Genomic DNA, 141,466 nt, shown 5'->3' on the forward strand with positions numbered 1-141,466 from the left:
CAACTACCACACTAACATGAGTGCAACGACTGAAAAGAAACAGAATAACCAAAAATTCATTACATTTTACTGGAATAGACTGTGGAATATGCCTACCGGGGAAACCACATTAAAAAAATCGCGCTAGATACACTACCTCATAGATGGCGTGGAAACGTGTCCATATTATAGACAATACAGCTTAAGAAAATTTTGTAATGGTTTTTTCTCAAAGATCAGTGTTATGAAAAAAAGAATAGGGAGCGTTTCTGTAGATAATTGCATGATCTACAATTTTTGTTTAAAATATTTTTTCATAAAACTAACCGTTTAGTTGAAAAATTAAAAAAATCTATTTTTGTGAAATTTGACCTTGAATATAAAATTTTGCAGACATGGGATCGATGGGGACTTTTCACAATTTCATAACAATGGTGTCCCTAACATCTATACAAATTTTCAGCTTTCTGGGAATTTTTGCAAGGGTCAATGTCTAAATTGACCGGACTATATCTACTTATTTTCTTACTATTCCGACCGATATATCATCTTTGTATATTACTAGCCTATAATGGAAGAAAACATATTATAAGAAAAACAAAAAGTCAATAATTTTTCTTAAAACTATGTAATAATTATAATATAACGTAAATTCAACTTATTTATGGAAACATTCTATTTAGAACACATGTCTGGGTCTGTATTAAAAAGCTACTGAGAAAAGAATCAAAATATGGCGATAAATGTACAACAATCCCTCTTTCTTCTGCACAGGGACCATAACTGCTCGTGCCGGTCCTGTGTAATGTGTAATTCGGTGTACAGGAGTTGATTATTTCAATGTTGATAATAAATGTCAATTCTCTAACTTCAAGTGTAAATGAAAGTGACACAACATTGTATCTGCAATATTCATTATTCCCTCAAGCGTATACTTATTACAGGCATTGCAGAATTTTAAATTTATAGTCTATATCTGCTGTTTTGGTTTATAATGATTGATGAATGGAAGAAAGGAATGTAATTCATACTGAAGTCAAATGTACATCTCGGCAAGAGCGATTTTGTAAATATTAATAATTACTATCTTAGGATGTTGTACATTGTAAAGACTGAATATTGGTTTATCTGCCTCAGAAATATATAACGCAGGAACGTTCTGCAATAACAGCATTTATTAAGTTTATTACTTGATGTGTTTACCTTTGGATCAAAACAGAGTTGACCTTGAAAGCATTCTGTATTTTCTCGATTTTCTCCTCACGTGACCAGAACCGGCCAATCAGGGAAGTTGTTTCCTGCAGCGTTGCCTGCGCGATGAAGATGCGCAACAGAGATGCAACTCCACAAAATGCCGTCGGAGGCAAAACCCTTGTTGACAGCTCAAACTGAGAAACCAAACCACTATTCGTGAGTAATTGTTTGATTATTTCGACCAAATTGATCGTGCTATGTATGTATTACAACAATATAATAACAATGTTGGCTTGCCTTTTGTTTGTTTACAGATATTTGAAGGAATTCCGCGTCGAACAATGTCCTCTCTTTCTTCAGCACAAATGTACACAACACAGACCTTTCACTTGTTTCCACTGGCATTTCATGAACCAGCGGCGACGTAGACCTGTCAGAAAACGAGATGGATCCTTCAACTATAGTGCTGACAATTATTGCACCAAATATGACGAAACTACTGGTCTCTGTCCTGAAGGAGACGAGTGAGTTTGTTTTGACTGCCATTTTAGGCTAGATACACAAGTAAACATTGTTAACTATGCTATCTGTATCTTTTTAGGACTAAGCGTGTTAAATTCTTTTTGTGTGGATAAAAGACTAAGGCATAATAATTACTATCAATAAGACTCGTAATTATAGTTTGCTGTTTTTATATCACAGACCAAGTTTAAAACAGATCCAAATAGTACTTTGGTGGAAACATAATTTAGAATTTTTCATTAGTTTAAGTGAATTAACCCATAATAACCAGTGACTATGAGTAACCTAAACTTAGTATTTATTGTCATTAGTGTATTGGGTTAGTTAGCTTATCAGTCATTTTTTGATAAACTAGGCTCTAGTACAAATAACCTGCCTAATACTGCCTTCATTTGTAAGAGGCTGGATTGTTTTGAATGATTAACTTGATTTTGTGAGTTTGTTGTGCACTCATTTTACTTTCATTGTGGCATGTGCTCTAAAGTGAGCTTTTAATGGTTATCACGTTATTTTAGTGAGAGTATGAGTGTCATGTTCTAAAACTGATAGTGTTTCTGAGCACTCCTGGACTGTGGTCCAGTGCTTCACAAGATATAGAATAGTGTACGATAAGCGGACCCGGTTTTTTATATCGAAATTGGTAAACGATATTACTTAATCTTAACCATCGATATAATCAATTGATACTGATTAATTATTTTGAACAATTAACTTAAATAATCCATATCAACAGCTGTAAACACTTTCAAATAATACACGAAGGGTTATATATCAATTTTACATAGGTAACATTTGATTATTAAAAATAGCAGTCAATTTTAGAAAACTACACGACATTGCTTTGAAAGATGATAAGACATATTTTTCGTGACTTCAACATGTTGGACTCGAACCGAAAAACCCATTATATGAAATTTGTGGTAAAGAAACAACTATGTGAGAGGGGCAAATATAGTCGCCTTCAGTTTTCCTAATTTTGGTTAAAATAATTTGTTTCATCACTGTAAATATTAAATTCATATTTTAATATAAGACATATGATTGTTATTAAGGACTATAAATACTTTTATATCGATTGATAGACTAGGATTTGAAATGCGAATATTAGATTGTGAAGAATATGATTACTTTATTCGATATAAAAAACCGGGTCCGCTTATCGTACCCCACCCGGCTACTGTAGTTCGGATCGAGTGACAACTTGTCAATTATGTGTGTCGGAGTATTATGTCAGGCATGTTAGGAGTTTACGTTTTGACCAAAGCGAGATTATTACCTTTTAATGGTAAGTGTTATTGTTATTATGTGTAAGTATTATGATTTAACTTTGAGTGATAATGTTGAACTAAATTAAGTTTTAGGCTTTTAAAATCGTATTATAGTGAAACTATACTTCTATAGGTTAAATAAATGTATTTGTTCCAGATTACATAAAATAACTAAACTTTATTTAAAAGACATTTGAGCAGCATAGTTTTAGGATTATTTTAGCAAATCTGAAATGGTATTTCCGCAGATACTGATGCCGTAAAAAGTACATTTATTAATAAAAAAGTAATAGTTTGTTTGATTTTAAGTTAAATAAAACATGACTTTTCATTATATTCATAATACTAAATTTAGAATGTTCAAAACAAGTCTTTTCTAGATTGTTTTTCGATACGTTGTGTTCTTACTTTTCTTGCAGCGAAACACTATTTGGTTTCCGCCTTTAATTCTAGTTTTCATCTCGTCAATAAAAAGCTGGATTATTTGGGTTTAAAGGAACAAGGTAATTATTTTGTAACCATTTAGAACATTGCTCAGTGTTTATAAAAACATATTCATTGTCATTGTTTTTGTCGTTATTACTAGCCTTCTCCTATATAAACGAAATAACAGTTTTAATTATGTCACTAGCAACAGCTGGTAATGACATCAATAGTCTAAATAAAGAAAACTGGCAATGATTATATTTATGAACATGTATAAGTGAAATGTCGTATTCGATGGTATCGATATTTAAAACCGATAATCAGGGTAGGGTACGATAAGCGGACCCGGTTTTTATATCGAAATTGGCAAACGATATTACATAATCATAACCATCGATATAATCAATCGATACTGATTAATTACTTTGAACAATTAGCTTAAATAATCTATATCAACAGCTGTAAACACTTTCAAATAATACTCGTAATGTAATATTTCAATTTTATATAACTAGCCTAACATTGTATTATTAAAAATGGCAGTAAATTTTAGAAAACTACATAACAATGCTTTGAAAGATGATAAGACATGTTCTTCAACATGTTGGACTCGTACCGAAAAACGTATGTGAAATTTGTGGGAAAGAAACAACTGTAACTGTGAGAGGAGCAAATATGATTGTCTTCAGTTTTCCTAATTTTGGTTATAATAATTTGTTTGATCACTTTAAATATTAAATTCATATTTTAATTTAAAACGTATGATTGTTATTGAGGACTATAGATACTTTTATATCGATTGATAGTCTAGGATTTGAGATGCGAATATTAGGTATCAATGACTACATTCTTTCGATATAAAAAACTGGGTCCGCTTATCGTACCCTACCCGATAATCATAATCTGATTGTGTTGGTGGTCACTTCTAATACTGTAGCCTCTACAACTTTGTTATTTCTCACTTCCACCCCGTGAAACCTTATATTGTTTTGTTGAGTAGAACAATTCCAATAAGTTAATAATGCGAAACTTGTATTTTGCCGCTCTGGCCGTTACTTTCACAATTACCAGCAGATAGTATATTGTTATGTGTTTGGAAGTTACCAAGTAGATTTTACATACATATGAAATTTATTTTTAATGGTTATCACGTTTTTTCAGTGAGATTATGTGTTTGTCATATTGTTTTTTTATCAGGAATATGTATTATGTTTTTGGAAGGTGCTAAGTAGATTATATATGTATATATGAAATTATGATAATTATTTGAACTCACTCAACTAATATTTGGACTGCAGTATAATAAGCGGCCAAAATCACAATCAAATTATTGATATTTATTTATCATTATTTAAACTACCGAAACCAAAATTTCGAATGGAATTTCATTATAGTTATTTTAAATAACAGTATAGCTCAGCTGTTTCTATATATTTAAAGAGTAATAATTTAATGACTGGTTAAACAGCAATCTAGGCTATCTATAATTATTAAATGTAACAAACAGATCAGTACAATTTACTATTTTGGAGAATAAATGTGTCTTAACAATTTGTGATTCAAATACCATACAAGTGATTTTACTTTGTTTGTATTAATTTGAAATAATATAGAAAAAACTGTAACTGAATGTTTTTGGATTGGATAGTTAAGGTATTTGTTTAATAATTGGTTCCCTGATTTGACTGTTGGTGGTGGTCATTTACTTTACCACCAATGCTTGTTCTTACTTTAGGTACCAGTGGAGTTAACGGCCGATCTGGCAAAATACGATTTTTGCGTTATTTACCTATTTTTATCGTTGTAAACAAATATATATATATATATATGGTTTTAGGGAGTGGAAATCACAAACATCTTTGTTTTGTAATAATTTAAATGTAAATCTAAATTTTTTTGTTAAATTTGTGTACTTCTTGTTATCTATGCTTTTCAGCGTTATCTGCTCCAGATAGCTTATCTGATTGTTCTGTGGTCAGAACAGTGTCATGCATCATCTATCGATCCGTGCAGTCTCTTCAACAATGGAGTCTTCTCGTATTACTTAATCGCGGTGTGGTCACTAATACAATTCTATTATTATTAGTTTTGTTTATATTAATGTATTATTTGTAAATCAAGAAAAGCTATTTTTATGTGAATGAAATTACCGAGTGGTATTTAAGTATGCCTACATAGTATGTACAAACGAAGTTATGGTTACGATAGTTGTGCTTATTTATTTATCATATAAAACTTGTGTTTTGTTTTTTACACCATTTATTGGTTTCTTTAACCCTTTGAGTGCCACAGCGTCGCTAATTTTGACGGTACGAAAAGTGCATAAAGTGCCAGCGTTGCCAATTTTAACGTTTCGTATTTCGATAATATTTCATATAGTACAAGATTATTTTGGCCAAATAATCAGACGGCTGTATTCAATAGGTTTAATAAATACGAGTTTTATGTTGTTTCTCTACTATTTTATCTGTGAAATTTATGTTGTTTGGGTACTTGTATCGGGGGACTGGTGCTGCCCCGCACTGATGGCCGGAAGCACTCGCATTTTGGGTGGCGGAGTGTGATCAAGAATAAAAACAAGTTTTGTGTGGTTTTTCAATAAAGAGTTTAGTTTTAGTTTGGTAATGTTTGTTTTTGTTGAATTTTTGTGTTTGGAGAAATCTACAGGTAAAACACGGAAGTACAACAAAGCGACGCACCAGCTGAACGGGCGGCGAGACTCTGCAATCACGTTATCTACTAGACCGCTCGACTTTGACCTCTGTCTGAGGATGGGGAGGGGTTTGCGATAAGACAATTCCTGTTTTATATTGACAAATATTGTTCTACGCTAATCTAGTAATCAGTAGAAGCAAAATGTCAAATAACGATTCATGTCTGGGTGTGGTCGGTATAATCCCAAAGTACCAACTTTTTTTTAAATACTGAAATTTTTATATATTTATAAATCAAATTTTATTTGTAACGATATGTATCATATTCTGTATTTAATAAGAAAAAAACAACAAAATGATGAAAATCTGTTTGGTAGTTATTTTACAACAGCTTTTTTTCCAAAAGCTTACAAATATGCGAAAAACAGCGTGGCACTTTATGCATATGCCTTTGGAAAATACCCGTGGCACTCAAAGGGTTAAAGTTTGATCAATTTGTATGTATTATTTTCAATTTTGTCTTTATCCACACTGAAAACGAGATTCGTGGTATTAACCATTTTAGTGCCAGGGATCTCGCTGCAGTCTCGGAATGAGACGATTTCTATTTAATTTATAGTACCTCTATAACTTATCCCATACTGGCTGATATCATGCCAAAGACCAATACATGAATCAAACCAACCTTTAAACTGTTATTTATTCTTTATACTACAACACTTTCTCAGTTGGATTGCGATCGCGGTAAGGTGACATGTAGTGGAGCATTTTCTATGCTATATAATAGTGCGTTTTATAAATTTAAAATGCTTCTAAGTTTTATTAGTCATTAAAATTAATAAAAATATTACAACAGTCACATAAGAAAACTTAGATGTTTGTGTCGTTAACACGTTCAGTGCGGGCCCCGCGGATCCGCGGGGTAAGCGGCGGCGTAGCAGTGCGCGCCACGCGGATCCGCGGGGCGTTGCCATAGTTTCGACTATTGCTCAGTGTGAGCCCAGCTCTCGGCCGGGACGGTTCGTACTCGTTGAGCGTGGCGTGTGGTTCCGAGTTGACCTTGACTTGTACTTCGTTTCTGTTTCCCGCGTTTTTAGCATGTGCAAGTGATGCGTTCTTAGTGAGTTGTTTATTTATGTGTAGTGACATTGTACTATTGTATTATACAAGTTTTATATCGCATTTCACCATGTCTGCCAACCGTGCTACAGAAAATAGTGCTACTGACGATGAAGCATCAGATGTGGATAGTGAATCCAGTGGAAACACTGCTGTTGACAGTTCGGGTAGTGATAGTGAAGATATTGTAATAAACCCTTCATGGGCTTATAATACAAATGGACTAAGATAGATCCCTTTCACCGGAAACAATAGATTGCTAGTAGATGTACCAGGTAATGGTTCACCGATTGACTGGTTTTTTATGTTGATGGGAGTCTTTTACCCCCAAAGCAGCAAGCTCCTCTCATTACTCCGCCAAGATACCCAACCCACAAACTTGTACAAAATGAAGAACGGGATAAAAAGGGTGACAGAAAACGTAAAGATTGTAGGGTATGCTACAAGAATGAAAAGAAAAGGAAGATGACAACATATACATGTTCTGTTTGTCCAGGTAAACCAGGACTTTGTGCTGTCAATTGTTTTGATATACATCACAGAGGCCAGCAATAAAAGCCATGCCCTCAAGACCTTGTAAATACTGTATATAGTTTTATTTGTTTTTGTTTTGCACTATATAATGAAATAGTTTCAAATTGGATTGTTTTTACGGTAGCCACTCGCGTTATTAGACTTTTTAGCCGCGCTCTGTGCGACAAAACTCTTTCCGCGTGCTGACCCCGCGGATCCGCGGGTCAATCTGTGACGTCATGTAATCCGCCATTTTGGATCACAGACGTTATTATCTGCCCATAAATCAGCCTCTGATAGCAAATGGTAAGTGTATTAATAAATATTAGACTTTAGGTTCTGGGGCAATTTACACGTATTTGCCGTCAGCAGTCAACGTGTTAATACGTCCTGAGTGTCCATGAAACCAGTGGTGTAGAATTTGATTAAAAATTGCTTGAATAAGGTTTTGTTTATTGAGTTTCGATTTAGTAAGTAATGTTATATTACATATAATTTTTCATTGTTTTTTAGTGGTTTTTATCATTAAAGTATTAACATTTTGAAAAAAATTAAAAAAGAGCTTTTTATGGTGAAAAATAAACTAACTGAATGTTTTCCTAAACCCTCTGCTTTTTTTTAGCAAATCAGTTCTCTAGTGCTTGACTAATTTAGTGGAAAAGTCACTGTCTTAAGTAATTTTTATTTTTTTAAATTATATAATTATCTTATAGTTATACAATTTCTAATGGGAAATTCATTTACCTTTCAAACAAATTAAAAAGGAGCCTTTAATGATCAAAAATAAATCTTGTGGGGTTTTTTTCTGAAACCTTTGCGTTTTAATAAAAATAATCTGTAGCAATTGACTATTTAAAAAAAAAATTTGGTTACAGTAAAATATTAGGTTATTATACATGATTTTGGGTTGTTTTTAAATGCTCTTTATCATGAAAATATTGAAATTTCAAAATAAAGATTTTATTGTAAAAAATAAATTTTAGGTAAATTTTATTTTCCATAACCTTGCATTTTGTCCAAAACCCTCTGGCACTTTTCGTGCAGTCACACAAAAAAATAACTCAGCACTTTTCAACATCGGTTTTTTTCAAATCTCTGGCACTAAAAGGGTTAACCATTTGCTATTGTCCTTCTGAACAAAACAATGTTAGGTTTTTGGGTAATAAAATGACAAATAATAAATTTTAGAACATTCTAAGTGGAACTATGTTATGGAAGTTATGGGTAGGTGAATTAAAAATATTTGTTTTTTTTTTTAGTTGCGTTTCCTATAAAACAGTAATGGTCATAAAAGAGTTTATGATCAAGCTATTCATAATTTTATTTCTTAATGACAGGTTTTACCTCGAGACATGTTTTTCATATGTCTTCATCAGCCGTGGGGCAGCCCTAAAGGCAGTGACAAGTCAAAAACGTCTTTTATTGGGGCTAAATTCCCCTGATTTCAATAGTATTGGTATTTTACCATATCCAAAAATGGCGTAACGGTTGACTCAGCAGCAACCAATAGGAGGTTAACCTATGATCATAACAAGACCAAGTGACGCCTGTAAACAATGAAATATTACTCCCCATAGGAAAAGTATTTCCACTTTTAATGCTCTATAACTTTATTATTTGGCATTTCCTCCCATTGAAACCTTTTATTGTTTTGTTCAAGAGGATCATAGCAAAAGATTAATATACGAAACTCAGCATTTTGCTGGGTCAGCTATTTATTTCACAATTACCAGAACATTAGAAGTGTAACTACATTAGAGCATCAATTATCAGAAACTCAGTCATCCTAAATGTCTGTTAACCGAAAGTCTGTTAATTGTTCAGGTTGATCTGACTTAGGTCGAATATTAGATTATGAAGACTGTAATTGTCACGTGAAGTTACATTGTATCGAATCATTGAAAAGTTCATATTCATAATATATTGATAATCATATGATAAATATATTGTATGAATAAAAATCGTGTGATATATCGGCAGTATGATTTATAGGATCTATATCATCAACATTACCATGCCACTGAACACGCACCGCAGCGCTTCTCACGGATTATTTCCTATAGATAACATTAAAAACCAGCAAGAGTGGGGAAGTTGGATAGGGCTGGATTGATCAAAAAGAAAACGGGACCGGCTGGCAGGAGCACATGCACATAGAGCTGCACGTGATCAACACGTTCTGCCAGTCTACTACAGAATAGTGTTACATAATAGTACTGTTCCACGCCCATCTAACCTCACTTTGTTTTACTGGAATTAGTGTTGTGTTGACCTGTGTGTTATTTTTCATTGTGATGAAGGATATAAAGACAGCACAGTCTACAATGTAGAAGAAACTGGGTTATATTGGAAGAAAACGCCAACTGCCTACCAAATTCCTTGTTCCAAAAATAAGCAGTGCCTGGATTTAAAGCCAGCAAGTCCTGCGTAATGGCTATAGTATGTAGAAACAACAAGGGTGCACATAGGCTACCTTTGCTGCTCATTGGAAAATCTATGAATCCACAATGCTTTAAAGGAATAAAACATCTAATTATCTACAATAAAAAAAAAAAAAAAAAAAAAAAAAAAAAAAAAAAAAAAAAAAAAAAAAAAATCGTGGGTGGATACTAAAATATTTATTGGGTGGAATGATAATGTATTCATTCCAGAGGTTAAAAAAAAATCAGTTGAAAATTGGGGATACTGGAAATGTACTATTGGTAATTGATAATTGATTTGCCAGAGCTTAAAGTGAATTGGTTTGAAGAGTAACTATGATGACAATAACAAAATCGTAGAATAAACAAATTGTACAGAAATTCAGTACAGACGCACATTGCTAGTTCCTCGCCATGTGGTCTTAAAAAATACATTTCTTGTTTTTAATTATAGGAAGCAAAATATAAATTTTAAGTTTTGATGAGGGTATAAAATTATATTTTAACAGGTATTAACCAAAACTTATGTAATGTATTTTGCTGCTTCTTAATAGTTAGGGGAAAACTTACCTCAAGTGCACAGCTAGCCATTCTCTGTTTGTGATTGATTTTCTGTAATACGTATCCTCTTTATACAATTTTCTATAAATGTAAAAACCTCTTCAAATTGTTATTTGAGTTAGTCTCAAATACCATCTGAATCTCTCTTCGTCCCCCTCTAAATTAGGGAATCACCAAACGCTTTTCTTTTTTTTATTAATTTGGATGCATTAAATGTTTTCTTTTACCAACTGTACAGTAAGACTGTATTTTTGTCATCAATGCTGGAACTGCTAACAGCAATGGTCCACTTCTCATAAACTCACTGTTACACTAAATGCCATTATGCCAATGTTTCCCCAACGGAGATCGTAACTCAACTGAAAGATGAGATGCAAACAAATTCGTCTGTCTGTGCTGTAAACAAACTGAGTACAATCATATTACATTTTAACACATGGCATTTTTATTCATGAAGTAAAGAAAAAAAAATTAATGTGCAAAATCAATATGAAAAGTTGGTGACAAGATTTGATTTCAGCATTCTCTTGCTTTGTAATACTCTTCCTAGCTCATTGTACTTTTATTATTTGAACACTGCTATAAATGCTTAATATATGATCAAACACTCCAATAAATGAAAGATTTTTATTTTGTGAGGCCTTTCGTGCTCAATGAACACATCGTGAGATGTTAGAATCTGTCCGCGATGACCCGAATTTGCTCCAGAGGGTCATAACTGGTGACGAATCGTGGGTTTATGGTTATGACGTGGAAACCAAAGCTCAATCATCTCAATGGAAGCTGCTGCACGAACCAAGACCGAAAAAAGCATGCCAAGTTCGGTTAAATGTGAAAGTTTTGCTTACAGTTTTCTTCGATTGCAGGGGAGTGGTACATCATGAGTTCTTGCCACAAGGTAGAACGGTGAATAAGGAATATTACCTGCAAGTTATGCGCAATTTACGCGAAGCAATCCACCAAAAACGCCTGAATTTGTGGAAAAACAAAAATTGGCTTTTGCACCACGATAACGCCCCTGCTCACACATCGCTGCTTGTACGCGACTTCTTGGCCAAAAACAACACACTAATGATACCGCAGCCACTGTATTCCCCATATCTGGCCCCTTGTGACTTTTTCTTGTTCCCGAAACTGAAGAGGCCCATGAAAGGACGACGCTACACCACGATTGACGAGATAGAGACGGCATCGAAGGAGGAGCTGAACAAGATACAAAAAAAATGATTTTTTGAAGTGCTTCGAAGATTGGAAAAAACATTGGCACAAGTGTATAATATCCCAGGGGGATTACTTTGAAGGGGACAAAATAGATATTCACAAATAAATAAATAATTTTTGAAAATACACAAAATTCGCGATACTTTTTGAACACACCTCGTATAAAGAACAAACTGAACTAAGTACTGTTGTACTTCCTCCTTGTGTCAAATTAAGTTCTAGTGTAATCTTTCTTTTATTCTATGTGCAGGTATATTGCCACTGTAATGAAATGTTACCAACTTGTTTACAATTCTTCTAAATATAATATTTAAAATATAAAAAGTCTTTCTTTAACTGTTAATTTTAGTTTAAAAAAAAGCATTTAAAGAACAAAGAATTAAGAATATTTATTTTCGTCCCACATATTGTAAAGTCCTTATAGCAGAAGGGTTATACATATATACAATATAACAACAACAGTATAAAATATATATTTTATCGAATATTTTTATCAAAGTGCTCACAAAGTATAATGACAAGTGTCGACCATTGAATTTAGGTACCGTATTTTCCATATTTTCTCCACCTATACATGTTACTAACTCGCCCCTTTTACAACATGATGGTTTTTCCTTTATTTCATCTACTTCTTGACTTAATTTTTTACCTTTCCTTTTTGTCTATCTAGTTTTTCATGATCTTAATTGTATCTATCACTCGTTTATCCCGTTTATCGCTTTCTTCCTCGATTTCTTTTATTTTTCTTTCAAAAACTTATTTTCAAAAATTTTTTGTCTGTCTGTTTTTCTTTGTATCCAAATTGTTGGTGAACCGAATTTTGAAAAATTTCTTGTTTCTCTTCCGACTCGTGTTTCCAGTTTTCCATACGATTTTCAAATTCCTCAACAACGATCTTTGCTACCTCTCTCATCTTTTTTTCCTCCAACCTCATCTTGTTTTCAACTCATTTCGATTAACATACGCATTACTGTATCATTAGTTTCGGGTAACTTATCAACTAAACTTTCTGCTATTTTGTTTATGGTGACTGGTCCCTACTTACATTATCTCCCATTCCTAAATTTTCAGAGTCTACGTTCATTTTATCTACTGTCTCTATTATTTCTCTCCCGGTATCTGGTTTAGAATGTGATTGCCTACCATGTTTCTTATTATACTCCCGACTTTTATCTGTTTGTTCAGGATTCTTTCTTAGCATATACAACATTTTTCTTTATCTTATTATTCTTAGTCTAGTACAAATAATAATATCTTATATTACGTAATTGATTCATCAAGAATAATTTATTTATTTAGTAGGATTTCATGTTTGATGTATAAGCCCCACCAGTTGGTCGCCAATTTTTTATTGATTTTATTTGCTTTATTTATTTATTAACTCGTTCTTTCCCCTTCCTTAACTAGCTATTGATATAAATAAATAAACGTTTGATTTACAATTATTATTGAGTTTATTTGTCACATGTATGATACAGGGTTTCGTGAATTATACTGCCATGGGCACATAAAAACATTATATCCAACATAGAAAAGGTTGGATCCTCTCTCTTTCTCTCTCACTCTGTCTTCATAGAATGAAACTCTACTATGTGTTCAAATCAATGTCTGTTACAGACTAACGCTAAATAAATTATGTAAATTAAATCAATTATAGTATTTATAATTTAGAGAAACAGTGCTAAATTAAAATATACTAAGACTAATAATTAAATATTCTCCAGGTTTACATGAGTTAGTAATACATTGAACATTGTACATAATGCTTGTTTCTGGCATAGAAAGACCTCTTTAGCACAATTTGAGTTACCCCAAAGAAGAGTTAAATACAAAAGATGTGAGTGAAACAGTGCAAAATATGCTTTCATTATCAAGGTGGAGCTGGTACAAGTTTTGATCTTTTTTTAATAAAAAGGACATCTGTGTGGTGTTTCTAGGTGAGCTTTGAGTCTAAGTTGATATCAAGAAAGACAATATCAGCACAAAAAGTTATAAATACCTAGACAATTTTTATTTTGAAGGAGTTTCATAGGAGGCTAATTTCAACTTAAGGCATCAAATGACTGTCATAATCCATGTTTGCTAAACACTTCATCAAAACAACATAAAGTGTGGTATAAAGCTCAAAAACTAAAATTACTGTTGTTTACGGTATATAAATAACTATTGGGTAAATACCCAATTCATATTTACCTTTCCACTGAGTATTTACCCAGCCCACTTCACTGCTGCAGTTTGCTTGCCAGGATCACTCAGTACTGACCCGCAGTGAATGTATTGAAACAATATAAATTGAACTACAATCAGATAAGTAGGCTAGCCTAAATGGCACAGATAAGCTAATAATTCCTTTCAAAATCTGTAATGGCTTTCTCCGCTGTGCAAACTCTTTCTTCATTGAAAGCTTTCATTGTCTTAACCATATAGTATCCTGGTTTTAAGCCAATTTTTTTAACTTTGCATTTACTGATGAGTCCTTTAGTAAAACGGCCAATAGCATCATAAACACTTATTTCTAAACTTTCAATACAAAAAAATAAATGTCTTTTTTGGGATGCGAGACCAGATAACATACTTTTGTTGACATTCTGCACCTTACCATGAAGACATTTCTTCAACAAGTTTTCATCATTAAGGTCTCTGTATATAGGTTTTATTTCAAGTAAAGCTGCTTCTGGTAAGCTTTGTTTGTGAGAATACTGAATATAATAAAGTTTTGCTGTATTATAACCACACCATGTATTTTCATCTGATGAACACAATGCGTGCTGTGGATTATTATCATTGAAAATTCATGACATCTGAAGTGTTCTCTCTAATTGCCTGCCTATAATAAGATTGTAATGTATCAATTGCTGCATATTGTAATAAAGTTCGTAATAAAATTATTGATTATAAAAATTGTTTGTTTTGTAAATATTATTTTTTTTAAAGCAAAAATGTTTATATTTCAAAAACATTACAATGTCTTATACATAAATAAAAATTTCATACATATTTCTCAAATAATAAGCTCAAACAAATATTATAAATAATGCTTTTTATTTTGCTGGACATTTACTTCTTGTTTTCTTGATAGAAAACCCATATTTTTGTATTCTCTGCACACAAAATTATTTTACAATTAATTTAAACATACTGTACGATTGGAAAATATTTAAAATAACCTTCATCTTAACATTCAAGTTCTTCATACTCGTACAAACTGTGAAGTGGCAAATGATTTTTGAACACGGGAAATAATTACATCTTCCACCTTTCCATCACTATCACTGATATCAGAATTCCACTCATAATCACTTCTAATAACAAAGCAACAACAGAATCATGCAGTTTTTAGACCCATTATGATCGATTTCACAATTCAAAATCAAACAACACACCTAACCTCGCATTTAGTTGCTGACAATCGAAAACGATGACAAAACGTTCCAACAAACAGGTGGTCAATTCAGTGCTACCACTAACTATATGAAATTTAATGTATTATCTTCTTGGTAAAGAAATCAGTAAAGACCACGCCAATAATATCTGTCGGATATTTCCAGAACTAGAACCGCTCACAACAATAAAGAGTGGTTAAATAATATAAACTATGTAACAAGCGCATCGCTCAACACTCAGTCTGAGCTACTCGGCATGTAACAATCTCGAATGTGTTCTCCTGTTGGCGGTTAACCCTTTCGGTGCTGGGCATTTTTTCGGATTTTTTTTCTAGAAGTGCTAAAATTTTTTATACGATTTATCCCAAAAGTGCTAGGGTAAAAATGGCAATTTTGCATGCTTTTACTTAAAAAATCATATTTTACTTATTATACAAGATAATAACTTGAAATTTGATTTGTTTTGTATAATATAATACTGCATACCTAAAAAAAATATTTAGCCAAAATTTAAAAATAATTATATACATGTATATATACATAAATCTTATGCTCATATATTTTTTCTAATTTTGAGCCTGTAAAAAATACCAAAAATAAAAAATATTAATATCAAATGCATTGTTTCCTAAAAGTACTTTAGACACTTTATGATAAATAGGTCCTGAAAATTTCATATAAATTAGATTATTTTTACAATAGTTATAAAAAAAATAAAATTTTATTACCTGAACGTTTTCAAGTCTGGTGGCTAAAGGAGTGGCTACTTGCTGTCTGGCACAAAACACACTGTCTTATAAAAACTAAATAGCACTAATTATTGTATATTTTAAAACATATTTACACTACGACAGTTGATTTTCATTTTTTTATTTGCAAACATGCTTTACAAGGCACTCTGCATGTACCCCAGCCCCACAACGCACACACGGTTCGGGATCTTCGCACTTTTCCTTCTGGGTGGTTGGTTCCAGAGCAGCATTTGCAAACTTTTTCCTTCTTTTCAGGAAGTTTCCTCAGTTCAAAACCATTCTGTGGGCCATCTCCCCCACCACAATGTTTGCAGGGACACATTTTGTTGCAAGATATTCGTTTGACAGATCTTCAATTACGTCCATCATGTAGTCAGCCCTTTCCATTCTTCCATGGGTAGTGTTCAATTTATACAATATGTATGAATTTAGTATAATACGGCCAATAACATTAAACAATACTTTTTTCATGTGTTTCATTGATCTCCGTTCATCCAAGTAGACATAGAGCATCTGATCCGTTGAATCAATACCTCCCATGCCTCTATTGTACTGATACTGGATTTTAGTTTTAGTTACTGGATCTTCTTATTGAGTAATTCACTCTTGTTGCATGGCAATCAGTAGATAAAAGAATAAACTGGGACGAGTTGGTGGGTTTCTCTCTGTAGGCCATCATCAGCAGCGGCCCTTTCCGAACATATGTCTTCTGACCTACTGCATATTTCCCTTTGAGTTGTTTTGGGATGCCCACCCTGTCTTTCCTTATGGTACCAGTAAGCCAGGTTTGATTTTCATAGAGGGTTTTTGCTAGGGAAATGTATGTAAAAACAATTATCTAAATATAGATGGTGGCCTTTGTTTAGACAGCCAGCCATTCGCATTAATGTCATAACGACATTAGAGGCCAAACCTGTTTCCACAATTCTTTAATTGTCCAAATTTTGATGTGCTCCTTTATAGGGATAAAACTGGACACAATATTTGGTAACAGAGTTACAAAGAACCCACAGCTTTTTTATGGCCCACTTGTGGTGATTTTTCTTTGGCAAGTATTGTGTCAAGGCAACGTGTTTTTTTTATACCCACCAGCGATTCATCTACAGACAGTGCCTTGGAAGGGTAGTAATATTGTTTGAAAAGTCGTTTGCATGGTCTATCAGAGGCTGGAATCTACTACAAGGGTCATACCCAGGTTCTCCTATTTTTGGCAAATTGCGCACATCCACAAAATGAAAAAATTTCAAAATTAGTTGAAAATGGTCTCTAGGCATCATTTTGGGAAAATATGGTGTGGATGAGCTAAATCGGGTGTTCCAGTAACTCTTGATGCTGGGTTTTTTATGAGTCCCATATTGATAATCATTGCCAAAAAGGCTTTCATTTCTAAAACTGTGACATTCACCCACTTCTTCACACGACTGAAAGGGGACAAGTTGTGCTGCTCACTAGCAATATAGTCTGAGGCATATTGATTTGTTGCACGAACAAATGTTTCAAGCAGAGTGGCTGTAAAAAACAAACTGAAATAGCTAATGGGCCTTGAGTTTTGTGGAGGGCAATGCTTGGGTCCACATATTTCAGAAAATTGAAATGGTTGATTATAGGGCTCATCATTGCCTTCATCTACTTCATCCCAAGAGCTACAGTCATCTGCCGGTTCTTGTTGTGTAGGCCTATTTGAAGGAACATTGTCACCTCTACCTAGTCTAGTTCCCCTAGGCCTATTACCCCTAGGTCCTCTGTTTGACCCTGTGCCTCTTGCCATGGTCCTAGGCCTAGTTGGTTGTGAAGGTTCATCAACCTCAGAATCAGAAGTATCAGTATCATGAGGGGCAAACCTAGTTGGAAATAAAGGTCTATTACCTGTATGCAAGCTTGAGGATGTGCTAGGTTGAGGATCATCTGGGTTGTAAGAAGGATCCTCATCAGTGTCATCTACGATGGAATCATTAGATTCATGTTCATTAGTAATGTTTTCATCACCACTTTCATCAAAGTTGATGTTTAAACCGGCTTCCCTCGTGAAATTCACTATAGTATTTTCACTAACAGGCGAATTCCCACCTTTATTACTCATATTAACTTTAATTTACACTGGAATACACAATCAAACACAAGATAACCTGAGAATAACTACAGCAACTTGGTTATAAACAACGCTGTCAGTTGCCGTGAGCGGTTGCGTAATAGCGGAGCAGACGCCACTGCCTCCTATATTTCAAAACCACAAATAAGACAACTGTACTATATAAAACTTCAAAATGTATATTATATATAAAAAGGAAATTTCTTTAGCTTTTGTTTGATATAACTTGAATAAAAATATTACATACGCTAAACAGCGCTAAGAAAGAAAAAAAAAACGGAACGATATATCGTGTCTTAGCACTTTTCGGGAATAAGACGAGAAACGATATATCGTGCCTTAGCACTCTTCGGGAAATAGTCGATAAACAATATATCGGTCCATAGCACTGAAAGAGTTAAGAGTGCTTACTGGAATATCAGCCCTATGAGCATGATTTGCTTATTGATATAAGGCTTTAACAACGTTTTGGTTTAAGCTCAAACTTCACTACCACAAGCTTTCAAATGGCCACCACGAGGTAAATCAGAAGGGGTCTTAGTTTTTGTCTTAGAGCTTCAAAGTTTCTAATTATAAATAATTCATTAACGTTACAATTCTTATATGTGAATTCTAATTCAATTGGGCTTTGTCTTAATTATTCACTTAAGATTCTTTAAACTTAATTGTTATAAAGTATATTTGGGTTTGTTTAGAGAATTAGAGATTAGGTTTAGTCTGTTCTGATTACAAGTGCTACTGGTACTAGGGTTATCTCTAAATAAATATATCAATAGTGACTTATCAGGCTTTTTGTAAATACCTTTTTAAAGCTGAACATAAAGTAATATTAGTTTTAAAATGTATATTTTATTGGTAGTGTCCAAATGTACTATCAAAAGCACTGCACTTCATTACCACTTCTTTCTCTGCTTTCAACCCTTTGGTTGTCATTATTGTCCTCCAACGTGATATTTTAGGTCAACCTCCTGTGTTGTATGTTAGAACTACAGTGTCCTTGTCAACAGTTTCCAGTGATATTGCTATCTGCACTGCTTTCTCCAATATTAGCTCTGTTTTCATCAGCACTGTTTTTTTTTTTTTTTTTATTGCTTTGCTGCACAGTCCATTGACCAGGTGATACCATAGATAATCCATTTGGTTATCTTTGAAGTTGCAGTAAATAGATAATTTATTCATTTAACTCGTAAATATAGTAGGCTACAGGTTCATGTACTTGGTATTGGTATCAATGTTCACTAACTCATATTATGTGTTTGTGCTAGATTTTTATAGTGTACATATTTTTTAGTAAGTATAAGTTTCTAAGCAAGTTTTTAATAAAGTGATCAGATTTGTACTGCCTCTAGATTGAATTATATATAAAAATATTCATTTCTTATATACAGAGTAAAAATTTTGTGTAAAAGGTTAAATAAGTTTAGTATTGAATAAATACTTATTTAGTACATTTTATGTTGATTAAAAAGAAGAAAAATCTTTAATTATGGTTAAAAATGGGTTAAGCAACTGATTTTATACCAGTTTTAAGAAACTGGAAAAAATAGTTGTTTTAGAGGGTGGCCACCCAACTGGGAAAAAAACCAAGAATGAGCCGGGAATCTTCCTGAGAACCGGGAACATTTTTAAAACAATTTTTCTGTCTCCATTAACTTCAAGATATAATTTGACAGCTCCTTGAATCAAGAACTGTCTAATCTCGAAACATAGAATTTTACGCGATGTGATTCATGAAGTATTGAATGAAGATCGACATATGTTCACGAGCTCCATCTGACACCATTTTATCTAAGGTTACCTCCACTAGTGTAGTGGAGTTTATCTTGGTTAGTTCTACTCTTGTGCCGTGGCAAGTCTCCCCCTCCTGAAAAAATGTAAGAATGCATTGGACAATAAAAACCGGCTGACCGATCGTTTCGAGCGGTACACTTTAAGTTGTAGAGCGGTAATGACCATGATACAAACAGGTTTTTTGTACTTAAGTATTATTTATCCGTGACAAAGATGTCCAACTCTTCTTATTCTTGAGTGAAAATAGTATTTAAAAAAAAGACGTGTGTTATTATGATAGCACAGGCCTAAATGTAAAGTTTTTAATGGTATAAATAGGCTTAAGAGTTCGGTTTGTTGAATAATACAATGTTTGACGGTTTGATAAGAGGTGCAAGCTGGTATTTTGAGTACACCATAATGTCAGTTGTATTTTTACCGAGCTTGATAAGATACCTTCTGTAGAATAAAGTAGTGGGTTTTCTCCATATGTACAACACAAACATTAAACTTTTAAGTCAACGCTCGATCCAGCACTTACCACTCATATTGCGACCTCAGTTGGTGTATGAACGATTGCTCCTCACACACGTTCTGTTTGTCATCAAATTACATAGGTTAAAACAAAGAAAGTGATGTTAGGTTTTGATATCACGGTCACATCCAAATCTCGACTGACTGGTTACTTACCAGTGTAAACACAACTTAATGTTTGTTGTTGTCAGTCTACAGACGGCCAGGTGATCGAATCAATCATGTTCATCAGTTTTCATCTTCAGAGCAGGATGTGTTGGACAACGGCTGGAAATCCCTTCCACACGTGATGACTGGTCAGACGATTCTAACTGTTCAAACCAAATAGTCCAACGTGCATGAGGAGCCTCATGTCATGTTGTTTTGTAGACCTTGACTATAATCTAACGAACACGATGTGATGAACCACAGCCTTTCATGCGTATATTTACTTTGTAGTTGTGTTGTAGTGATGGAGTGATTATATTCTTGCATTATCTTAAAGGCTAACATAGAATATTTAAGAACCAGTAATTGATAGAATTGATTATGCTCATTATATGAGGTACTGTTCTGTACTGGTGTCTAGGTATTTATTCTACATATCGCGAACTAAGCCCACGTTGGTAAATTCCATAGCAGGTAACTTGCTGATGCATTCTTCATTTATTGGCCGTTACCAGGGCTACCACCAATGGTGAGAATATGGAAAAGCATGCATCATGCATGAATTTTTGACTCCAGGAAACATGCATGGATACGCAGGAATTGTTATAATATCCCTGGAAGTTTTACTAGAAATGGATCGTATCCGATACTTAAATATACTGGAAAAATTTCCATTTTACAATATTACTGATATTGTGAATCAGAAGGAACTGAATCTTAAATAAAAAAAATAAGGCTTGCTAAAAGATTTTTGTTCTTTACATATGAAAAAATGTAGATAGATTACCAAAGTAACAAACTACTGTAATGTAACAAATAATATTTTAGCTATATTTAGTACTTTTTATATTTATTTTGATGCATCATCGAGAGTCTGTATTCATGGAAGAAAAGAATTGGCGGTACGCAAATTATCGATTGGTGAAACATATTTTTGTACTTCTTTATGTATAAAACTATTTAGAAATATATAGTAACAGAATAACGTGATTTATAAAAAAAATTTAAAATTGATGTTCGTATTTCTGTATCTATGTCTGTCAACGCAATCACTTCTGTTGGTTCTCTATACGTGGACGTTGCTCAGCGGAAAATGGGCTATCACTAATTTTGATTTTATCTACTGGTATCCATCATACTTTGTATTGTACATAAATAGGTTATCTTTAAATATAAATAGGTTATCTTTAAATATAAATAGGTTATCTTTAAATATAAATAGGTTGTCTTTAAATATAAATACATCCATTCATTTTTATGTAAATGGAATATATTCTGGAAGCTTATTTTATAACCTACCATTTCTATTACTTGGAGAAAATGAGGTTATGACTTGTAATTTTTATATATTCATTTCTCTGAATCTGCAATTTCATTTGAAGTAACGTGGTATCTTAGGACCCCTTCCCCCCCTGCAAAGAAAGAAAATTAAGTAGAGTTCAGATGAAAGTATTTTAGTTTATTTGTTGATTGTATTGAACTGATCTTGTGTACTGGCGAAATCGTTGTCTCGTACCGAATGTTCATTCACCACAGATCTCTGACCTATGATACTCAATGATACTCATTTATTACTGGTAAAGATTACATACATTGCCACATTGAAAAACACAATATTGTACATTTCAATTTTAAAAGCAATGCAATCCTCCAGTTCGTCCAGATCTTTAAAAGAAGTGATACAGTATATTAAATAAATAAATCAATTAAAACAAATCAATTAATTAATTAAAAACTAATTACAACACAGATAAAAGAATTTCCCAAGATCAACAACAATTATCCAATTTATGACTAATCCCAAAAAACTCATCCACTTCATAAAGTGGGTGTTCCAAAAGGAAAAATCCAATTTGTCTTTTGAAAATACCAAATGGCAGTGATCTTAACCCATTTGGCAGTGTGTTCCATAATTTTGGTCCAAGAGATAATGTTGCTAATGAATATTGTTTGGAAATCAGTTTTTTGGTTACAATATTGTTTGCGCCCCTTGTGTTATATTGGTGGATGTTTTTATATGTTAGGTTGTTTGACGTAGCCATATAAAGCAACAGTTTATACACAACTAAACAAGGGACCGTCATAATATGAAGTTCTTGAAATTTTTGTTTACATGAATCCTTATAGCCAATACCAGAAATATAACGTATTGCTTTTCTTTTATTAATACAATTTTATTAATGTTCTTCTTAAATGTATTTCCCCATATTTCAATACCATAAACCAACTGAGAGTAAAAAAATGCATAATATACCATTTTAAGAGCTTTTTTCGTTGCAAAATTCAGACAGTTTTTTCATCATAAATATTGCTTTAGATAACTTTAAACAGAGAGTAGTTATATGGTCATTCCAATTTAAATTTTTGTCGATAACCAATCCGAGAAATTTTGTAGAATCATACATTGGTATTACTAAATTGTCAACTGCTATTTGAATTTCAAAGGAAGATTTTTTATTTGAAGTAAAATTGAGAGCTGTTGATTTATTTGCATTTACTGTTAAAAAGTTTTTATTAAAGTATTGCACTATATTATTAATTTGTATATTTGCTATGATTTCTAAATCCTCCAAATTTTTGTGTTTATATAGTATAGATGTGTCATCTGCATATAAAATTGTCTGGTTAGGATTACTTACATTTCCAATGTCATTAATATATATTAAAAATAGCAATGGACCAAGAACGGAACCCTGAGGCACACCCCATTTAATGTCTGATCTTTTAGTTGTGACTTCCTCACCCTGATCATTTTTTATGGTGACAAACTGTTTCCGACAGACCAAGTAAGATTTCAGTAAATCATGAGGTATCCCTCTTATTCCGTAGTTTTCTAATTTATCAAGCAAAATATTTATATTTACACAGTCAAAAGCTTTTTGCAAATCCAGAAACACACCACAAATAAAATCACCATTTATCATTCCTTCCATTATTTCATTAAGAAATTTGATTATGGCTGACAAAGTGGATTTTCCCCTCATGATTCCATGCTGATTTACAAAAAGTATGCTCTTAGCTTCTAAAAAATCAATTAACCTATTACAAATAGCTTTCTCAAAAACTTTAGAAATAACAGGCAGAAGTGCAACTGGTCTATAGTTAATAATTTCTGAGCAGTTTCCCTTGTTTTTAAAAATAGGCACAATTTTAGAAATTTTTAGACTGTCTGGGAAAATTCCTGATTCAAAACTTGTATTGATTATAGATGATAAAGGTCCTGCTATAACATCTGAAATATTCTTTAATAAATTAGTACTTATGCAGTCCCAACCAACTGCAAAACTATTCTTCAAGTTCTTTATTATTTTAAGAATCTCTTTTTCAGAGGTTGGGTGAAGAAACATGCTGCTTTCAATTCTTTTACCCTTAAAAGAGTAATTCAGATTATTAAAATTAATGGCCAATTGTTCAGGGATGCCCTTAAAATATTCATTAAACTGATTGGCAATAACATTGGGATCAGTTATCAAATTAGCATTGCATCTTAGTGAAATGTTAGCTCTATTTTTTGTATTTCTTCCTAAATCTCTGTTTATGATTTTCTATGTATCAGCATTTATGTTTTTTGAATTCAAAATTTTATTTGTCATATATTCTTGTTTTGTTTTTCTTAGCAGACTTTCATATTTTTGCTTTTACATTTTTAAAAGATTCTTAATTCCAAGTTTATTACGATTTCGAACCCAGAGTGATTCAAGGAAAATTAAAACATTTTTTGTCTCCGTAATTTCTTTAGTTATCCATGGAGTTTTATCTTTAATCTGTTTCTTAATATTTTTAATTTTTATTGGGCAACAAATATCAAGATTATAATTTAATATTTCAACAAAACTAGAATATTGCTTATTGACATCACAACTTGATGTCACTATATCCCAGTTTTCTTTTTGAAGAAAATAATTTAGTATGCGTACATTTTCTGCATTGAAAGACCTTGCTTTTGTTGGTATTCGCTTTAAGGAATAATCTGTTGCATCATTAATAGGAATATTAAGTGTGATACCAAAGTGATCTGATAATCCTGTAATTATGACTTTTGAAGTTAATTTTTTTAAACCCAACTTATCTTACTATCATACTGGACTGCAGTCTGCCTCACTGTAGCGCTGTGTTAGTACTGATTTGTTATCTTTGTATTTCCGAATTGGATACATGTTTTTTCCAAACATCACAGAAAGGAAAGTTATTAAGTATACATGATGTTATGTCGACGCATCGAAAGACACAGAGTTAAGAACTAAGGAGCTTAAAATAGGTGATAGTGATAAATGATCCAATAAATTTCTCACATATCGCTAGCAAAATGCTAGTGAACCGCAGCTTTGTAGCATTTCATGCAAATAATGCTAGTGACGGTAAACCGTCATCGTTGCACGTGGTGTAAGGATTAAATACAGTATTTCAGTTGTCTGTATGGTTTGAAAATAGCTTACAGAATCAGAAATTTTCGACCGGGAAAACCGAGAATTTGGAAAGAGGTTTTGAGTGGCCACTCTGTTGTATTTTTGGTGGATCCTGTAGACGCGGTGAAATTTTTATGTACATACTTTAAAAAAGTTCTAGTGTTCATAAAAAAGTTAACAATATTGAATTTTGTTATTTGACCTCTGCGTGTTGATTTTAACAGATGTCCCTTTCTTCACCGCACAGCTGGCGACACAGAGCGCCGTTACCACCTGCGTTACTACAAGACTTGCATGTGCGTACATGACACAGATTCACGCGGTTTCTGCGTCAAGAATGGGCCACACTGTGCATTTGCGCATGGTAACCAGGACTTGCGTCCACCCGTCTATGACATTAAAGAGATACAGGTGATCTCATATACTATTGATAGTTGGCTTCGACCAATATATGTTTATTTGTATCATAATTTTCTCCTTTGTGTTATTTTGGAATTTGATTCAGTTATAGTTTTTATTTTGAATAAAAGTTTTATATATAACTATTTCACAGCCCAAGCTGGTTTCACATATCATACTGGATTTGGCAATAACAAGAGATTTTTTTATTGAGATTTGCCTAAATTTGACTTTGTTATACTTAACAATTTTTCTAATTAATCCTTCTATTGGAGTACAAAATACAATATATCCCATAATGGCATATACTTTTTCCAAAGTATCTGCTAATGAAAATTGCCAAGGTTCAGCAATTTTGTTTAATTGTTTATTAAAACATATAAAAAAATTATATACTGATAAAATCAGGACCCCCGCCTTTATTTTTTTCTAAAGTTGTGAAATAAGGAGATATTCTTTGGGTAGTGGTGCAATGTGAAAAGGAAGTTTTTATTTGGTGGTTTTAAATATTTTTTTGTGCTCCCAAAAATGTGGTATTTTGGAGGCAACTCAACAATTTTAAATGTTTTTGATGAGCATCAAAATACTTGAATAATAATGAAAACCAGAGATCACTATCTCTTTCCTGACTTTATTCACCCTGTTTAAGTTTAGTAATTGCTTTAGATATTGGGTTAATACAATTGTAAATGGTGTAAAACATTTAGTGTCAATAATATTTTACATGACGTCCACAAAAAAGGATGTCAACATTTTTTGACAGAATATCAAACATCTGAATATACATATAGAGGCTTTTTAGATGAAGATTTTATACATCCACATACATTGGTACTAAAAGACTCAATGGTTAATACTAAAATCAGTGTATGTAAAATATTAATTGGTGTAATTCCCTGTTAAAATATGTGTTGTTTCAAAAATATCAACTAACACTCCTGTGAAACCTAACTTAGTGAACAAAAATATAAATGAAATATATGGCAAAATAACTCGAAAAAGATTAGACTAAATTGTGAATGGAATATAATTTCTACATAGACAGGAATGAGTTAAATGATAGTGTATATCCAACCACGGAACATTAGTTGAGCTTTAATTGAAGGCTATTACTCAGTAGGCTAGCATAATTTCTCTTTTGCATGCTTAATGCTCCAATTATTGCCACTTAAACACCTAAAGTACTCGGCAATAAAACACTAAAATAATATGATTATAACATAGTCAACAATAGAGTATACCTGTAAGACATGGAGAGAGTATTAGAAAAATAACCTTCAAACAAAGAAAACATACTGGTGATAAGAAACAACACTTACAAAGTGTTCTCTTCTGGACCCAAAGAGCACATGCACCTATATTTTGTGCATTTCTCACGGAAAATTTCAGTAGATTCATGGGAATCTGCGGAAATTTGAAGTAAAGAAATTTAGATGATACAAATAAAACGTGACATTAAATACAAAGATAATCTTTTTTTAATAATACAAAATTAAGTCTGATAATTTAGTGCGTTTTGTGCCAATTATCGAGAAACAGGTTGCAAGCCCACAGTCAACCTGTGACTTTGTTGACTGTACCTGACTAGTCTTGAAGAAGTCAGTTATGTGGTTTTTAGCTTTAAGTTTTATATATATATATATATGTATAGGCTAATAAAAAACTGTGGTGTTAATATTGTTTTGTTTATTATAGAATAAAAACTTATTAGATGTAACCGATGGTATTGGGACTGGTCGAGTAAAAGCTCAGAACTACCTGTTCCAGGCCCTAGAGACACCTGATGGCGACAATGCCTCTTGTAACGGACCAAATGTTCTGGATAAGGAGCGCAACCTCATGAATGAAGACCCCAAGTGGCAAGGTATTTTATTTTCATACCTAAAAATTGTTGATATCAGACATTATATTTAATGAGTATGAATGAAGACTCAAGGTGTGAATTTGACATTTTTGAACCTGTTTCAACAAAATACTGGTTAGTTTTTTTAAGTCATGTGAAAGCTACATGGAGTGAAACTTAGAAAACAAAAAGTAATAATACACATTTTTCAATTTATGTACAAATAAAAAAACAATGCTCTATTAAGTGCATATTTTTATTACTTTAAAATTTTCTCTGATTTATAACAAAAAAAAGATATATAACACTTATTACTTGGTATTTACAATATATTTTTTTAAATATCTGAAAAATATGCTGCGCAAAGATAAAAACCAGTGTTCTGAGAGTTTCTTATTATCAGTCAAAGGTTAAAACAAAGTATTATGTATGAATTTAACATTTATAATATTTGTTTTAATAAGTAATATCAAAAGTACAAATTTAGCATAAGCAGACTTTTTATTAGATTTAGTACATTTGGTGAGTGGTCATTGTAACTTTATATTGTATATAGTTTAATAGTAATAAGCATTTAAGGTTCAAAATGTAGTGAAAATATAACAATTACCATGAGCTTTTATTGTTACTGTCCTTTACCTCTTTATACAATGACAATCTGTAAATATTTAAACACAAGCTGTTGGACGTGACTGCATGCAGCTTTCAATATCATCCATAATACGTAGCCTTCATAGTGAGAAGACTTGCGGTGTAATGTAATTTTTCAGTTGGAATTGATATATATATATATATCTGATCATATTATATCAGTCTTTGTGAATTAGAGAATCAGAGATAAAGCGAATTTGGAACTGACTTTTATATTAGATCTTGCACGTGCAGGAATATTTCTGGTTCAAATGAATTATATTTATGGTGCAACTCAAAAGCGTCTGGGTCCGGTCCAAGATATTTCCATTTAAGTTTGGCTTGTCCTGGTGAAGAAAATATGTATGTATATATGTAAGATTGAGAAGATCACTACAGTGAAAAGGTTTCTATTCCACCCGTATAAATTCACTTATGGTTTAATGTATTTATGATGTCATAAGTAACCTTCCCTTGTTTCCACAAGAAAATATATATGTAAGCTTTTAGTTATGGTATTGTAACATATCTATAAGATATATGTTTTATATATTAATTGTAAAATTATATTTTCATTCAATGTGGCATCTGAAACACATCATTAATTACATAGACCTCCTTACATGCAGTATGTGCCCTACAGCGTTTTGCTTAAATTTTTATATATAGCTATAATTACAATAATAATTAGATAAGCGTAGTAAAATACAAGTATATTTTTGTATTATTTTATATTTATTACTTATGGATTTCTTCTTCAAAAACCATTTTTTTTTTCTTAAACAAAAAACATTTTCCGTAACATAGGAGAAGCCAGTTTTGTGCAGTACCCTGTCAATACCGGTTTTCTTCCCTAGGGTCAACCATAGAAAGGATAGGGAAAACAAACGGTTTCCATCCTCGTCATAGCCTATGAGTCACTTCCTTAATCAAGTGACATGCTGGAACCCTCAACCTCAGTTATCAGCAAGATTACGCTTTAACTTATTTTGTTAAGTATTCCACTGAAAAGTAGTATATATTAATTTCATTATTTCAGTTAGTAGAAAGTAGTTTTATGTATAGTGCATTAACAGATAATATGATGTATAAAATTTTAATAAATATAAATTAGCAATATATTTTTTTGAAATGGTTGTTACAATATTGAAATGAAACCCAGCACTTACAAATACGAGAATAAATCTAAAAGCAAGGAAAGTCATTACATAGTGGTGAAAGAGAAATAATGTGGAATGTATATAATTTTTTTAGAAACTGTGAATCATGTAACATTTAAGTTTGTGTTGATAATCTTGTTATATCTGAGCAGGACTGCGTGTATTAAACATTTAATCGTTCATATTTAGAAAAAGTCTATAACATAATAAAAAAGACATAATATAATATGTCCAATTAACTTAAATTAGTTAGTTTACTAATAGTACAGTGGAACCTCGATAAGTCGGATTAATTGGGACCGTGGCCGATCTGGGTTAACGAAAATCCGGGTTAGCCGGAGAATTAGGTAAAAATTAATAAAATACGGTATACTTACTGATAAACTCCATTATAATTGTAAAAACATCAAACATATGGACATCAAATTATTATTAATCCTTACAGTACATTTATAACTGTTCATTTCCTGGTAAAAAACTCAGTCAGCTTTGATTGTGCCAATGTCGTTTGCCGCTTGCGTGTTGTGCGATCCTGCAGTCTCTTCAACATGAGCAATTCAGCCGGCGATGTTTCTGCCTGCCGCTCGAAATAAACCATTAGTTTGTTTAGTTTGGTCACTGCATCTCCATGACTCATCACTGGATCTTCAATGCCACCGTCTGCCTCCTCAGCATCTGATTCATTAGCATCAGGTAAAAACGACGCGATCACTTCCTCGTCAGTAAGTGGCTCATAGCCTCCGTTATTGTCTGCCTCTAACCACAGAGTAATGTAATTTTCATCGACTTCAGAGAGGATTTGGGGAAATACAAAGTCTGTTATTGTTTCAGAGAATCCGGGACAATGACCGCCACTCGGTCGCCGTGTGCCATGAGTCACACACTCACTGTCGTACAGTCCCATCAAATACTGATGCAACATCGATTCACGGATACTATACCACAAAAAAATATTACGTTTTTATTATTGAAATGTTTGCCTGATTTTTCATTTTTTAACCCTTTGAACCCCAGGCGACGAAATATCGTCGCCGAGAAGATATGCGAAGATCCCCGCGGCGACGATGTATCGTCGCCAATGAAGTTGCGAGAATCCCCGGGCGACGTAATATCGTCGCCATGGTATATGTGTTTAATACATATTTATTTGAAATCGCAAAATACTTATTTTATGAGTATTAATACATATTTATATGTATTTTATTAAAATACTAATTTTTTTTATTTATTTATTTACTAATTTATTTATTTAGGTAATATCAGTGATTTTTGTGTTGTACGCCTAGAGGTTTTTACAAGTCGCATTACTTTTATATAAAAATTCAAAAAAAGTTTATTTTTAGAGATATCAATATAATTTTTTTTTGTACATACACAAAACTAAATTTAGAAAAATAAAATGTGGGTGCCCATGGTAAAAATATTTCTTATTTTTTAATTAAAAAATCTTAAAATCAATTTTTTCGCCTAAAAATCTATATACATATATTTTAAAATTATTTTAATGCTGTTAAACATTTTTTTATACTTCAGACTAATCTTTTTCTGTATATACAATTTCATTCTGGACATTTTGGTGTGTAATACAAGACAATAGCATAAAAAATAGTAAAAGTATTAATTTTTTACAAACAGTATGCAAAACAGCTGTTTCTGCTCCGGGGATTCTCGAAAGTTCTTAGGTCAAATGATTTTGGTACGTTTTTTCCACCATCAATATTTTGGTCTGGGGTTCAAAGGGTTAATTGAAAATCGGTCCGGGTTAACCGGACTTCCGGATTAACAGGGGCCAACTTATCGGGGTTGTACTGTAGTAATTTTAAACATTATTTACTGTTATCAATTAACAACATTGACAATGTCTATTGCATTTACTGCTAAATGTTTAACGACAATGTTGAATGTTCCAGACACGAACTACGTCCTCTCCAGTTACAAGACTGAAGCTTGCAAGCGTCCACCACGTCTCTGTCGTCAAGGTTATGCATGTCCGCAATACCACAACAGCAGGGATAAACGACGTAGCCCTCGGAAGTTTAAATACAGGTAATCTCCATAATCTATTTTCTGTCGTCCTCTCCAGTTACAAGACTGAAGCTTGCAAGCGTCCACCACGTCTCTGTCGTTAAGGTTATACTTGTAAAAAAATGTAAATTTAAAAAACTCCAGATATTACTGTTCCAAAATTCAGAAAAAAATATGAACCATACAGACTGAATTGTTTACATTAGAAATTTTAATATAATACAATCAATTTTCTACATTATCAAATAACTACATACATTATACATGCCTTTAAACAATGTTTGGAAACATTTTAACAGAACTAGTCAATGTGTAAAACATTTATCGTACAATGGAATGGAATTATTCAACAAACTTCTTGTGTTATTAAAAGTATAAAGATAAATTAATAAATTTGTAGTTAAATTTTAAAATATTTGTATGTAAAATATATTAGAATGCAAATTTCTTATTACTATGTTCAAGAATTTTGAATTTTCGTCAATAAAAACATTTTTATACATGAGAATATTTCATAATTTTGAAATTAAGTTGTGTGCATGTGTGATGTTTTATATTGTCATGGCAGTAAGTTGAATTTGTTTAGTTTTAGCTGAACACTTATGACATAGATGGCTATAGTTATTCATATACAGTCAACTCCCGATTATCCGCGGGCGGGTTATCCGCTTTGCGCATTATCCGCAATCCGCGAACGATAGCCTATGTACTGTACTTACTGTATGCATATTAGTGATAAATGAATTAATAACTAAGTAATAAGTAATATGGTGGAATATTAACTACATAATGTACTGTATAGACAGTTATTTGAAGACGTAAGTTGTGTTGGCGACGCGTGATGTGTAGCAGTGAGAGTGGCGGTGTGACTCGTCTGGCAGGCACCCAGCTCAGTCTGCTCCCCTCCACTTATTTGCCTCCCGTCTCACTTCCCAAGCATTTCCACCACTGCCACCTCCACTCCCTTGTGTCACTGCGCACTGTTGTCGCGCATCAGCCATTACTGTCACTCATCTGCCATGACTCATCAGTCTGTCACTGCCTGTACACTGTTTACTTTACATTTGTTGCGTTATTCTAAACATCTGTATTTTTGTTGATTAGTTAGTGTATTGACTGTTCAACCTTTTCTTAGTGACTGGCCTTCCGTGTGTCAACTGTTCTGCTGTTTCTTTTTGAAGTGTCTTTCGTGTGTTATTGACTATTCTGCCATTTCTTATTGACTGTCTTTTCTTGTGTGTTATTGACTGTTTATCTAGGTGTGCCTTTACTTTGTTTTATCAGTATACTGTAGGCCTATATTAATTCGCTATGTCAGAAAAACAAAAGAGAGTTGTTTTAACAATCAACCAAAAACTTGAAATAATAAAAAAACTACAAAACGGTGTTTTGAAAAAACACCTGTGTGCAGAATATGGCATTGGAGAAACGACCGTACGTGACATCTTTAAACAAAAAGATAAGTTATTGTCGTTTGCTGCTAGTGCTGAAACGTCGTCTGCAATGAAAAAGAGAAAGGCAATGAAGCTTTCTACCTATGAACACCTAGACGCTGCACTACTTGAGTGGATTGCTCAGTTAAGGAGTGAAGGTACGCCAATCTCAGGTCCGATCCTAGCAGCAAAAGCTGAACATTTTCACAAACTGCTTGGCCTCGAAGGTATGTTTAATGCTTCTTCTGGTTGGTTAACTAGGTTTAAGCAACGCCATGGCATCAGGGAAATTTCACTGCAAGGTGACAAACTCAGCAGTGACACTGAAGCTGCTGAACTATTTAAAGCAGAGTTTGAGGAGTATGTTGCTGCTGAAAATCTGACTCCAGACCAGATTTATAATGCAGACGAATCTGGTTTGTTCTGGAAATGTTTGCAGACACGTACACTTACTTTTGAAAGAGAACGTCAAGTTTCAGGGCACAAATCTAGTAAGGAAAGATACACAATTCTTTGTTGTGGCAATGCTTCAGGGGAGCATAAATTAGATTTAGTTGTTATTGGTAAGTCCAAAAAACCACGGTCCTTTAAAGGTTCTAGAGCTGTAAACCTCCCTGTTCAGTACTTTTCTCAAAAAAAAAGGATGGATGGACCAAAGAATCTTCAAAGAATGGTTTGAAAAACACTTTGTCCCACAAGTTGAAAACCTTCTTATGTCCAAAAACTTGCCCCTGAAAGCAGTTTTATTAGTAGATAACGCCCCTTCACATCCCGCTGAAAATGTGATGAAATCTGTTGATGGGAACATTGTTTTAAAGTTTTTACCGCCAAATGTAACTCCTTTGATCCAACCAATGGATCAAGGAGTTATTGCAGCCACAAAAAAGAATTATAGGTCTCATTTACTAGAAAGAAGAATAAATGAAGGTTATGACCTGAAATCGTTCTGGAAAGATTTTTCTATTCTTGACAGCATTTACGACATTGCAGCAGCTTGGAAGTCAGTAAAATCGTCAACCTTGCAAAAATCATGGAAGAAACTAATGGCGAGTGAAGAAAACAGCAATATTAGTGTAGAAGAAGAAGCCCTTCAAGATCAATCTGATGTAGATTGTGCATTAGCTTTAGCACAATTGGCAAGAACCGTCGAAGGGGGTGAGCAAGTTAATGACGAAAACATCAATGAATGGATGACCTGTGATGCTGACGATCCCGGGTACGAACTCCTGAGTGATGAAGACATCATTAACAAAGCTCAGGGAGTCGAGGAAGAAATTTACAACAATGAAGAAGAAGAGATGCCTCCTCAATCGCGTGTTTCACATGAATCAGCTCTACAACACGTTGAACGACTTATTGAATATTTAGAGGGCGAAGACTTCGGGACAGTTGCAGACGATCTTACATTACGTAAACTTAGATCACAAATTAGGGTTAAGTGCCATAACAAAACAAAACAGAAGAAACTTACTGATTTTTTTAAAGCAAATTAATTTGCAGTTAATGTAATATAAAATAGTTTTATTATTTAGAGTAGGGTATTTACAGAACAGTACTGTATTTTCATTCCCGTCTATGTATATTTTTAGTTAGCTATGATGTACAGTACAGTACTAATAACTTTTAAATTGTTTGTACTCGATACTGTATTAACTGTAGGCTTACGTAACGGTATACAATACCGGTACGTAATGTTAACTTTGAACTTATTCCAGCCTTTTAAATGTAATAAAAACTTAGTTATAAGTCATTAAATGTCCTACTTTGCTTATTTCGAGTTTTTCTTTGCCTTTCTTTACGTTTTGCTGATTATCCGTGAATCACGTTATCCGCGGCCGCCAAGCCACCCTATTCCGCGGATAATCGGGAGTTGACTGTAGATATATCCACTCAATTTGACGGAAGTGGAGGGAAAGGCGACTAGTAAAACACAAGATAAAGATATTGAAAATGGCTTTAAAAATGAATATTATACTTATCTGTTTCTTTTACTATTATAAATAGCTCTTCTATTTTAATTTGTGGAGCATTTGAATTTATTAAACATTTGCTATTATATTTTTGTGCTGATAAAAAGTCTTACCCGACAGCTAATTTACTTCTTTAAATATCTCACTTATTCCTAATGAATTTAAATTTGCTGCAAATATTGTGACAAACTGTTTAAATGTTTTTTTAATCAAAATTGGGTATAACACAATTTAAAAAAGAATAAATTTAATGTAACAGATATATTTTTAAGGCAGTAACTAAACATTATCTAGCCTTGGAATATTCTCGAGAGGACAAAAATGTTTGGTTCGATCGTCGCAGTTTTAAAAGATATGTACTTCTAAAATGCGGGAATTGTACAGAAATTTCCTGATTAACCAGGTGGATGGACACCCTGTCTAGGTTTGTGGTTCAAGTTTTTATGTTATTTTGAGGGCTAATTGTATGTCAGTAAAGAAACAAAAAAAGAACGGGTGACTTCATGTCCGTGCCGAGTCTGCTCGTGTTGTATGTGCTTGCAGCACACTAGGTTTCAGCACAAACACTCGCGAATTACACGTATATATTACATATTAGTTTGAAAAATATACAACATCAAAAACAGTTAAAACTCCTCCCTCCCCGAGTAAAAATTAGAAAAAACTATATACACCCCACACCCACCGTCAAAGACTAAAAACTACTCTCCTAGTGATACTTATCAAAGCATCTGAGTTCACACAGACCTGGTTCGTCAGGGCACACTGCACAATAGTACACTGTTTCCTTACGCTTACCTGCTTGGTAGCAAACACTGCACCTCCGGGTAACTGACTTGCTGTTTCCTTTGTGCTTCTTTAGTTTGGAGAGACGATGCATGCTGTTGCACGTCGGTGTGATGAGCAGTGGGGCTTCCTTTGGAGGGAGCAGGTCTTCAAGAACACGAACTCGGAAGTCGTACAGGGACAGTCTATCTGAGTTGTACATGTTGTCACAGGTAAAAAGAATTTACTACAACAACCTGGAGAAAGTGCACAAAAATTTTCTTGTGCCATCGCAGGATCTTGCGCTCACAGGGGTAATAAGATACCATTTGGTCCAAACGGTCAGTCCCCTTCATGTGAGAGCTGTAGTACATGATTGGTTTTGGCAGCATTTGTTTTTGGTTTCTCCTGTTAGTGGTTTGGACCATCTCGTTGTCATATTACCTTTGCCTTCACTGCTGGAGGTGTATGGAGTCTGTCGATGCGTAGGGTGCCGGTAGTGTAGGTTGAGTGACGTAGAAGTTTGGATGATAAGACAAAACTATTATACAAATTATCCATGAACAGGGAATGGCCTTTCCCCAGGAAATCACCCATGAGCTTCATAATGACTGACGGTATGACCTTTGCCACTACAAGAGTCATGGCTCCCCGTGTAAACAGACCAGTCTGCCACGCCACAGTACCATCTCTTCGTCGATTGTCAGGTCACGGTCGGGATAATAGATCTTTTGCATCTTATTGTTGAAATAATCAACAATATTTTGAATTTTAAAAGGCCGGTCGTTAGCAGGTTTGGGGTGATCAGGGTATCAACTCTTGAATAATGCAGACATCTCAAAATGCCAAGAAATCAATCTCAAGACATGTACTCCTTGTATATAGGAAAGTTCAACAACCGATGAGTTTTCTAATAGTCGTTCAATCGATTCAGTCTGACATTGCCAGTTAACAGTAGAAGGCCTAAGAATGTTCTTAGTTCAGCCATCACTAAGTCCTTCCATTTGGTTATGCGAGACGCGGGAGTAGTGGTGGGGCCACAAAATAGTTCCAGGGCATACAGGTTGGTTTGTCTAATGATATTCTCTAAAAACACGGTTTCAAGAAGGAGATTGAACCAGTCAATTGGTTTATTGTCACCTGGAATGAGAACGAGCAAGCCAGGTTGACCAGTGAACGGCAGGTCACGTAAACCAGCCATGTCGTTGGCCGTGCCGGCCCACTGAGGGTGGGGGACGCCGTCTTCACCGTCCCTAGAACTGTTTGAACTCGACTCATTGTCTTCATCAGATGAAAAATTATCGTCAATAACATTATTGTCTTCCTCCATTATGAGTACATACACTTACACAGTCAATAAACACTATAATACACTCACACAATATCGCAAAGCATACACAACAAACGAAAATGGTGAACCGGTGACGAATTGCACCAACTGACTCACCGAAACAGGCACAGCTCGCTATGAGTGTTACAGCCTTCCCAGGCAACTGCTCAGCTCACATTGAGGCAATATGAAAGCAGCCCTTATGCTGAGTTTGCCCATGCACCGCCCGTCGCGCCATTTTTGCATGACGATCATGCTCGGCACCCGCAGTAAATGTGCGTTAAGAAACAAAAAATAAATCTGTGAAATTTTATATATTACTGCATACTTAGTTATCCCTCTTTAGTCTAACAAGAACTATGTACTTTTTCACAGATCTACACCATGCCCGGATGTCAGGCATGGAGATGAGTGGGGAGAGCCGGGCAACTGCGCTGCGGGAGATCTCTGTGGGTACTGTCACACCCGCACGGAGCAGCAGTTCCATCCGGAGATATATAAGAGTACCAAGTGCAATGATGTACAACAGGCTGGCTATTGTCCACGTGGTGTATTCTGCGCCTTTGCACATGTTGACCGTAAGTAAATTGCCACTTTGCCACAGTAGTTTATTGCACAATTTCTTAAATAAATTGACAATAATGGCTTTGAATTTAGATTCAGATTCTTACTTGCAAATACAAATTGTTCACAATTTTATCAAAGTAAGTTAATGAAGCATACATTAATATTGTTAAAATAAACTAAACTAATAAACGTTTTATTATTATCTAATCACTGCAATCATTTAAGAAGTCAAGAATATAATAGTATTCCTTTTGCAGCAGTGAGAATTTCAATGATCATCTAAACTTGGCCATATTATTTTCTGGCTTAAAAGTTGCCCAGGGTCAAGCCATTGTAAAGTTTGATACTACTGTTTTTGAGAAAAGGTTGTTTGGTGCAATTGTAGTCCAGTGGTCAACGTTCTGTAATGGATAGGAATTAGTCTTATAACTTTGGAAAATATGAAACTTTCTATTGAACGGAATAAGATCTTCCAAAATGTACATTGAAGGAAAAGTCAGTACATTATTTATTAAGACGAAAGAAGTTTCTACAGGATTACCTGGGCAAAAATCCAAGGAAGATTCTTATTGCTCTTCTTCTGCAGTTTTAAAATTTCTCAAATTCAGTGCTCTCCAGATAGCCACAGCATAAGACATATGCAGCCATAATATGTTGTAAGCAAGATCTGTCTCTGCTTAGTAATGTCTGATAGATCGGGCAATCATCTTCACTTGTCAACTAAGAGTGTTTAACAACGGTCTATGTTTAGAGTTTTATAAATATCCTACATATCGCAGTTGTATGTCGAAGTTGAAAAATCATTCATATGAGTTTACTCTCTGCTTTCTATCGCTTCTGATTGGGTGTTTTCCACAGTTGTTATTATAATACTTTTGAGGTTAATGACAAAGAACTAAACGACGCAGACGTACATGTTGGCGGGTTTAGTCTAGACAATGGCCCGGATGTTGTAATCGCTTCGCCCAAGCCGCTTCATTTAGACTATGATTCAGACATCATCCCTGCCACCCCGGAACCTTGCTCGCGTGTTATCGTTCCTACATCACGGATACCCCAGCAGGCCCATGCCCCATCTGAACGAATACTTTCACAGCTGAATTTTCTAGTATACAATAGCGAGCGATACAATGTAGCACACCATTGCTGTTCGTTCGGCCGCTGAATGTAAATTACTTCGTGCCCGCGTGCCAAAACAATACGATCTACAATGGGTTAACAGACCCCTACTGATTCTTCTGGCAATAAAGTAAAATCAAGAAAACTAATTGTTGAACTCGGGCACTTCTGTATTTCCCAGGAGAAAGTTTTATTTACAATTTGTATTGGAAGAACGCATGTTAAAATTAATTACTGTAAAACCCCTCTTTTCCGAAATTATGGGAACGGAACCATTTCGGATAAGCCATGTTACTGATTTTAAGGTATGTTTCTTTAAGTAAAACACATAACACCTTTTTCATTGTGAATATTAGTTGTATTTCTACAATAAATCATAAAAAATGAATTTTTATATTTATATAGCCTAATTATTTACCAAAATAATCTGATATTTTTTCTGGACTTTTTCTTCACATCGTTTATGAGCCGCTTTTTCTCTCCATCATTTAAGCAGCAACAAATCAGCAGGTTTTGCATCAGAGAATTGTTCCACAAATCAAAGGGCAGCCTGAAACAACACCCTTTATGTAGGCCTACTGTTTTTGCCCTTGATATACTGTATACAGTAGTGTACATAAAAATACCGTAACCATAAGACAGGAACTAACCTCAAATCCGTTGAGTGCTTCTTCAGCTGTCACTTGGCAGATGCTGAACGTTCCTTAAGACACTTTAAAGATTTTTTTGTAACATTTAAAAATTAAGCTCTGTCTCACTCCCATTAAATATTTGGTCCTTAGTCTATCGCTTGATCATCACTTTTCACAAATTTGTTTTAAAAATACCAATAGCATTATAGTCCGTGTACATTGCTTCCCCACATAAATTAAACTGGTGAATGCCTTAATGGTTCTTGAACCTATCCAACTATCCGTTGCTAGCAACAAAATCCTCTCCATCTTCGTCTAAAAGTTTAGGAAGTAATTTGGCCTTTTCTTGAAGAACTGGTTCGGTCAGTGGTGTACCTTTATCTCTCTGTTTAGTGAACCAAAGATACAGTGCTTCATTAACTTTTTCGTGTTCCATGCTTTTCATCGTTTTCCTGTTCAAAATTTTGGTTGAATGTTCCGAGAGTTTGTCCTTACACTTAACCCAATCACTCACAGTGGATATCCCACCATTGAAATTTGCAGCAACAGTTTTTAATAAAGTCTCACTCTCAACATGTCTTACTGCTTCTAGTTTATCTTGTATTTCCACAATGTTACGTTTTCTTATCGAAGACATTGCACAAGAACTTACGTTAATAGTAACTAATATATCAACTGTCACTACACTCCGTAACTGACAATAGAACACCACTGTACGCACATGTGGTATGAACAGTAACTGGGAGTAAATGACTTAATAGACAAAGCAACCACCCCCTCCCCCCACACAGAGTGTTTACCGTGTTTTCGTATGAATCATGGGACGGGTCATAGATCGCACTTTGCGGGCGCATCCAGGGTATTTACATACATTTTCCATATTCGCCTGAGCGTTTTGGTTAAGCTGTGTTTCGGTTAAGCGAAGTTCGATTAAGCGGGGTTTTACTGTACGTTGGTTTTCTGTTTGTTAGCAATTAAGAGAGTTGTTAGTGAACCACTGAAGCAGTGACCTCTCCTCTACAAAAGGATCAATTTTTGCAAAAGAGGGCAGAATTAAAAACTGAATTAAAAACATTCTGGTTGCTTGTATCACAGTGGGTCTGAATATGAAAATAAAACTAGAAGTGTAACAGGATATAGAAAGTTACGATCTTTGAATTCGGTTACTGGGGGCTTATTGGTCATCTCCTGCAACTAGAATTACAGGTTTCTCATAATCTTTGACTAAATAACCTACTTTCATCAGCCTGAAATGGAAACTACAACCAGATGGTCCTTCTCATTGCTTAACTTACCCTCTCCTGTGCTTATTCAATTCGCCTTGGACATTGCTATTTATATAAAAAAATGTAAAAATAAAAAATGCTATTAACTTTTTACAAAATCATCCTCATATTTCATTTCAATACATTTTTTTGCAGAGGAGATGAGCATAGCTCGAGAGTTGGCCGCGCCGCTGGATGCTGGCACCAATCTTGCAGATATTCTCTCCAACGTTCTGCCCAAGAGAGATCAGAAGTCCAGCGAGTCTTCTGTAAGCCAATATTAGTGTACTAGCATAATATATTTTTACTAAACTGAATCAATTGTGTTGAAAATACAATGTAAACACAGTTTACATCAGATAGTTCCAAAATGTGCGCTGTAACAACCAGGGATATAAGGCCCAGCATCACAGCTCTTTCGTAAAAAAATTTTAATTTTCTTGAATCAGATTTAATAACACTTACTTGTTAATCTTTTTTTATAATACATACTATAATTTGTCAGTAATATCTAAAGAGGTTATACAGCTTATAGAAGATAACGAATATATATTTTTAATGGTGATGGCAACAAGATTTGAGTCTTGTGTGAGCTTCTAATATGAAAGAACAATTTGACAAGGTGCAACATTTTTCTTTGAAACAAAATCTGCATTAGAATTTATTAAGGTTAAAAAGTTTATTGCAAATTTTGTTTATCATTGACCTCTCATCCAAATTGCAGCTGTTTAGAAGAATAAGTTCTGAAAGATGTAATTAATAATCAGTACAATGGCAAGGTATGTTTCTATTAGTTGCTGAGATAGCTGTAATGAAAATGAAACAGAACAATCTGTAAAATGTTTATAAACTCGTCATTCAAATCTAGATTCCACGCTGTCTGTTTGAATTTTGAGGCAGCATTGAGACAGAGTATCCAGTTATTTTACATGAAGGCACTTCTAGGGTTGATACTGTTTGCCAATTTCTTTGTGTATTTTTTCTGCAGTTACTGTTAACAAATCTATATTTATAAGTTAACCTCAAAATAAAAAAAATTGTGTTCTGTCAAAAATTACATTAAGATTTCATAAACTGATAAAGGAATCGCATCCTTTTTATTAAGACGGAAAGTTAAACTGTTTCTTTTTATTCAAGATAAAAGTATTTTGTGTATTAATAATTTTTTTTTACAATAAATCTATCAATCTTGTGGTCTTAACAGATATTTATTTATTTATTGATTTTTACAAGTATTACAATGCTATGTATTAAAATTGCTTTGGCTACTGAATACTATACACACATTAAGGTAATATTATTGTTGTAAAAAGAGTTTCTTCAATCTAGGTTTATTAGTTGCGAAATGTCCCCTAAAACATTACTTTGAAAAGAAGTTGCTTTTGTACATTATTTTTTTTAAATTTGTTAAAACAGGTCACCGATTTTTTTGTTTCAACCTTGCAGGCAACCGTAATTGAACCTTTTTGGCATGCAAATTTTTCTCGTTTATGGATATTGGTGGATTCGGTTGGAGAAGATTCCATAGATGTTCAATTACCTAACAGCCTATGTTATGTTAGATAAACATTAGCCTACTTTTTGTACACTACAATGTAAATATTTTACCGTTATTTATTTACAATATTACATTTTTATGATATCTGTAGCTAACCACTAAATTAAAACTTATAAATTCATTTTATTTGTTGCTTTTGTCACTTATATACAGATAGATCATCTTAGAAAAGTATATGTATACTTATGAGTAATTGTTTACCTAACAGTTTATTATTGTTATTTATTTTACAATTATAGTACTTTTTCTCTCCAGTGTTAGTAGTTTTGCATGGCAGAAAAGTACATTTAATAATGATTTGATATTGATATTACAATACTTACTTCGGACGTAAGAAAGAAAATAGTATAGCCTACATGAATAATCAGTCATTAACTTATGAGTCCTACCTTTTTGTTTTTTTAAATATTTGTTATTTTAACATTCACCTTTATACATTTTATTACAATTTTAATGGGATTACGATTCTACTTGACTGAGAAGTAATTAATTTACTGTTTTCAGTTTTAAAAACATTTTAATTAGTATTTAGTAGTTTATTTACTTTTTAGTGTTGCGTGTGTGATATTTAACGTTTTGTGTTTATATAAAAATGAATATTTATTTTAGCGGACAATTAATAAACGTAGTAATATTTATTGTTACAAAACAATAATTGTGATGTCCAAGATGGTTATAATTTCTTCTACAAACAGTTCTGTGATGAACACACCGGCATTCATACTACAAGAAGAGTGGAGCATCTGCCACTATCGGCGATCGACTGGCACTTCCAATGCTCCCACATATCTGCAACATCGCTGCGATCCTGTAGCGGTTGTTTACAATTGCCACTGACCGTTGCGATTGGCTAGGTCACGCTTGTTTGTGTGAACCGCTCCAAAGTGTGATTCGATATGCTATTTGGGCAGGTGTTACACAGGCCACAAAACTCCGAACTCAGCTTTTGGTTCTCTATAGCCGACTGCTCATCGGTTGGAGTTGCAAACAATGAATGAGCATCGGTGCTTCCACCCAAAGTGGCCGATTTCATTGTGTAGCGCCATAACTCACCACGAGTGTGTGCAATGGCCCAGCACTTGGCACTTTTATTGTGTTGCCGGTTCTCGCGTCCAATACAGCTTGAATACTGGCGTGTTTCAATTTAGTTCTGATGATATTAACATTGTTTTACTGTTAAAAATGTGTGTCAAACTTAGTTCACTTATATTATATATGATATATAGCTTATAATAGAAGTAGAGTGTAATCTTTTGTTGTGGAATCAAAAAAACAAGTTAATTTTTCACACTTTCATTGAATGATTTTTCAGACATTTGGTAATAATTTTTTTTAATTGTGATGTCTTCCCTAAGCTTTGAGTGCAGTGGCATTAGGTAAAACTGACGATAGAAACTTGGAACGCAAGATGGAATAAACTCTAAACTATTCTGGCACTTTCCAGTCTCTTCTGTGTTGCCTTAAATCACAAAACAGCGAAGCTTTAGAAAAAATTAAAAATGTTCTTCATTGATGCTACTGTTCATCAAGAGACTACTGCTGAATGAGGCGGGGAAGGGGAACTTGAGTCGCATAAAACACTGAACTTGTCTGGGCCATCTAAGAGGGTCCCGCAATATCGCTGCTACCGCCAACAGCTTTTATCTGTGTTTCATCGGCGTTTTGTGGCCTGTGTGAAATCGCTCTAAATCGCGGCAGGACCGATCGTCACGAGTTGCTGCGATATTATTTGCGCTTGCACAAAATTATCGCTCGTGTGAACTGCTTCTATGGGCTGATTAATAGTAAGAGCTCTGATATGATACAAGCGTGGTATTTTATGTACCATTTAGCATTTTGCAAATCATACCGCCCCTGCTTGTGTCGTACCCACGATCTAAAAATCTACCTATTTTGTAGATGCATCCGTCCATTTCTGCACAAGTCGTCGACATCATTAGTGATATAAGGAAAAGTTTTAAATAGTTTCACCATTTCGCCACGTCTGATAAATGGAACACCTGTATTGAAGCTGAGACGGGAGAACTGGCAACAGTCGCCAAAGTGCCGAGGTTTAGTCCACAGCACACACTCGTGGTAGGTAGTTTTGGCTTAGATCTGAAATCGGCCACTCCTTGTCAAAAACAATCTATTTTTATTTTTATTTGTAATGTTTAAAAAAAAAACTATTGACCGTGAAATTACTATTTTTGTACTGTAAAAACTGTTAAAGAGCCTTGAATGTGATTTTCTAGTATACGTATGTTAAATAGCCAAACACTATTTGAAGGCGCTAAGTTGTGACGTATATATGGTTTTAAGATTAAACCTTAAGTATTAGACCACTTTATAGTACTGTAAAGCGTGTACAATGGCTATAAACATACACAGATTTTCTTGATCGTGGCAACAAGGCAAACTCTACCTCGGCGTTGAAATATAACTGACGAACTAGAAGTGCACATACACAGGCAAAGCTTACGAAAAGCGTGCGAAGCCGCGGGAAACAGCTAGTTATTTATAAATTAAACTAATTTAAACTAACTTTTAAAAACCTTTGATTTTATCGGTAATAGAATATGGAAAATTATTTATTTTGTTTGGAAAAGTCTGGGAATTTTCTAAGCCACTTTGCTAGACACCCTGAAAAACCTTCTGTAGTAGCCAGGTCTGTAGTGACGTCTTGAAATTCTTGTGTTCTCTGCATCTCTTCAGGTCGTCAGGGAATTGATTGTTTAGTTTTCTTATAGATAGGTTCCTTTGCGTTTCTAGTGTAATAGCTGTGATTGTCATCTAGATGGTTAAGCTTATGAGCTATTGTTGTGAAGCAGATAGCCTCGCAGGTGTAAAGTGAGATAACTGTCAAGGTCCTGAGTTTTTTTAAAGGCTAGAGGGAATGAGTCTAGAGGAGTCAGTCCTGCTAATATTTGAATTACCTTTTTTGTAGGACTAGAATACGTTCCCTGTACCTTCCCTTTACTCTTTTAAGAGCATATGTACTAGGTTTGTGCTTACTACAGAGGTCATCAATGAGTGAGTTTCAAGTGTTATTTATTTTATAACTTCAACTAGTTGCTGTCAGTACTGTAGGTAGCTAGTGAGTCAGTTATGTGATGCTCCCCTAATGCCTTATTACCTACTTTTTGGAGAAGTAGAGGACTAGGCCATCGAATGCATTACTGAAGTATATTAATTAGCATGGCAGTCACAGTTGTACCTCCTTCAAGTTGGTCGATGATGAATTCTGTCAGTTGAACTATAGCCGTAAGTGGTGAATTTTCCTTGAAGGAAGCCATGCTGCTGAGTCATTGAGATGTTGTGAGTAGTAAGGTGTGTTATCACTTGGTTCAGTAGGATTCTTTCAAATACCTTGGATATTGTTAGGAGATCCAATTTTGGCATATAGTTTTCCACTGATGTTACACTGCCTTTCTTGTGTTTCAGGAATACTTTTGCTAGTTTAAATTTCACTGGAAAGATACCTTGTAAAAATGACAGGTTAATTAATATGTGACATAAGGGACTCGCTATTTCATCTGTGCAGTGTTTCAGCAGTGTGGTGGTGGCATAGAGAACTTCTTCTGGTGTAGTTGGATAAGGGATAAAGTCAGTTATATCACCATAGTCTTTGCATGTTGGTTGTAGATTTATGGCTTGGTTAGGTTTACAAAGAGTGATTTAGGCTATTTTTTTTTTTTAATGATGGTTCAGCAATTTCAGAAGGGTCCTCAATTTGTTTTTTATTAACTATAAGTTTAAGTGGTTCATCCTTTTTACTATGTTTGCATCATTTTTAGTTAATAACCTCCCAAATAGCCCTTGGTTTATCGTTTGGGCTATTAAGACTCTGAAGTAGACTGTTTTCTCAGGTAAACATCAAAGGTCAGGCGATTGAAGGACATAGTCTTTTTTCTGGCAATAGTTTCTATTTTATAGTCCTCCCTGCCAGTTGACCTTTCTGTCTCCAGTACTCTGAGAAAACTTTCTTAATCTCAAATACAGGATGATTAATATAATGCAGTCAGTCGCAATAGGTTAGTAATACTAGAGAAGACGATATATATTAGTATAGTATAAGAACTCTAGTGTAAAGTTTAGCTGTCACCAGTAAGCAATCACCAGTTTTGTGATTGTTTTCTGATTTTAACAGGTTACCAACTTAGGAAAATAATAAAAGGCAATACATAACAAATACGTTTGTAAGAGTAAACTATTTAAAACACTAATACTTCCTAAGCATCTTAGAAATCTATGCAAAAATCTCATGATATGCTTTAAAAATATATTTACCAATACATTTTTTTAAATACGTCGGCTATCCAGAAAGTATACTACGTTTTCATATAAACAAAATAAAAGAAAGAATTGTATTATATTAATTTGAAAGTGACACTAACATACTATTTTTCAACCTAGTCACCATACAAATTTAGGCACTTATAGTGATGAACTAGTTTTGAAATTTCAGTTTTATAAAATTCTGCCGCCTGAGACTTCAACCAGTTAGTCACGCTCTCCAGCAGTTTCACGTCATCATCACAGCGCTGCGTTGCAAGCCAGGTCGTCATTGCTTGAAACAAGTGGTAGTCGTTGGGTGCAATGTCCGGAATGTAAGGTGGATGTGGAAAGATCTACCACTTAAAAACATCCATGACTTCTCGAGTGCTATTTGCCGTGTGTGGTCGGTATCCACCTTGCTCAAAATTTATAGTAACCTAACTTCTGCATAACAATTTTGTGTAACAAACTCCTTGAATTTTGAGAAAAATTAAGTGAGAGTTCTGTTATTGTGAATCAGCGGTCTTCTTTAATCTTTTCATCGACTTTAGAGACAATGTCATCGGTCATAATGCTTGGCCGCCCACTTTGTTTGTCATCATGCACATTAGTTTGACCATTTTAAACCTAATGCACTACTGAGAACACATTGTTCCTCATAAGCTTCGCAGAGTTGGAGATAAATCGTAAACGGCTTATTATGCTTAGCTTACTAAAACCGTATTCAATTGCATTACAAATTTTAAACTCCTGTTATAAAAAACAAGAAACTATAGTAACCTCTCACAAGTATGGCTGGATAGCCACTGAATGAAGAAACGCCCTGACAAACGCGGCTACAGAGCGAAACATAATATTCTTTCTGTATAGCCCTATTAATATGCTTTTATATATCACTGTAGTCAACAGAAATCGGAGATTCATAATCCATCTGAACCAAAAAACTAATTTTTACATTTGGTTTGTCCTTAACAACTGAGAGAAAGGCCTGAATAATTCAGTGAGATTGAAGGAATTCCGTGTCACAGAACGGCAGTGGGGAGATGTCGGAATGTGCCAGTACCAGCAGCCTGGGTTCCAACAGCTCCAGCAAAGCTCCAGGAGCTAACCGTCACTCCTTCTGTCAGCAGCCACAACATGAGGCTATCCAGCAGGTATCTGACCTCTTTAGAGATTGTGTATGAGTATGAGTGGTGCATGCATGCATGAGGGTTTTTTTTGAAAAATAAGGGATGTGCCAGTACCAGCACTCTGGGATCCAACAGCTGTAGGTCTAACTATCACTCTTTCTTTCACTATTCATAACATAGAGTCATTCATCTGGTGTCTGAGTCCGACTATTGTAGGGATAGTGGATGCACAAGGTTTTGAATGGATAGACAGGAATAAGCTAGTAAATCTAGGTGTCCAATAGCTCCAGCCAGATTGTGGAAGCCAACCACAACATAACGTTGTCAAATTCCAAATGGAAGAGATTTGGGAATGGACTGTATGTGTTATGAAGCTTCTGCAGAAAGTGAGTAATGTACCAAATTCAGCAAGGCTGTGGGAATAAATCGCTAAATCTGTCAGTATCGATACCATGGATCACTCCAATAATGATGTCTGATGTTTTGTTGAACTTAAATAGGATTTAAAGTATAAAACCTTTTCTTTTCATATACTTTTTGTAAATCTATAGGATCATGTCACTCACTTTCTGTTTAACTTCAGTGTAATAACCATTCTTAAAATGTTCTCAAGAAACAATCTATTAGAATATTTTTTGTTGCAGCTCTATTATCAATATTATTGTAAGGAAGTAGGAATATAACAAGATAATCCCTTTATTGTAGCATCTCCTGCAAGTTTATCACACAGTATATTTTTATTAACCCTTTGAGTGCCAGGGATCTTGTTACGAGACGATTGTAAAAACACGCTTGAGTGCCGAGCGTCTCGCTCCGAGACAATACGTTCCTACACGAAAGTGCCGAAGTCTCGGAACAAGACGATTTCTATTTCATTTGTAGTATCTGTATAACTTATCCCATACTGTCTCACACCATACTAAAGGCCAATACATGAACTAAAATTACATTTTCAACTATTATTTTGACTATTTAATGCTGTTAGGTGACGTAAACAACTATCTAAAATACAACACTTTCACAGTTGGTTCGCGATCGCGGTGTCGTGATAATTAGCGGAACATTTCTGAGGTTATATAATTGTGCGTTTCTATTAGTTTAAAATGTTTCTAAATTATATTAGATATTAAAATTAATAAAAAAGTGATAACAGTCCATTCTGAGTGTCCATGAAGACAGTGTTGTAGAATTTGTTTGAAAATTGCCAGAATAAGGTTATGTTTATGTTTTGAGTTTCATTTTAGTTATTATTATATTATATTACACATGATTTTGCATTGTTTTAAATGTATTTTATTATTAAAGTTTAGAAAAGAATTTAAAAAAGCTTTTTATGTTGAAAAGTAAATTTTACCTGAATATTTTCCAAAACCATGTGCTTTTTAGCAAAACAAACCAATAGCACTTGAATAATTTTTATAATTGTGTTTATTGTACAATATTAGGTTATTACTCATGATTTTAGGGTGTTTTAAATGCTCTATATCTTCAAGGTATTAACATTTAAAAATACATTTTTCTTATATTAGTTATTTTACCTAAAGCTAGATTTTTATTTTGTTTCCATAGACAAGTCACTGTCTAAAGTGAGTTTTAATTTTTTTTAATTATATAAACATCTTATTGTTATATATTTTTTGATAGACAATTCATTTACCTTTAAAACGAATTAAAAAGAAGATTTTAATGATCAAAAATAAATTTTAAGTGGATTTTTTTCTGAAACCTTGCGTATTAGTAAAAATAATCTCTATTAAATAACAATTAACAAAAATTTTGTTTATGGTACAATATTAGGTTATTACAAACGATTTTGTGTTGGTTTTAAATTATCTTTATCATGAAAGTATTGAAAGTTCAAAATAAAATTTTGTATAGTAATTATTGTACCTCAAACTTTATTTTTATTTTGTTTCTGTGGAAATTTTGCTGCTTAAAGTGATATTTTAATTTAAAAAATTGAAACAAAATTTAAATGTTAAATAGTTTTTATACTTAATTAATTTACCTTTACAAAAAAGTAAAAAGGAGCTTTTTATGATCAAAAATAAATTTTATACAAATTTTTTCCTAAAACCTTGCTTTTTCATCCAAAACTCTCTGGCTTTTCGCATAGTCACACAAAAAATAACTCTGCACTTTTCAACATGGATTTGATTTTATCTCTGGCACTAAAAGGGTTAAATTAGCTTTTGGAACTTTAATTGTTAAAATATAAATAACAAGTCTTAATAGAAAAATATAATTGTCAGTAGTTCTTAATCTGTCAATAAGTTTTTTTTTTTTTTGTTCCACCAATTCTTAGAAATATGTACAAAGAACCAGAGACATTTAATTTTAAATGATAGAATGGCAATCAGATCTGGATATAATAGTTCGGGATCACTTACTGGAAATATATTCTGTTCTAAAGAGGGGCGGACCAGTGCATGTGATACATAAGCCCTTTTATATTTCCTTCTACGTGAGAAATTTGTAAAGGCCTATATAAGAGGCTTATGAAGTAGTACCCACAAGCTCCTCCTGCCAAAGTACCAGAGGATGTTTTCTCTTCCAGAACATACAGAATATCATCATCGGTTTTTACACAATCTAAAGACAGGCTTAACTACAAAGATTACCATCTTATTATATTGTGCTTCCTTAGATGACAAAGTGTGTTGTGAAACAAACCTATGGTTGATTTGTTCAGTCAACAATCACTTTAATGAAATGCTATCACCAATGAAAATTTGATTCTAAGGTGATTCATTCTGTACCTAAGAGTACGAGGTGTGGCTAGGAAATAACCGGACTGATGCTGAAAACAAATTATAATTAGATATTTACAATTTGATGTTATCCCCTTCAATATAATATTACCAATGTGCACAATCCCTTTTATATCAAAGAACACAATCATTGGATTGGCCTTTAATTTTGATTTTTTCATTCTTGCTTTTTTGCCATGGAGAAGCAGGGTATTTCATCATGCATCAAATTGATTCTTTTCTTAAGTTTGTTTGTAACATTTCTTTTAAAATATTTCTGAGATTTCAGAATTATCTTTCAGGTCATCAAATTAAAACTATGAATGTTGGATTTCTTGATTTTTGGTAAAATAATTCAAACATTTTTGGCTTCTGAATGTTACAGTCTAGTATAATATACAGAATAACTGTCTAATTTAACCATATTTCCAAATCACATAATCAATTATTTTGTTTGGACATCAATTGTTCTTTTATTATTGTGTTTCACATGAAATCACTATCAAAGCCTTTAATTTCATAACAGTTGTTTTGTGAGAAAAACTGTCAAATTTTTGGTAAAACATGTCTTAAATTCTTTCTTCCACTTTTAATATATGGAACATATGGGATAGCTTCTTTCAACATAAGGCAGCTGAAGAAGACTATTTTGTAACAAACCTCGTCTATAGCAATAAATGATGTTGCAGGAAATTCTCCGCAAACAGCTACAGGCTATTGACTCTGACCCTCTTCTGGACGTGTTGGAGAAGAATCAGCAGAAACAACGGCTCCTTGTGGCACTCAACATGACTAATCATCATAGTCTCAACAATCATTCAAACCTCATCCCTCTGTCACCTCACTTTTCTTTCAACCCATGTGAGACGTTGTGTGAGTCTGTTGTTGGTAAGTCTACTTGTATTGTAATCTATTTCTGTAATTTATATTCTTTTTCCGTGAAATGTGAGAGACATTGGATCCATCTCATCAGAGCAGATAATATGCAAATTACCAATTGCTAAAAAGGGATTTCATCTTTTTCTATGAATGAAAATGCGTAGGTACACAGCCAAATTAACAAGTTACTGTATTTTTATAAGTAATATATTGCTTACAGCTGGTATTTCTGTAATCATTTAATGCTTTCCAGTGAGTCTATTTACATACACCATCTCACACAATAACCAATATTGCTAAATGTGTTTTTGTTTTATTTTGTGCAGAAAACAAGTAGATATATAACCAAATTAACACATCATCATAATTTATAAATAATATATCTATATCTATGCATCACAGTGATGTTAGCTGCTCAGTGATGGACAAATACACACTAATATTTTACTATTTTATCATTTACATTAAATTGTATAAATGGCAATAGTCTTATTTAATTTCAATAAACATTGAATCACAAAAAGTACTTGCTCCGCCGGGAGTCGAACCCGGATCTCTCACTTGCCGGGTTATTTATATTATATTATATTATTATATTATTTATATTATATTATATTTATATAACTATAAAAATGATAACTATTTTATCATTTTTATAGTTATATAAATATTCCTCTATAAGAATGTAGGCTATTATGTATGTTTAAATCTTAAAATGTTCATCTTTTCATAAAGTTGTAACAATATGTTATACAATTTTGTAGTATTACCAGTAGTATAACTGAGTTAAAAATGTATCATCTATCCCAAAATGTGAGCCACATAAATTTGTACTTCATGAAAATTTGGTAACGTCTGGAAGGTTATTATTTAACTGCTTGCCAAATGATTTCAAACATATACGTCTTATGGTAATATAGATTTTAGTAATATGGAAATAAGTGATTAGTATATAAATATAGTAATTTTCAGTACTTAATAACAAATTTAACTAATAAAGATCTCTTGAATTGAATTGTTTATATACACAGCACGTGGGAGGTGAGGAAAAGTGTTTTGAAGGGATGTGTTATTTTGATTACAACACTATTTGTACAGGCATACAGAACCGCTCAAATCAATTGGAACATACAGGGAATTTCACTCTTTTCATCATGCAACAGTTGGCATCACTGCTATAGTACTTTTATTTTGTTTTACTACAACCTAACCTCACAAACAATTAGTGCACATCTGATTCTTTTTGTTGTACAAATTTTCAGTGAAGTATTCATAGTTTTTATTATTGTTGCAAGTTTGTGTGTTTGTTTAACCCTTTTAGGACCAGACCAAAATTTGAAATGTGCAAAGAGCATTTTTGCGTTTTTCTGGCCATGCTCCAAGAACTGTGCATATTAAAAATGTGCCATTTTTCAAGCGTTTGAGAGAAAAATCATATCTTCAGAACTAATTACTGTACAGATTTGTTTTTAGGCTTAAAATGTTTATAATAAAATTGCTCATTGTGAAAAAATAAATTTAAGTCATTATATAGCAAAAAAAAATTTGATTTATCTGTTTATCAAATAAAAAAAATTAAAAAAAATTGAGTTTGATCTTCAATAACTACCAAAAATAAGAATAAATTACCTGTGGGAAATGGTATTTATTAGTTCTACATATAATTCTCTATAACTGTACAAAATTTGAAATCCCTGGAATAAAAAATAAAAGTTTGTAAATGAATTAAATTTTTCTGTAACACTGGTTAAAACACACTTTTCAGCATTAGCCTAACATAGAAAACCTTACAGCCTACTAAGGATATTATTCGGTACTTTGGGATTATACTGACCACACCATTATGAAGAACACAAAAATATACATTTATAGAAACAAACATGATAGAACGAAAAAACAACTCTTTAATTACAAAATTACAAACTTACAACGATTATCAATTGCTAATGGGGTCAGATTCCGTTATATGCCCCCAAAGCTTAAACTTTTTTCAATGAACTTAGAACGTTATAAAACGATGTAGTTGAGTAACATAACTAACATTCCATCAATCAACAAGCATTTCCAGGTATTGTGATTGGTATTGTTGTCGCTGTTATCTTATCTTTCTCGAGAATCCCGATTACGGCAGGCCGCGCGGCATCACATGATTATTTAAGTTTTTTGCACGGTACATAAAAACAAGTTTTTTTCAATAAAGAGTTTAGTTTTTTGAATTTTTGTGTTTGTAGAAATGTAGGGGTAAAACACGGAAGTACAACAAAGCGACGCACCAGCTGAACGGGCGGCGAGACTCTGCAATCACGTTATCTACTAGACCGCTCGACTTTGACCTCTGTCTGAGGATGGGGAGGGGTTTGCAATAAGGCAATTCCTGTTTTATATTGACGAAATATTGTTCTACACTAATCTAGTAATCAGTAGAAGCAAAATGTCAAATAACGATTCATGTCTGGGTGTGGTCGGTATAATCCCAAAGTACCCTGACAACATTAAGATGCAACATGGCCGTAAAATATTTTTTTTCACCAAGCTGATGATTCCAAAGACGTTTAAAATTTGATATCATAGTAAGAAACATACAGGGAATAGGAAAATAGTATATTTATTCCATATAGATGATTAAAATATCTCTTAAAAAATATGAATAGTCCGCCGGCGATAAATCAGACGACTGGTCCTTTTCGCATAGTACGCCGCCGGCGATAAATCAGACGGTTGGTCCTTAAAGGGTTAACAAACTTATTTTAGTTTTACAATAACTCAATTGATGGATACCACTCCTAGAAAACATAGCAAGATTATCACGCTATGTCAGTATGGAAGTATGTCTCAGAGGAAGATAGCTGAAGAATGTAAGGTAGGCCTAGCTACTGTCAACCAAATTGTTAAGCAATTTAATGAGACTGGCTCCTTTTCTGCTAACAGAATAGGAAATTATGGTTGTAAAAGAAATACAACACCTCAAACTGATCGCCAATTAATTAGGAATAGTAAGATCAACCCTAGGTTGTCGGCTGTAGATTTTGCATGAGAAATTTAAAAAAGTGGAGTTAATATTCATGTTAGTACCTTTAAAAGAAGGTTGGCAGAAGTTGGATGAAAAGCTTACTGACCAAAGAAAAAGCATCTTCTTACTGTGGCAGTGGAGAAGAAACGCTTGTAGTGGGCTATAACCTACAAGAAGTTCTCTGTTGAACAATGGAAAAACGTCCTTTTCTCTTATGAAACTTTTTCTTGTTCAGGGACATAAAGTTAACTTTGTCCGTAGAAGTGGGAATGAAGCTGAGACATCAGCTCACATCCTTCAACAACCCAAACATCCACCTAAAAAAATGCAAGGAATTTTTTTCTGAGAACAAAGTAAAAGTTCTGGAATGTCCTGGTAATTCACCCGATTTAAACCCAATCGAAAATCTATGGGCTATTTGTAAAAAAAGGATTGCTTGAGAAGATTGTACAACAAAAACATCCATGATTACTGCTGTAATCAAAATATGGTTCCATGACAGCGAAATAAAAAATATTTACAAAAAACTCATAGAATCAATGCCAAAGCGATAGAAAGAGGTTATAAAAAACAAAGGAGGACATATTAATTATTTGGGAGCTGTTTGTATTGTTCGTGGTCAATAACTTGTGTTTCATTTAAAAATCATAGTCATTTACCTCGTGTTCCAATTAATTTGGGCTGTACTGTATAATATGACAGACATGCAATATTGTTTATCTGTTAACCTTTGTGGAAATCGTGTGACTTAAATCCAATAAGCAGTGATAAAGCAAATTCATTGATTCTCGGTTTTGAATCTATTTAGAAGATCTGTGGATTCGAGAGTCAGTTTTGACATATCACTACTATCATCCAGTGTGCAAACGTTCTGGAAGTTGTTCCAGACTAGTTCATACCTAAAGCCTAGTAGTTTTCTGCTTTTTCAAAGAAGTAGTCAGTGAAAATTTTATGTATCGGATTAAATCTTTCTATCTGTACTTATTCTACAATTAGTAGTAGAAATAAGTAGTAAAATTTTAGTTGGTTTTTGTGGCTAATCAAATTTGTTATGAAAATCATATAAAAGAAATTTGTTGGCAATAGAGGAACTTTATATCAGACAAGGAGATGTAAGATTTTATTTCAATAGATTCCAATAGATTGTAATAATAACGTGAATGAGGCACACAATAAGCTCAGGTTGACGTTTGAGGATCTGTGAATCCACCCCAATACTCCAACATGAATGATAAACATGAAACTCACTCAAATCAGCCACAATCAGCTGTAATAATACTAATGAATGATAATGAATGCATTATCAATAAACCTTTTCTTATGTGTTAATGATCCACCAAATGTTTAAGCAAATTATACAGCTTTCATTGGACAGACCAATTGATAGTGATGCCTAATTAATCAAAACCCTACTTACTTAATTAAATTGCCAATGTTACGACACACTCTATATTTCCTCAGGTAATGCTCTGGAAGATCTTCATTTAGATGAACCTTTGGGTCTAGTGGCATCCATAGATCGGGACTTTGAAACTGATTCTCCTACAGTATCAAATTCCATATCAGCTGGTCTTGCAAGTTCAGGTAGGCCTTTTTGTTTACTGTATCTTATTTTACTTCAGTTTTACATACTTGTGAAAAAAATACTAATTTAATTGTTTAAAAGTTATTAACCCTGGAACTGGCGGTCATATTTCTCTCAGTGGCGGAGTGTTTTTAGTACTTCATACATCATTGCCTTATATTTATTTTATTATTACATGTTTACTTTAAAGTACCTATGTCATATTATATATTTTTTTATTCAGTATTGTTCAAGGAAAATTTTTCACATAATATAATTAAAACAAACAAAAATATCCTTACTCTACCTCTTTATGAAAAGATTTTTTTTATAAAAAAGAAAAGTTAGTTCAAAGTTTTTGATTTGTAAAATTGTTGTTAGTGATATGGAAAATCCAAAACATAAAAAAGAAAGAGCATTTAATTCTGAGTAAAAATAAAACAACATGTAGTTTACGAGGGGGTACCCAAAACAAACCGGAATTATTTTATAAAAATTATATATTATCAAATATTTTACAATACGACCTTATCTCCTTCAAAATAATCTCCATTACAACTAATACACTTGTCCCAACGGTATTTCCATTGATCAAAACATTTTTTGTAGTCATCTTTAGAAATGGCTGCAAGCTCGAGCTTCGTTTTTTTCTTAACCTCTTCAACGCTGTCAAATCGTTGACCTTTCAAGCCTCTTTTCATGTGTGGAAATAAAAAAAATTCGCATGGAGCGAGGTCAGGCGAGTAAGGTGCGTGGGGCAGCGGAACCATGCCGTTTTTGGTTAAAAACTGCCTAACTGAGATGGCTTTGTGTGCCGGTGCGTTGTCGTGGTGGAAGAACCAGTCTCCAGTCTGCCACAAATCGGGTCTTTTCTGGCGAACACTGTTGCGTAATCTTCTTAAAATCTCCAAATAAAATGTTTAGTTGACAGTCTGACCTGGAGGAACAAACTCAGAATGAACAATGCCTTTAGCATCAAAAAAGCAAATCAACATGGTTTTGATGTTTGATTTGACTTGCCGACATTTTTTTGGACGAGGTGAAGATGGCGACTTCCATTGGCTTGACTGTTGCTTCGTTTCTGGGTCATAACCATAGCACCATGACTCATCACCAGTAATTACCTTTTCCAGAAAATCGGGATCACATTCGAGATGTTCTTTCAGAAGGCGGCAAGTTTCAACTCGATGTGCCTTTTGATGGTCAGTCAGAAGTCGAGGAACAAATTTGGCAACAACCCTTTTCAGTCCTAAATCTCCTGTTAAAATTCGCTGAACCGAGCTCCAAGTTAACCCACTACTCTCTGATAGTTCCTCAATTGTCTGTCGACGGTCGGTGAGCACAAGTTCACGAATTTTCTCAACATTTTCGTCCGTTCGAGAGGTTGATGGACGTCCAGAACGAGGTTTGTCTTCAATCAACATGTCGCCATTTTTAAATCGAGCGAACCACTCGTGGACCTGAGTTTTCCCCATAGCATCATCTTTGTAAGCTGTATTCAACATTAAAATAGTTTCTGCAGCATTTTTACCAAGTAAAAAACAAAATTTCACAGCTGCACGTTGTTCACTTAAACTTGCCATGACAAAAAACGAAACAAGAACAAAACAGGGTTAGCGAAAACAGTCACTACGAATGAACAGAATGCACTAGGACAACGGAACTGGGGTCACTGAGCTCGCAATGGGTTGCGCGACACACGCCTAGCGGCAGGAATGTGTACTACACGCTGCCGGCTGCCAGCAATACAATTCCGGTTACTTTTGGGTACCCCCTCGTATAAGGTATTTATTTCTACATGTGGTAAACGATTCAAAAATCATACACTGACATTCGAAAGTGCTACTTACCAACAAAAGTAAGAACTTCAAAGCTCACTTGGATTTGTAAAATCATGTAACTATTAGTTCATATTAATTTTCTATATTTTTTATTATATATTTTTTAAATTATGTTCTGATTGAATGTCTAAATCGGAATCCTCATCGTTGCTTATTTCATGTACAACTAGTTCTCGAATATAACTTGAACGATCGCGGAAATTACGATCCATTACACGTAAACACGCACAAAAACCGTACTATTATTGTGTCATATACACAACCATCATTAACAAACTCAAACAAACAATAAACCAGACAGAACACCATCCAGCTGACGAAATAACAATAACCGAATGAACCAGTTGACTCATCGCTGCGCGCGCATCTAGCGCGGTACGCGGGAGAATGTAAACAAACAGTTCAAAGATTTTAAAATGTATGGACGTGTAACGAAACGATAAAATTATTTATTAGTGTATTATTTACATAAGTTGAACCTTCCTCTTTCGATTGGTATCAATACCGATACTCTTTGATCGTGTTTTAAGTACGTAATATTGAGAAATAAAAGACATATTAAAATGCCCGATATCGGGCGCTGCCATCTAGGATGCGACTAAAACGCCCGATATCTGGTGTTTGCCAGTTCCAGGGTTAAGTTGAGGAATTTCTCACTACAAATCATTTTTGTTTCTAATCTATTGTAGGTTTTTGAATGTAATTGTATTTATAATGGTAATATTGATTGTTACATTGTATGTACTAATTGTTAAATTGTATATATTAATTGTTAAGTTGTATATATTGATTGTGAATTTTATATTTTTTTGTAGAATTTTATACCTATTAATGATTTTTATATTTGGTAGAGACTTTTGTAAAATTGTATACATTTTATAATCTTGTTGCTTTTTACAATTGTTAATGCCTTGCTCTGATTAGTTTTAATGCAGTTTACTTAAAAAAAAAGCAAAAAGTACTAGAAAATCTGTCTCAAGCCACTAAGTTTACATAATGTTGCTGTAAATGCTACTGTTGGACCTCTGTATGATTTTTATTTTATTTTATTTGTAGAATAGTACATTGTTACATGTACTTTTGACTTGGCCATCTGGCGGCAAATATACATTGTCAATACTTGTAAAAGTCCTACGGCAATAAACATTGATTTGATTTATACTCTCTTGATTTATACTTCTCAAAATTTGTAAAATAACCTTTTTTACAATCCAGAAGTTTTTTTGTGCTCTTAGTGGGTTTTCTTCTTAATGATGACCACAAAACAAAGAGAATAGGATAACATTTGATACATGATCACCTATTTTGATTGAGATATTTCAATCATTCACCATATAGAGTCTTTTCCAGAAAGTAGATTACGTTTCACTCTGTAGCCATTAGAGGCGGAACAATCACGGCCATTTTGATGTTAAGGCTTTTCTCCATTCAGTGGCTATCCAGCTGTGCTAGAGAGAGGTTACTGTTATTTCTTGTTAATAGCAGTTTTAAAATTTATGATGTAATTGAAAGTCCTGTGAGTTGTTAAGTGAGGTCGGTAATATGGTTTTTGTTGGCTAAGTACAATAACCCGATTGCGATTTATCGCTAACTCTGTTAAATTATGGGAACGATGTGATTACTGAATGTGTAGTGTGTCATTGATGCATTAGGTTTAAAAATAGTCTTAACTAATGTGCATTTTGACGAGCTAAGTTGATGGCCAAGCATCGTGACCAATGATATTGTCTCTAAAGTCGTTGAGAAGACAAAAGAAGACCGCCGATTCACTATAACAGAACTCTCACTTATTTTCCCTCAAAATTCAAGGAGTTTGTTACACAGAAGTTAGGTTACTATAAATTTTGTGCAATATGGGTACCAACCACATACAGCAAATAGCATTTGAGAAGTCCTGGATGTTTTTAAGTGGGAGGTGATTCCATATTCGCCTCACATTCCGAACCTTGCACCCAGCAACTACCACTTGTTTCCAGCAATGAAGACCTGGCTTGTGAAGCGTTTTGTTGGTGACGTGGAACTGATGGAGGGTGTGACCTGGTTGAAATCTCAGATGGCACACTGGAATTAAAAAGCTAATTCATCGCTATGATAAGTGCCCTAAATTTGTATGGTGACTATGTTGAAAAATAGTATTTTAGTGTTACTTTCAAATGTATATGTTAAATTGTTTTCTTATACTTTGTTTTTTGTTCATGTGATAATGTAATCTACTTTCTGGATAGTCCTCATATATAGGAAGTTCACCATCATAGGTTAAAGTAATTTCGAACGTTGTTTAATAATCAGTATTAATCGTTAAACTAATTAATGTACAAAAAGTAAGAGTGCATTTCATCTAGATTGCACTACGAGGTCTGTCCAAAAAGTATCCGACCGCCGACCAGTAGGCCGAACCGGTTATTGGAGGGGAGGGGCGAGCCTATTACTTCCTATATTAGGCATTGAATACGATCCGGTCACTCAGTGAGTCACAGCGCTCTGTTCCGTACATTACTGCTGCGTGTGTGCTTCGCATTTCAATATGACTGAACGTGTTGAGCAGCGCATTTGCATTAAATTTTTCCAAAAACTTGGCCATTCAGCATCAGAGACGATTACTATGATACAGAAAGTTTATGGTGACGTGTCTATGGGCGATACACAAATAAAAGAGTGGTTTAGACGGTTTAAAAATGGCCGCATATCAGTGGAGAGTGATGACCAATCTGGCAGGCCTTCAATGGCCAAAAACGCTGAAAATGTTGAACATGTTCGTGCAGCAATTAATGAAAACCGTCGATTGACTGTCCGAGAGGTGGAAGAAGATTTAGGAATACCAAAATCGTCAGTTTGTAACATTTTACACAAAGATTTAAAAATGAACCGTGTTTCGGCAAAATTTGTTCCTCGGCTGCTGACAGAAGACCAAAAGAACTGTCGACTTGAAATCGCACAGGACAATCTGGATTTGATAAAAAGTGACCAAGGATATTTAAATAAGTTATTACTGGTGATGAGTTATGGGTTTATGGCTACGACTCTGAAACAAAGGCTCAATCTTCAAAGTGGAAAACTCGCGAAGAGCAATGGCCGAAAAAAAAACAAGACAAAGTCGAAGAATATCAAGACAATGCTGACAGTTTTTTTTACCAGGACGGCGTTGTTCATCACGAATATGCTCAAGAGGCCAGACAGTGAATGAGTATTATCTTTGACGATGTTGAACAAATAGAACAAAATGCGACGAAGGACCTGTTAGCCATTCCACAAAATGAATTTAAGGAGTGTTTCCGGAAGTGGGAGGAGCGTTGGAGTAAGGTAGTGGCTTGTGGAGGGGAGTACTTTGAAGGGGATCAGATTGCCGTTGCCGCCGAGTAATGTCAGTTCATGCCAGACGTCAAGGTCGGATACTTTTTGGACACACCTCGTAGATGTCTGTTGAAAAGACCAGATAGAGCTATTTTGTAGCCTAGATATCTTAAATATTGAAATAATGCAAACATGAAAATAACTAAGAACTTGTTGTGCCACTGAGAGTATGTTTAGATTTATGAAATCTGGGCAAGTTACTGCCAAGATACTTTACTATTTCGGTCTTGCTGGATCTCTTCAGACAAATGTGGAATCTGATGCTTTTTATATCAAAATCTACAAATTTAACAATTATTAATAAATATTGCCAACATTAATATGAGTAAAATACACAAATGCAAGCACATATATGTACAAGAGTTCAAAAAGCTCATAAACACTTACGTCTAATGGTTGGTTTAAAGTATGTAAACCTAAAAAAATATGATCTGAGAAAAATATCATTTGATATTTTTAACCCTCTATATAACCTTATATTTCGACCTTCATCGAAAACTAGTGCAGCTGACGATCAAGTTCTTTCGTGGGAGAAATTCCTCTTTTGATTTCAAGAAAAACCAGCTTGTGTGTTTATTGTTGCAAATTATCTCTTAGCTCGAAGACTATACAGAACAAATTCCACAGTTAGTGCTATCACGTGGTGTCACTTTTCTGTACAGTACCCAGTTCCATGGTGCTTGTCCGCCATATAGCCTAGATCTGGCTTCCAAAATTCCATTGATGATGATGAGAAACTCAAAGACGCAGTCTCCAGCTGGCTCAAGATATGGGTGTTTAAATTTGTATGAAATATGTTGAAAAATAAAGGAAAGATATAGTTTTAAGATGTATCTAATAATAATATATAATTATATATACTTCTAAGCTTTAATTACAAAAACCCGGAAGTTACTTTTTTGAATGGTTCTCGTAATTGCCTTCTATCTTGTATTCAAAAGATATGGGTGAGAGTGATAACAAAGAATGCAAGCATTTGGCTGAATTTTGTGAGTTGACAGAAGATATCAATGGGAGAAAGTATTCATAGAAAATTTTTCTGGGACAGGTATCCTAGGAAGTTCTGCACCCGTTAATATCCCTGGTAGTGGACACAACAGTCTGGGACAGTTCTCGCCTTCTGCATCATCCCCTCTACACCATTTACATTCAGGGTTCCTATCAGCCTCCAGGTTCTCCCACCAGGACCAGTTGGACTCGGTGAGTTCTTTTTGTTCCATAAGTCCTTGTTTGTTGTTGAAGAATCTTACACTAAACTTTGTCAAATACAGTTTTTATTTTAAATCTGTCCTTATCTAGTGTCCATAAACAGTTTGAGTACTTTTTTGAATATTATCCAGGCTCAGGGAGAACTTATAAAAAGTAATTTTATGATCCAAAATCTTCACCTGCAGTTCCTTCTCAAAATTCTTAAATGAATCCCTTTATAACAGCTCTATACAACTGTACCCCAAAAAAATGTGAACTTTGGTGAAAATAAAGCAGACCACTGTTTACTTGCTATGGTCATAAATTTTTACTCAGAAATTTATTTCAATATTCCCGTTTTGTTGTATACAAATAACTATTTTTGTTGTTGACTGACCTAGCCATTATGTGTTACTGTGATCTGACATTTAAAATTACTAAAAATTCATAAATTTGACCATTCCGGAAAGTTTTAAAATTTTGTGGTTTGAACTTGTATTAGGGTTTTGACCAGGAAGTTTAAGTGATCTATGGCAGTTGCCTAAGAGTCGCCCCAAGAATTACAAATTGAGGTGTTTATGCCTGCCCCAAGTTCACCTTTTGACCTAATTTGGACAAGCCAAATTTGGGCATTCACATAAGAGTCCTAATTTGAACCACTGACTAGCTAGCAATCATGTTTGTTTACATTACATTTACTCCATTTCAAGATGTAAATCCTTTAAATCTGTCATCTTGGTTTTCATGCATATCCTAAAAAGAAAATGTGATATTAGGACCATTTTTTGATGCCTTACAGAGCAGTCAGTGGTTATTGTGGTGACGACCACACATGCATCATTCTTCCATTCTTTTACTTTTCACTGCATGTCAGTATGTAGGTTATATATCTTAGATGGACAGTACAAATTTTCAAAACAAACGAATTTAATGCAATTAAAAAAAAGAACATCGACAATTCACTGAGAGATAAAAACATCACTCTAATAGTGGTTGAGCCACTCTGTGTAACACAAGTACCAAACTCCAGCTACACAGTATTCCTGACAGTAAAAAGGCACAAATATGGCTCTTTGTGAAATTCTGTGGGGATGAACATGTCATGGCGATCGTCTAGGTTTGCCCCAAGGGTTTACCAATCAGATCTTTTATCCCCCGTCTATCACCCTGGTGTTGGTCCAATTCGGACTGGTCAATTTCTGACATTTGCGTGGAAGCATTAATTTGGAGTACTGGCTCACAAGCCACCTCATTTACCTAAAGAAAGGGACAATATAGGATATATGTAAAAGAAGCCTTCATGGGAATATTCTCAATATTAATAACTCACTCAAAGTTTTATGGTGATGAATATTAGAGTATAAACAAATTTTTTTATATTTAAATAAAAATTCAAGCTTAGTTAAACATGCATTGCAAAATCAGTTAGTATAGTCAGACACAGATTTGTCATTTAATAATGCCTAAATGTCATCATTTAACACATTCACTGCGGATGACAAAATTACCGGTGACAGAAAATCTGGAATTTTGTTTTGTTTTTTACTTACCCAAAACGGAGTCAGGGTAGCCGAAAGGGTTGTCCAAGATATCCCAGAAGTTTTATTGGCCGGAACGGGTGACGTCATGTCCGTGCCAAGTCTGCTCGTCATCCGCACCAGGTGCCGGTCCCCGTGATACTCGCGAATTACACGTTTGTAGTACATGAATTACACGTAGATAGTACATCAATTACACGTATATATTACATATTAGTTTGAAAAATATACAACATCAAAAACAGTTAACACTCCCCCCTCCCCAAGTAAAAATTAGAAAAAAACTATATACATCCCCACCCACCGCCGGCCCACTGGGGGTGGGGGACACTGCTTTCACCGTCCCTAGAACTGTTCGAACTCGACTCATTGTCTTCATCAGATGAAAAATTATCGTCAATAACATCGTCTTCCTCCATTATGAGTACATACACTTACACAGTCAACAGACACTATATTGCACTCACACAATATCACAAAAACATACACAACAAACGAAAATGGTGAACTGGCGACGAATCGCACCAACCGACTCACCCAAACAAATACACCTCGCTATGAGTGTTACAGGCTTCCTATGCAACTGCTCAGCTCACACTGAGGCAATATGAAAGCAGCTGCCGTATGCTGAGTTTGCCCGTCCACCGCCCGGCGCGCCATTTTCGCATGACGAGCATGCTCTTCACCGGCAGTGAATGTGTTAAATTAACAAATCTGGGGTGGAACAAAGAATGACAAAATCCATGGATAAATCACTTGACACAGGTTGTTTACATTGGCCTTTTTAATGGATGTTACGACTTTTCTTTATTTTTTAAAACATTAGATTTCTACTACGATCATTCTTTTCATTTTTCATTCTCCTCTTTGAATGTAACAAGCTATACAGAGAGAAAAAAAGATTAGTCTACAGAAAAGAGAAATTTCACAATATATTGATAATATTCCCAAATAACTATATGCTTACGAAGGAAACAAGATTTTTCCGGACATTTGCCATCGTTCAGTGAAACAAGAAATCAGTAAACACTACGTTTTGAGATCTACAATCTGATCTCATCTTCAGGTAAAGAACTAACCTAATACATAATTACAAACTAGGTTAAAATAAACAAATCTTACCAAAGCGTTCTGGCACGCCTAAGTCAGAAGAAGTATATGCTTACATCAGCCTACATAGATTCTTGCATGGTTATTATGTCTTAAGTAATTCTGGAATTTTGCATGCTAAATTATCAAAAGATATTTGTGTAAAAAATATAGATTTTATTTCTAGACAAGTTGTGTTCTCCCAGTCCATTTCATCATATGGCGGTTTTATCAATACTGGGTTTGAATGTTACAGGGTGGGCTGTTTATGAACAACATTGGCCATAACCATGGGCTGAGCAGCTCTGCTAGCAAACTGGGCAGCACTCTCTATGACTTCAATATGTCACCCAGTTCCCATTCTCCACTCATCAATAACTTCCCTGTCAGTCCCCGGGTGGGCAGCGGCAGCTATGATGTAAGTAGTACCAGTTAAAAGCATTTTTGTTTTGCAGAATTCACAAAATGGTAAAATGCCTATTCTGTCTTCATACAACTTTTTAATAGTGCAGCGTACTTTTACACATCAGTTTGATGGTAAACTATATAAAGCAAAAACTATTCATAATAGGCTAAAGTATTGCATTTACGGCTAAATCGCCAGGCAGACCAAGAATTTCTGAAGCTAATGTTAATAGATTCGTGTTTGAAGAACAAAGCCATCATAAGCCAGAAGTAGTCTACAATTAAGAGTTCCTACTGGTACAGACTGCACTCTGAAGGTTCCAAATAATACCATTAACTCTTTAACACAAACAGTGAGCCGTCAGATCCGCTCTAATTTAATTCTCACTCTACAGTCAACTTGTGAATAGATAAACTGCCTTTCAAAATAAAATTCTGAAACTTCGCAGATGTATTCCTGTTTATGTTTATGCTAATAAAAGTTTTTATAGAGAATTTTTTATTATTTGGTCAGGAAACTTACTAACGGGAAAGTTTTTCATAACTAACTGAAGTTGATTAAACTCAGTTCACTACAGTCTGAAGTGGAGTGTATAACAAACTACAGGCACAGTTGCCATTTACACCCGTTTCTGTAAACACTTCTAATTAATATACAGTAGTTAGTCATGTAACAATTTAGTACTATTTCATTACTAGAACGAAAATACTTTTTAGTTGATTACTTACTGCAAAAATATTGAAATTTTTAAAGAAATTAGGTTGAAGTATATTGTAGTGTTCAATTAAATATTCAAATGCAATGTTTTTGTGCTACATTATAATAAAATGATTTCTTAAAAGTGGATAAAAAAAAGATTTAACAAAATTAAAGTTATAGAAATATCATAAAATGATTAAATATTTCTATAACTCTAAATAATAATCTAATAATCTAAATCAGTTATTTAGAATCAGTGTAGTGAACAATATTTTCTTAGTTGTTAATAAGAATTTGTTTTACTTATAATGGAGTGGCCAATGACACGTTACTTCAATCCTCATAGCCCGCTTGATTCAAGATTCAAACATTCTTTATTCATATTATGTACAAAGGTACAATAAATAGCGTCAAATTACAAATGGTCAAGACTTAATACTAGATAGGACTTTAATATAGATTTTATTTATATTAAAATATATTATGTTATACCAAACACAGAATGGCCCCTCCTAGATTCGTTACAACAGTTAGGTCAGAATTGCTTAATTCTAGCTGACAAAATATTCATCTAGCGAATAAAGAGATAAATTTATTAAATAATCTTTCGCTTTAGATTTGAATTTACATAAATTATTTTCCAGTAAAATATGCCTTGGTAGCATATACAAAAACTTTGTTCCCATATATTTAGTTTTTTTCTTAAAAAAATCTAAATGATGTGTTTCAACCTGTCTATTTAATCGAGTGTTGTGAATATGATTATTTACTGATAAATTCGGGTCAAAGTTCTGTTTTACGTAAGTCATAGTTTCTAAAATATAGAGCCCATATACAGTTAATATTTTTAGATTAGCAAAAAGATGTTTGACTGAGTCTTCTCTTTTTAATTTGCACATAATTCTTAATGATTTCTTTTGTTGTATTAAAATTCTATCTAAATTTCCCTTTTTTTTGCTCCATATATGCTTATCCCATAAGCAAGATGTGAGTGAACTAAAGAAAAATATATTATTTTTAATGTTTCCAAGCTACAGTACTTTGCCAATTGTCTCAGAGCAAATAAGCCTGTTGACATTTTGCCTACCACATGATCAGTGTGCTTGTCCCAACTTAGGTTTTCGTCAATTAAAAGCCCTAAAAATGTTGTTACTTCAACTTGTTCTATTATTTCGTTATTTATAGCTACTTGTGGGTTTATTTTATTCCTTGTTTGTTTGTACAAAATGATATAAAATTAGATTTACTTGAGTTTAGTAGAAGATTTTTATGATCCAAAAATTCTTTGACAATTGACAAAGTAATAAATGATGAAACTTCAACATTTTCTTTAGTGTCTCCTGATATTGTTATATTCGAATCGTCAGCAAACAAACAAATAGTACTACCAACAGGGATCGCTCCAGGTAAACCCTTCAAGTAGCAACTTGAGAAACAAGAGAGGTCCCAGGACAGACCCCTGCGGCACACCATGTTTAATTATTCGTCTCTGGGAATTGAACTTGCGGATGTAATTGTATTTTTCTGAAAATTCTGATATTGAATGTTCAATCTCAACATACTGCTGTCTATTTTTGAGATAAGATTCAAACCATTCCAATTGTTTTCCAGTAATCCCTAGTTTTTCTAATGACTTTAAAAGTTTTTTATGAGACACACTGTCAAAGGCTCTAGTCATATCTAAAAATACACCTAAAACTTTTTCCCCTTTATCAACTGATTCGATAATTGTTTGGATGAACTCAATTCCTGCAGTAATTGTTGATCGACCTGACTGAAAATCGTGTTGTTCTTTATCTTGGAGTTGGTGTTCTACTAAATAATCTACTAACTGAAAGTGAACAACTCTTTCAAGTATTTTTGAAAAGATGGGTAGCAATGACACAGGACGATAGCATGACACATCATTAGGATTTCCTTTTTTAAAAATGGGAATTACTCTAGCAATTTTTAATGATTCAGGGAATATTCCAGAGATAATAGAAGAGTTTATCACATGCAATAAGGGTTTCAATATAACAGGGAGGACTTTTTTTACAATATCAATGGAAATATCATCATTGCCAGCAGAAAATTTATTTTCAAAGGAGTTAACTATTTTTTAAAGATTTTCTTCTGTTATGGTTTTAAACTTAAACCTAGATTAGGTTGAAAAATTGTCTTCTAACAGTAAGTTACTATTACCCTGAGGAATCTTTGGTAAAACAGATTTTTCAACTACTGATACAAAGAAATCATTGAATAAATTTGCTATCTGAATAGGGTTCTTTACTAAAATTCCATCTTGTTCAATGTTAATATTATGCTTTGCAGTTGATTCTTTATTTATCTCAGTTTTAATCAGATTCCAAGTCATTTTAGATTTGTTTTTAGAATTACTTAATTTACTATAAAAAAAATGTTTCTTATTCCTATTTATACAGTTTTTTAATTCTAATGTTTGATTAAAACTTTAGAATGTTCATCCTTATTTTTTCTAAATTCTTTTTCAAGTTGATGGATTTCGTTTTTCTTACATTTTATTTCGTCAGTGATCCATTGATCAATTTTTTTATCTTTGATATCTACCATAAGTTTTGGGAAACTATTACTAAAATGGTACATAAAAATATTTAAAAAGGTTTCATACTTTGTGTTAACTGTTGACTGATATACCTCCATAAAGGATTCCTGAGATAAACATTTACTAAAGGTAACAATATTATTTGGATTAAAATTCCTGCAATATTTTTTTGAAATTTTCTTTTTTATATTTAAGTTAAAAATCTCAAGTAATTGAGCATCATGGTCTGAGATGTGTGTTATGAGTCCTGTTACTTGCTGTTCATAATCTTTAATATTACTAATTATATTATCTATAGCTGTCTCTGATTGTAATGTTACTCTTGTCGGAAAGTCAACTTTATATTCTAAATTGTGTGATTTAAGTACACTCACGAAGTCTTTGTAATAATTATCTCTTTTTAAAACGTTAATGTTCAGGTCCCCAGTTAATATTACATTTTTGTATTTGTTAGTTAAAATAGAACATAAAACTTCAAAATTTGACATAAAATTGTGGAAAAACATTGGTATTGGGGATCTGTAGATACAGCATAATACACAGTTAAAATTTTCTAGTAATACCTCAACCAGACAGCATTCAAATATTTTGTCAGTCAACAAATTTTGAACTGAAGGAATTATTAATTTTTTAGTATTGAGATGTGTTTTGGATAATATCATTACTCCTCCGCCCACTGAAGATCTAGAATAATAAGAACATATATTATAACCGGGAACTTGTAATATATTTAGTTCGTTTTCACTCATTTTGTGCTCAGAAATTGCCATGATGTCTGGCTTTAATTCGTCCAAATTAATTCTTAAAATTTCCAACCGTGAGGGTAAGTGTTGCACATTTTGATGCATAATTGTAAAATTAATCTGAATGTTGTCTTGGTTGTTACGATTTAAAGAGGGGCCATTTCCAGAGCTACATTGGCTAAAAAAGTTTTTGTGATGGTCGGTTCAGGAGTGCTGCACGAGTGAGAAGAGTCATTTTTGAGTAGAGAACTGTTAGACTCGTTTGAGTGAAGTTCTGATACCTCATCTTGAAGTGTTCTTCTTACTTTAATTAAAAATTCTTTATGTGTTAGTCCATTTTTTAAATTTCTTGCTGATTCTTCATTGTATGTAACTATGGTAATTTTTGCCTCTGTACTTTTTTGAAATTTAATAATATTTTTATAAAATGTTCAACTTTTATTTCATCCCTAACACAGCCCATGGGGGAGCAAATGAGGTGTTTAAGTTGCTTGTCTTTAAAGTCACTTGTTAGATGATGGAATGCTGAGTCGTAGTCATGTGAAGTTGGCTTTTGATGATAATTATTTTTTGTAAGCAGACTATAGACTGTTGCTCCATCAGGCAGCTGTTGGTAGGCAAGATAATTAGATAAGGAATCTGTGGTATCAGGACGGCCAAATTCTTCTTTGAAGATTGCAGCCACGCCAGCACTCATATGCCCTTCACTGTGGAAGTCCCGCGAAATGCAGTGTGCAAAAGCCACTAATTTTTCCCCTTTGTGTTTTTTTATAGAAATTGTCATATTTTGGTCAAGGATTTCAATCTTATTTTCAATTTGTTTAAGATGGGCTTTATTTTTATTTTCATTTGTAGAATTGAGTTCACTCCTTGATTCCAAGCCAGATCCATGCAGTAGTTTGGCTAACATTTCTGCTACCTTATCTTTCCCTCTTCTATTCATGTGCAACCCATGTCTTGTAAAGTAATGTCGAGGCAGTTGATCAAGAGGAAGTATCTGAACATGTTGACATTTTTGAGCTATAATATTCTCTAGTTCTGAATTAATTTGTGCTATTTTTAGATCCAAATCATGTCTGTCATGTCTCATTGGAAGCTTAGCCAGGATAAGCTTGGAAAATGTTGAACTTTCTATCAGATTTTGCATATTACTCAATATTTGTTCAATGCTACTGTTTTCAACATCATTTGTGCCTGCAATTACTAATAAGTAGTCTTTTTTATTTAAATCTTTGCCAAAACTTAGCACTTCCTCAACAACTGAGTTGAACTTGGCACCTGGACGGACACATGATGAAACGTTGTGGAGAGTTCTCCGCTGAACCAGACTACTTAATTGTTTTCCATGGCTATCAGCCAAGATTAGAACTTTAGATGTTTTTACATTTGCTGTACTACGTTTTCCTGTGTAACATTGTTGTATTAATATTTATTCTATTATCACATGCAATTTCTTGATAAGCTGGTGTGATCGCTGTCTCAATTTTCCTAGTCAATGGCGGAAAACAATGTACACAAGTACGGTTTTGATTTTTCATATCTTCAAGGTCCTTAGTTAGTTTTTTATTATCATTTTGTAAAATTTCCACAACTGCTTTTAGGTTTGTTCTTTCTAACTCTGATTTTTTTAACTCTTGAATTAGTATTTTTGTTTGAAAGTCTTGAGTTTTGTTATCTTCTGAAACTGTTTCCGAGTCAGAATTATTATTTTTATTTTTTCCTTCCATTAAACTTTGTTCTAGTTGTATACACCATTCAGTAACAGCATTAAGTTGATAGTTTAAGTCTATATCCAATGTTGTATTTACAGCAGCATCCTTAGTGCAATTTGTGGTATCTTTTATATTATTTATTGGAGTAGATGTCAAGATGCTAGAAGTATTTAATCTAGAGGGTGATTGAGAGCTACTGTTCACATAACTTGTTGCAAGTTTTTGTTGTTGCTTTCGTGACATACATTCATTTTCAATCTCCTTTAGGGCCAATGTAAACCCATGCTTTGTTGTTTGGACAAGTTTTGACTTATTTTCTTCATAATTATTCAGCTCACTAATTCTACATGCTCCAGTTTCTTTTGTTCCGTAAAATAAAACATTGAAAATATTGGCATTTCCTTTTTTTTCAACACTAGTAATTATAGCAGGCCAGTGAGGGTGACCTCTTAATTTTACGATAACTAAATCATTTATTTTAAATTTAGTCATTTTTCAGTTTGTAATAATAGCACATTAATTATAATACACAATGTCAGATTCAAAAAGCTTTGCTAGGTATGCGTGCCAGTGCACAGTCAGCAAAATACTCTAGCATTAATGACACACTTAGCGTCACCCTTAACAATCACTCCAAAATGTAATTGTTAATAAAATTATAATAAAATATGATGCACTGTAAAATCTATGTACAATAATAATATTACAAAAATAAATTAATTTTCATTAATAAGATGCCATATAATTTAGTGGCACATCTCTGTTTATGATGTTAAAAACTTGCAAAAAGTATATTACTGGTTGTGGTTTTGAACTGAAGACCCTCAGGTTATGAGTATGTTATTTAACCAGGTAAGCTACAAAGAACTCTGACAACAGAAGTTAAATTCATTCAATCAAAGTTTCCCCACTGATTGGAATATAAAGATTGACTGTTGATATTGGGTAGAGTGTTATCAAGTCCAAGGGTCAGTTGTCTCTGATAAGAAGGTAGACCTTTCTTATCTATAAAGTTGCAAAACACAGGAAATTATCACAATTGTTTTTTAAGTTCTTTGAGATTTTACAATTATAAAAAGAGTCAAATATCAAAAATACCACCTTCCAATTGTAGCACCTTAAAAACTACACAACTTTACCTGAAATTTTCACACAAAAACACTTTTTAAATCACTGTAAAATCATAAGTTTTGTGGAGCCAAATTAATACACAACCTGTCTCATACTCTCCTCCCCACTCTCCTCCCCTCCTTGTGTTTCTTTACTGATGTCCTGTTTACTGTCACTATCACTTCTGTCAGATGAGTCATACAACAGAAGTGATATAATAAGTAGTGGTAATAAATAAATTCTCTTATGAAGAATCTTGGAGCATTGGAAAGAAGTTTGAATTATTATCACTAGTAAATGAATACAACATTTTCCAATATTACTTTTTTATTGCGCAAGGTCTTTAGGATTCAATCATTCCATCATCAGGCACTTCACAAATTTGTTCTTTTATAGTTTTCTAACCACTAGTTCTAATTATGCTTGAATTTTACCTGCCTTGAATAGGGCGGGAATTATGCTTGTATTTTGTAGAAAATCTGGAGTTTTGATTTTTTTAATGCCGCTGCCGTTACTAATGCAAGGCGCCCACTGCGGCCGGCCCGGCCCGGCCTTTTTGTGAAGTCGAAATACACGCAATCAAATTGACACCCACCAACTGCGGGCGACCCGGCCCGGCCTTTTTGTGAAGTCGAAATACACACAATCAAAGGGAAACCCACCCACTGTGGCCGGCCCGGCACAGCCCGTGATGACTCGGCCCACACGGCACCCGAAGAGCCAACCGAGGCTGGATAGGCCGGGCTGGCCGCAGTGGACGGTGCTAGGCCGGAGTGAACCCGGTCCGGGTTTTTTGTGAAGTCGGAATACACGCAATCAAATGGACACCCACCAATTGCGACCGGCCCGGTCCAGCCCAGCCCGGATCGGTCGCAGTGGGCGGGTTTTCATTTGATCGTATGCATTTTGACAGAGTATAAAAGTCCGGGCTGGGCTGGACTGGGCCGGTCGCAGTGGGCGCCGTGCTTAACACGAATGAAGATATTGAAGCAACAGTTCGATTATGTTCACATCAATGTGAAATTGACAGAATACAAAGGAAATTTGGAAGTAACTCGCTCTCGTTGCAGTCGCCAAAAATTGCATTGTAGTAGGTTTGACCAGAGATGGCATTTATATATGCTTGATGTTAAAGTAATTTTGAAGAGTGGCAAAATAACTTACGCGACTATATATTGTATTTATAATATTCGCATGTTGAAGAGATTGCCAATTCTTTGAAACATAGTGATGAAAGTAGATAGTAATATGGGGTTTCCTGGCGCACTTTCGGAGCCGACCGAAAAGCAATGTAAAATACTGGTTCAATGTACCATAAAGGAAGCTGAGAAATAACACAGCAAATCTCAATGAAAAATTAACCGAATCTACAGTCGTTCGTCTCCAAAAGCGATCGGTACATTACTATCTAACTCTGTGGAATGAAAAATTAACCAAATCTACAGCTGTTTGCTTCTACTTTCTTAAGCTGTGCTTTGTAAAATGTTGTCAAAATCTGCTACGAATAAAGGATTTATCTTAATAAAAATTTAATCAATTTAAAACATTTTTACTAAAAACATACTGTACTTTAATAAAAAACTTTTCTACTAAATAAACAACATGAACTCACCAAGCTCTCTTCAAATAGGTAAGAAAGGAGGGTACTATACTACTTTTCAACTACTTTAAAAGAAATCACATTTTTTTGCAAAAATTATTGCGAAAACTCTTAAATATAGCACAATTTCCCCTGAAAACTTTGTGTTTTTTGTTTAAAATTTTAGGCAAAAAGATTTCAACTACTTTTACTTTCTAGACATTTTTAAGTAAATTTAGAGCTTTTTAAGTAAATATTTTAGAAAAAAACAAAAATCCTAATTAAAAATTTTTGCTATTTAAATGGAAGTTGAAAATAAAATCTGCACTACTGGAAAATATTCTTTAACAGAACTCTTAGGAAATAAAATAAAACCAACTAACGAACGATTTGGACTATGGCTTTTAAAACGAAAATTTACATAACGATAATCTAATTACAAATATTGGAGATATAAACTATACAGAAAGTGGGCAAAGAATGAGCAAAATTTAGAAGAATTACAGAACCTTTTTTGCGATAATATTATGAATTGTTAAAATAACAGATTCTACAGATTTAGAAGGTAAATTGTTAAAGAAAGACGCTTGGTGGATCATTTAATAGTTACTTAAGAAGCAAATTTTTCTAGATTTCCATTAGCAAAACATGGTGTAAAAGCGAAATTGCCACAATTTTTAGATTCTAATACAATAACAATAAAAGGAGTTAAACAAATTATACATAAAGATTTAAAAACCATAACAAATAAAATAAATATAAAAAACCAGTTGCAATACCTTATAAAATTGAGTTAGCAGATGTAAAATTATTAACACTCTTGGAAGAATTACCAGAAATACTAGAACAATTAGCTATAGAACACTATTATTTGCTAGACTTAGACATAACACAAGATTTTTGCTGGTATCTGTAATAAACAAGAAATGACCGATTATTTAATAGAAAACTATAATTTTTGTAAACAAGGAGAAATTAAAAATAACTCTAAAATTATTGTAGATAACGACAAAACTGTTGGAAAAGATTGTTTAACTTGGTTAAGTTCTAATTCTAGGGTAAAAATATATAATAAATTTATCTGCCAAATAACGAGTCCAGGAATTAATAAACAATTAGGTAACCATATAAAGTAAATTTTGCAAATTGTCCCCGACAAAAGATTAAAAGAAACATTCTCTTGTGAGTTAGCAAAAAATAATGGAATTACGAGATTAGAAGCAACTATTTACAATTATGTAAACGAAAATGTCCAAACTGATAAAGAATTTGATCCGCTAGATATGATTGTATAAGCTTATTAAAACAAAGTAGAAGATATTTTAAGAATGCTCCATTTTATTCTGTATCTTTATCGAAAAATGTGGACAAAATTAACGAAGGCATTAAAAAAACAGTTGCTGTATAGTTTTTAACGATATTTTTAACAATATGTTTTATTGGGGAAATAAAAATACGAAAAAATTAACAGGATTACAGATCAAATTACCAACAGAATAAAGAAGAAAGAAGCAAGTTGATTACATACGTAATATCTGCATTTAGCCTTAATCTTTTACCAGTTAACTTAATCTATGTAAAAAGAAGACAAAGATGACAAAAATTTGGTAAAGATTAAACATAAATGCTATTTAAAAGAAGGCAAAACATACTTTTTCTAAGTCTAATACATTATTTTCGACGATTCCAAAAGAGATCGATTTAGAAAGAATTAGGACTAATAAACACCAAAAATGTTGTTCCACACATCTGTCGAAAGAGATTTTAATATTACAAACAAATTATTTCCAAATACATTTAAGAAAATTGATCCAATAAATTCTATATTTTTAAAAAGTAATTAAAAAAAGAGAACAAGAATTGGAGGAAATAAATATGGAAACTAGGAAAAGAAACTATCTAGAAAACTTAAAAGAAGAACAGGAAAAATATAAAGATAGTTTGGAAAAAGATAAACAAATTAGAGAAATCGAAAACGAATTAGTTGATCAATTTTCGAAACAATGGAAGGATTTAAGTACTAAAGGACACTATAAAATCTCTGCATTTTGTAGTTAATAGAAAGACTAGATTTAGCTATGTTGGAGTTTTTAGCAGAAAAAGACGGTAAAAAAGCTGTATATTTTGTTAAAGGACTTTTTAAAAATAAGTTTATCGAATTGTACAACAACAAGGAAAATTTAAAGGAAGAAGGATTTATTTTAATTCCATACAACGATCTAAATATAATTTACTATCCAATCGATAAACCAATTATGGAAATAAAAAACAGACGGTTTAACTTTCTTTTAATGGCAATACTTTTCCTAAAATTATAACACTAAACGGCTTTAGGATCTTTTTACAAATAAGGAAGATATTATTTACAAAGAAGAAGATAGAAATCAAGTACAAAATCTAAGAATGAATAACATTCTTGGAACCATAAAAGTAAAGGATTTGTAAAAGATTAGAAGATTTACAAGAAGGATTAGAATTAAAAATAACTGCTTTATCTACAATAGTTTATAGAAAAACTGAAAGATATATCTTAAAATTCGAAAATGTAGAAGATTGTTATATTTCTAATTATTGGTTAGAAAAAGAAATAAAAGATAGAAAAATTGATCTAAATTACAAGTTAAAAATAAAGTTAGACAAAATTAAAACAAATCCAAACAAACATGCAGAAAGGTTTGTATTTGTTGGTAAAATTAGTCCAAAATGTTAAAAAGAATAGAAAGACGTGTTTAGAATTTTAAATGTTGTCTTAATCCACTACCATACTTAGAACTTCTAAATCTGTATTTATAGAGTCTTCCTCCAGAAACATTTTGTAAATCGTTTAGAATTCTACATCAATTGTGCTGTTAACAAACTTTTTTAATAATCTCTAATATTTTATCTTCGTCTTCTGTATCTAGTGTAAAAGAATCTGATTCTGTATTGTTTAAAAAATATTTACAGAGCTTTTACTATTTTTAAACTGTATTTCTACGAGTTCTGGCTTATATTTTTCATCTAGAAGATTGTATAAACTTGCTCTTAAATTCTTAAAATCTGTCTCGACATTTTGTATTAATTCTAAAATTTTATTATTTCTTTTTCTTCTTCGATTTTATCTTTTTCGCTTTGTAATAATGTTTAGTGCTCTATCCATTTATTAAGAAAAAAATTTGGAACGCGGAACGTGAACGTGAACGTGGAACATTGGTTCCTTTATGGTACATTGAACAGTATTTTACATTGCTTTTCGGTCGGCTCCGAAAGTGCGCCAGGAACCCCATATTACTATCTACTGATGAATATTAAATGTTTCAATTTAAGGTAATCGAAAAACGTGATCATGTGATCAATTATGGTGTACAATTGGATGCCTATAGGATTTATTTTTAATTTATTTTAGATATATAATTAATACAGCACTTTTTTAGTAATATAGGTGTTTATTTACCCTTGCTATACTATAAATGGTTGTTTTCATTTAACTATTAATAGCCTTATTTGTTTAAATTAATTTGTGCAATGAGTAAAGGTGCAATACATCGTTAGTAATTCAATTGTTAAAGTTTTATAACTTTCACACATGTTTTCTAAAGAGAGTAAAACTTTTTCTGTGACAAATTTATTTTTTAACAAAAAATAAATTGTAAAAAGGGTTCAACATTTGAATACCCATGTTTTGGACGTTTTGAGTTTAATCCCTTTTTACAAAATGAATATTAATATATTTTTATTTATTTTAACTGTTATTTTGTTTTTATGAAACTTAATTCACCTAAAACTAACCTAAGTCTCAACTGGTTTAGAATAGTATTGGATTTGATGTTGAAAGTGTAAGTAAAACTTCTTCAACTTAAAAGTAAAACTGTTTCTCTACTATCCTGTGTTTTTCAAATAAAAAATCGAAATCATTTACTTATTTGGATATTAAAATGTATTTGTAACAAACTGTTACAATATAAACATTAAATTAGGCTTTGGTACTTTATCATAATTTTTTATAGGCCTTCAACGTTTTTTTACTATTTTTTTAATAGTAACATTACACTGAAATTCATTTTAAACTATATTAAATGCCATATTAAGCATAGTATTGTTTAAATAATTAAATTAACATATTTTATAGGTACGATTACAGTTCAAAGTTTTTGAACACAAGGAAGTTCAATTATAAGTTATAGGTTTTGAAAAAAACCTCATTTACTGTAAATTTTTCAACAACGAATTATAAAATGTTGTTAATAATGTATAAGGACATTAGTAATTTAAACAGAGGGCCTACTATCTTTGAGCATCGTCTAAAATAAAGGTATGTATTCTTTTAAGCAGTTATTTTAACATATCACAATGCTGTTATTAGGCCTGTAAATATTTGAGAAATCTTTATTGTTACATGGAAAGTAAACACTATTTCGTGACTTGATTTTGGCTTGTAAAATTGTTAGTTACCGATAAAGAGCCAAAAGTAAACCGCGACTATAGCCTTGAATTTTATAATTTTGAGCCTTGAAAACCTTGAAATGTGCTTGAATTTTAGATTTGGTCATTACTGGACACCCTGAGGAAGCAATGATTTTTCTTTTCATTGTGAATGTCCTAAAATCAGTGTCTTCGAAACATCACAAGTAGCAACTGTTATTTCTAAATATATTGTTATTGGAATTTTGTTGATTAGTCTCATTTGCCCTTCATATATTTCTTGAGCCTGGCTTCTACTGGTTTCCCCCCTCCCATACTTTCAGAATATATCTGACCATTATACTGAATGAGAAAATGAATCTGATCTCAATGGCAAGGGAAATATTAAACAAAAATTACTAACATAGACAGTGAGTGTATGTGAGGGAAGACAGAGACACAATGAGTTTGCAGACTGCAATGGGCCAACGCTCTGGTGAATGTTTACAGAACTGTTCTTACTTCAGGAGATCCACCCTTCCCCCATCTCGGCTGACTCGAGACTGAACCTTAAGTGTGTGCGGTATGTACTTTATATTATGTGGTAAGTAAAAGGCTTCATCTGTATGCCTTCATATTGCAACGGTTGTATGAAATAAAATCTACTTACAAAAGCAAAAAATAAGTTTTTAATTTGTTGATAACTTTCATCCACAATTGTTTTAATGTTCTATTTACTGATGAGCCGACAATTCTTTTTGTTGTTGTTAGGTTATCATTGTCCGAATTAGCCAACATTTCATGGTAGTTGACCGTCATAATATGAGAGTTAGAGTTGCCATATAGTGTTATTCAGCATCAACATGACTATCCCACAGTTTATGTTTGGTGTTTGGTTTGATGGAAGATCGATTCATTTTGTTTTTTTTAGAAAGAACAATGAAAAGGGACTTATACTTTGACATATGGCAAGAATTTGTGATTGAACCCCAAATAGAAAATATTGAGTTGGAAAAAGGGTTTGTGTTTTTCAAACAAGATAGTTCTACCTTATTGTAGTAAAGATGTATGCACAGCTCTTGACACTTGATTTTCCAGGGAGGTGGGTAGGGAGGGTTAGCCTAATCTCTTGGCAACCAAAAAGCCTAGGTATAATCTTATTTAAGACATCAAATCATAACAAATGTTACATAAAAAATGTGATATCAACCACTTAGGGGAAAAAGTTTTTGCTGCGGTTGAGACAGTTATGCTTGCTATATTAGTGTACATTGTATGAAGTAGAATATCATCTCAATATTTTAGGGAAATAAATATATCCTGTGTTGAAGTTTACTAACATTAAAAATCTTAAATGTAATCTCTTTCATCGTATGTACTCGTTAATATAGGTTTTCATTATTATATTTATTCATAAAACTAGAGAGTACTTTTTCAAACACTCTTTATTCATTTTGAAGATCCCTAACATCTCATCATTAAAGTATTTGTTAGTAATTTATTTATTTATTTGAAATTAACGAGCTACAAAACAGCACATTTTATACAGTTACATTGTAGTATACTAAACAAAAGTCGATACTGTATTAGGGATTTTCTTGTACTATTAACATACATATTTTTAAAAGTTAAATTTTACTCAGATTCCTTGCTCAAATGTTTGTACTGCATTTTTGAATACACAGGACACAATACTCAAATAATAGAAACTGCCAAACACTATATTAACACGAGAGAGGTTGCTCCTCCTTACTGGACACCAGAGGTCACGTGAAGGCAGTTTGTTAACTCTTGATTATTTTTTATTTTCATGTCAATATAAATACCACTTACTCTCCTCACATTGCCGTCGTCAAACTACTATGATCATCAATATTTGTCAAAATGAAACAACTGAGAAAAAAACAGAGCAAATCAAAATGTTAACACCAAACTGAATATTGCAATCGTGAGGCTATTAAACGTTAAGCTAGATCAAGGGGTTAAACATTATTATGAGTTTGGGATCCAAAATCGACCCTTGTTGAACACCACAGATATTATAGGAAAGGAACAAAAATTTTCAATTCTCTACAGTGAGAATTCAATTTAGCAAAATGTGATTTCAAATGAGAATTTAATTAATGTAACAGTTGTGTATGTTACAGCAAGGAACCAACAGGAATAAGTTGTTGTCCTGGGAGGAAAGGGTGAGTCAGGCGAGAGTAGCTTGGCAGAGAGAGTGTGAAGAAGCCCAGAGGAAAGCCAGTATAGCAGAACAACAAAGGGATGAAGTAAGTAGAGCAGATCTTGTAATGTCTGCATCTAAGCTGTTGGGCAGATATATAAGAAGAGATATTTACTATTATACAGAGTGTTCCTTAACCTGTTGAGGAGTACTGACAGCTATAACCGTCAACCTACCAAGGGTCTAATAAGCAATATTATCATTAATGGACTCAAGGGAGTTAAGAACACTTATTAGTTGTACTAGCTGTTACCCGCGGCTTCGCACACAATGTTTAGAACCGAAGTCCTTATAAAGAGCAATTATGATGTAATATGATGGGAGTCCTACAAACATTTTAAAACGTAAGTAGGCATCAGGTAGATATTATTTCAGTTCGTGGTAAATAGTATCAGAGTTTAACTTAATTATTATATCATGTTTGGCACGTGAAGGAGCATTTCTGGTTCTAATTAATTATATACATAACATCAAGCTGAATCTGCCTTGTAATCCCGATCAAGAAAACACAAATCTCGGATCACACAGGTCTCGGAAACTTACTTTGGTCAAAAAGCATATATTTCCAGTCCTTGTCGTATATTTAACCCTCCGACTGGCTGTTCCGGACAGCTGATCACGCTGATCAAGTATGTTCACATGATCAAAATGTAAAAAGAAAGCGTAGCTATTATTGGTACCCTGCCTGCAATTGTGGGATTCGCCCCACATGCTTCCACAAGTTGCAGCACTTCTGGAGGGACAAAAAGGTGGGACGGAAGAGAGCTAATGCTGGAGATGACTCTGAGTAGACACTACTGACATCTTTTATATAGTCTTCTTTTTTTCAATTGTAATTTTATTTTTAAATAAAAGTGTTTATAACTATATATTTTCTTTTTGAGCATAAGTAAGTGGACATTTAGTATATTTTGGATTTTTAAATAAAATTAATTTTGTGTTTCGTTTGAATGGCATAATATAAAAAAGTGTTTTTTGAAAAACAAAGTTTTGACTTCTGATCATCAAACATCCACCATTATTTAAGCAAGTCAAATAATAATTATTTGTATTTTATACAGAATATCCTGCTGAGTAATTTGATGTATAACACTTTATGTTTTCCCCCAATAAATAATTGTATAGGATAAAAAATTCAAAACTCTGCACGAAGCTTCAAATTAGTGTGCCAGTAAAGGCTGAAATGTGCGCCAGCCAGAGGGTCAAGGCCTAAGATATTTCCAGTACCATAGTAGAGTTTGCCTTGTTCTGACAAAGAAAAAATATATATACTTACATAGGACCGAGATGCCTACTTCGGTTAAAAAGTGCCTTCTTAAGACCGTTCAAATTTACTTACCTACTATGTCACAGGTTAGCTTGCCATATTGCCTCGATTAAAATACTATATACGTTCGATTATATAGTTCTCGGAAATCTATTTTGGTCAAAATCGTGTTGGCATAGTTGAGTTTGCTAGGACTGAAAAGCCTATTACGACCTAGAGGGAAGTCCTACCTACTTTTTATATACTTCCGGTATAAGGGGTATTAAGGTTATGCAACATTCCAAAATAATCATTATTAAAGTTTTGCGTTACACTTGTTTTTTGGACTGTAGCTAGGGAAAGAGTGAATCGTTAAGGTATGTTAGTATTCATTTCTCTGTTTTTTCGTATGCCATTGTTAAAATGTAATATCATAATGTCAAGGAAGCCCACCAGTTTAAAGTAACTTATGTGAAAACATTCATAACTTTGTTCGTTAAGGTTAGTTTTATAACAGTATTTAATGCATTAGAAGATTTTTAAATGTTTTATTTACTATCTGCATTACACTACCGATCAAGCACTGTTTACTTATTATTGATAAAATTCAAATGTAAACAGATGTTTCAGAAAGTTTGTCAACTATAGCTGTCAAAATACGTTCATAACATTCTAATGTAAACAAACTCATTTTTCAATTTGAATTCGACTTTATTTGGTGAAATGAATGTGTTATGGGTAGTAAAAAGCACTCTAAATGTTAATTCAGACCAAAAGCTATACCTGTTCCAAATTTCAGCACAATCCGTATAGCAGTTTCAGCGTGATTCAAGGACAAACCTCCAAACATTCAAACTTTCGCATTTATAATATTAGTGGGATTCATTCATATGTATTGAAACACTAATCAGATGCAAGAAGTGCAGATTCCTGGGTCACGTGGTTGTAGCGCATTTTGGTGCTACATACTGAAATCGGCTACTTCATATAAAAAAAAAAAACACTATCTTTTATTTTATTTTGATTCGTAAATGTTATTTATAAAAACAATCAACCGTAAAATTACTAATTTTTTAACCGTAAAGACTGTGAAAGAGCTGTGAATTTGATAATTAAGATTCAGTAAGAGCCTTGTTCCAAGAACGTGTTCTGGGGTTCATAATAAGACTTTAGTGTTTTTGTTTGAATATGAACGTGCTAATTTTTCTTTTCAGGGGTAAGATAACACCAAATTTAGCCTAAAGGATAGATTGGAGTAGCTTGGAATTTGGTTTTAGTAAACTGTTTCTGGATGTATCAGTAGAAGTTTTTTTAATAACTTGGCTAGTTATAGCACCCAATAACATGTCTTGCTCTGCTAAATTCCTCTGTGCATGCCTACTCAATCAACCAGTACTTCAAACTTAGTTTTCTGAACAATTTGACAAGTTAAAAGGATTGTTATGGTCAATTGCCATCACACAATGGTAGTAAAGTAATGGTTTCAGAATACAAACTTCTCTTGCAAAATTAGCATATAGTTCCTCCCTCCAGTATTAATTTTTAAACCATTTCAGATATCTAAGGAAATATTTCTATATCAGAGAGACAATATTTCCATATTACAATTTTAAGGGATGCCACTTGAAAGAGTGTCTCCGTATCAAAATTCTTAAATGACAACCAACCGCTTGGTAAAAATAATAAACAACAATTTTAATACTGACAAAGAGCATTATTTATGTTGTAGTCATTCAAAATCAGAATTTCAATTTAGCAATAAAAAATTCTGTCTAGTAAGAACAGTTGGAGAGCAATAAATAAAAAATATTTAGTATTAAAGGGACTTTTTAGAAAAAAATTAATACAAATTACTAATTAGGTCGTTAACACATAGATTTTGGTAGATACCTTACAGTGCACGTTTACAGTTTCACTCAGTATAGAGCTGCAGTGAAAGTGTTAAATACATGTATTATAGTTAGAGAGATATTATATATTAGTTTAATATGTTAACAGTGGCAGACACATTTATAGCCGTTTAGAAATTGTAAGTTGTAGTTTGGGGTGCACGCCTTGGCAGATATCTCTCAAAATTTCAGAGATGTCAACAAATTGAACCCATTGACAAATTAATCCTTTTCTGTCTTAATTAGTTCAAATGTCAACCAACTTGGGATTTTACAAAGATGTACTACCGGACTGTAGTGGCTCGGTAATTACTTGTTTTTAGGGCAACTTTGAACTTACTGTCTGACAAGTACAATCTTGGTTCAAAAAACCAATTTTAGTGTGGCTAAAAAAGTGAATTAATGTTTTGAATTATACCAACAGATTTCATGGCCATGTTCATTCCATATAATGTAAATCAGCAAAATATTTTTATCTATCTTTGTTTAATGTCTGTTTTTTTATTAAATTTTGTTACTTTAAAAAGTGTACAAAGGACTAGGAATTTGTTTTATTTAAATGAAAGTTACACACAACAAGACTATACAACTGTTAACACCCTTTATATGCGAAGGTAAATATTGTATAGAACAGTACAATGTCACTCCAAGGCTGCCAATAGTGTTATCTTGGAAGTTGTTTCATTCTATCTTCTGTGAGGCTAATTATTGTTTACGTTCTGCACAGGCAATATCACAGGCAAAGGCTCTACAGCAGGAGGTGGACCTATTGCAAGGTTCACCGTACCTGCACGGACTACGAAGAATATCGGAACTGAGGAACCTATCATTGGCCACACTCAAGTCTCTGCAGTCACAACTGAGAAGTGACCTTGAAGAGATTGACAAGGTGAACTTGCTGCCAAATTAGTAGAAAACGTGAATTTCTTAAAGTCTAATATATTTCACTAACTAGTTCATTTCCTTGTAATATTTATTATTTTTATTGCTGGTTACTTGCTGGAGTACTACGATTTAGTTAACTGTGAAGTTTGCTATTTTTAAGTGTACGTATATTTTTTATGTATTGAATTATGCTCAAAATTTACTTGAGCAATGTTCAGACAAGTCATAATTACTATAATATCATGAAATGGTATGTCTGAAAATTTCCTTCTTAATTAAAATTAACAAATATTACAACTTTTATTTAGAAAGCTCTCCCCAAACTGTATGAGAAAAATAATTAACGAATGCTGTCTCGCATCCCTCAAGAACAAAATCAAAACCATCTGCTTGTCCGGATCTTCTACTGTACGTCTGATATAATTTTAATTATAACTTTAAATCAAATTGTACATCCCAAATTTTTAGTTCCAAGAATTAAATTGAAAACATAATTTTGATCTATGAGCAATAAATTTGTATTATCTGCTTGTATCCAATCCTAACACTGAACAAAGCTGTATTTAATTCAGTGGTTGGACTGTCACATTGAATTAGAACTCAATTTGAAGATATTTCCAAAGACGACAGTCACCCGTAAGATAAATATGTTAGTTTTGATGGTTTAGGTAGGAATGTGACAGGTCAAATTACGACATTTGAATATTCGCGAGGAATTGGCAGACTGTGACGTCAGTGAATCACATGTTGTCAGAATTGAGATTTATTTAATTAATAACGGAGAAATATATTAAACTTTATACGGGAACAAATTTAATTAATTAAAATGAGTTATACATAACCAAAATTCGTGTTTTACAAAAGTACTAAATAAAATTACGCAGAAAAGCCAATTGTGGGATAAAATGACTTGCGTATTGATGACGTCAGAAAGCACATGTTGCTAAAAATTTAAATAAAAAAAGCTTTAGAAAAATAATAAAAGAAAATAGAAAGACTTAAATTGATCAATTATAGTGAACGTGATAAATTTCGACAATTATAAGAAAAGAATCAAATTACTGTATATTCAATCGTGAAGACGCTGATTTGAACGGGAGAGGGGATGACCATTGTGTGAACCGGTATGCGTAGTTTTTATACGGAGAATCTTTCTTCTCTGTCTGGACTTGAAGCAGTAAGGACGTCTACTCGTATAGATCCTCCTAGTACAGTAGTGATGAAATTTGAAACTGAAGTTGTAATTAGGGATGGGATGTTGTGTTAGTGAACAAAAATCAAAGCAAAGTGAGTAGAATTAGACAGTATAATATAAAATAAATTGACGTCAAAGTCATTTGCTTTGCCTTTCATTGAGTATCCCATCTACAAGAAATGTGGTAAGTAAGATAACAAACTTTAAATTAAAGAATATTACTTTCAAAACTTATTTGATTCAAAGTGATTGATAAGAACAGTGAATATTTTGTGAACTTTATTATGATATAAACAATCATATTGATCAGAACTTTCAATAGAGTAATATTAAGGTTGAACCATTATTCAACCTACTTAAAAAACCTGAGATAATATAGACCCAGTGCTAGTGGTATATATAACGTGTAGCCTACTTTCATTATTACAAACTACACTTTCAACAACACCACAGACATTGAAGTTTGATCGTTATTTAAATATCAACTTGGAATAATATGAGTTAGCCAACACGAAGCAAGTCGCATAACCAATGAGGGGCAGCACACTTTGAATACCGATTGTGAGAAAATTGGGACAACAAACGGGGGCCTGGAACATAGCAAAATTGCACAGCCAACTTGGGACCTGGAGCATGGCAGAGTGGCACACAAACGAGGGGACCGTAGCAGGAAGAGTAGACATCTTTACCTGATTGTAAGGATATTCCTCTTCTTTGTAACATAAAGACATAAAAAAATAACAACATAAATCGGGATATTCTGTGCCCTCTGAGCACTTAATAAACTATAGTGGTTTTTAGTTTTCTATTTATTTAGTTAATATCCAATTTGTGTGTTCTTGTTAATATCTCTGTTCTTGTTCCTTCCAATCTAGTAAAGGTAAGCCTATTTTTCCTATCCTATCAAAATTCTCATGTATAAGTCTGGCTTTTTAACATCTTTAATCATGAACAAGATGAACGTGTTAGTTAATATATCGCAATATAGCCTATAGTGTATAAGGACAACTTATTGCAATATAGTCTATAGTGTATAAGGACAACGTCATACACTTTACATTTTGTAGGTGATGGAGGGAGACATATTGTAATGGTTGAAGAATCAGTTACAGTTTTTCAATAGTCAAATCCTTGCACCCATTTCTCTTAAGTTTTGCTCCCCTTTTTGTAAAACATCATGTAAAATTAATACATAATATAATAATAAAACAAGATTGATCTTCCCTACCCCTTTCCATGAGATATAAAATTATTGTAGTGATGTATTGAAGCCAATTCATAAATTTAAAGAATCCATGAAAAAGATTTGAATGTGGAAACATTCCACAATGTTAACAATCACTAATTATCAGATGATAATTTTGTTCCTTATGTTTGAAAACTCATACATAGATAACCAAATTAACAAATTGTTTGAGTTTTGTAAATAATAATTTTTTTACAGTTCATATTTTCTATATTTATGACACATGTATTGCTGTGTCTATTCGTAGATGACAGTTGATCTGCAATACGCAAATTACTAATGCAATAACATGTTTTGGACATACTTTGTATTTAAAAATACCACTGGTATATAACACAATTAACTCATCCTGTTTTAAAAATATGATTTTGTTATATATTTGTATTTTCTATGTTTATGTATTATCATGTGTCTGTAGCGTCTATGCATGGACATCAGCTGCTCAGCGGCAAACTTATGGTTGATAATGTTTGTTTATCTTGTAGTTTTATAAAGGTTTCCTCTATAAAACATATGTATGTTTAAACCTAATATTTTTGTTAGTTGCCTCATACATGTGTATGTCTCGGTCTCTGGTTAAGGCACATTTACTCATAGAAAGTAAAGTTATTTCCAAAATGTAGAGGCACGGCAGAGTCAACAGCTGCAATTTCTTGCTTGCCTGCATGACAAGAAACTAAATTTCGTTTTGGGAGATTATTCTAATCACTTTTTTTGGAGTCTGAATGCTGTTTGAAACTGAGTGTTTGCATAAGCTCCCCTAAGGACCATTCCGTAGTCCAGATGGGCGTAAATCAAGCCATAGTTAGTACCTGACTCAGGCTGTATTTGGCTAAAGATCTAAATATGCCTGAGCAGATTTTGGCACAAACATGGTCAGTGTGTTCATTCCATGTTAGCCCTCGATTAAGATGCATTCCTAGGAAGCTGAGAGCTGACTTCTATCAGTGTGGAGTCAGCCAACAAGATGGCACACATGGTTGCCCGCTTTATATTAGAAGGTATGGACAGTCGTTTAAGGAATGGTTTCATTAAGAGTTTGTACCCTGTATCAAAATGTTCAGTAAAGACAAGAACTTACATTCACATACAATTCTTTTGATTGACAATGTGCTGTCGAGCTCAAATACTGAACACATTTCTAGCGATGAAGTTAAAGCAGCATTTTTAACTCCAAATATTACTGCATCATATGGATCAGGGTATTTTACAGCCACTTTCCTAAAATACTGCAAGCAGTATGACCCGAACCTTGACTGAATGTAACTCAGTCTCCTTAGTTCAAACAAAAAATTAAAACAAACAAACATGAAGGATGTTTATTTATTTGACTGCTGAGAGTTGGAAGAACATTGCAGACCAAACTTGTTCGAAGACCAAGCAAATAAAGACAAAGACAACTAGTACAGGCAGTCCGCAGTTGCAATGAAACAGTTGAGACAAATGTCAATAAATAGATGGCAGCAAATAGTGCAGGCACTGAATACCTAAAGGATAATGATATAGTCGACTAGTGAACTGTGAGGGGAAACAAATGATGAGACCTAATGGTACCAAATGATAAAAAAAGAGGTGGTACCACACGCAGACAGCAGTAACGCTTGATCTTGCACTAGTATACCTAGAACAGGGAGCCAACTTGTTTATGAGATTGAAACTGTGTGTGTGTCATTCAAATGTTTATTGTAAATTACAATCTGTGCTACCAATATTGTATGTACGAGGTGTGTCCAAAAAGTATCCAACCTTGACGTCTGACATGAACAGACATTACTCGGCGGCAACAGCAATCTGGTCCCCTCCACAAGCCACTACCTTACTCCAACGCTCCTCCCACTTCCGGAAACACTCCTTAAATTCATTTTGCGGAATGACTAATAGGTCCTTCGTCGCATTTTGTTTTATTTGTTCAACATCATCAAATCTTTTTCCTTTCAAAGGAATTTTTAATTTCCGAAATAGCCAGAAGTCACAAGGAGCTATGTCAGGACTGTAGGGAGGCTGTCGTAGTTGGTTGATGTCATGTTTGACCAAAAAACGCTGAATAAGATTTGAGGAATGAGCTGGCGCGTTGTCGTAGTGCAGGATCCAGTCACGGCTTGTCCACAGTTCGGGTCGTTTCCACTGCATCTTGTAGCCGCCTTAGGACCTCAAGATAATACTCATTCACTGTCTGGCCTCTTGAGCATATTCGTGGTGAACAATGCCGTCCTGGTAAAAAAAAAAACTGTCAGCATTGTCTTGACATGGCTTCGACTTTGTCTTGCTTTTTTCGGCCGTTGCTCTTCGCGAGTTTTCCACTGTGAAGTTTGAACCTTTGTTTCAGGGTCGTAGCCATAAACCCATAACTCATCACCAGTAATAACTTTTTTTAATAGCCCTGGGTCACTTTTTATCAATTCCAGATTGTCCTGTGCGATTTCAAGTCGACAGTTCTTTTGGTCTTCTGTCAACAGCCGAGGAACAAATTTTGCCGAAACACGGTCCATTTTTAAATCTTCGTGTAAGATGTTACAAACTGACGATTTTGGTATTCCTAAATCTTCTTCCAGCTCTCGGACAGTCAATCAACGGTTTTCATTAATTGCTGCACGAACACGTTCAACATTTTCAGTGTTTCTGGCTGTTGAAGGCCTGCCAGATCGGTCATCACTCTCCTCTGATATGCGGCCATTTTTAAACCGCCTAAACCACTCTTTTATTTGTGTATCGCCATGTACCTACAGGGTCTGTTCAATAAGTATCGGGACTGATTCGCTATATCCTCAACACAGGTGGTGGAGGGAGTCAGACCGGTCAGCCTCAGTAGAGGGGTCCCTCACCACTCAGGTGCACTTTAATTCAGTCCCTTGCAGGCATACGTTTAGACAGGAGATATTTGTGACATGTGATTTTTTTTATGTTGTCATTGCGCCAGCATGGAGCAGAAGACCGTCGAGCAACGCTACGCTGAGAAGTTTTGTTTTACTCAAGAAATCCGTGTCCGAAACCCATGAACTCATCAAACAGGTTTCTGGGGATGATGTCTTAAGTCGCACAAAAGTTTTTGAGTGACAAAAAATTTTGAGAGAAGACCAGGAGCTCGTCAATGATGATCATCACATCGAACACCCGACGACCACTCCAACCGAATTAAAAACCACTTGTTCCTGTGAATTGAAAAGGGTGCTCAAAGGACATTGGTTCAACACCATTAAGGTGGTTCAAGAGCTGACTACAAAGGTTTTCGCAGAACTAAGTGTATTGATGCAGGAGGAATGTATTTTGAAGGTTATTAAGTAATTGTAATGAGACCTGCAATAAATTGAGATTTTTGGAAACCGATACTCATTGAACAGACCCTGTATATTACCTCTAAACTTGTTTTGAACTGTTATGTCATACGGGAATTACTTGTGTAGAATTATTGTGTTAATTTATAAATAAAACATTCTAATTAGTATTCTTTTTTTAACTAGTCTATATCTTTTTCACTGATTCGCCTTTGTCAATTCGCTGGATCGCATCGAGCTTTTCTTTTACAGTTAGAATATTTCTTTTATGTTTTCTTTCACTCATTTTTTTAAACTAAATAAAAGTATATAATCAATCAAACTGTTAGTTCATTTAATAAAAACTGCACACCCAAAAACACTACAACACAACACTAAACTGCACAACTTAAAACTGTCAACTCACTGTATGTATGTATCACGTCCGGAACCACCTTCTCAACTGAACAGTCATTGTCTAAACCGTCCCAAAATAGCTGTTCGATTTGTGAACTGTCGATGACTCATCATTTGCTTTGTGGCCTGTTAAAGCCGCGGCCGGTTGACCCGAGGCCGGTTAATAGGGCGTCTACTGTATGTATAAACAATTAAAATATATATAAATACGATAACATTTTTAAATGTCATAAAGAACGTTATAAAAATAAGAATTACACTATTCGTAATGTGCCATGCATTCATTTAAACAAAAGTAGCTCAGCTGGTGTTGTTTCTTCTTTACACTCAAAATAAGTCATCTGTCCATCTATGCAGATGTTGCTTCTATGTCTACATGGCTGAGAAAGGCAGATTCTTGATGAATCCTCCTCTGAATCATCACTGCTTTCATCATGTGTATTTATGCTGGCACCAATAATTTGCCCATTAGTAGGCACCCCATAACCTCCATTGTTATCAGCCTACAGTCTCCACATCGTGTGAAAGCAGCTGACTGAATCGGTATCACGTCATGCCCCATAATACCACCGATGAGATAGTGGTGGGGAGCGGTATATGCATCGTCAGCTGATACTAGCCTACCCTGTTCTCAAATGCAACCTTCTGACTTATCTATAAAAATTTTCATATATTTATATCACAATAGAAAATGTATTTAATGTATTGTAAATAGAAGACCATGCAATATTTCTCTGTGGAAGCAATGACTGTGATCGAGTCAAGGATCATGAATTACTTGTAAATAGTTTTAAGTTAGATAAAATAGTAAATGTAGCATCTAAAACAAATGTACATATTCTAAGCATTCCATTCCGTTTTGATAGCCCTAAAGAAAACTTTGCTATTCACTGTGTAAATGCAAAACTACATAAATGTATGTCAACATCTAATATCAGAGGTTTTATAGATTTATCAACCATTCAGCCTAACTACTATACAAATCATGGCTTTCATTTTAATAGAAGAGGTAAAGCTTTACTAGCTAAGTTGATAAGACAAAATGTGAACAAATACCATTGCTGTGCTCAGAGTAACACAAACACACAAGACAATTCAATCACACATAGAATCTCTAATATCCAGAACAACAACTTCATGAGCAATAAAAACACATGTAGTCACTTGTCAACACAACCTTCATTAATGTCACCACTGTCACCTTTTTTAGCAAATCAATTGCAGAAGAGCCCAGTAAAATAGAGCAGAGTAAAATAATATCAAAGGTTCAGTTTTACAAAAATAACAATATAACAAATACAAATAACATTACCAATTTTCATGACAACATACAGCACATGCCCTCATCAACTGAAAGTTTATATGATTTTTCTCAAGATAATAGGCATACTAAGGCAAGGAGCTGTCAATCATCATCCAAGTTTTCTATTTTTCATCAAAATGTTCAACATTTGTCATCCCACTTAAATATGTTAAATATAAATTTAGAGGAAATACAACCAGATATCTTGGCACTAACTGAACATAAATTGACAGCAGCAGAATTGGTTGGGTTACACATTCCTCAGTACAACATTTGCTCGTCTTTTGTGAGATCTCATTCATCTGGAGGTGGAGTGCTAATATTGGCTAAAGAGCATATACATTTCAGATGTATTAAATTACCAGCAGTTGAAGCTCTCTTAGGAGAAAAAGAATTTGAGTGCTGCCTGTCTGAAATAACTATAGATAAATTTTCTTTTGTATTGGCAGTTTTATATAGATCACCCCAACACTGTCTAGTAGACAAATTTTTAAATAACTTAGATATATTGTGTAATGTACTATGTCATAAATTCAAAAATGTGATTTTGGCTGGAGATATAAACATAAATGTATTAAAAAAAGATATAATTTACACTAAATTTAGTAATATATTAAAAGTGTATAATATGACATATTTGGTGGACTTCCCAACTAGAGTTACAGCTGATTCTCAGACAGCCATAGATAACTTTATTACAAATATAGATTGTACAAAATTAAATATATCAGGTATCATAACTCAGATATCCGATCATGATGGTCAACTTCTAGAATTTTTAGAATTAAATTGTGTTGATTCGAGTAAAATGAATATAAAAAAACTATGCAGAAGATTTACTTTGAATAACACTGAAACATTTTTGCGAGATATAGCAAAGGAGACATGGATAGAAGTTTATCAATCACCGGTAGATATGAAATATCAACTATTTCATAGTATTTTTAGTTATATTTTCGAAATACATTTTCCTAAAATTAGTCAAACTGTTAAACATTTCTTAGGACAAAAATGGATTACAGATGATATACAAATTTTAAAAAATGAATTAGTTGAACTTGAGAAACAATTTAGAATTTCCAAAAACACAAATTTGAAGTTAGTCATAAAAGGAAAGAAAAATGTACTGAAAGAGTGCATGAATAGAAATAAACAAAAATACTTCGATGATAAAATTCTATACTCTGACAACAAACCAAAAACAACTTGGAAAATAATTAAATATGAGGTAAATAAACAATCCAATATAAATCATAATAAAAGTATTATTGCAAATGGAAAATTAATATCTAATCCTGTTACTGTAGGAAACACTTTTAATGATTTTTTTGTGACAGCCGTTGACTTGCTAGTATTACCTAACATACCTCAGCTCAACTCTATTTATACCAATAGTGAGCATCTGACCTGTGCTCGGCCATGTTTCAGATTTCAACCGGTGTCTGAGTATCAGTTAAAAACAATTGTTTTGTCATTTAAAACTAAGTTTTCTGTGGGGCACGATGATATACCAATTGATATTGTGAAAAAATCTGTTAACTTTATTATAAAACCTCTTGTCCATGTAATCAATTCTTCTTTAATTTCAGGAATATTTCCTGATATTTTAAAAGTTGCCAAAGTGATTCCTCTCTTTAAAAAAGGTAATGTGACTGATCCAGCATGCTATAGGCCAGTGTCATTGCTCCCAATTTTTTCTAAAATATTCGAAACAGTGGTTTATGATCAGCTTTTAAAACACCTAGAGTCTAATGAACTGTTGGACAAACAACAACATGGCTTTCGTCGTGGAAAATCAACAATAACGGCCGGTATAGAATTTATCCAGTCCATTATTGACTCAGTTGATAAAAGAGAAAAAGTAATTGGGATATTTTTAGATCTTACCAGAGCATTTGATAGTGTCAGTCATGTAAAGTTAATAAGGAAATTAAACAGCTTCGGTATATATGGAAAGGAGCAAATGTGGTTTGATTCCTATTTAACAAATAGAAAACAATATGTAGAAATAGAAGAAACCATTTTTCACAATAAAAATCATTATGTGAGGGCTCATAGATCACAGCTGCAGACACTACGGCATGGTGTGCCCCAGGGGTCTATCCTGGGTCCTCTATTGTTTTTATGTTATATAGGAGGTTTGCCAGGGGTGATGGAGGGGTTGGATGGTGGCGTGTGTCTGTATGCTGATGATTCAAATGTTTTGTTTTCTGGTCAGAAGCTTGAGAATATTGAAATTTCATCATATATTGGTCTAACTAGGATTAAGGATTTTTTTGACAAAAATAATCTTTTATTAAATTCAGATAAATCTAATTATATTTCTTTTTCTACAAAGCAATCCAGATCAAATTTAAACTGTGACATTTTTCTAGACAATGACAGACTTAAACAAGTAGACCACACAAAGTTTTTAGGACTTATAATAGATAAAAATTTAGCTTGGGATAAACATGTAGATCATGTTACTAAGAAGATGTCTACTGGTCTATATGCATTGCGACAAATGGCAAAAATTAGTAATTTACATACACTTAAATTAATATATTTCTCTTTGATCCATTCACATTTAGCTTACGGAATAAGCATTTATGGAGCAACAACAATAAGTAATTTAGATAGGCTTTTGGTCCTACAAAAAAAATCTTTGAGAATAATGAAAAATTTAAGATATACAGATTCTGTTAAACATATTTTTTCTGAACTTGGAATTCTGACAGTATATGGTTTATACATATTTGAATCAATAATTTATGTAAAACAATTTTTTGATCCGATACTACAAACCAATAAACATACATATAATACCCGTTTTAATAGACATGTCGATCAACACAATCTTGAATTTTACAAAAAGAAAACATATTATAGAGGTGTTAGATATCTACATAATTTACCAACAAAATTTATAATGGAAACAAATCTGTTAAAATTTAAAAAAGAAGTCAAAGATTATTTAACTAATTTGTCTCTATATTCTTTTGAGGAATATTTCAATACAAAAACCAATTAATTCATTTAAAGAAGAATTGAAGATAAATTGTTGAGATGTTACGATTGTATTTTTTTTTACTTATATTTTAAAATTAATATTAGTATTTAGTTTCATTGTAGTGACGCTATTCTTTGTACCTTGTACATATTACAGAATAAAGTAGTTTGACTATGACTATGACTATTTCTTGTTTATAATTGCACAGAAGTTGTTTGACATTTGTACATCATACATTAATTACATACATATTTTTTAAACTATTTTTATCATAACTCCAGGCTACTTGGATAGCTGATATAGAGAGCACCCAACCAACTTAACGAGGTTCCACCTTAAAATAATTATGATATATTAAATAAATTTAAAATTAACGGAACAACAAATCTACTGTTCTGTGCAGATTGCCAAAAATAGAGTTTAGTAATTTTTTTTTCTGCAGGTCCTGTATCTTCAAACTGCAACCAAGTGTATGGTCTGCGAAGAGCGCAATCGCTCAGTAACACTAGGTCCTTGCAACCATTTTGTGCTCTGCTCAGTCTGCGCTCCACAGCAGCAAGACTGCCCTTACTGTCAGGCGCCCATCATCGCTCACACACGATCTAACCTCACGTAAGCGCGGGGTCGTAGGCACGTTCGTTGGGTCAAAACGCTATTTTCGCCATAGTACTCATTCGAATGAAACAGGATAGAACTTTGGTGGTGAGGAGGAAAAAGATTTTAATTGAGGGATTTTTTTTTCATAACATTAGTTCTTAATATAAAAAGGTTTTACTCAGTGGAAAGGGTTCTATAGCAATGATCAGTGGTGTGAACCCACGATAGTTTATAAAAGTAACTCACAAAATGCAATGGATGTTTTTCTCATTAGCTGTGCTATGGTAAATAAATACAGTCTAATTCCCTACTCTGCTATTTTGATGACTTTTGTAATTGCTTTATTTAATATTCTTTTGTATCAATCAGTATGATTTTTTATTAGTATTAGTACTATGGTAATAAAGTAAAATATTTTTTATTGACACATTTTTAGAACTTTTAGGATTATTTTACTGTCTGCTGATTCAGGTTTTTTACATATTGTTGCATTTATTTTATTTCTTAAACATAGTGGTATTTTACTTCTAAACCTACATGAAACCTTAAGTGTTTTCCCCTCAATTATTTACTGTATAGCAGATCAAATATATTTGTACAATAAATTATAAAATTAATCCCAAATTTGTGTGTTAAAATAAATGCTATAATCAGCCAATCTCTTGCATGAGACAAATTTTGTACAAATAATTGAGTTTTTAATTTTCTTTCTGGCTTTACTAATTGATTATTCATGTTCCAAATAAGTATTACCTTATAAATGTGGCTTTGCTGTTCAAATCACACCCTATTAATTCAAATCTTATTATACTATTTATTAATCATAAATAGGTTTCGGCATGAAAAGCAAACGTTGTGTATGGATTATTTAGTTTGTTTGGTATATTGGCATAATTGTTTTATTACTTCTGACATTGCTATTTTTGTATTATGCTTTTGAAATAAATAATTTTTAAAGTGTACCAAAGAAACACTACACTAAGAAGACCTCTTAATCTTAATAAATTTAAATTATAATTATTCAGCTTAATTTTCATTCTTGTATGTTCATCTGACATGTTCATTAATTGCTCAATGTGGCACATGGGAACTTCTCAGATCGTACATGCATACATTGTTTTGATGTTTTAACATCTATGAAGTACTTAGAATAATATCAATCGATATAAAAAATGTACTTGTGTCCTATTTGAATTTGATGAATCATCTGTATTTTGATTACTACACAATAATCATTGGAAATAAAAACTAATATTACATAATTTGATTTTCTCATAATAAGGTTTAATGGTAGAGATTAGCCTACTCTTGATTCTTGAATCGCCAGATTCCTGCAATAATGACTTATGCTTCAAAACTTACATTTAGTATAAATATATAAAAATCATTTGGGTAGGTTGTCAAAGTGTCTCAGTTGAGAACTGTAACTTAAGAAATTCAAATAGTATGTTCTTTTTTCGAATTTATTTCTAAGGTGATACAATTTCAATTCTAATAATATTATTGTTTTGCAGTTTCTGAAATTGGCGTAAAGATTTGCAAAGATATATACATGCAATTTTAGTTTCTTGGAACTGAGATACTAAATATATCTATATATTGTTATACACAAACACAAAATTCTATTTTACACATATCTGAGACATTCCAATGGTCTTTGCTTATATGTGTTTTTTATTCAGCACATAGTTTATTATCATCATCAGAATTAGGATTAAAATTTTTTAATGAATTTCAAATGTAACCATATCAACAGTTAAAAAAGCCAAATTATACCAACAACGAAATTTCTGAAAACAGTTTTATTTAATGTACAAAATTTCCCCAAAAATACAAGATATTTTACTCATAATCTTTACATTTAGATATAAATAAAAGTAGGAAAATGTATTTTAGCTGTGAAACTAAATATAATTGCCAAGAATTTACAATTAATTGAAACATAAATCTGTCTTTTCTTGGTATTTATTATTTTATTTTAAGAAATAAAATATCAAACTTTGTATTTTTGGGGCAATTTTTTATATTTCCTAAAATTTTAATGCTGTAGTGCAAATTTTTTTAAGTATGGCAATGAAATACATTTTTTAAGTCACCATTTTGAAATTATTGTAATTTTTGGTGTAATCTTCCTTTGAATTCGAGGTAGCGGTATTCTATTCTACTCTATTGGTCGTTAGTTGTCGATTATACCTTTATGTGGCTATTAGCTAGAAAGGTTCTCACCAATTACTTTTATCTGTTTGATCAAGGAAAAATAATCTGAATTGAATTTAAAACTGTTGAATGTTGGATTTCAATGTTGGAATGTTCAAGTTTATATTCAATACAATATACACAAAACAACAAAATTAAAATCCTTCTATTTCATAATTATTTTCAAGAGCGGTAATGTATGGAACACTATTATTTCTATTATTTAAACAGTCTTGGTCACTTAATAACACATTTTTTAATCAACCCATTGTAAAAAAATAACAAGACTATCAAATTCTTTACTGTGGAAACTAATATAAATATTTTATAAAAGTAGACAAAAGCATGACACATTGAAATGTGCAGGTTTTACCCCTTAAAACGCTAAAGAACATGGTGTGATAGGAGCAGATTCCTTTGGTAATAGATAGTTAGGTCACAAATAGCGTACCAAGATTTGACATAAAAAAGCCGTCCACTTCAAAATATACAAAATTTCTCTACAAAACTTTGATTTGTAGCAGCCTAGACTGCTTTGAATAATCAAGAATTAAAATTGGTTGAGGTTCAAGTTCAAATTAACTGATGTATAGACATAATACTGGTCACAGTTGGAGAAATAATGCTAATCATTTCACTGAGAGAATTAAACATGTGATTGTATCACTCACAGTTCTCCACCTGAATATGCTTTCCATTCATGTTTGTGCAATATTGTGTGAAATCACCATAGTAACAGAGGTGGTAGAGTACTTCACAATCAATCCCTTAAAAGGAACTTATCTCAGTGTGACCGCCTTTGTCTGATCTAGATACTCAACTGAAGTTGTTAATACTTCAATATTAATATTTTTAATCTAATTGAAATCTGTGCCAGAATCTAGTTCAAGTTGCTAATTAAATATATTAGTTACATTTGTAAATTAGTACTTAAGAAGCAGGAAATAATCCATTTGTGGATTTGAGTGTAAATTAAATATCTTTGATGTTACTGTGAATCGGTTGATTCAAGAATCAGAATAAGATCAACCCATCTTTATAACATGATTGGACAGCAATGTCATAATACAAGAGTTAGAATCTAGATAGGCCTAAGTAAATAATGTCTGAAGATGATTCCAATTGGTCAAATCATTTAGGTAACTTGTTAATAGATCAGCAATGTTTTGAAATTATTATAATATCGTTTTCAAACAAAAATTGTTTGATATGTTGTTAGTTTGTTATAAAATATTATTTCTCATTCTTATTATATTTAGTAGTACTCATGCTTTTTTCATTTGACTTTTTTTTCTTTTTATTAGACCCCTTCAAATTCAACAGCATTATTTAATATGTAACACAAAATGTTCTGTGCAAAACCTTTATTGTGGTCCAATTCAATTGTTTAACTTTCTAGCCTAATATTTATCCTGTGTCCTTTTTAACCAATGTTCCTTTTTTATTTTATTGCTTTATAGTTAGTTAATGTTATGGAAATTTTATAGTTGTTTTACGTTTTACAACATGGACAGAGTGCCTTGACAGATTTTGTATGAAAAAGGCAAAAAGATCGTGTAATATACATTTAAAAACATGTTGACGATATTTCATATTTTTACAATCATATTTTTCTATGTGAATAAAAATTCATATATGACTATTTGATGTACCATATTGTAAGTTCCATCTATTGTATTTTTATAAAGAAAGTTTCACCATGTTTAATTTTATAAGTTGTTTTATTCTATGGAATCAAAGATTTTATATTTGTTAGTTTTTAATTTGTTAAATTAATTTTTATGACTGCTTTAATCTTGGTGTGTTTTGACCCAACGAACGTTACAACAAATTGATATCATATAAATATATACAGGATGTGTATCTACCAAAATAATATATATTTAGTGTTTTCATCATATGGTGGATGTTATAAGAACATTTAAGAAATTAGTGTTTTTATATTGTGAACTGGACTTTCGATATAGACTTTTTCCAATTTCCAATTAAGTTGTCGTATTGGTACCAGTGAATAGTGTGAAAGTTTCTTCATTGTGCGTACGGGCTGGTGAGGATTGTATAGATCTTGGTCTGTGATTTTTAGGTTTTCAAATATACTTTTAAGAGGTATGCAGTGCCAATATAGACGTGTGCAGGGCACAAAACAAGTCTGATAGCAAATGAAAATAATTGATAGTGAATAAATCTGGATTTTATTATAAACTCCTGATTAAGGAGGAGGTGAAAGCCTTAGATTGTTCAAAATTATGTTCAAAAATATGAGAAAATCCTTGTCTTAAATCAATGATTTAGTTTAAGTAATAAATTCATTTGTTTTGTTTAAATCAGAGGTAAATTAAACCTTACTGTATATTCCAAATTAATCAAAAGCCCTAAACTTAAAAAGAATGTTATTGTTTTGTGAAAACTAATTAATAAATAATGACTGTATAAACACAACATGTGTTGAATAAAAAGGCTTATAAAAACTTAAGTAAAATCATTTTGAAAAGTTTGATAGGATCTATTTTTTTAATGATTGGCAAGCAGTTGAGCAATTTTATATTAAGTCAAAGACCAATTTATGTATAACACATCCGCAACGATTTTATCTCTTCACTGAAATATCCGGTTTAAAGCTTGGCTCATTTAATTTTATGTATATCAATCTTCCTTGCATTGGAACAACTAGTTCATTCTACTATGTTTATAATGAAAGGACAAAAACCAAGTTCCCTAAACAAAAAATATCATTACAGTTATATACACAGAATTTTGGACAGTTATCATTGTTATTTGTTAGAACGATATTCTATCCTTGTAACATGGGTGGCAAATGACCGAAAATCCTGTTTTCCTTTCACATTAACTATGGTCAGTAATAAGTTTTAAGCAAAGTATAGAAATCCATGATAATAGATTTATTGTATAAATATTACTGTCAAATTCAAGCTTATACAGTATATGTCCATATACATTTATTCAATTTTAATATCTGACTGGTTCTTAATACATGTTTAATACAATGAATGAAACTGGCATTACAATAATGAATTTACAAATATAGAAATCAGTGGAACAGAAAACAGAAAACTTTACATGTAAAATTCCTTGATTGAAAAATTAGGTATACAAACAAACATCTTCAGAATATTAATTTGAAGGATTTAAGAATCATTGTAATTAAGAATCTGATGCTAATAATAAAATCAATTGAAAGGCGGGAACCGGAAATATCAGGTTTCATTGCAATAACAGCCTGGCTGTTTCTCAAATGTCTAATATTTATTCAACCCTCCATGCTCTATGTATCATTCTCATATTGTGTATATGATTTGTATGATTTTTAACACTTTTTATTTATAGAACGACCAACCACAGACATAAAGAATTGACTGTATTTTTGGAAATCCATATTTTACATTCTGAGTAAACACTTTGTGTAATGAGTAACAAAGATAAATTGGGTGCTTTATCAGATAATGACATTTCTTACTTATACCAATGATGTGCATATGACTCCACTGCAGCAATAAGTTTAATGGCAATAAAAGTTAATAGATTTATATTCAATTAAATGAGACATTTTTATGTAAAGCAGTACGGTAGGCAGATGGCAACCACTGTAATGAGTATGTAGAATGTATAGTGTTAAATGTTATTAAAATACAATAAGTCAATGGGTATGTCTGTACCAGCCGCATAATACATGTGACACAGGAGAGTTGAGAAGTCTATTGTGGATGTTATCAGCATTGATCAGTGGTCACAGTCACTGAGATAAAACTATTTTGTCTCTTTGTTTTAATGTGGAATATTGGATATATATTGATGAAAGTTGGGCTATAAACTAAAACTTTCCGGTCAGTTTTATACATCAGAATAAAAAAAAGCATTATTTTTCATTTTGTTTAGTGTAGGTTATACGTTATATTTAGCGCTATTGAGCTAGCTCCCGCCAAACGCTAAGATGGTGATTGTTTCTTGATTAGTGTTGTGTCTTTGTAAATAATAGCTTTTTTTATTTTAGGACAAGGCTTACACAATGGATAAAAAGAAAGATTTAAGAATCTCCCTTTTAGTTACTTCAAAGAATGCAATTTATTAAATGATTTTTGTATCAAAAAAGTAGTTGATGACATTTTTTTCACAAAATTTCATAATTTTTTAAAGCACTTATTGGGGTCTGTTGGATGTTTGGAAAGTTACTGCTCAAAGGCTTATTTAATAAAATGTATTAAGAATTTAATTTTGAAGACAAAATATTTACAGGTCTGTGTATTCATAAATATAAAAATATGGGAAAAAGAAAATTTTGGTTATATAATTTAAGTACCATGTTTGTTTTATAATTTATAATTAATGAATGTAAGACTTGTTTTGTGCTCCATGTATTTCTTTAGTACTTGACATTTTTTTACAAGTATAATAAACATGTTGGCTGAGTTAAACTCGGGCTAAGTTTATTGTTACGTAATTTATTGTTAGTATATTGAGGGAAGGGTACTGTATAAATTTAATTATTTCAGTATTATATCATATATTACATTTGTGTAACTCACTTGTGGGTGTTAAATCCTAATAGTGAAGATCTGTAGAAGACATATAGGCCAAAGAAACAGGTTTCAGCTTTCTCTTTTATTCTGCCGGTTTAAGGTTATAAGAGGTGTTTTCTGAAAGTAAAGATACAAATGTTTTGAGACAAAAGGAAGTCTTAACTCAAAGTCGGTTACACTCTTGTATAAAGGAGTAGAAATGGCAGTGTTACTGTACTGAAACTGTCATTGGCTCCAACCAGCACACTGAAAGTTCCTAAAAGGTGTGAAATGCTTCATGAAGGTCATATGGTTGTTAAAATCCATAGTTTTCAGATTGTACTATGTGATTAAAATTCAATGGCATTTGGAAATTGATTGCTATTTTTGTCAATTTAAAGGTAATTTGAACAGATGTTCGAAGTCGAGATACAAGGCATATTCTGATGTTACTGATGGAATTTTATAACAATTTTGTTTCAAATAGATGTTTGGCTCTTTAATGGAGATATTTCTCAAAATCTCATAAAGTGTTCTTTGTGAAACAGTTACTGAACATTTTATTGATGAGCCCGATTTAAAACTATGGTCTCCGTGCTCTTTGACTAACAAAGACAGAATTGGGTAAGTTCTCGGATAGTGTATTAGGATACATTTTTAGGATTCTGTACAACTCAAAAGTCCGCACCTCACACTAGCTGTTATTGTTTAGACCAAACTCAAACAAGAATTGGAACATCCTTCTCTGATCATAAGGGAGTAGTGGTATAGTTTGTAAAAATTTTGCTGAATAAAATAAGAACAATTTTCTGTTAAGAATTAAAAATTTTATCCAAAGTGCAGAGAAATGTACTGTAGGAAAATAGACAACATGTTAAAATATTTCCACAAATATACTTTATTTTTCTATGTGGAATTCCTAAATTCCTGTCTTGTGTATCTCTACTTTCTGAATATGCCTCATATTTTGTTAATATTTATGAATAGTTTTATTGTTAATATTAAAAGGCCATAAGTTTGTGCTTTGTTTTGTCATTAATTGTTGTATGACGAGTAAGGCTGATCAAATCCCCTACATTACGGTTAATGCTGTTCATATATTATGTATGATAAACAAAAATGCTGTACAAGAATGCTGGTTTAAATATTTGGGTTTTGTGTATATTGTTGATAAAAAAATTATTCTGTATCATATTAAATTTTACAACTAATGTTTTATTATTAATACTATTAGTTTAAACTTTAGTTTTGTTACAAATTTAGTTGTTCCATTACAAAATTATATATATTTTGTTAATTAAACCTTCTATTGTATGTTTAAAATTGAAAACTAATGAATGCCTTACTTGTCAATCTAACGTGTAATTTTTTGTTGCCTTTGATATTTTAAAGTTACAATTCTTTATACGTTGAACGTCTTTATAAAGAATTACTTACAACAGGTCATATATCGCACATTTTGTTGAGCGCACTTGATTTTAATTTTGTTGATTTTTTTAGAAATTCGTATGGTTATTAAATAGAGTTTTGTAATTTATTATTCTCAGAAGTGTTTTTCCACACCTTTAAAAATTCTGCTGTTGCATTTTTAATGTAACAGACCATTCCAGTACTTGTTACCAAATTTACAATTCTTATTTATTTCCCTATTAAATAGGAATAAATTAAAGTTTATTTATGTTTTATTGTATTTAAATAAATTTATAATTATATATGTTAAGGAATTAAAATTTATATATTTATAATATACGGCCATGTATTGACTTTATGTTTTCATAATTAATGTTTTATATCCTTTTAGTTATTTTTTAGATCTATTTTTTTGTATAAATTTTGCTGTGTTACTACTGTTTATCGTTAAGTTAATGCTATTTTGTGAAGTAAATGTTCTATCGTAATACTGCAACAAATATTTAAAACCTTGATAGTATAAAATAAAAAAGTATTTAAAGGCATATCTTTGCCTACCAGTTACATTGAAATAATCTAGAATGATTAATGTACATTTAATAAAATAACACGCATACTCAAAAGTATTCTTAAATGGATAATGGGATTTCAGAATAAATAGACAATACAAATATTATTTTTAAACATAAAAATAAACGATAACTCTGTTAACCAAGTAGTGATTACTTTACATCAGTTTGGTTTATTTATTAGTAAACAAACCATTTTTAATTATTTTGTATTGTTTTGCATGAAAAATGTGTCATTTATATTTATTTTAACACATTCCACATCAGAACTAAATTTTCATTGTAATAAGAATGTAGTTAAGTAGTTATTATTAAAGTGGTCCATTAATTGGATTTTTTACCATTTTATGATTACGGATATTTATTTAGGAATGCCTTTGGTATATACATTGCAAATTGTGAAGAATTGTTGTTTTATTTTGTAGTGTATTTATTAATATTTTAATTTTTTCTGGATGTTTGTGTTCTAAAAGTTAAATTTAATAAAGCAAAAACTGGTATTTCTAATAAAATTGTGCTGTCCAGTATAACTTTAGAAAACCCCTATACAAAATTGTAAACAATCCCCTTATAATCGTAATTCATATTGTAGTCCTTGGGATGCAATATTCAGTGTTTAAATAGGTCAACTGTACACCTCAGTCAGCAATAAAACAACATTTTCCACACTAACGTGTTTTTATGTTAAAATATTGATATGCTAGTGTTTCATAATCTCATTATCTAAATTCTTCATATTATGTTCCATGAAGGTCCCAAACTGATTTATTTGGTATGTTTACATTCTTTAACTGACAGATATCCAATTTTGTTGTAAAGAAAGTTATATTTTATGTGTGAGAAAGAAAACCACAAATACATTTCATACTTTCTAATATTTATTTTTAATTGAAGTGATTTTTTTATGAAAAAAATAAAATGAAAACGAATTACTAAGGGCTGTTTCAACTTCGACTGTTTGAATACGCAAAAGTAGCATTATGAACCCCATTACTAACAGTCATTCACTTTTGCTATAAACATTTGTCTTAGCTTTTCAACAATACTAATTCAAACTATGCTTGGCTGTAAAAGAATTAAATGGAAATCAAGAAGCTGTATTTCATCTTTAAAAATTTGTCTATAGTAAAATATTTACTTTATTAGATTTACTTGCAGGCGATAGACCCAAAAATTCATTTTTATAGTTACTTTATTACAATTGAAAGTATTTGTTTATCTTTAATTAAGGTTAGAAATCAATGTGGCATTCTCAAGCATAGATTATGATTAGATACAAATGTAATCTATTTGTTTATAACACAATTTCTCAAATTCAGATCAATGACAATAATTGACTTATATAATGTAATATAATCATATATTATTTCATTCTAATCTCAGCTCTTTTGGAGTACTTTATTTAACACCATATACTAATTTGTATTTCAATAAATCTAAAGATTCGTGTTGTTTGATTTTTTTCAAGTAAAATTATATAATGATGTCCAATTAATTTTTAGTAAAAGATTGTAGTATAAGTTTTCATTATAGTTTTTGCCAATAAAACTTCAAAATAACATAATCAAAATGTTATGATTTATTAGGATTTTTTTAAGTGCGTTCAATTTACATCAAGCAATGTTTTTAGATAAGGACACTTTTCTCATATTAATAGTTATCGTAGTAGTTATTACATTAACATTTTTATTGTATTAATGACTAGATAAAAAAAATATATAAATATATGTGGAAATGTGTTTTTCTCTTTATTCCTTTGTTTTTGTTTTTAGATTTTTTTTGTTATTTAATATAACCAAAAAGTTGTTTTGAAATGTTGTCTTATTTAATTTTATTGTTTTTTTTTACTTCCATTTTGTAAATAAAAATTTGATTATTTCCGAGAGAAAGTTAATACATTTTAATATTCAAATATATTTTAATTCCTACAATATTTTCAACAATATTACTGTTTGGTAACGTTTATAGACTACACCCTACTTTATGTTCAATGTGGTTTATTGTTTTACAATAGTTCTTGCAACAAGAGTTTGCTAACATTTTGGTATATTACAATTTAAAGATTTATAAATGTGTATTGAATGTAATTGTTATGGAATTTTTAATGTGTTGCATGTTTTTATTTGTAAGAGCAAGAAAGCAATAAGCAATGTTTCCAGTCATATTTGTATGATTGATTGGTAATATGATTTATAATTTAAAGGGAAGGTATAATTGCAACTAAAAATTGATAGTCTACTCAAAAGTAAGTTGAGATAAATATAAATTAGAATTAAGTCAATACAGTACACTTGGTGCAGTCAAAGGGGTGAGATGCCCTTCTCCTCAAAATCTTTTAGGAGCAACGCTAAAATTATCCAGACAAAATATTTTTAAAGCATATTTTTAAATAATGAATTGTGAAAGAAAGTGTTTGGAGAAATATTAAAGAGGATAAATGTGTATCGTGTAATATTTAACTTGAAATATAAAATAACTGAACTTTAATAGTGTGTTAGAACATATATAAACAATTTTTTTTTTAATCTCAAACCAACACACTTTTACTTTGGCTTATGTATACTTTGTTACTTTACAAATAAGCAGACAGCTTTTTAGATTAAATTTTCCGAAATTATAATTCTGCATAACATGGTATAGGTTTAATAAAAATGTATCAATCTTATATTAAATTAACTTAGAACATTGCAAATCAAAGAAATGTTTATATTAAATTCTCAGAAGTGTTTTCTTCAACTTGAATACTCTGTGCAATAAAGGATTGTTGTAACGCTTTCTTTACTTCTTGTAGGGTTGTCCTTCAATTACACAAAATCTTCAATAATATTGTCAAGTAACACTTCTCAGGAATTTGTTTTACCTTCTGAACATTCCTATGTACAACATACCCCAACAGTGCAAGGTCTGGTGACCTGGGTGGCCAGTGTATATGATGTCCATGATTAGTCCATTTATATAAGATGTGTGGTGTAAATAGGCAAAAACAATAATACAAAAATGTGGGGTGGAGCCTTTGTGTTGGAAGTACATCTAGCATCACATTACAAAAAGACATCTTTAAACAATGTCTGGTATTCATGTTGAAGAAACTGTAAGTACGTCACTCCTGTTAAAAACACTCTCAGATTATCAACTGATCATAAATATTCCCAACCATAAGTTCTCTGTTTAAAATTACTGTTACATAATGACTCACTCGGCCTATTTGTTATGTTTTTGTAAACTGTTAATTTCATTACTAGTAAACATTTTAAATAAAATGTAAATGGACTTGAAAGTTGCTGATGAGTATTAACTCATTTTGAAACTCTTTTTTTATACAGTATAGATTACATGGTTGTTGTTATTGAGTGTACCCAAGCAATTTATTTTTTTATAATATCCAGACCAAGATGAATAATAACAATGTTATTTATCTAGATATGTGTAATATTAGAGATGGGGGTCTCTCTAGATTATTATGCTGGGAAGTAATCCTGTCTTCCATAACTTACAAAATATTGCATTAATAGTTCCTGGAATTGGAATCCTTCAATAAGAATAATGTAGAAAATCTTAAACAGCATGTAGCACTGCCCTGGCACAAACCATTAAAGCTGAAATTTAATACAGTGATAGCATTAAATGTCTGTGTAATACTACTGAACAAACTGTAGTATACGAACAACAAAGATCCCCTCAACTAATCCAAGTATTCTCCAATTGAATATTTATATTGTTATTACGAGATATGGTCTTTACAAAATTTTAATCCCTACAGATCAAATGAAAATGAGTTGTTGAGTACATTAAGAGACCTGAATACAATGATATAAACAAAATTATATTTCATTATATAAATTATTGGCTGAGCGTAAGGGAAGCCTGCAATTTTTGGGGCTGGAAAAATTCCATATCTGTCTTGTCTGTTCGCACAATATCTCAAAAACCAACTATCATATGGACAAAATTTTGCATAAAGCTTCATTTCTATACAAGCAAAACTGAGTTCAATGATGGTTCATGTCATTCCACAAGATTTGACTGAGTGAGCGTAAGCAAATATTTTTACTGCTGCTGTGTATGTGTGGTCTTTAAGGTAACCATGATAGCAACGGGAAAATAGAGTAAATAAATTTGTAAACAAACAGAGTACACAATCAAATGAAATTTTACTAACACATAGCATTTTTATTCATAGGGTAAAGAGAAAATATTTGGGAGTGGAAAATCAACGTAAAATGTTAGTGACAAGGTTTGATTTCAGTGCTCTCTTGCATTATAGTACCCTCCCTAGCTCACCATACTTTTACCATTTGAATACTTCTATAAAACCTAACTGAAACCTCAGGTGGTAGACACAGTTTCCCTTTTATCTGCCGAATAGATGTAACATTTCTTTTTGGTACGATTGTCTGTCTGTTTATCTATCCACAACACATGTCTAGAATAAAATTAGCTATAGATTTGAAATTGCACAAGCAACCACAGTGAAGCCTGTTATGTCTGTCAGATACACTATAGTTTGGTGTACTCGTGCCTTGTTTATTAATTAAAGATCAGATGAGTTCTTGCCTTTTTATTATGAAATTAACAAAACCAGTTTCTTATACTAAATATATTAAAAAAGTCCTTAGTTGTCAGGCTGACATGTGGACAGGATCATAGTTATAATGAGCCCCATCAATGATGTCCATTGGAGATGGAGCTTGCAGGTGTCTACTTCTTGAACCAGCCAATAATAATCATGCGGTATTGCCAAGCTGTTTGTTAGCTTTGAGATACATTCATTACCAACTGAAGTATGAGGTCCAAGTGTCCAAGCTTAGTAGACTTCAAGTGACCAATTCCTATATTTTGGCAGTTTCACAGAAGTTGTCAAGAACAGTATGTGATTGTCACATCGAACAGCTGTTAAATGTTTTGAAAACTGTCCATAAAAGAAAACACTCAATGAAAAAATAATAGAGAATTATTGACTAACAAATAATTTCTAAGTAAGTGTGTGTATGTGCCCAGGCAGGACAAAGGGGAATAAATAATATGTAACTAGCTTTAACAAAGAGCATAACTTCTCTCATTCAAGCCACATCTACTTACAATATGATAATGTAGACAGAATACCCGGTAACTATATCAAGAGTCAATGTGTATAGAAAATCCATCGCTATATATGAAGTGATTAGCAAGACTAATATGTTCTCAGACATTGCAAACGAATGTTTGTAGACAATCAAAGAGAAATACATATATAAAACTGTAAAAAAATTACAAATCCTTATTGTAAAAATTAAATTCTCAGATTTTATAAACTGAAGAAAAGTGTGACCTTCGTGTTCAATGAGCGTGGTGGTTGTTTTGTAACTCATATCTAAAACAGTCAATACATATTTATAAACAATATTTTAAAAGTTATAATATACAATAATACACCTTTCAACACTTTTTGATAGATTTTATTGAAAAGTGATAAAAGGTGTATTATTGTATATTATATATCTTTTCGAGACTACATCTCTAATTAAAAAGTTTATTGAGTTTACTGACTATCACTTTTATTTAAATAGTTTTTGTAATGGATTCTATGGACAATAGTAGGAGACAAATAATTTTTATTTTAAGATATTTTTCACCTGCTTTTTGTCTATTTGAATAGGAAAGTTTGGTTGTTTTTTAATACGGGAAGAAAGAGTCTTTCATTCTGCTTTTAAAATTGTCAATTCCATAATCATTGGCTCTTTTTGGCTTCATTAATCCTCCCAAAACTAAATACTAGGTGTATTTGATCTGTAACTAAAAATATATTTGGCACTATACGCTACAGCACAGATTGCAGTAGGCATTATTGATTAGATCTGGTATTCTGAACTCTACTATCTGATAGTTTATGATTTTTTGTTGTCGCCAGCAGTACGGGGCACCACGAAAATTGCATTGAGAATTGTAATTTAAATGGTATAAACATTGAAGGAGCCATTCTTCCTGTATTTTGGATGATCAATCTTCCTACATTTAAATGACAAAATCAGTAAAACAATTATCATAAAATTGTCTATAGAATCTATTAAACAAGAATTTTTTAATTCTGAGTGGTAGTTGGTAAAGTCAATGTATTCAGTATAAAATTATATTTAAATAAGTAATGATTACATACATTTATTTATGTTATTAGCGGTTTCAAATTAAATATTCTGAATTTTCTCATATGATATAAAAGCTTAGTAACAAAGAAACTGTAACTAGCAACCAAGGAATGTGTTAATATTCCTGTGTGAACTGGAAAACTTAGATGGTAATAGTTAGTCCAACATTTTATCCGAAGTTCATTGTTTTCAGTGAGCTGCCAAAACACATGTGAGACCTTATATTCTGGGAGGTATTCTCATTAATGATTTTGATTTTGATTATGAATAGATTTTGAGAGTAATCACCAGCTGTTTGATGTGGCAACCATGTGCTCCTTATGAATTGGTTATTTTTTATGGCAGTTAATATTACATTTGTCAAAACATTGTTTACACAATTATTTCGGACTCACTGTGAAGACCCATCTTCAGTCAGTAATTGTTGAACACAAACTGTATGTATACTTTATTTAAAACATTTCAGACTAAATATGTTGACTAAACTTTTATGTATTTTGTAAACCTGATTTCTAGCCATTTTAATCTGTAAACCATTAATTTTTTAATGTGAAATGTCATTGGATTTGTCTTTAAATTATATATGTTTGTGTTTCTTGTAATGTCTTTAAAAATAATCATTTTCAAACAATAAAAATACTTATCTTTCACACAGTTTGATTCTTGCACAATGCTGTAACTTTATCAGTTGACAAATTTTTAAATAAAAAACAAACAAACATACGTAAAAATAAGCATTAGAGTCTCATGGTCATAAGGCAAAGTATTTTTATCTCAACTCAAGGGACAACACCACAAAGCCTGTCCAGAAAGTCCAGGGACGCTCTTTATAGTCTCAGCCATATAAAGAAATGATGAATGGTATTTTTAGTTTATCATGTGATACTTTACACTTTCTTCCTAGTTTTAACAGAAAAAATTGCATTAAGTATGGGAACCTATGCACATTTCTTTAACAGAATCTTTCATGAATTCTGAAACAATTCTCCCCGACTACAAGCAAGGGATCAATAATGATTTAAAACACAAAATCATATGAGACTACCACAGTAAACATGGAGCAAGTAAGTAATCTAATCTTGCCAATCATTTACAAGATATAAATAAGTACTCAAACTTTTCAAAAGCTGCTGAATCATAGCAACATTAAGAATAATAAAAATATGCCTACTATTAGCTTACTTCTAAGGTGCTTCAATAATTTTGATCAATATGACACTCATGAGTAAATATATAATCACAAGCAATTTATATTCTTAAAGTTTTAAGCAAAAAAAATTGTTTACACCATTACAAATAATCGGAAGTAAATTGTGTAAAAATAGTTTCTTATAATGTTACCACAGCTATACACAAAGAAAATATGTCTTGAGATTAATATTTTCAATACTTGTACCAGATTTTGTCTGAATCATTCACTGCTGACATCTGACGTACAAGCTGTCATTTCTGCTACAAACTCTGACATTCGGCTTTTCAACGATCTGCCTGTTTTAATGACTGCTGGTATACATAATAACAAAGTACAAAGCTATCCTAACAGTAACTTACACACAAGTACAGTGTGAAACTCAGTTTTTTTTATGGAAACCATAAAACCATAGAAATACACCAACTTTATGATGTTATTATTGAAGGAGGAATGAAGTAGTGGATGCACTAAAATTTACAAAGTGGCCGACTGAGCGTTATGACAGATAGGATGAAAGAGACAATTTGTGAAAAGCAGCAGTTTACAATAAAAAAATGCTCTCTCAGTTTTCTGTAAATTTAAAAGAATTTACTGCATGAAATTGTGACAAAAAAATCTGCTGGACGCATACTATACCCCAGGTAGAATCAGTGAGCAATATAGTTCTGTGACAACAGGATTGACAAGTTAATTGAACACTAATATGAATGTGGTTAGAGAGTTTATCAAATAAGCTGTAAAGTTTAGCTTTTAAATATTTATAGTAACATTTAGTTTCTCATGTTGGTGTATCTGTAATAATTGGAAACTCAAGTTACCTTATGGTTGGTCCCAGTAATGTCCAGTATTGAGAAATATTATTAACCCTTACTATTTCAGGCAGTCTTGCCCAGATAAAATGACACCACATGCATTTTATATCAAGAAATGTAAATTATTTTCTATGTAGCATACTTAGTTTATAAAATTGGTCACAAAATGTGAGGGAAAGCTGATTGAACATCAGGCAATAGCTGCCCTCCATTCTCATCCACTGTTATAACACTTGAAACTGGTTGTGTAGCGACTGGGCATAATTTTCCCTTATGGTGCTCAGATATGTTTGACAAGACTTCTCAGATGGATGGAATAACAGCTCAATTCATAAACTTGAGCATAAGTTGTATTTTTGTGTTGCGTAATGTTGACAATGCACATTGTTTACAAGTTGTACGATGTACTAAAGTGGGACTTGAGTTAAAGTCAAATTGAAGTCATATATTTTTATCAAGTGTACAATATTTACATTATTTGCACCTTGAAATATTCCTAAAAAATAAAAAATGTAATAGAATACCCCGCTGTATAATGTTTATGTATTTGTTATCAAATTTCTTCTCAGTCTTAAACTTTATTTTTATCCTTTTACATTCACTGGAACATCAACCAAATATGAAAACTATTATATAAATATACAGATGTATTTTATCAAATAAGTAGTATTGGAAAGAACATGGAATCAATAAACGGTAATGAATTAAATGATATATATATATATATATATATATATATATATATATATATATATCTTAAAGTTTACATCAGATTGACAGTATGTATTCAAATGTCTATAAAAATATCAAAAATGTCTATGGTTATTAAGCTTATTTTTACAATAAAGTATTTTAGTGTGTAGAGTAAGTTTCTATTTAAACTAATGTTTGGTTATAATTTTGAAAAATCTTTTGTTTTTAATTACTAAATAATACACAATACGAGAATTATGGTTCAAAATACTCATTGAATATGTCAAAATTGTGCTGCTTCTTCATTAAATCAATTATATTCACTGTAGTTTTCATTTGGCCTTTGTTTTCTAGATCATCATAAATTATTGGTTCATATACTCACCTAGTACAAATATAAATGTAGTATTAATTGCTGTAATAGATTATTGTTTTATATGCTGTAACACCTTTTGGTACAAGGTAGAGTCTAAGTATGTAAGTAAAACTATGTAGATCTAATAAAAAAAACATATTACTTGTTCTTGAGCTGGTATTTTGTTTTATTTATTATTTGTTTTATTATAATAATGTATTTAAAAGTTGTTAACTTTATATGAACACGATTGTTTTAGTGAATTGTGAAATTACAAATAATTTACTTGCATTCAATCAGTTTTTAAATTTTGTATATTTAATGATGTTTGTCTGTTGTTTGTCGTAAGTTATTTAAACTCTAATAATCTAATGCATATTATTAATTTAATTTTTTAGTTATCTGTTTAAAAGTCATAATTAAGGTTTGGGCCTAAATAGTATATTTTTAGGAAGGAAATGTGCTTTTTAAACTGCTTATTATATACTTAGATAGAATATCAGTGTGCTTGGTATACTGTATTAAGAAAGGTTGTCTTTTGTAAGTTAAATTTTATACTTGACATGGATTATGTTTGGAATTGTAATGAAATGAATGCTTTACAATTGAAAGATAATATAATAGGTTTCTGTGTATCATAGGTAAACTTAAGTTTTACTGTAAAAATCAAAACCTTGGAGTTTGAATAAAAGCACATTTTTAATGTAATATTTGCATGAAGAACTAATTGTAGTGTTGCTTGAAAGCCCCATAATTTGCAAAATACCAATACATACATTTAAAATGATTAACATTCCCGCTTTGAATTACTTGAAGGTGGCCAATGAAGTTATTTTACTCATAATGTAGTTAGATACATAGAATAATAAATCTCATTAAAATAATTTGTAGCCTAGGCTTCATTATTATAAGATATAATATAAGGATATTAACTAATTGCGGTACAAATTACTTTCCTTGTTTGAAACTTTTTTACTTTCAATATAAACTGGTATTTTCTCAACTTTTGTAATGTTTCCAGTGTTAATTTTATTGATAAATAACATCATTTAGTGTCACTCACGTAGTTTGATATTTTTAAAAGTCAAGACCTAGCACATATTGAATTCTAATTGTATGTAGCTTACAGAATGTATTTTTCCCAAAGGGTAATGTTTTTGATGATTCCAATAAAAAAGTTTATACCAGAATATTAGTTTAACGCTTTTTCACCTTAAGCCTCTTGTTATTTTGGTACTGTTCAATTTTGTTTGTCACGGTTTGAATTTTGAATGTAACACTATCGTTTAATTTTTTCTTGGACCTAAATTAACATAAATGTTTAGAATATTAGATTTTGAATAGTACAGTTTTAACTTTTAATATATGTATTAGATTCGTGTTGAGTGTATCAACATGTAATAGCACTAATAATCTATTTAAAAGTAAATATTTGTTAAACTAATTCCAATAACTAATTAGTTTAAACTAAACTCATAACAACAGTTTTTTTTTAACACCAATAATAAGGTATAAATTTCACAATATATTTTTAAATGTACTTTAATGTATTCAATTCCGGCTAACTATTGCACTATGAAAATCTTTTTCCTAAATAATTTTCTCTTGTAACATGAAATTATAGTATACTCAAATATAATTTAATTCAAATTATAAACATACGCTATAAAGTTGTCATCTTTGCAATTTCATAATAGTTTCATTGAATGAACTCCTCTATTTCTGCTTATTTTTATTTTGAGAAGAATAAATGCATTCCTTATGCATTTTTTAAGAGAAAATCAAATAGTAATAGATAAACAAAAGTTCCAAGTATGGTTGTTTCCAATAAAAAGCTATGGGAATGTGTTTTTCATTAGTATTAGCAAAAATAGGAAAACCTACAAATCTGCTACAATAAAAAAAATTACTAATATAAAGACAAAAATTAAAGAAAAACCTTTAACAAAAAATTAAAACTTACTGATTGGAAAAAAAGATTTTTAATGTTCCTTTTTTTAAATTCCATTTTTTTAAATTTTCATCTTGAAGGCTACGGGTTTTCCTTGATTATAATATTCCAGACAGTTTCAGATAGCCTTCTTGTAGTTACACTCAATCCTTTCCTTTTCTACTCTTGAAGAAGAAGATGCAATAGATCAAGGTGCTTAGAGGTTCAAGTAAGAAAACTGACAAGGCTTGTATGGGATAAAGTTTTAGAATTTTAGAACTGAGTTTGTACATAGGCATGATAGAACATCAACCAATCTTTTTTCTTGGAAAAGAAATATCAATATAAAATTAAATAATAATAAATAATTTATTGTCCTTATTTCTCCTCCAAATAACGAAAGGTTGCTATAACAATTTGAGCAGAAAATTGGCATAAAAATGTATATTTAGGCCACAAATCTGTACTTAATGGAGATCTGTTAATGTATACCTAATATACCCAGAGATCTAAAAGAGCTGCAATTACAGTATGACTTTTGACCAAACAGCAATCTAATTTAGTAAAAATGATGATAGTTCATCAAGAGTTCTTAAGTAAGTATGCATATTAATGATTCGCACTTGCCAACCTCTCCTATCTAAAATTACTACAGTTATAAGAATTTGCACCTGCCTCGTCCTCAGCCATTACCATTGTCTGTTCACATGCTATACTGGGACAAAAGTTCAAACTGTGCCAGTGTGCATTCACCAAACCTTATGAACATTCTCCAGATTGGGTGTTTACAGTCTACTCAAATATAAGTGGAGAAGAGCTGGCCTCCATACCTTCGATATAAAATCGCTCAGGATTGAAACGAAGAGAAAGAAAAATTACATATTCATGTTTGTCAACCACTTTAAGGTTCCTAATAAAACTAGATGTGGTGAGGCAGTTAAACAAAACTATTGTGTGAGTGTTTCAAAATTGGTTTGTGATAAATTTTATTCAGAGCAGAAATTTTCTCACCGATAAGGATAATTAGTTATTTATTCCAATTAATAAGATGACAGTTTTGTTTAATGAATGAATGAATCTCGAGCGAGATGCCTATCCTAAGAATAATTCTGAACAGACTATTAGGTTGAACAGAACTAACAATAAATGAGTAATGAGGCTCATGAAAATGCCATGATTATGGATGGGAGTCACTAAGTAAAAAAGGTGAAATTTCCACAATGTCATTTTCAAGGTATGGTTACATTAGGTTCATATCCATGTTGTTTTGTATTACAGGGTCTTAATTTATCAACTCGTATATTAATATGTTCAACACTGTATTATGATTTATATTCATGCTGTTTGTCTGAATAGAAGACAACAGACCGTTTGAACTCCACTTGGTTTGCTTGTCTGGAGAGAAGAATCTGGATTTGACATCTCAAAATAAGACCATTTATCAATGGCTGGTTCCTAAGGTTTAAGAATATCTTAATAATTCTTAGGTGATCTGTCAGTTACAGCTAGAAAATTTTAATGTTTTACTATATTTTTTCTTACTACTACTGTACTTATATTTTGGTTCTTTTAACTCTGATAAACAGATTAACTGGTTTTTTTCACTTTTAACACAGACTAAGCGCTAAAATTATTCTCCTGCTTATTTCAGGTGACATGAGGACTAACCAGAATCCCTTCATAAACTGCCTTGGCTCACTATAACAGAAACCATACAAGATAATATTGGAGTTTACCATAATATTTAGACCACATTCAAAGTTATTTTATTCCTTAAGAGAAGGTAATTTTATAAATATATCTTCTTAATATCAAAGTTTTAGGAGAACCGATGGCCACATGGTATAATTTGGATCTGTGTTTGAAACAGCACAGGTTCTAATCCTACAAGTATCTGTAATATTTGTTATGGTCAGGTTCCGTCATTTCACCCCATGTTTTTAAATCGCTACTATAGCCACGGAATTGATTGTTTTAACTATTTATGATCATAGATGAGTATGGAGGTACTAAACTAGATAGACACTGTTTGTTTTCCTTGACGACGTCTTATCTTATCAGCATCAGGCATGCCCAGACTGGCGCTGTTATCGCTTGCTCATCGGTTTCCGCTGTCGCTCAAGCTATCAGTTCTGCATACTTCTTGTTATCGAAATGAGACGAGTGCCTCCGGCCATCAGCGCGGGCTTCGGCACCACCTTCGGTGCTGCCCCGCGCTGATTTCAATAAAAGAAAAACATCCCTTGAGATAGTACCTATCAGTAAAATATAAAATTTTAGAGGGGCTGATCAGAAATATAAATTGAAATGATTAGTTCACCTCAAACAATCAATTCCCTGGCTATAGTAGCGATTTAAAAACATGGGGTGAAATAACGGAACTTGACCTTTTTTATTAGTACAGTCAACCTTGTACTGTTTTAACTCTCCTTATTCTGTTTAATGAATCCTCCTGTAGGTCAGTGGCCTCGTCCCTTAAGAGTAGCTTTGTCAATAACCAACATCGTTTACGATGTCAAACATCTTTATAACCTGCAATACAATTAAGTATACATGTAGAAGATATCAAAATTTACAACATATAAATAGTACATTGAATTATGTGTTATGTCATATTTTACATGCAATGTCAAATTATATAACTTACTTAAAATAAAATCATATGTATACTCTTTTTCTACAATAATAATTTATACTGACAAGCCTTAAACAGAAAAAATTGCTAACAATTAATTTATATATAGTTTTTGAAAATGTCCGAGGTTGTAATCTTCAGTATCCACAGCACCCCTTGCCAAATATGTGTGAATTGACAACTTCCTTAAATTCCACACGAAGCAAAAACAATTTTATCCACCGAATCTGGAGATATTTGAATAGGTTTTTCAAACACTCTAAACCTGCTAACAAGTATGCCAAAGGCATTTTCGACGATACGCCTAGCTCTTGAAAGTCTGTAATAATAGATTTTGCGAGAGAGAGAGAGAGAGAGAGAGGAGAGAGGGAGAGAGAGGAGAGAGAGAGAGAGAGAGAGAGAGAGAGAGAGGAGAGAGAGAGAGAGAGAGAGAGAGAGAGAGAGAGAGAGAGAGAGAGAGAGAGAGAATAGCTATAAACACAAGACGTTTATCTAGATGATTAACATTTCTAAAAAATCACATCCAGCTACCAGTCCAATTAATGTTGATGATAACTACAAGAAAATAATAATGAGGATGCAGTGATGCTTTCTGAAGTCAATTCTGTTGATCACTTAGCAGAGGACTGTGATGTTGGAACTGATGGGTCTTCAGTTCAGCATAATGCATCAACATCTATTGCTACTCCGGACCATTCCAAACCAAAACGTTTTAAGCCAAGGTCAAAAATTCTACTAATTCCTCATACAGCCCGTGAATTAAAATCTCTGTCTTCTTTCTTTAACCCAAAAGAGGAAAGTGAGCATGACGTTTCTACTACGTCACTACTCAGCTGTCCAAATTATGTCCACTGCAAGCCATAACAGCAGTTAGTAAAATAAACGCAATATTCACTGAATGACGGTTAAATGATCTTACGGATTCTAAAGCGTCACCATACGAAACTTATTCGTTACTTTCTTCTCCACAAACGTCAAATAATGGACATGGTTCTGAAGAATTTTTGTACAGTCCAATAACTCAGTTGATGTTAATAATCTACAGTCAAACATTACAACTGTCGGTGTTTTTAACACCGTTAGTGAAGCATTACGTACGCTTGAGAACAGTTTTTCAGGAAATAACTAAACTATGTTTTTGAAGTGTATTCAACTAACTATGTTTTTAACTGTATTAATCTACTTTTTAGCTACATGCGATTTAAAAGATGACATAGTTGTAGAAAATTACAATTTTAGTGTCTTGCAATTTCTTTAATCTGAAATAAACGTATAATTTACAAACATTGTTTTATAATTACCTGTATGTACTACTTTAGACATGTATACAGAGCAACGCACACTTCTGGGATAAGTAATGAGATTGCTGACTTTGAAACACGGAAGAAATGTTGGAGAGTCCTGTAGCTGAGTCCAAATATGAAGAATTGGAGGATTATTCACATCACTACTATCATTATGATGTTAATGTGGACGTTTTCCTCTCCTATAATATACTGCATATCTAACTAAACTAGGGGTTTTTACCCCACACTAAACCACTCAAACCTACAATTATATATATATATATATATATATATAATATTTATATATATATATATATTAATATTTTATTGCTGTATTGCATTTATTGAATTTTATTCTGTTACATGATAGGTACTATTTCGAGGGATGATTTTCTGTTGTCAGCAATGCTAGACAGAACCGATGGTGCTCTGATTTCACGCTGAAGACTAGATGCATTAGTAGGTAAGATCAGATAGGAACATTACCTGACACTCTTGTAAAACAAGGTAAATTATACATCAGAATATAAAACCTTATTAGTAACAATTATAGTGTGTATATAAAATTTTGCAAAATTTGACGGCTAACAAAATAGACCCCTCGTATACGTGCTGCGCTGATTTTATTTATCGAATACTGCATTTATATGACTTCCCTGGAATCGCGTCTGTAATCTATCGGTCAGAGAATGATGGTTTTATATTAGACAATTGAGATCCAGAGGTTCTTCGTTATGACATCTATTTATAGGCACATACACTCTCTTAGCCATCTCGTTTCAACCGACCGCTGTTTTAACCGGCTGCTCTTACTGAAAGATTCATCTTTAACTGGATGTGGTTTGTAGAAGATAAGTGTTAATAATAATTAATTAATAAAAATATTAATTACTGTAATAATACAGTAAAAGTATTTACTGCGTACTAACAATAATTTCCAGTTTTTATATCGATAACAACGAAAAGATCCTGGTTTTGATAGTTTTTTTAACCAAACTACAATTGTGAAAATGTATAACTCCGAAACTTGTATTTACCAACTGTTTGTACAAGATAGGTACAAATACTGTAATTGAGTGCAGGCGGTTTTACACTTAGCAGCAAAGCATGCTATATAACATCTACTTTATATACAATTCACTAAATGTATTAAACGTTATAAAACATTTTAATTCAGTACTTTTTAATCCTGGTATGTTACAAGTAGAACATGCTATATGTAACATACAGCAATGTTATATAACATTTTAGATCAGTAGCTTTTGTGTACGCTACATGCTATATAGCATCTATGCTTCCAGTATCGGAAATGTCGCGGAGAAAAAATGTAGCGCTCGCAGCTACAATAACTGTTATACTTCCATGTCAGAGGGGGAACGGAGGTTTTGGGTTCGGCCGTCCCTTGCTGCAAAAATGCGGTATAATGTGACTGTCTTGCTGAAAGACCTCGATGGTAATGACGATGCAAATGAACCTGCATTGAGATCTGAAATTATATGTAAATCATCTTCAAAAATTTCTTACAAATGGCCAGTGAGAATTTTGAGTATGTAATTTCTGTTATGGTCACAAAATTGGGGGGAAAGCCACTAAATTAAGAGATGCCATTCCTGTGGGCGTAAAGTTAGTTGACTTTAAAGTGTTTAGAAAATGGAGATTCTTACCGGAAAAAGTCAATTAAATTAATAATTCTGTTTCTGTACCACACACCATTACAACCTTTCATTTCAAACCCATCCACAAAATAAAGACAGTAAACAAACCACACATATTGTTCGCGCTTGCCTAGCTTCCGTTAAATGCTACATGTAGCAGATGCTAAACGAAAATACTGCGTATAATATTCCTAAAGTTAGCATGGGTTTATTTTCCGACTTCGCCGGCTTTGCATGGATAGCAGAAGTTTTGCTAAGTATAGCATAATCTACTAGATATGGCATTTTATGTGTAGCACTTTTAAAACAGAGATTTTCTATCTGTAGCAAATGTTTGGTATATAACTTTCGTTAGACGTAACATTACATCGATTATGCCACATAGTGTATACCCATACTATTATAATATATATATATTTAGAATAGCACGAAAATAACGTTACTATTAAATTGCTATCTTAATCTTTATTCTTGTTAGAGTGGTCCACAGAATTCAGCATTGGTCATGTTATAGAGGTCTTAGGGATTATCTTCAGCGTGTAATTTAGTAAAGCATTATTTAATACGTGTAATTTTAAAATTACAGATTACATTGAGCAGATTTTGTTAATTTGCCGTAAGCGGCAACTGCTTGTCTTAACGCGCATATCACTATACTGCCCAAGGCGGTGTTGCCTCGTAGTTACAATGAATGACAACAAACTAACACAGTATAATACTGCTGAGAAGTCGACAGCTCGCTTACTGTGGTAACTGATGTCGGAACTACTGTAACAGATATTTTGTACCGGTTACTCATCTGTCAGCAAACCTAAAGTATGAACGATACAAGTTACTGTTACAAACACTTTTATGGTACAGTTACATGTACCTGTACCATTTTAGGAGTAATCTATAACCCATGATTCTAAATTAGTAAGTACAATATTTTCTAGGTTACTGAAAGTAGGTACTAGGTATAGGAAGAAGCCACAAGGAATAGTAATAACTAAACCTCACTTTCGTAGTTCCACGTGACGGTGAAATTCAAATAATAATTTTGAACAAGATATATGCAGTGCCGTGTAGCCTATTTCGTAAATTTTAATAGTTATAAACTTTGAATCTATATTAGATTATGATATATTATGAAGTTTCAACATATATAATATTTGTAGTTGAAAATATACCGTTAGGCGATCGATTATTTCGAATTAAAATGCTGTCGGATTGGGGAGCAGGTCCTGTTCATCCCTTCCCAGTCGGTGCGCCCTGGTGGTCTGAAGCTCAATGTATTTTTTTTACAAGTTTTACACTTCAGAACGATAATGTATAGTAGCTATATATTTATACTAATCATAAAGTGAGTATTTAAAAACAATTTACTTCATAGAATAAAAATCCTGTTTCACACAAAACTCAATAAGTTCATACGGTAGCTTTAAAAATTCTTTACGTTGATTGAAATTATAATGTCTATTTCAATCAGTATCTTACAGTGTCAACTAAAGTGCCAAATTTGTACTAAATATAATACAATTTCCAGCCAAGTCTCTTGTTTACCATAGGAAATAGATTTATTTATGATAAACTAATTTATACATTCTTCCAGCTTTTTCTTATTGGAATCAAATACCTAATTTATAAACAAACACTCCAATAATTATGAATTGGCCAATGTATTATTACAGCTGTCACAATTAATTTGATAGCTACCAGATTTTTCGTCATCATCTATTTTATTCATTGGATTTCCAAATATATTTTTTTTATTTAGAATTTAAGAATACATTAATATTGGCATGATTTTTAAAACTTTTAGTAACTTATGTAGTTGAAGTGTTGTAAAAAACAGATATCCATTTTCAGGTTCTTTGCGTTTAGTCTTATAGAGACTTGTTCTAGAATTTCTTTTAACATTTTCTTTAGGCCTCACAAAAATAAAATTTCATAATTATTGGGGTGTTTGTTTATAAATTAAGTAAAATAATTTATATTAACATACCTACCATGCAACAAAAACTTACTTCGCTTCTCTTAACTTAGTATGATTTCAAACAGTAATTAGATCAGTGTATTTTCTTATATGTTGATTGTTTCGTGGTGTTACAGTAACATTACTCTTTGAATCATTTAAATTTTGCTTTGCATTCTAGAAGTTTTGAGTCTGTCCAATCGAACATCGTGTTATTCTGACCAATGTAATACACCGTTTCCATCCCAGCGACCAATGAGGTGCAGTTATTCCAGAGCCGTCGTTGATGCCTCTCTGGATTCAGGAGCAATAGTGAAATATCCTATTCCTGTGTTAGTGAAGAAGCGTTGTGTCCAGATTTTAGTGTTGAAGGTTTAAAGTACAGACATTGTGCAATCGGTAAGCAGTACTATACATCTTCGAACATTAATTTAATTATAATTTATTTTCTATATATGTGCCAAGCTAATCCTTGATTTTGAATTAAATAAGTAGTTTTATGTTTTGAATCTCAGAATTTCCTTGTGAAAGCTCCTTTGACTACCAATACCATTGTTTTGCCCGCCATGTTGTTGCATTGCAGTAAATGTCGATTTACAACATTCTGTATTCGGAAATTTATTTTCGAATCCAAATAAACTATCATGTAACATTTTGTTTGTTATGTATTGTTGAGGCTAGTTATGTAAAAATTTTAGTTAGATCACTTTGATCTTTTAATTTACCATAAGAATATTTGTTTGTTTTAGCTTAGCCTAGCTTATTAACTGACATTTCCCCCTAGCATGCCATAATGACTTGCTCCCAGAGCCTGAGAAGGATGCTTATCTGTAGACTACAAGAACAAATAAAAATGTGCAAAGGTTTATTCTGTAAATTATGTATTGGCTTTGCTGTTGATATGAGAAATAAAATGATCTAATACTTTACATTACTTTAACTTAAGGCCTTAATTTTTATTGGCTGCAGTTTTAGTATAATAAAACTGCACCACCAACACAATCAGATGAGATTATCATCTACATACTTTTACATAATACTATTTAATAGGACATTTGACCTATGGATATTTATAATTAATTAATTATTGCCAGCTTTCTTTATTTAGACTAGTGATGTCATTACCAGCTTTTGATAGTGATGACATTAAGTAACAGTTGTTGCTAGTGATGTCATTACAGTTGTTGCTAGAGATGTCATTACCAGTTGCTGTTATTTCGTTTATGTAGGAGAAGGCTAGTGACAACTAGGACAATGGGGATAAATATGCAAATATTGGCTCAAAATGTTAAACACAAAGTTTTAATGGCTGCAAGAAAAAGAGCTGGTTGTGATCTATTCAAAGCATTTTTTTTTTTTTTTTTTTAATGATATCAAACGTCTAAATAATAGTAGACTAAATAATAATACTTGGCTCAAGAGTACTATAAATACACTTTAGCCTACAACTGAAAAAACAAATAAATTTCTTTGACGTATAAAAATATAGCTTCTCTATGTTTACATTTAAAAGTTAAAACAATTAAGTTCGACATCATCGTTCAAAATTTATTCAAAGTAAAACTTGTTGGAAATAAACTCAATTGAAATCATGTGTTTCGTTATTGACTAATGGCGGTAAGAACAGTGACGTACGTTTCTTCTTTGTTTCACAAGCAGTTACGTTTATCCATGAAAATACATAAGATAAGTAAATGTTATTGTTTTGTTGTAATTATATATTATATTTTAATTTTTAAATTATATTAACCCTGTAGAGACTAACTTTGATATATCGGAAGTTTCATAATATAAATATTTTTCATTTATTCAAAGACATTTCAATTGAATTTTCGGTATTTATTTACAATACCGTGACCATGGAAAATGGACTTTTTTTCATGGGTTGGGCATGTATAGCCTAGTATTATTATCACAGGTGCATATAAACTGGGGGGAAAGAATATTATTGTATTATATTGATGCGTTTCGGGCATTATTGCGTTAAGGAGCAGGGGCATCACGTGATCTGGGATTCGACTTTTGCAAGCTCGAGTTAATTTTTTTTCTAAAAGAGCAAGCAGTGCACAGCACTGCGCAGCGGGCAAGCATCGTTGACAGGATTAACGTACTAGTCACTATCATTTCAGTAACTTATCACTTACCTTAATGTTCAGGTGGGGAATTGCTTTCACGTAAGATAACGAACATCCAACACAAAGGTGTGCCATTACCACTACTGAACTAGGAGGTTAAGAATAGACACGGAGGAACAAAATAGTTCAAAATGGCGTCCCTTCTTTATTTGAGAGAGCCGCGCAGTAATACCAAACTGTCAAATATGGATAGTGTTGCCAGAGGTACTGTCAAAAACAGAGTTTTCAGAGAATTTAAAAAAATCGTAACTCCTTTGATTTTCGTTGCCGACGAATTTTTTTTCACTATTGTTTTCAGGAAAAATTGTAGTTTTCAGGAAAAATTGTAGTTTTCAGGAAAAAAAATGAACATACCTTTCCATGGTCACGATATTGTAAATTGATACCGAATTTTCACATAAAAAGATAACCAAAGTAACGAAATATTATGATTTTGTAAATAGTATTTTACTTTTTGATTGTTTATTTTATGTCTGTGTACATACAATGTCTCTCTTCCGCTTCCTCCATGGTAAGAGTAGGTGCCAGTCACTGCTTCTTGGAAGTAAACAGGTAGTGCCACTAATTTTGGACGAGTTTTCCTTATCTGAGACCGAAGTAAATTACTGTATTAAAAGAACAGAAATTTACAAGTCATTACAATGAAAGGGTATCGTATTCTTTTTCCTAAAGGAAGCGATGTCTGTGAGAATTGAGTAAAATGCATCGCACATTACCAGTTGCTGCTAATAAAAATCTTTGCTCTTCAGTTAATAACTGTCGACAATATTAATATTCATGATGACAATATAAATGAATCAATCACAAGACAAAAAGTGAAAACTAATACTAAATTAACAATAATTTCGTGGGTTTAGGCGTACTTGAAGGGTTGGAAGTCGGGCTATTTGGAGGTGATTTTAATAAGTATGACTCATAAGGTATTTTTAGATTCATTATGAAACAAGGAAAGTACTAAAAACATATAATGTTTATTTTGGTCTTCAATAAGGAAAACTCCTCCAAATCTGGCCTTCAGATAATACCAAAGTACTCAGATATATGCTAGAATGTGTTTACATTGTGAATAGCTTACGCTGTGTTACTTATTTATGTGATAACAATGGATCTGTTTACTGAACTAGAATATTCCTATCTGGAAAACATTTGGTTTAGTTCTTGTGAGTCCAATTTTACCTCTATTCATTGTTGGAAAATATGGTATTTAGGATTTTGTATAAAATATACCTACATTCCTAACTTATAATTTTCTTGAAAGTCATACTTTTTGTTGTTGTATATAGACATATTCACTGTTGGAATACATATGGCTTTATGCATCAAATTTTTGTTATCCACTGGTCAAGAGTGGTTTGAAACTATTTTTCTAACATTTTAAATTGACAATATTTATTCTGGGTAGGGTACGATAAGCGGACTCGGTTTTTTATATGAAGAATGTAGTCATCGATACCTAATATTCGCATCTCAAATCCTAGACTATCAATCGATATAAAATTATCTATTGTCCTCAATAACAATCACGTGTTTTAAATTAAAATATGAATTTAATATTTACAGTGATCAAACAAATTATTGTAACCAAAATTATGAAAACTGAAGACAATCAATCATATTTGCTCCTCTCTCAATTACAGTTGTTTCTTTCCCACAAATTTCACATACGTTTTTCGGTACGAGTCAAACATGTTGAAGAATATGTCTTATCATCTTTCAAAGCATTGTCTTGTAGTTTTCTAAAATTTACTGCCATTTTTAATAATAAAATGTTAGGCTAGTTATATAAAATTTAAATATTACATTACGAGTATTATTTGAAAGTGTTTACAGCTGTTGATATAGATTATTTAAATTAATTGTTCAAAATAATTAATCAGTATTGATTGATGATATCGATGGTTATGATTAAGTAATATCGTTTGAAAATTTCGATATAAAAAACCGGGTCCGCTTATCGTACCCTACCCTTTATTCTAAGTATTAAAAATTCATACTAATATGTTTTTGGTTAGTAAATTACATATATTCTGGTGACCCATTAAAAAAACTGGTTAACCCTTTTTGCTCCATTACTTATTTGGGTGGTATGGCCAAAAATGCCAAGGCCTATTTTAGCCAAAATGCATAGTTTTACATTAACCATTATAACATTTTTATTTTTAGAGATAATTTCAATAAGTTTGTTTTGTTTTTTAATTTAATAAATTGTATTTAAGTTAATTAATTAAATACCATAAGACTAAGTTATATACATTTTTCAAAACTCCATCGGGATCACTTTTTTGAAGTCTAGGCCTACCACACTCAAGCTCAATTCTAACTGCAATTTTCTAACTGTTTTGTGCCTTCTAATTTAATTTTTAACAGTGTACCAAATCCAAATTATTTTGTTTTAAACTAATATACAGTGTATCGTCTTACAAAAATTAAATAAAAAATTTTTTAATTACTTGAAAACTTTTATTATGTATTTATGTAAATAATAAAAATAATTTTTTAACATAACATGTGTTTTTATATATTATTTAACCAATATATTCATTCAATAAATAAAATAAACTTTAGAAAACAAATTTAATAAAGTCCTTTGAGATTTGAATGATCCAAGTTCCAACCACTGTATATTTTTGTTCAATTTGCTGTGTTGGCTGTTAACCACATAGATACTGTATTTTTTACTTTTTATATTCATAACATACAAATAGTAGATAAGGACTTTATACTGTACCCAATAAATCAAATTGTATATCAAAATTTGAATTTGTCCATTTATAGATTTATTGGTTCAATATCAATCCATGTTTATTGTTAAATTTCTATACTAACATGTTACAACGGTAAACGGGTTATTGGAACATATTTTCTCAACACTTTTTTGTAGGAGGTTATTGACAAACAATTAAATAGTATTTCCCGTCTCTAGCAGCCATTACTCAAATATCATACAGATGATTGAACTTTGTTCCAATTAATTTGGAACAATAATCTTTAAACAGTAGATTATAGACTTTTAAAATTGTATTATAGTGAAGCTATATTTTGATATGTCAAAGAAATATATGCATTTTTAGATTATAGAAAATAACACAACTTTTTTTTAGTAAGTTTGAGCAGCTTAGTACTCACAATTACATAACAGGATAAACATGTCTTACAACATTTAAATCGTTCTAATTGATGATTTGATATTATCATCATTCGAGTGTAGGATGCTTATTGTACTGCAGCAAAAAAAAACTGGTATTTGAGTAATGGCCGCTAGAGCCATTATGCTATTACTGAAATAATTTTACCAAATATAAAGCAAACAGACTAAATCTAAATGTGTAAAAGCGCTCACATGATCTGAGTTTGAATTTAGGTACTTTCTTAAGGGATGTTTTTCCTCTTTAATCTTAAGTGCTCATAGGTGCCACCAAAGCCCGCAGATCAAATCGTCTAACGCGATCTGATGTTGGGAGAAGATAGACGATCTGGGACATGATCTAAGGTTGGGAATGTCCCTAGCAATCAGTGCTACCCCGCACTTCTGACAAAAAAACATCCCTCAAGATAGTGCCAAAATTCAAGCTCAGGTCGCACGAAATCACCTCGGCTCTTACTGGTTACCTAGTAACCTAATACCAGAAAGTCGTGAGAATGTCAAATCATTCAGTCCAGCTGTTACTGAAATAAAAGTATCACGATAATAGGTTACCTGTGATTAGCCTGTTATAAACACTAATACTGCCCATTTGTAATGGCCACAGGTACAGTGGCGATGTAATGTGTTATTTGTGAAACAAAGATTCAGACACGTTTATCCTTAAAAACAGTTAACACTTTTACCATATCATGAAATTACAATCACTTACAGTATCATCCGGTCTCACAGACCTGAGGGAGGTTTTTGCTGTTTTTGGGCTATTCTTGTTTTTTAGATCAGATTTAAACACAAAATATATTTACAATTATTCCCTGTTGATAAAAAAACTACAATTAATATTTAAAAAAAATTTTTAATTGCAAAAAATTATAAAATTTAATAATTTAAGGAATTTAGGATGGAAAATAATATTCTAGAATACTGGTATAGTATAAAGCTGTATTTATAGGTATCAAAAATACACATACATTTTTACCAAAGCAATTAAAACTTAAAAAAGGCATAAGTACATACAAAAAGAGTATCCACAGATTTTAGATATTCTGAACACATGAAATGCACAACTTTCTGCTGCACTACAAACAGATGGGTTGTCCGCATTTGATACATTTGCAATTGGTTTTTCTTTTCTTAGCAGCTGGGCACTTGAAACATGTCCGTTTTTCCAGTTTGTCAGTAGGAACACATTCATTAGGATTTGCAGCTTCTGTTTCTCCAACGTACACCGTGATAATGCGTCCAATGTCTCTTGGCAAATTTTGAATTTCTAGGCGTCTTGTCATGTGAGGCTTTATAAGTTTTAAGGTCAGACGTTTTATGAGTTCAAATCTTGTAATGAGTGGATTGTTACCTAAGGTTCTTGCTCTTGCAGTAGGCCCGGGTAATGGTCCCCTCAAAATTTTATGTTGAGGTGTTCTGCGCTGCTTGGGTGGTTCCTTTCTGCACCATACGCTACCATCTTTCCCCCAAAAACGTCATCTTCAGATTCCTGAACCAAATAATTTTCGACTCTATAATGGATGTCATCTTCATCTTCCAGTTGGGGTTCATCAACAGCAAAACTATCATCACTTTCACTTTGGTTTAGTTGGTTTTCAGACAGTACATAGTTTGGATCTTCATCTGAATCGTCAACAGGTTCATCGTCACTATCATCCCCTTCAACGTTATGTAGGAGTTGTAAAAGTCGCTCGTTAAATCTTCCATCGTTCACTTTTAAAATTTCCGAGTCACTTATGATTATAACAAGTTATAATAAAACATAAAAACTTATATATACAAACATGTAATAACTATTCACACTTTAACCGTATCACCCGGTATGACAGACCGGTAGAATAGTTACAGTAACCGTATCGTCCGGTACAGTAGACCGTAGCGCTCACAAAATAACTGAACTGATTAAAGGTCAAACGCCCTAGACAAACTAAAACCAATCAAAAACGGCTTAGGAGAGACCGGTTGACAGCTACTGAGCGTGGAGGGGGCAACCGAACACCAGTAGTGCCAATTTCAGAAACATGAAATTCCCCTCCGGTCTCACAGACCGGTGATACGGTAAAAGTGTTTAACGCAGCAAAAAATTATCAAGTAGTTAATTGCCAATTATTTGGTTAAGTTCTTCAATACTAGAGAAATTGTTTTTTGTATTTAAATAAAATCTAGTGGGCCATTTGGGAAACAAAATTAGATTCTTAGCTCTAGCAAGTTACACAAATTGAAACATTTGGTATATGACTGCATATTGTACCTAATCTTACAGCTAGCTGATAAGATTTACCATATCTAAAGTGGTGAGGTTTATCAAGTACCAATGAGTCAATTATTCTATCCTTTACTAAAAAACCAATGAATAATTAGTGTAATGTAGGTGTGTGTCATTCATTACATTCATACCTCAATCTCATATTGATTATGATGTTACTTTAGATAGTTATATTTTCTTTATTAGGTGCATAAGGTGGAATAAAAAATAGTGAACATGTTAACATATCATTAAATATACATGACACCTTTGTTAGTTTTTTTACATTCATACATAACTTAAGTTTTTAATAATAAGCAATCTACCAGTTTGTGCAATTTCATTTTATTTTGAAAGTCTGGTTCTGGCATAGTTTTGCTAACTGAGTATATGTTACAGAGTAAACCATGGCTCGTACGAAGCAGACTGCCCGAAAGTCGACAGGAGGTAAAGCACCACGTAAACAGCTAGCCACTAAAGCTGCGCGTAAGAGTGCACCATCTACTGGTGGAGTCAAGAAACCCCATCGTTACAGGTTTGTAAAAATTTCTTTCAATGGCCTATTACTGCATTCTGCTCCAAAAAGCTACTTTGTGGTATTAGAATGTAAGATATTTCTATATATTTATATTTAAATATTTATGATACATACGTATGTACCTACTTATATAGACTAATAACAAATAGTAGATAGGGAGATTATTCTTTTTAATATAGTTTTTGTTTTTTTTTTTTGAGGTCTCCTGTAAGAGAAACTTCCAAAAATAATGTCCTCTATGAAATACAAAGTAGGCCTAACCGTAAAAGTAAATGTTTATGCGAATTATAAAACTAAAGTTATGTTTAAGTTGTTTTTAATTATTTTTACGTTAATTTATGTTTATGTTCCTTATTGTATTTGTAAAATTTTAATATTGTTCAAGACAAATTTATTTATTTATGTGTAATTTGCTATAATTTTTGAATATTAACCCTGGAACTGGCGGTCATATTTCTCTCAGTGGCGGAGTGTTTTTAGTACTTCATACATTGCCTTATATTTATTTTATTATTACACGTTTACTATAAAGTACCTATGTCATATTATATATTTTTATTCAGTATTGTTCAAGGAACATTTTTTACATAATATAATTTTTTTTAAATATCCTTACTCTACCTCTTCATGAAAAAAATTTTTTTTTTTAGAAAAAAGAAAAGTTAGTTCAACTTTTTGATTTGTAATATTGTTGCTGTTAGTGATATGCAAAATATAAAAAAGAAAGAGCATTTAATTCTGAGTAAAAATAAAACAACACATAGTTTATAAGAGATTTATTTTTACATGGTAAACTATACAAAAATCATACACTGACATTCGAAAATGCTACTTGCCAACAAAAGTAAGAACTTCAAAGCTCACTTGGATTTGTACAGTCTTGTAACTATTAGTTCATATTAATTTTCTATTTCTTTATTTTTCATTATATATTTTTTTAAATTATGTTCTAATTGAATGCCTAAACCTGAATTCTCATCGTTGCTTATTTCATGTATAACTAGTTCTCGAATGTCATTTGAAAGATTGCGGAAATTACGATCCATTACGTAAACACGCACAAAAAACTTACTATTATTGTGTCTTATACACAACCATCATTACAACAAACTCAAACAAACAATAAACCAGACAGAACAAAATGCAGCTGGCGAAATAACAATAGCAGCCGAATGAACCAATTGACTCATCGCTGCATGCGCAACTAGCGCGGTACGCGGGAGAATCTAAACAAACAGTTCAGAGATTTTAAAACGTATGGACGTGTAACGAAACGATAAAATTATTTAATAGTGTATTGTTTACATAAATTGAACCTTCCTCTTTTGATTGGTATCAATACCGATACTCGTTGATCGTGTTTTAACCCTTTTACTGCCAGACAATTTTGTTACTACATGCGCCCAACCTGCCAGGCTGTTCATCATGGGCATGTACCCAAATTGCCAGGCCAATTTTGGACATTTTGCAATGTTTTACATAAAAATTCATAGCTTTGCTATTTATAGTCATTGAAAGCTAAATAATGCTTTGTTTTTTTCCTCAAGAAATGTAGTATTTAATACAATATCTAAATGTACAATTCAGGAACTTATAATATTTTTGAAACAAAATATGTACTTACCTTTTATATAAAATTTTTTTTTTTAGTTTGACTTGAGATTATATTTTGTAAACTTCATTCAATATAAATTAAAGTGTTTTATTTTGAAGCTCAATACTATTTTAAGCAAATTAAAAAAGAAATTATGTAAATATCTTTAAAATTATAGTTTTTATGACTTATTACAAACTCACAAAATTTAAAGGCAATCTGAAAAACCACACTGTAACAACTGCTTCACCAAGTTATTGTCTTATTCAACTATTCTAAACTGTTTTATTATTCTTTTCAACTTAAAAATAGTTCTTAGAATATTTTCTTAGGCTATTTACAATCATTCTTGTCATATTATAGTATAAAAAATGTAAAAATACAGGTACGTAACATTTTTCCTAACGTTTTTTGCGTGTTGTAGCTGCTTGATGTAGGACGGATCAAATGTTTTACACAATAAAAAAATGTTGTAATAAAACTGTCACTTCAAGAAACAACTAATCTAATATTTACACTGTATTGAGACTGTCTTTTGTCTTAGTAGTGGATTTTAGTGTGATAGCCCGCTTGTCACTGTCAACATTAGTATCCGCGTAATTATGAAAACGTGGACAAATACGCGTGATAGAACCGTCTCCATCCTCAATAACACTATCGACATCAATTTTATCACTTCCAATTTCTAATAATAGTCTATCTCATTCAGGTGATCGTAAATTGTCACCCATTTCATTTACGTACACGCACACGAGGCAAAGGAAAATCGAACGCCACGACTGTACGCCTCAGACAAATTATTTGTCGCAAATAATAACGTTATTGCCGATAACGAGGGAAGTATTTGTGGACGAGTACCAGAGATAAGATAAAAAAGCCAGTCCAGGAAAACAGACTATAAATATCTCCGAGGCTTATAACACCGATAAGCGTTCAAAACAAATGAGTCATCCGTACCACGTCATCCGCGTGAGGGTCACGTCATTGTGCTTTTGGTCCACGCCTCGCTCCGCGTCACCCTCACGTCGTTGATCCGCAATGAGTTAATAGAATATTACTTTACAACATGTGTTACGTATTCTGTGCTTCATTCTGAACACAGTAAACACAAATAAAAGACAATTATGTGAACTTCTATATTATTAATTAATTATTTTACGAACGTCCGGAAAAAAGGACGCTGGCAGTTTAGGCGTAGATTACCGACGTCCGGTTTTAAGGTCGTTGGCAGTTTAGGTATAGTTTTACAACGTCCTTAAAACAGGACGTTGGCAGTGAAAGGGTTAAGTACGTAATATTGAGAAATAAAAAACATATTAAAACACCCGATATCGGGCGCTGCCATCCAGGATGTGACTAAAACGCCCGATATCGGGCGTTTGCCAGTTCCAGGGTTAAAACACAATGTATATTCATTTAAAAAAATTATGTTTAACCTTAGATGAAACACAATTTTCACTTAGATTTATTTTTATATGGTTTAACAAGTAGTTTATAGAAAAGTTGTGTGTGGAATAAAAGAAAATATGAATATAAGTTATTCATTAATGCTTTTTAAGCTTGGTTAATTGTTATAAATGTGGGTTGGCAGGCCTGGTACTGTCGCTCTTCGAGAAATCAGGAGATATCAGAAGTCAACTGAGTTGCTGATTCGCAAACTGCCATTCCAGCGTCTGGTCAGAGAAATTGCACAAGATTTCAAAACAGATCTCAGATTCCAGAGTGCTGCAATAGGTGCACTTCAGGTCAGTTCCATTAAATGTGGTGTTTGGTTATTCTAAGTTAAAATGAGTTATCTATGTGAGTTTGTTGCCCCTCCTGCTCTAAGCTTTACTGTATTCACACTCATTCAAGGGAGGGCTTTAACTTCTATTATTTGATTGCTACTACAGTTGTCAGCTGTTGCTGATCAATATTTTAGAATTAACATTTGCCAGGTTGTCTAGAAAAAACTTAAGTTTGTAGTCCAGCTAGTACATCTTTTGGTGGTACTAAAAAAAACCTGTATTTTACTCTTATAATAAATGTGATAAAGGATTCATCCTGTGTTTCAGAATTGCACCATTTGAATCCTCTACTCAAAAATACTAATTCGTTATATATGTATATATATTATAATTGTTTCTCGTCAGCTGTTATCGATCCAAAGGCCGCACAGCATACAGCTGGCGCCACTAGCTGTAAAGCCTTCGCGTTATTTGTTGCTTATGATTGATTGTTATGTTGAGAAATGGGCGTTCCTTGTTGTTCAAATGATATACGTAAACTAATGGATGATAAAAATATTTTCTGATGATGAAAGTGACATATCAGGAAATGAAGTACATGGTAATATTTCTTTGTCAAATTTGTTGTCAGGTAGTCTAAATAATAATGAACCAGTGGAATGTGAGTAGGGTTTTGAACAATTTTATAGTGTCAGTGACAACAATTCATCATTTTAACAAATAGCATCCTTTATCGTTATATCCTTCTTGCTTAAAGAAATCATCAAACACCATTATGGATACGTGCATACTTAGTAGTACATGCTTAATATTTTCATCAAAAAACTTAAGTATATTTATGTTATTATCTTTCTGTTCACTACAAAACTGTGTATATTTTGTACATTTACAGTATCATGTGAAAGTTGAGATACATGGAGTGAAACTTGAAAAACAAAAAGTTTGTAATACACATTTTTCAATTTGTGTACAAATAAAAAACACAATACTCTATTTTTTTATTTTTAAATTTTCTCTGGCTTCAAACAAAAAATTGATATACTTCACTTATTACTTAGCATTTAATATATATTTGTTTAAAATATCTGAAAAATATGCTACGCAAAGACAAAAACCAGTGTATTTTTTAAGTTCAGTCTGAGGGTTAAGGACTTCAATTTCATTATAGTTTTATCCATAAGATGCTGGGTGCTAATTAAACCTCCTACAATTTTTTCACAATTTATTAAAAACAATTTTTCAATGAATGGCCTTTGTAATCGTAAAATAAAGTTACATTTAAGTTTTAATACCATTTTTAGCTGTTTTATACATGTACTTCTTGTGTTGCAGGAAGCCAGTGAAGCATACCTGGTTGGTCTGTTTGAAGATACCAACTTGTGCGCTATCCACGCTAAGCGTGTCACAATCATGCCAAAAGACATCCAGCTCGCACGGCGCATCAGAGGAGAACGTGCTTAAGCCACCGTAGAAAACATTCCAAATTACCTGTTTACCCTCAGACAACAAAGTTTGGTTTCACTGCCATTATTATTGCAAGTTCGGTTGAGTTATTCTCTTGTAAATCTCTTTTGTCTGGGTCTAGTTTTCTATGGATCTTTTTGTATTATAAGTATTGTGACTGAGTTTCTATGTGTAAGTTAAGGTTCAATTATGTTAGTTGCGCAAGCAGCTTTACTTTCCGTTTGATAAATTAATTAGGAAACCTCATGTTTTGAGACTTATTATATTTTCTACCTGGAGTGATTTCTCTGTCGTAGATTTACTGTGAAATCTTAAATGTTTACTGTGTAGTGTATTTTAATTTTATTGTTTTTAACAAGAAAACTCGTTCTAAAGTAGATTTATAAGCAATTTTGAGTATATTGTACTTGGGATCTAACAAGAGGTTTGTGATTTCTGTTGATGGCCAACATCTTGATGTGAATCTACTTTAGAAAAAATTGTTCTATGTCTAAATAAAAACTTTATACTTCAACATGACTTAATTTATGTATTTCCTTAACAATTTCTTTTAGTTTGCATTTTATTGGAATAAACAGTTTCTTGTGGGTTTTTGTGATATATCCAAGAATCAATCATGACTGCTTGACCATGCTTATATGTATATACGGTACATAAAATATGTATATAGTATATAAAATCTCCTATGAGTGCTAGGATATGTCAACAGTTTTTATACAAAAATAATAGTTAATATTTTAACTTTGACCTTATGGCAACTAATCGTGAAATAATATTTACCTTATCGTGTCCTAATCTTGTGCCCTAATCCTGATATTATTTATAATACATAACCTATATACACAGAAAAAAATAAGCCAATGGCTGAAAGGTTTAAAAAAGCCTTTGCTTTCAGAAATATAATCATTATTTTATTCAGTTCAATTCAATTCCAATTAACTTTATTCAAGATTTACACAATGTACACAAAAAAATGCTGTTTGACAGATACATTGCATTTCAAATTTTAACATTATTGTAATAGCTTTTTTTTGTTGGTGAAGAATTCGGTCTAGATTCCTTTTTGTTGTAGCTCCATACATGTTTATACCATACCACATGTGTAAATTGATTAATGCAAAATAAATGGTTTTTCAGGTTTCAATACTACATATCCTTGATATTTGTCGTAGAGCGTAAAGACCAGAGGACATTTTATTTACTAGCCTACATGTGTATCCCAACTTAAGTGTTTGTCCAATATTAGTCCAAATTTTGAGTTTTCCACTTGATTCAGTTTTGAATTTTCTAGATAAATATTTGGCTTTAATTTTGATCTAGTTTGTGTTGTACAGAATGATTTATTTATATTTAGTAGGAAATTTTTAGTGTCTGAAAATTCTTTCACAGTTGTAAGACTTGGAAATGATTTAAGCTCATTTTCTTCTAGACTTTTACCTGAAATTGTGATGTTAGTATCGTCAGCGTAGAGGCACTCTGACTCATCCACCTGTATCACCCAGCAACCCCTTTAAATAGCAAAGAAATAGAAGAGGGCCAATTATAGATCCCTGTGGGATACCATTTTTTATAGTTTGAATAAAAATGTTTGTATTTATATTTGCTGTTTAAATAACTCAAACTATTTTGAATTTGAATATATTGTTGTCGGTTTTTTTAAATATGATTTGAACCATTCATGTCCATTGCTCTTAATATTTAAATTATAAAGTACCTTAAGTAATTCATCGTGGGACACACTGTCAAATGCTTTGGAATAGTCAAGAAAGATTCTAATGATTTTTTCATTCCTGTCAACCAAATCTATTATTAATTTAATTAACTTAACATCTGCAGTTATAGATTTCTGTGTTCAGAAACCATGTTGCTAATCATCCAATATGTGATAACCCTCCAGATTATCCAAAAGTTGATATTGCTGAGGTGTGTCCAAAAAGTATCCGACCTTGATGTCTGGCATGAACTGACGTTACTCTGCAGCAACGGCAATCTGGTCCCCTTTAAAGTACTCCCCTCCACAAGCCACTACCTTAGTCCAACGCTCCTCCCACTTCCGGAAACACTTCTTAAATTCATTTTGCGGAAAGGCTAACAGGTCCTTCGTCGCATTTTGTTTTATTTGTTCAACATCATCAAATCTTTATCCTTTCAAAGGAATTAGGACCTCAAGATAGTACTCCTTGTTCACTGTCTGGCCTCTTGGAGCATATTTGTGATGAACAACGCCGTCTTGGTCAAAAAAACTGTCATCATTGTCTTGACATTGCTTCGACTTTGTCTTGCTTTTCTCGGCCGGGTGGTGGCTCATAGTGCCTAAGCTCACAGCGCCACAACGTGAATTTGCTCACAGCGCCACAACGTGAATGTGCTCACAGCGCCACAGATTTGGCCGGAGTGCTCACAGCGCCAACACAACCGAACAAATAATCGGGTCCATGCTCACAGCTCATAGCGCCACAGATTTGGCCGAGTGCTCACATCGCCAACACAACCGAATAAATAATCGCATCCATGCTCACAGCTCATAGCGCCAAAGATTTGGCCGGAGTGCTCACAGCGCCACAGATTTGAGAGTGGGGGAAACACCCGCTGGAGGGGTAACCCGCCTTCCCTGTACCAACCTCTAAAGTTATAATTCCCGTGATAACCAAGAAACATTGTTTCTATTGTTTGAACCGGTATTTTAAAACCTATTATGTGGTAATCACGCTTGTATTAATTAATTAACCTTTCTGTGTATATCTGTCTTTATAATGTTTAAAAATAGATTGTTATTGTTAATGAAATAACAGTAGAACAGGTATTAATTATCACGAATTGATTGTAGTTTTTTTTTATTTTCTGTACGCATCAGCTTTATGTCATTGTGAATTTGCATGTTGTATATTGAATTGTAATCGCTTTAAAATTAGTCCTCACACTCGTACATGCATAATTGTTGTTAACATGCTATTTTGAACTACGTGTGGGCTATGTGAATACTTTTTGGTTTTAGTTAAAACAAATTTTATTATGTACCTATACCTCTTTTAAATGATCGGATTGTTTAAAATTCTTCATGAATGACATGCGTATTTGAAAGAGAATACATTTATTGTTTAATGGACGTTCAGATACCTATTTAGTGTACTAGACCTGAACTTGTATTAGTACATACTAACATTCACAATACTCATGTAATATTGTATATATTTAGTAATAACAAAAAATACTATATTCATGGGAAACATATGTGCAGATCACGTCATTGTTAGATAAAACAAGTTTACTTAACTAAAAGACAAGACAAAAAACGAGAGAAAAACAACAAAATCATCTCGCCCTGCTAGCGGTCTATTCTTAAGCACTATTATATATATATATATATATATATATATATATTACACACACACACATTTCCTTAATTTACGGATTCATAGAAAATACTTTTATTACGTTTATAATATTAATTTATGTATTTGAAAACGGTCAAAATATATTTCATTGTGTAGATCCCACAACTAAGAATTCTAAATCGATAAGCACAAGAACACACAAGAAAAGATATCATAGGCTATGTACCAGATAATTATGTTTTTCAAAATAGAAACACTAAAAACATAATAACTGTATACAAAGTGTTTATTAGTATAATTGTTATAATCGGTTTCTAATCGGGTACCTTACGATTAATTAGTGAAGACAAAGACATGTATGACATGTTACATAGCATATGGTTACATACTAACTCAATTTTATAACTATCGCCTAAGCAATAATTTGTTAAGATAAAATATTCTTGCCAAATTACATCACAACGAATATTTTTGAGCTATGTTATTTTCAAGGAGAAGTATACAAAGAGGGAAAACTAAGGAAGGTCGGATCATAGATAATGTAATATTTCCAGTATATTTTAATCTAAGAATTTATCTAGAGGAAGAATTTCAAAACAATCTGTATATCACAATTTTTTAATGAAATTGAAAACTATCCAGTGTACTCGTATGTCATAATCTAAGAGTGTGAGATTAATCTAAGAGATTATCTAGAGGAAGAATTTCAAGACAATCTGAATTTCACAATTTTTTGATGAAATTGAAAACTATCCAGTGTATGTCATCAAATCGTGAGATTAAACGATTCTGAGAGCGGTCATGGGTAGGTCTGTAATGTGTGCAGTGACCCCGTCTTGTTAAAAGTACAAAGCATCAATATCAATATCCAGCTCCTCTAGTACTGGAATAAAAAAGTTATTCAACATTACTACATACCGCGTAACCGTTTTCCCCCCGTTATCTTCAAAAAAGTAAAATCCAAACATTCTCTCTGTCGGTTGATACTGCACTTTGACGCTATGTGAAAGCTTAGGTTGAAATAAATCTCTCTGAGGTTATAAGCACTCTAATAACTCATTTTTGTTTGTTAGCGTGATCAGAAGGGTAAAAGTGTGTTTCATCAGATATAATCAATAAGTTAGAAACATTAGGCCTCATTTTTAATGTCAATTATTTATCACACAACACAACTCTTTTTCCATAGTCTAGATCTTTAAGTTCTTGCATAATTTGAATTTTGTAAAGATAAAAATGAATGTCGTGGTGCAAAATCCTCAGCGGGGATCTGTTTTTGAAAACCCTAGCCAACGCTTGCTATCAGGCCGCCTGCTCTGGACTGCGACTAACTGCAACTCTCACTCTTTCCACATTGTTCGGTGTTTGAACAGTTTGTAGACTTCCTTCCCTCAGTTTTCTTTTGGGTAGAGGCCGTATTTGTAAATGAACTTACCCAGATTTTAATTGTTTTTATATCTTGAACAGCGCCGTGCCGACCAATGTTAAAGTGAGTTGTAAAAAATCTGTGAGTTTTTACATAAGAATCACTGTTCTTAAAACGTTTCTACAGCAAAAGCATGTTGGTCAGTACTTATTTTCTTGGTTACATGATGGTTTTTGTGTGCAGTGTAATCGCTCACCTTTAAATTTGAAAATAGGCCTACATTTTTACAATACCCCCCACCCCCCCCCCCCCCCACCCCCCCCCCCCCCCACCCCCCCCCCCCCCCACCCCCCCCCCCCCCCACCCCCCCCCCCCCCCACCCCCCCCCCCCCACTGGAATATTGTTCGAGTTCCCTCGTTCTTCCCCGTAGCTCGGTGAGTTCCTGGCAGATAACTTCATTTTCTGCTCTCAGTTCCACGTTCTCTCTCTTAAGGTCAGCAAATTAGGTCTTCAGTTCTTCCATTAAGGCATTTGAAGAATCTACTTTGTCGGAGATAAACTGTGTGGATTTCGTTAACTCCCACATGTCATTCTTGAACAGTTTAAGCTCCTCAAACACTTCTCTCTTGAATGCTTCCAGGACCTTAACTACAAAGTCTATTATCAACTCAGTAGAACCGGAAGATGCAGAAGCAACACTACCGGTTGTCGAGGCCTTATTTCCACAGTCCTTACACCTCCACTCCTTGCTTGAATGAAAATTCTTCTTCCTATCAACTTTAATACAACTAATGTGTGCTAAAGCGCTACACATTCCAGAACACCTGATGGCATTCGCGTCATCGCACTCCTTAAAACAGTCGGCGCAGATCAACATTTTAATTTTTTAAGTGATTAAACACACACACACACACACACACACACACACACTGTAATGTCACAACCAGCGAGGACAGAATTATTCTGTTCTCGCTGGTCACAACACACCGCTACGTGCAAGAGGAAGCGACTTTGAACCGTCGGAGCGATAACGCACTAGCGTTGTATGCTCGGCTGCTTGAGCTGAACCGCAAAATAGTATTTATGAGACAGACTTAATTTTGTAATCGATGCTCGTGTAATTGGAACATGTAAATCAGTGTTCAACCATAGCTTTCATTACACTAGTAATTTGTGACGCTTATTTAGACACTGTAATAGTTTATTAGCATAGGAATTAAATGCCAGAACACACACAACATGATTGAATTCGCACATTCACAGATTACAGAACTATTAAATATATAAAATAGTATTAGTAACTAATGTGTTTACCAATTCACCAGTTGATTTTCAGGTATATGCTTTAATTTGTGGCATTAACTTTTCAGGATATGATAACAAAAATAACTAAACAAAATAAAATCGTAGAACAAGTAAAGTGAGTAACAACCCGATATGTAATCGCAAAGCCTTTCTTGACCTACGGTACAGCTTTTTAAACTACATACCGGAAATAAACCAATGAAATTTATGAGCCTAATTTTAATCATCTTTAAATGAACTGGACACTCTTTCTAGAATGAAGAAGCATATATATACTCCTCCAAAGTACTCTCAACCCAGGCTCCATTTGTGCTGTCTGATGCTACCAAACAATTGGGCACGCTCAGAGAGAAGAAACAAAGGATTACTACCATCTAAAGGAAGAAAACCATAGCGGAAGGGCTCATTTCCAAAAGTATCACATGGGATTCCATTAAGTTTTCATCAATAAGATCTAAAGGCATGAAGGGGCAGAAGAAAGTAGAGGATATCTCTCACCAAGTTCCTCCGATCTTGTAGGTTCGGAAGGTACAGGTGGACTAGATCTGGTACGTCAACACCCCTCTCAGATAATAGCTGCTAGCACCATTAAATAAGCTC

The 141,466-nt window shown here is 32.6% G+C and overlaps 2 protein-coding genes across 3 annotated transcripts; both read left to right on the forward strand.

Annotated features, from left to right (window-relative positions):
- Positions 1 to 1,242: 1,242 nt before the first annotated feature.
- LOC124353881 (putative E3 ubiquitin-protein ligase UNKL) lies at positions 1,243 to 96,619 on the forward strand. Of its 2 annotated transcripts, none has more exons than XM_046803924.1 (15): positions 1,243 to 1,389; positions 1,488 to 1,697; positions 25,183 to 25,369; positions 27,125 to 27,221; positions 30,901 to 31,036; positions 36,889 to 37,091; positions 40,253 to 40,365; positions 46,940 to 47,065; positions 50,481 to 50,679; positions 55,142 to 55,264; positions 61,485 to 61,636; positions 64,508 to 64,669; positions 79,591 to 79,716; positions 83,533 to 83,694; positions 94,537 to 96,619. In XM_046803924.1, exons 1-15 carry the CDS (start codon positions 1,316 to 1,318, stop codon positions 94,708 to 94,710), a joined length of 2,244 nt encoding a protein of 747 aa, XP_046659880.1. In that variant the 5' UTR covers positions 1,243 to 1,315; the 3' UTR covers positions 94,711 to 96,619. The 2 variants fall into 2 exon arrangements, with proteins under 2 accessions (XP_046659880.1, XP_046659879.1); XM_046803923.1 differs by having other exon boundaries at positions 27,110 to 27,221; positions 94,537 to 96,618.
- A 25,641-nt stretch (positions 96,620 to 122,260) lies between these two features.
- Positions 122,261 to 135,376, forward strand: LOC124353882 (histone H3.3A). The gene is made up of 4 exons (XM_046803925.1): positions 122,261 to 122,413; positions 129,939 to 130,074; positions 133,263 to 133,416; positions 134,731 to 135,376. Exons 2-4 carry the CDS (start codon positions 129,947 to 129,949, stop codon positions 134,857 to 134,859), a joined length of 411 nt encoding a protein of 136 aa, XP_046659881.1. The 5' UTR covers positions 122,261 to 122,413; positions 129,939 to 129,946; the 3' UTR covers positions 134,860 to 135,376.
- Positions 135,377 to 141,466: the final 6,090 nt, after the last annotated feature.

Source organism: Homalodisca vitripennis, chromosome 2, assembly GCF_021130785.1.
Source record: "Homalodisca vitripennis isolate AUS2020 chromosome 2, UT_GWSS_2.1, whole genome shotgun sequence".
Lineage (NCBI taxonomy): Eukaryota > Metazoa > Arthropoda > Insecta > Hemiptera > Cicadellidae > Homalodisca > Homalodisca vitripennis.

Excerpts from the sequence above, each read along its gene's own strand:
- LOC124353881 (XM_046803923.1), top strand. The coding sequence starts at position 1,316 with ATGCAACTCCACAAAATGCCGTCGGAGGCAAAACCCTTGTTGACAGCT. Across the intron at positions 40,366-46,939 it reads AGAAGTCCAGCGAGTCTTCT|AACGGCAGTGGGGAGATGTC; the intron begins GTAAGCCAATAT and ends TCCGTGTCACAG. Across the intron at positions 55,265-61,484 it reads AGCTGGTCTTGCAAGTTCAG|GTATCCTAGGAAGTTCTGCA; the intron begins GTAGGCCTTTTT and ends TTTCTGGGACAG.
- LOC124353882 (XM_046803925.1), top strand. The coding sequence starts at position 129,947 with ATGGCTCGTACGAAGCAGACTGCCCGAAAGTCGACAGGAGGTAAAGCA. Across the intron at positions 130,075-133,262 it reads AAGAAACCCCATCGTTACAG|GCCTGGTACTGTCGCTCTTC; the intron begins GTTTGTAAAAAT and ends GTGGGTTGGCAG. Across the intron at positions 133,417-134,730 it reads CTGCAATAGGTGCACTTCAG|GAAGCCAGTGAAGCATACCT; the intron begins GTCAGTTCCATT and ends CTTGTGTTGCAG.